Source organism: Mustelus asterias, chromosome 17 (genome assembly GCF_964213995.1).
Source record: "Mustelus asterias chromosome 17, sMusAst1.hap1.1, whole genome shotgun sequence".
Taxonomy (NCBI): Eukaryota; Metazoa; Chordata; class Chondrichthyes; order Carcharhiniformes; family Triakidae; genus Mustelus; species Mustelus asterias.
Window position 1 is genome coordinate 51,874,405 of NC_135817.1, and position 144,179 is coordinate 52,018,583.

At 44.6% G+C, this 144,179-nt stretch overlaps 1 protein-coding gene across 1 annotated transcript; it reads left to right on the forward strand.

Moving 5' to 3' along the window:
* The first annotated feature begins 28,106 nt into the window (after positions 1 to 28,106).
* LOC144506066 (solute carrier family 22 member 15-like) lies at positions 28,107 to 101,746 on the forward strand. Its single transcript, XM_078231883.1, has 12 exons — positions 28,107 to 28,133; positions 31,522 to 31,734; positions 32,461 to 32,593; positions 37,570 to 37,734; positions 38,845 to 38,974; positions 55,045 to 55,260; positions 56,501 to 56,641; positions 58,389 to 58,474; positions 75,357 to 75,477; positions 76,579 to 76,651; positions 96,763 to 96,951; positions 99,363 to 101,746. The coding sequence occupies exons 1-12, from the start codon at positions 28,107 to 28,109 to the stop codon at positions 99,450 to 99,452; spliced, it is 1,584 nt and encodes a 527-aa protein (XP_078088009.1). The 3' UTR covers positions 99,453 to 101,746.
* Positions 101,747 to 144,179: the final 42,433 nt, after the last annotated feature.

The following is a 144,179-nucleotide window of genomic DNA, read 5'->3' on the forward strand; positions in this document are numbered from 1 at the left end:
GGTGGAAATCCAATAGAATCAAAGGAAATTTTGCCTGCACACGGATTCACGAGGTCTCAGTCTTGGATCTCAAGGTCTTATGGGGCCCAGTAACAGATGGAACCTCTGTAAGCACTTTAGTTGGGCATCTGTGCTATAAAAAGGAAAGATCTAAGGGTCAGTTTTCCTGCATTCTCAGCCTAAAGAGACTGGTACAAAGGAAACGAGGAGAACAGGCTTTCTCTCCAACACACATGTGCCTCATAAAGGGAGGTAGTAGAGAATATGGATGAAGCAAACATTGAAAGACAGGTTGTACTGGAAAGGCTGGCTATAATTAAAAAGGAGAAGTTGCCTGACCCTGATGACTTGCATCCCAAGTTTTTGAAGGAAATGGGGATAGAGATCGTGGGAGTGTTTGCCATAATCAACCAACTTCCCTAAATACAGAGGAAGTGCCAGAGGATTGGAGAGTTGTAAATGTGACAGCCACATCCAAAAAAGAGTGTAAGGACATTCATGGAACCACAACAGGCCAGTCATTGCATTAGTGATGGATAAGGTTTCAGAAAAAATGATCAGGGGAGAAAAAAATCAACAGGCACTTGAGAGGTTTGAATTAATTAAGGCGAGCCAGCAGCGACTTATAAAAGGCCAGTCGTTTTGACTAATCTAATTGAGTATTGTTGATGAAAGAGCAAAGGTTGATGAAGGCAGTGGAGGTTGTCTGTATGGATTTGAAGAAAGCCTTTGATAAAGTATTGCACAAGACACTGGTTAACAAAAATGAGGCTCACACAATAGGAGAATCAGTGTCAGCTTGGATAAAAAAATTGGCTGAAGGACAATAAATAGCTAGTTCTGGTAAATGGTTATTTTCCAAACTGGAGGATGGTAGTGAATGGTGTTCCCCAAGGTCACTGCTAGGCCCCTGCATTCTTGATGTATATAAACGACTTAGCTATTTGAATACAGAGTAAAATTTTTAATTTGGCAAGGACACCAAATTTGGAGCTGTGGCAAACAGTGAGGATGACACCAATTAAGTGCATTCGGACATGGACAGGTTAGCAGAAGGCAAGTGGCAGATGGAATTTAATACAGAGAAATGTGATGATATGATACGTTTTGCCAGAAGGGATAAGGAGAGGCAATGTAAGCTTAATGGCACAGTTTTAAACAGTGCTCAAGAACAGAGAGAGCTGGGAGTTCATGTGCATAGATCTGTGAAGGTAACATGACATATTGAAAGCATGTGGGATCTTGGGTTTCATTAATAAAGGTACTGAATACAAAAACAGGGAAATTATGCCAAACCTTTATAAATCTCTGGTTAGGCCACAAGTAAACTCTTGAGTGCAGTTCTAGTCATCACGCTTTAGGAAAAATGTGAAGGTCCTTGAGAGGTTATAACCCCTCCCTGGTGCATGTGCAGCTAAAGGCTGTCCTTTGCGCGGATTTCCCCCATCACGTGGTGGCTTGGGTTTTAGAGGACACCATCTTGTTAATTACTTTTTCGGAGCCATATCCTCTATTGCAGACTGCTGCTCCTCTCAAGCTGGATATTCATGACAAGGACTCAACCTCACCATGACTGGAGCAAAACCAGAAACTTGCTGTTGCAACGGGTAAGCCACTACGAATTCATCGCCTGAAACTTTCAACCTCTATTTCCTCAGTGAACCAAAAGAGAATCATCAGGTCTGCAAGGTTACCAGTTTCCACCTCGAAAAACTCAAGAATAACAGCGAAATGTTGGACTTTGTATAAAACTTCAGTGCATGTTGCCTCTTTTGTAATGACCCTTGTGTGTATATGTGTGTGTGTGTTGTGCGCATGTGAGTGCTGTTGCAATTACACAAATATTTATTCCGACTTTTTTAAAGTTATGAGAAAGTCTGCCTTGTGTCTGTTCCTGACAGTCACAGAACCTGAGGGGTTGTGGTAAACCACTGTTAAGCTTATTGCCTGTGTGTGTGTGTGGCATGCCTGGACATGCCCCTGCCGGCCCTGCCTGAGACTCCTCCCCCCCTGGTGCAGGTATAAAGGTGACTGCTCCCCACCCCCTGCCTCAGTCTCTGGACCAGTTCATCGGCATGGGTGTGCTCCAAGTCTTTTGCTAATAAAAGCCTATTTGTTCTTGCATACAAACTAGTCTTTGCTTGATTGATAGTGCATCAATTTTATTCGCAAAAAGTTTTGGGATGGAGCAGATACTAAAACCCGATAGACTTGAATTGGATCCTCAAGCCATAGGAGCCCCTAACAGCTTCGATCACTGGCTGCGATGTTTCGAAACTTTCCTCACCGCCTCCGCCTCCGTCATCCGGACCAAAACCGACAAGCTACACGTGCTCCACGCCCGGGTAAGCGATCAAGTATTCTCGATGATTAGAGACCTACAAGGATGCGATCGAACTTTTAAAAGGCCAGTACAACAAACAGTCTAATGTAATCTACGCCAGACATCTTCTGGCTACTCGCAGACAACAGCCAGGAAAATCGGGCGATCAATTCCTGCGTGGGTTGCGAGCACTTGGCCAGGGCCTGCAACTGCAAGGCCGTAACAACCGCCCAAAACACTGAGGACTTAATCAGAGATGCCTATGTCACGGGTATCAGGTCAAACTATATCCGACAGCGACTGCTGGAACAGGGTGGGCTGGACCTACAAAAGACTGTGGCGCTTGCCGACTCGTTAGAGGTGGCCTTCCATAATCTCGAGGCCTACACCCCCGACCACGGGGGCGCATCGTGGAGGCCGCAGTCGCCGCCACCTCTGTACTCGGGAAGGCTGCAGGCCTACGCCACACCACGTCCATCAATGACCCGACCGCTGCGGCAGTCTCCAGAGGCCCGAAGTGCTACTTCTGCGGCCTGGGGAAGCACTCCCGACAACGCTGTCCGGCGAAGGATGCGATCTGCTCCGGGTGTGGAAAGAAGGGCCATTACGTGAAGGTATGCAGGGCGAAATCGACCTCCAAGCCCAGTAGCGCCGCGTGCGATCCGCGGGGGCCGCCATCTTGGGCGCCGGGAGCCGCGTGTGAGCCATGCGGGCTGCCATCTTGGACGCCTTCAGCCGCATGTGAGCCATGCGGGCTGCCATCTTGGATGCCTTCAACCGCGTGTGAGCCGTGCAGGCCGCCATCTTGGACACCGTCAGCCGTGTCGCAAAATCCAACGGTGGCTTCAGTTAAGCTGGACCAATCCAGGCCTCACCAACTCGCCAGATCCATGATGGACATCAAGGTAAACGGTCGCACTACAAACTGTTTATTTGACTGTGGGAGTACGGAGAGCTTTATTCACCCTAACACAGTGAATCGCTACGCCCTTTCAGTACTGCCAGTGAAGCAAACGATATCCATGGCTTCAAAATCCCACTCAGTGCATGTCCTCGGGTTCTGCGTGGCGACCTTGACTGTATGGGGCACAGTGTACAAACATTTCAGGCTCCTCGTGCTGCCACAACTCTGCCCTGCCGTACTCCTGGGGCTAGATTTCCTGTGTCACCTTAAGAGCGTCACCATGGAGTATAATGGGCCTTTTCCCCCGCTCTCTGTTTGCAATCACCAGTTCTTAGATCGCCCACCGCGCACCAGCAGCAGCCTCTCGACCCTTAAAGTCGCCCCTCTCTCACTGTTTGAAAATCTCACCCCCGACTGCAAGCCCTTCGCCACCAAGAGCAGACGGTACAGTGCTGGAGACAGAGTTTTTATCAGGTCCGAAGTACAACGGCTCCTAGTGGAGGGGATCATCGAGGCCAGTACCAGTCCCTGGAGAGCCCAAGTAGTAGTTGTTAAGACTGGGTAGAAACATCGCATGGTCATTGACTACCATCAGACCATTAACCGCTACACGCAGCTGGATGTGTACCCACTTCCCCGCATATCTGACATGGTTAATCAGATTGCGCAATATCGGGTGTTCTCCACCATCGACTTAAAATCTGCATACCACCAGCTCCCTATCCGCCCGGAGGACCGCCAATATACTGCCTTCGAGGCGGATGATCGCCTCTATCACTTCCTTAGTGGTCCCCTTTGGCATCACCAACGGGGTCTCGGTTTTCCAGCGTGAGATGGGCCGAATGGTAGACCAGAATGGGCTGCGGGCCACCTTTCCGTTCCTGGATAACGCCACCATCTGCGGTCATGATCAGCAGGACCACGACGCCAACCTCCACAAATTCCTCCACACCGCCACACTCCTAAATCTGACCTATAATAAGGAGAAGTGCGCATTCCGCACACGTCACCTCGCCATCCTTGGTTGTGTTGTGGAAAACGGGGTCATCGGTCCCGATCCCGACCACATACGTCGCCTCCTGGAACTTCCCCTCCCCACCAGCCTCAAAGCACTGAGGAGATGCCTGGGCTTCTTCTCGTATTATGCCCAGTGGGTCCCCAATTATGCGGATAAAGCCCATCCGCTCATCAAATCCACCTCTTTTCCCCTGACGGCAGAGGCCCGCCTGGCCTTCGACCGCATCAAAGCAGACATCGCGAAGGCCACGATGCACGCTGTAGACAAATCCATCCCGTTCCAGGTGGAGAGCGATGCATCTGACTTCGCCCTAGCCACCACCCTTAACCAGGCGGGCAGACCCGTGGCCTTCTTCTCATGAACCCTCCAAGGCCCTGAAATTCGACACTCCTCTGTCGAAAAGGACGCCCAAGCCATAGTGGAAGCTGTTCAGCACTGGCGCCACTACTTAGCTGGTAAACGATTCACCCTACTCACAGACCAACGGTCAGTTGCATTCATGTTTAATAACATGCAGCGGGGCAAGATCAAAAATGATAAAATATTGAGGTGGAGAATCGAGCTTTCCACCTACAATTGCGACATCTTATACCGGCCCGGGAAGTTCAATGAGCCCCCAGATGCCCTGTCCCGGGGAATATGTGCCAGCGCACAAATAGACCAATTGCAGACTCTCCACAACGACCTCTGCCACCCGGGGTCACCAGGTTTTTTCACTTCATTAAAGCCCGTAACCTGCCCTACTCCATTGAGGAAGTCAGGTCTATAACCAGACACTGCCAGGACTGCGCAGAGTGCAAGCTGCACTTCTATCGGCCAGACAGAGCACACCTCATAAAGGCCACCCGTCCTTTCGAATGCCTAAGCGTCGACTTCAAGGGCCCCCTCCCCTCTTCTGACCGCAACATATACTTCCTCAATGTCATTGACGAATATTCACGTTTCCCCTTCGCTATTCCCTGCCTGGATATGACCTCAGCCACGGTCGTCAGGGCTCTGCACAGCCTCTTCACCCTGTTCGGTTTCCCTAGCTATATCCATAGCGACCGGGGATATCCTCCTTTATGAATGATGAGCTGCGACAGTACCTGCTCTCCAAAGGCATAGCCTCAAGTAGGACCACCAGCTACAACCCCAGGGACAGGTAGAGAGGGAGAACGCGACAGTCTGGAAGGCCGTTTTACTAGCTCTGAGGTCTAAAGGTCTTCCAGTCACCCGCTGGCAAGAGGTCCTCCCTGATGCATTACACTCGATTAGATCACTCCTTTGCACAGCTACCAATGCTACCCCTCACGAAAGAATGTTTGTTTTCCCCAGAAAGTTCTCCTCAGGGACCTCACTACCAAAGATGTGCGGGTTAGGTTGATTGGCCAGGTTAAAAAAAAATTGCCCCTTAGAGTCCTGGGATGTGTAGGTTAGAGGGATTAGTGGGTAAGGTATGTGGGGGTGGGGCCTGGGTGGGATTGTGGTCGGTGCAGACTCGATGGGCCGAATGGCCTCCTTCTGCACTGTAGGGTTTCTATGATTTCTATGATTTCTATGATTACCGTTGTGGCTGACGTCCCCAGGCCCTGTCCTGCTCCGGAAGTGAGGACCCATAAGTCGGACCCCCTGGTCGAAAGGGTCCAACTCCTCCACGCCAACCCCCAATACGCCTATGTGGCGTACCCCGACGGGCGTGAGGACATGGTCTCCATTCGAGACCTGGCACCCGCAGGTACCCCAGGGACGACGACGATCCACAACCCCACACCCCCAACCCCCGTATACAGCATGCCTGAGCCCCAGGAGCCGCCACCACGCACCCGACAATCGGAAGTGACTACAGACGACTCGAGCGACTATGGTCTGGCACCTGAACCAACACCGCGGCCACCGGAACCGACACCACAACCGGCACTACGGCGGTTGCAGCGGCAGATCAAGCCCCCAGAGAGACTGAATTTGTAATTTGTAATTCTGTAAATATCATTCCACTCACCTCACCCCCGCGGACTCTTTTTTAAAAGCAGGGGGTGAATGTGGTAAACCACTGTTAAGCTTATTGCCTGTGTGTGTGTGTGTGTGATATGCCTGGGCATGCCCCTGCTGGCCCTGCCTGAGACTCCTCCCCCCCTGGTCCAGGTATAAAGGTGACTGCTCCCCACCCCCCTGCCTCAGTCTCTGGACCAGTTCATCGGCATGGGTGTGCTCCAAGTCTTTTGCGAATAAAAACCTATTTGTTCTAGCATACAAACTAGTCTTTGCTTGATTGATAGTGCATCGGGGTTAAAAGACTTCCGCTGAAATCTTGCTGCTGTTTATGCTGGTGAAATATTACGGTCCTGCCGATGGCACCCAGCTCAAGGGTGTCCCAGTGGCAAGGGGTGCATTCATTGAGAAACCCGGTTGACAACGGTGGGACCATAAGATCCCACTGCCAGCGAGCAGCACACTGCCTCCCGCCACCACAAAATATGCCTCAGAGGGGGAGGAATATCCTGCCATTCTTCTTTAAAACATATCTTGTTGTGGTCAGTCAAGAGTTGCCCGTAACAAGATCAATATACAGCAGGCTCTCTTCTCCAGATCCAACATGTTAGAAGTAGATTGATAGTGTCCTATCAGAGGGCATCAATGACCTGCTCCCACATAGATCACTAGAAATGGTGAGAAAGCGTTGGGTAGTGGGGAAATATAGGCGTAGGAGAGATGATGGTGTTGCTTATCAAGTTTTAATTTAAAACGGGCCTGTGAGGGCATATTGAGGGATTAGGCATTTCAAAAGTTAAATGACTCTGAATGTTTTGGTAAAACTGCTGTTCTGCAAAATCCATGGCTTTAAATCACTTAGGATAAGAGGATGTGGGGTCACAAACCTCCTTCTTGCTGTAAAAATTGAATATTGACATAAGATAGAGGAAAGATACAGGGTGAAGTTCAGAGCTATCTAAAGACTTATCTTTTACTCTCTCTAGAACATAGAACATTACAGCGCAGTACAGGCCCTTCGGCCCTCTATGATGTGCCGACCAATCTAAACCAATCTAAAGCCCATCTAACTTACACTATTCCAATATCATCCATATGTTTATCCAATGACCATTTAAATGCCCTTAATCATAGAAAGAAATCATCATAGAAATCATAGAAACCCTACAGTGCAGAAGGAGGCCATTCGGCCCATCGAGTCTGCACCGACCACAATCCCACCCAGGCCCTACCCCCACATATTTACCCGCTAATCCCTCTAACCTACGCATCTCGGGGGCAATTTTAACCTGGCCAATCAACCTAACCCGCACATCTTTAATGTTGGTGGAGTCCACTACTGTTGCAGGCAGAGCATTCCACACCCTTGCTACTCTCTGAGTGAAGAACCTACCTCTGACATCTGTCCTATATCTATCACCCCTCAATTTAAAGCTATGTCCCCTCGTGCTAGCTATCACCATCCGAGGAAAAAGGCTCTCACTATCCACCCTATCTAATCCTCTGATCATCTTGTATGCCTCTATTAAGTCACCTATTAACCTTCTTCTCTCTAACGAAAACAACCTCAAGTCCCTCAGCCTTTCCTCATAAGACCTTCCCACCATACCAGGCAACATCCTAGTAACTCTCCTCTGCACCCTTTCCAATGCTTCCACATCCTTCCTATAATGCGGCGACCAGAACTGTACTCAATACTCCAAGTGCGGCCACACCAGAGTTTTGTACAGCTGCAACATGACCTCCTGGCTCCGAAACTCAATCCCTCTACCAATAAAAGCTAATACTCTGTACGCCTTCTTAACAACCCTATCAACCTGGGTGCCAACTTTCAGGAATCTATGCACATGGACACCGAGATCTCTCTGTTCATCCACACTACCAAGTATCTTACCATTAGCCCAGTACTCTGTAATCCTGTTACTCCTTCCAAAGTGAATCACCTCACACTTTTCCGCATTAAACTCCATTTGCCACCTCTCAGCCCAGATCTGCAGCTTATCTATGTCCCTCTGTAACCTGCAACAACCTTCCGCACTGTCCACAACTCCATTGACTTTAGTGTCATCTTCAAATTTACTAACCCATCCTTCTACGCCCTCATCCAGGTCATTTATAAAAATGACAAACAGCAGTGGCCCCAAAACAGATCCTTGCGGTACACCACTAGTAAATGAACTCCAGGATGAACATTTCCCATCAACCACCACCCTCTGTCTTCTTACAGCTAGCCAATTCCTGATCCAAACCGCTAAATCACCCTCAATCCCATGCGTCCGTATTTTCTGCAATAGATTACCGTGGGGAACCTTATCAAACACTTTACTGAATCCATATACATTACATCAACTGCTTTACCCTCATCCACCTCTTTGGTCACCTTCTCAAAAAACTCAAGAAGGTTTGTGAGGCACGACCTACCCTTCACAAAACCGTGTTGACTATCCCTAATCAAATTATTCCTTTCTAAATGATTATAAATCCTATCTCTTATAATCCTTTCCAAAACTTTGCCCAGAACAGAAGTAAGGCTCACTGGTCTATAATTACCAGGGTTGTCTCTACTCCCCTTCTTGAACAAGGGGACAACATTTGCTATCCTCCAGTCTTCTGGCACTGTTCCTGTAGACAATGACGACATAAAGATCAAAGCCAAAGGTTCTGCAATCTCCTCCCTAGCCTCCCAGAGAATCCTAGGATAAATCCCATCCGGCCCAGGGGACTTATCCATTTTCACACTTTCCAGAATTACTAACACCTCCTCCTTATTAACCTGAATCCCGTCTAGTCCAATAGCCTGTATCTCAGTATTCTCCTCGACAACATTGTCTTTTTCCTGCGTGAATACTGACGAAAAATATTCATTTAGTGCCTCTCCTATCTCTTCAGACTCCACGCACAACTTCCCACTACTGTCCTTGACTGGCCCTAATCTTACCCTAGTCATTCTTTTATTCCTGAGATACCTACAGAAAGCTTTAGGGTTTTCCTTGATCCTACCTGCCAAAGACTTCTCATGTCCCCTCCTGGCTCTTCTTAACTCTCTCTTTAGGTCCTTCCTGGCTAACTTGTAACTCTGAAGCGCCCTAACTGAGCCTTCACGTCTCACCTTTATATAAGTCTCCTTCTTCCTCTTCACAAGAGATTCAACTTCTTTAGTAAACCATGGTTCCCTCACTCGACAACTTCCTCCCTGCCTGACAGATACATACTTATCAAGGACACGCAGTAGCTGTTCCTTGAACAAGCTCCACATTTCAATTGTGCCCATCCCCTGCAGTTTCCTTCCCCAACCTATGCATCCTAAATCTCGCCTAATCGCATCATAATTTCCTTTCCCCCAGCTATAACTCTTGCCCTTCGGTATATACCTATCCCTTTCCATCGCTAAAGTAAATGTAACCGAATTGTGGTCACTATCACCAAAGTGCTCACCTACCTTCAAATCTAACACCTGGTCTGGTTCATTACCCAGTACCAAATCCAATGTGGCCTCGCCTCTTGTTGGCCTATCTACCTACTGTGTCAGGAAACCCTCCTGCACACATTGGACAAAAACTGACCCCTCTAAAGTACTCGAACTATAGCTTTTCCAGTCAATATTGGTAAAGTTAAAGTCCCCCATAACAACTACCCTGTTACTTTTGCTCCTATCCAGAACCATCTTTGCAATCCTTTCCTCTACATCTCTGGAACTTTTCGGAGGCCTATAGAAAACTCCCAACAGGGTGACCTCTCCTTTCCTGTTTCTAACCTCAGCCCATACTACCTCTGTTTGCAGTAATGGGCTGAAAACCTCTTGATATTTATTGAAATAGTGGGGGGAGTTTTATGGCCCCATCGCAGCGGGGCCAGAAAATATGGCCAGCCATTTAAAAATCCATTGACTTTAGCAGGACTGAAAAATCCCACCAGTAGGAGAGGCTGTAAAATTCTGATGTTACAAGGTGACGTTATAACTGGATGGGAAGATCCCAGATTGGAACCCTGGCTCAAAAGACGGTAACTTTAATTTTTTACTTGGAGAACACAGAAAACAGAGTCACAAGACCGCTATTAGTTTCAATAACAAAAAAATTATTAAATATGAAAATCAGGATTATGATACAATACTCCTTTTACTTCCCCACTAGCTTCACAAATGGACACCAGTTTTAAAGTTAACATGGATTACAAAGCATATCTTAAGCTACAACAGTCTCAGTTACACAAAGTCCTTTCAACACACAACTGGCTGTGTCAAAACACACACTCCACTCTGAACCCAAGGTAGTGTCTGTGAATTTCTCCTCTGAATCCCCCCAGATAATTGTCACATGAGAGTTTCCGCTCCCAAAAAAACACGCTTTAAAAGCATATTTCACAACACTGCTTTAAATCGGTGATTTGCATTTCAAACTCCAGTCCAGATTTTCCAAATGACACTTTTAAACCAAGCTTCCACTCCACTTTTAACAATGAAACCAGTATCAGGATTTTCAAATTCCCCTTTAGAATTTCTTTGTCTTAACTGCTGTACAAATTGTTCATAATTGCTTTAACTCTTGATTTCCAGACTCTATTAAACTGACATCAAACTTTTGATTTACCACTGCAGTCTACTTTTCCAATTTAACTCTGGTTACTGCAGCTGTCCTTTTTCACTCACAACACATTGTCTGTTTCCCCCTTTGAATTCACCTTAGAACAATACCTTGGTTTCTGTTCTCTTATCTTCAGTCTTCTTAAGACATTCTTTCTGTCTCAATTCCCTAATTATCTGGACTGTATCTGGGTCTTTCGGAAGTCTGTCGTTTTGCAGCTCCCAGTCCTGCCCAGCTTCCCCTGAGAGTTGAGAGATATTCATTCCTGGGTGTCCTTCTTCAACTGGAAACAAATTCAGCTAAAACTAAAACTCAAAAGCTTTCTAGCTTACAAGACCCACAGTTGCTAAGCAACCACTGTCATTTCTGCTAGCCTCTATTTACTCTTCACGCTGTAACCCCCTCTAAGCACAATTGAAGCATAGTTGGAAATGAACCAACCCCCACACATACAAGCACTTTTGTCAGAGCTGACGAAGGGGCATCCAGACTTGAAATGTTCACTCTGTCCTCTCTTCACAGATGCTGTCAGACCTGTTGAGATTTTCCCAGCATTTTCTGTTTTTGTTTGCTGAGTTGTTGATTATTATACTTGGCAAATATACATTGATGCTGCTTAAAAACATTGAGAGATGTGAACAATCATGACTATGGTTACTTTGACAACTATTGGCAGGGCCATTCCTGTCATGGAATCTTCCGTGGCTATGTCTCAAAGCTAGTATCATTTTGTGACTGCTCATCAGTAAAATAGAAAAAAGGAATAAAAATAGGGCAGTAAGAACCCTTGAACAAGCTCTGTTATTCAATTAGATGATGTTGATCTACATCTCTTGCTTATCAAAATCCCATCAATCTTGGCTTTGACATTTTTATGCATCTAGTGAAAGCAGATCACATCAGACATGTGGGTTCGCCATGCAGAAATGGATTGTGAGGTTGCTGAGGGTGGGTAAGTACTTGCTGTTTAATTAAGAGACAAAACAGCAAAATATTGCTACTATTAATCAGAATTATTTTTAAAGGATTGGATTTTCCAGAGATCCTTATGGTCAGAATTAGGTTAGACAACCAGATGTCAAGTTAAGCTATTTTGGAACCCAAAATGTATAACGCATTTAGCCCCAGATTTCAGGGGCTGTGTGAAAGAAAGTATTTGAAAAATATGCTCTTAATTGAGCATCTAATTATATGAGTAAGTAAAACTATTCGCCAGATACCTCTGACCTCACCTGTGGCTGGCATTCTCCAGTGTCACTGCAGTGAATAGTTTTGGCTCAGTGCCAAATTCTCCATTCTTGTTGGCAGCAGGGTTGAGGTGAACGAGATCGGAAAATCCCTCCCATATTTGTTTTTATTTTGAAGAGGCAAAATAAATAAATCCACAAATGCCAACTTTTCTTTTTATGTGCAAATTCAAACTTTTGGTACAGCTTGCTTATAGGTAACAATGTTTTACCGAATAGAAAACTTATGTTGCTATTTGCTCCACATTTAGCAGTTAAAACATCTCTCCAACATCCAAACATTTTCTTTCAAAGCCCCAAAAACAGAGGCGAGTGAAGCCAGCTCCACCTACAGAGTAAATCACTAAATAACACCCTAGTGATGTTCAGCTCGGGGAACATGTTAAAGTTTTTTAAAAAACTTTATTTATTACTGTCACAAGTAGGCTTACATTAACAGTACAATGACATCACAGTGAAAATCCCCTAGTCACCACACTCTGGCGCGTGTTCGGGTACACTGAGGGAAAATTTAGCATGACCAATGCACCTAACCAGCATGTCCTTTGGAGCGTGGGAGGAAACCGGAGCACCCGGAGGAATCCCACACCAACACGGGGAGAACGTGCAAACTCCACACAGACAGTGACCCAAGCTGGGAATTGAACCCGGGTCCCTGATGCTGTGAGGCAGCAGCACTAACCACTGTGCCATCGTGCCGCCCACGTGCCATATTCAGCAATTCATCACTGCAAAGGATGAAATCAGATCTATGGAAAGGATAAAATGTTGGGTGGAATTCTCTCATCCTGCCTGTGGCAGGTTTGGTGGTGGGTGGGAATGGATAATCTAGTGGGAACCAAAAAGTTGGAAACCCATCGGTGCTAAAGAATTAGCATCCAGAAAAGGCCTTAAAAGGTAAGTGGATTTTTGAAGTTTTCCATGTAGCATCCACTGGAGCATGCCTTACCAAACCCCCTCCCAAACATTTACATGAGTTTGACGACATGTCACTGCAGTGTTCTCCAGAAAGTGATTCTGAGTCTAATCTAGAGCCACACCCCATTGTATGAGTCTCTGTGCTTGTGGAGGGTGCGGACGAAAACTGTGATGGATCTTCATGAGTCCCTTCATTCCCAGAAGTGCATTCGGGGGTTTGGGCTTGCTCTCAGCTGCGTGGATAGCTGGACCCTACTGGTGCCTACAAGAAAGGACAGTTTTAATGGATGAGCTTAATCTATTTCAGAGTGCATTTTACTCACTGTGACTGTCAGGATTTAATGGAGTGATGGAATTCAGATCCATACTAGATTGTTGGGAGAGGCCTATCTTGATTCACCACAGAAATTAATCCTGTCCCCCCCCAGCAAGGTCACCTGCAGCCTCCTTGAATTCTGTGAGGGTGAGTATCTCAGCCATTCCGCCGCCTCCCCTGGTTCAAACTCTTTGTTTGAACCAGGGCTATAATGAGTACATGATGCCTTGATGAGACTTTGATAGTGGAGGGAGCTAAGAGAAGACTTACACTGGTGGAGCAGATAAAATCATTTGTGTCCTGCACTGCGTTGCACTTCTGGTGCGGTTGCCAGCTGCGCTGACCTCCTGGAAAATGGCCTCCCAGTCCAGAAAGGTGACATTCAGGTGTTTCCTGAAACCATCCCTTGGGTAGAGGACATGCCTCTGCGCCTGGACTTCTTGAATCAAAGCACTGAGGACCTGGTGGCTGAATAAGGAAGCTGTCTTCTTTTTGGACAAAGTGGCCTTTTGTTTCTGGCTGGATTCCATGGGGAACAGGTAGTGAGGTGGATTTGGGACCAGGAAGAGATCAGCCATGATCTAATTAAATGGTGGATCAGGCTCGAGGGGCTGAATTGCCTGCTTCTGCTCCTAACTCCTACGTTCCTATAAAAGGTGGGCTGGAGAGAGTGATATAAGTGTGTTGCACTGGCATTTAAATATGGCACTGGGACGTTAAACCAACTAACGGTGGGTTGGCAGATGTACCAATCATGACTCATAGGTCATTTGGAGAGATACTTACGTGCCTAATTAACGAGGCTCCAAGACTGGAATCAGGTGCAAGTTACAGCGCCACTGGGACTTCCCGCCACTACACATGGAGAATAGTGTCCATTGAAACAGTTATATACCCACATTCTTTATGATACAAGAAATTTGGACACTTTTCATAATATATCCTTAAGTTCTTTCCATGCTTTAGAAAATCCATTTCTGTGAAGATGTGGCTCCAAATCCCTATCCAATCGTCTCCCTTAATCATTTTTTCTCAGAAACAGTATAATTCTAATAAATGACCAGGATCACATTTACCCGGAAATTTCCTGATGCTGACACTTTGCTTCGGAATTCCTTTGTGAAAAACAAATTACTGGAGAATTTCCTGGGGCTTCTCCTGTTCAGCTGCTGAGACCTGACTGAAAACCCAATTACAGCATTTTAGTTTTATAATTCATTCATTCCTTGGGATATGAGCAGTTCTGGCAAGGTTTCTTGAACCAATGTCGTCCACGTAGTTAGTAAACAGCATTTAAAGAGCTGATAAGTAAATAATTTAAAGCTCTGATGCACAGCTCACCTCCTCCAGATGTGTTGCTCAGTTGACTAAGAATATTGTGGATATTATAAATGCATCATTTTTATATATGTATGCTAACAACATCCAGCCCTGCCATATCATAATCAATGTTGACTCCAATCTGGACTATTACTTTTCTGACATAGGTTGTGAATGGGTCAACCGAACATTAATTAGACTGAAGCATTTTTTTTAGTTGCGACCAAAGTATCCGTAACGATCCTGATTGTTTCCTCCAGATAATTGTTCAAATTGTGTTCAAAAGTGCTCAACTTCTAGCTTGATCCTGAGCTGAGATACTAACCTCATATCTGAAATATTGCTTTAATTTCAGTAATTGTGCTCAATTCTTACCTCACCCTCACTGACTGAAACAGTAATCTATAACTTCATCACTTCAATGACATTCACCTCTGGTCAGGCTCTCCTGTTGGCATATTAGGTTGCAACATATATAAACTCCAAATTCTGCATAACTGTGCTTGCTGACTTTCATGTACACTCCATTCTCCAACACATTAGGGTTGACTTTGAGTGAAGGTGATAAGCCAGCAATTGTCCAGCTCTATGGATTTAGATTTCCATCTTTCTCTGACATACATGTAAATGTTTGGGAGGGGTTTTGGTAAGGCATGCTCCAATGAACGCCATATGAAAAGTTTCAAAAATCCGCTTACCTTTTGAGGCTTTTTTGGATGCAAATTCTTTTCATGCTAGGAAGCCACAATGAATTTTATGCACTGACTTCCAGATAATATTGGGGTAATGTCCTGATGATGGTAAAGAAGACCAACCTGCATATGTAAAGAAGAACCCAGCTGACTTTCAAGCTGGTGTTCCTCTCTCTTGCTCAGAGGAGGAGATTAAGATCAGAATCTGTGAGGAGACTGCAGGATTGGTGTAGGTAAATTTATAATGGGCGGGCAGGATTGAAATGAGCAGTTTGGTTTTGAAACAACGAGTGATTTATTTTCATCAGTCTGATGAATGAATCGTACTCAGTTCAACAGTGACGCACATATTTCCCTACATTTCAGATACATAACACAATAAAGACATCACATGCATTCGCTATAAACAGACTTTTGCCAAAACATTGAATGTATTGCCAAAACATTGAATGTATTCAAGAGGCGGCTAGATATAGCACTTGGGGCGAATGGGATCAAAGGTTATGGGGAGAAAGCAGGATTAGGCTATTAGAACCATAGAAAATTACAGCTCAGAAACAGGCCTTTTGGCCCTTCTTGTCTGTGCCAAACCATTTTTTGCCTAGTCCCACTGACCTGCACTTGGACCATATCCCTCCACACCCCTCTCATCCATGAACCCGTCCAAGTTTTTCTTAAATGTTAAAAGTTTGCATTAAAAGCTATTAGCTGTAAAGACTCACATTCCAATCATTATTCATGTAAATTGAGTTTGTGTCTTTGTGCCCTGTTTGTGATCAGAACTCCCACCCACCTGATGAAGGAACAGCCTGTTCCGAAAGCTAGTGGCTTTTGCTACCAAATAAACCTGTTGGACTTTAACCTGGTGTTGTTAGACTTCTTGCTGGTGGGAGACAGGACATATCCAGGGATGATGACGGTGGTGTCTGGGACATTATCTGTAATGTTATGAAACCTGTTGATGTTCAATGTGAGGGCATCCTAAATCCCAGGAGGAACAACTTGGAACGCTGGTCCTTAATAGTTTGTTTTTGAGATTTGGAAAAAAATGTGAGAAAAGAGATGAAATCCAGTGAGGAAAAGGGCTAATCTTATTAAAATTACAAAATGTTTATTAAACTTTAATACACACACAAAAGACAACAGTGAAGAACGACATTTAGAATAAACTACAATAAAGGTTACCTATACAGTATACTTGAATTACACCCCCCCCCCCCCGCAGCTAAATCTATCTACTTTTCTAAACTCCGAGAATACACCTTCTCCAAAACAATATCCCGTAGGTTTTAACACTATGAGCCAAATCCAGCAAATAATTACCACACGTGACCTTTGGGGCGGCACAGTGGATAGCACTGCTATCTCACAACGCCAGGGATTCCGGTTCGGGTAAATATGTGGGGTCACGGAGATAGGGTGGGATTGCTGTCGGTGCATGCTCGATGGGCCGAATGGCCTCTTTCTGTACTGTAGGGATTCTATGATTCTATGACTTGTATTTTTCTTTTAGGGACTGTTCTTCTAGTTTAGGATAGAATTTCTGGGGTATAACACAGCTTCTTCTGCTCTCTTCAACAGCTTGTTTCTCTCTAAAAAAACTTTGAAAACTTTGCAAAGCTATGATCTAGGTCACTAGACTGCTAGACTCCACTTTGCTTAACAAAGTATCGGTTTCACCCTGCTACTCGTCTAATTTGCATCTCACAAGCCTCAGTGCAGCTAAATGCCGATCAATCTCACTTTTATCCTATCCTTTACTTTTCATTTCATTCCAACTTCCTAACAGTAAGGGATGATTTCTTGACTGTGACTATGTCAGGCTATTGCTTGACAAGTCTGTGGGATAGCTCTCGCAATGATGGTTCAAGCCCTGGGTGATAGTAAGGATGGTTCTGCAGCGTTAACGGGGCTGGATTTAATTGCTGTTGTCTTTTCCAGTGCCTAGGTCATTGCTGGGTGGTGTGGCCGGTTTCATTCCTTTTTAATCGACATTTTAGTGGTTTAATACAACTGAGTAATGGCTTGCCAGGCCATTTAAGAGTCAACCACATAGCTGTGGGTCAGGAGTCACTTATCAGCCAGACCAAGTGAGGACAACAGATTTCCTTCCCCTATTACCTGGCAGGGGTGAAACCATGATCAAGCAAGAGACAAGGCTAGCCCATAGCACTTGGGGTGTACTGACGCCTGTGATTATGGTTTGCCTAAGCTAGGGGTAGACTAAAGGATTAGGGTTGCCATTAAGGTTAAACCAAGGCTTTACCTAATGCAATTTTTAAAAGCCATCTCAGCCTTTTGGCTAAGATAAAGCATTAGATCAAGTCCGAGAGGGGGTGCAATGCCTCAAACTGTCAGCTTGGATCTCGTTTGATTGAGCCCAAGATGGGATGCAAAGTCTTGTCAGCTTGGATCTTGTTTGTTTCTCATGTGGGGACCATGATTAGACCTAATTTGAATTGGCTTTTTTGATTAGAAATAAAGTACTGAAAGTTACCAATAAAAGAAATGGCAAGGCCCAAAGTGTGATCTGAAAATCTCATGGTTGTTTCAAGTTGGCGACTGGACGGAAAGTCATTTCAAGCCGTGATTTGGTGGCACAGTGCTTAGCACTGCTGCCTCACAGTGCCAGGGACCCGGGTTCAATTCCCGGCTCGGGTCACTGTCTGTGTAGGGTTTGCACATTCTCCCCGTGTCTGCGTGGGCTTCCTCCCACAGTCCAAAAGACGTGCAGGTTAAGTGCATTGGCCATGTTAAGTTCTCCCTCGCCCAAACAGGCGCAGAAGTGTGACGACGAGGGGATTTTCATGGTAACTTCATTGCAGAGTTAATGTAAGCCTACTTGTGACACTAATAAATAAACTTTTTTAAAAAGGTTGCACACCCACCTAGCTCTCCACACCAAACAGCCAAAGGCAGTCAGGGCGCATGTGCGCCAATCAAAGAACCAGCCGGCCGGCTCCCGCGCCTGCGCACTGCTAGTTTAACCGAAGTTCGGGGCTGGTTGCGTGGCGGTGGTCAGGTCGGCCGGCAGGAACCCGTTGCCGTGGCGACGAGCGCGGTGTGTCTCCCACTCCCGCCTCCGCCAGCATCTCCCACTCCACCTCCAGTGGTACCGGGGGCTGTGTTAGGGTAACTCCGTCCGGCCAAGCGGAGGGGCTAATGAGCATCAGTGTTTGCGCTTGCCGGTCAGCCCGATGGCGGTGGACACCGTTTACCAATCGATGGGAGGAGTGAGCAGCTATCAGGTGTACCTCATCATCTTACTGAACCTGCTGCAGGTGAGTGAGGCGCCCAGTCTGAGCACTGAGAAGGAACTTGGTGGCTGTCGGGGTGCATGGGACATGTCAGTTTGTGTGAATTTTGAGTTTCACTTGAATCGTCTTTTTTTTAAAAAAAAGATGAATAATACAACTGGAGTCTGTAAGATGATCTCGATCACTAAACGAGGCCAGGAAGAAGTGTTCGATACAAATTAAACTTTTTGTTTCTCATTTCTACATTTTTTAGTTACAAAGTCTTTGATACAAGTTAAACTATTTTTTCTCGCTTCTACTTTTTTTATTTACGAAGTCTTTTTGATACAAGTTGAACTTTTTTCTCGTTTCTACGTTTTTTTTTAGTTACGAAGTCTTTGATACAAGTTAAACTATTTTTTTCTCGCTTCTACTTTCCTTATTTCCTGATGCCAGTGAAAGTTGATGCAAACTTTAATATGGGTGGGGAAAGTTGGATCTCAAATGTTGACTTTCGTAACTCGTGTCTGATTTGCGTGGTTAGAAATATTGAGGCCCCGAATTCCATTGCTGGCAAACGCTATTTGGCACATCTGCCTGCTGAAGAATTCAAATTGCCTGGAAGAGATTTAAAAAGGTGGTTGTTTGTGATACATATTAAAGGAAGTGCTTAAACTGAGTGAGTAGCAAAGTTCCACAATGAGTAGAAGATTGGAGGCTGGTAAGGAGAACATTCAAATGGTTGGAATGGATATTGTGGAAGTAATTATGGCAAAATTGTCAGTGAACACCATCACTACTTCAAATTTGATTTAATTTATTATTGTCACATTAGTATACAGTGAAAAGTATTGTTTCCTGCACGCTATACAGACAAAACATACTATTCATAGAGAAGGAAAAGAGAGAGTGCAGAATGTAGTGTTACAGTCATAGCTAGAGTGTAGAGAAAGATCAACTTAATGCGAGGGAGGTTCATTGAAAAGTCTGATGGCAGCAGGGAAGAAGCTGTTCATGAGTCCGTTGGTATGTGACCTCAGACTATTGTATCTTTTTCCTGTCAGAAGGAGTATGTCTGGGATACACGGGGTCCTTGATTATGCTGGCTGCTTTTCCGAGGCAGCGAGAAGTGTAGACAGAGTTACTGGATGGGAGACTGGTTTGCATGATGGTCTGGGCTTCTTTCATGACCCTTTTGTAGCTCCTTGCGGCCTTGAACAGGGTAGGAGCCATTCCAAGCTGTGATGCAACCAGAAAGGATGCTTTCTATGGTGCATCTGTAAAAGTTGGTGAGAGCTGTAGTGGACAGGCCAAATTTCCTCAGTCTCCTGAGAAAGTAGAGGCGTTTCTCAACTATAGCATCAGTGTGGAATGGCCAGGACAGGTTGTTGGTGATCTGGGCACCTCGAAACCTGAAGTTCTCGACCATTTCCACTTCGTCCCTGTTGATGTAGACAGAGACATGCCCTTCACTACGCTTCCTGAAGTGGATGACTATCCCCTTTGTATTGTCGAAATTGGCAGCAATCTTTGGACTTCCCACCTGTGCAACTTAATGTGGAAATCCAGGAGGGTCCTATCAGTAATTCTACGTTTCTCCATAGGGTACACTGTTAAGCAGGCTCCCATCTCAGAATCCATTCAAATCTGAGTGGAAGCAAGTCATCCTTAGTCCCAAGGGACTGTTAAGCAGGAGCTACCAATCGATTAGAAATCACTGAAACTGATGAACTTGCCCTTTTACTCTGTTAGTCTCAATGTTAAAAACCCATGAAAGATTCACTTGTCCAATGAGGTACAACTAGGTTTTTAATGATGCATTAAATTCATGATTACTGCTGAAACATCTTTGATTTTAAGATAGCTTTATATGTGAAGTATCACATTTCTCTAAAATCCATATATTTTCAATATTTTTAATGTTTACTTATATTTTGATTTCTGCTTTAATTACTTGTGTCCCAACGATTTATTTTGCTTTCTGTAAAATATAATTAAAAGTGAGGGCTGCATTTTACTCAGTGTTGCCTTTTGAGAATGATTCAGTGTGATTGGCTGCTTACCTTGCTGATGAGAACATTGTTGCTGAACTCCTAGAGATCCCCATGACACGGTGCCAGATTGAAACAAATATTGGGGAAAGGGCAGCCTATGCTATGTGGATCGCAAGGTCTTTTGTGCACGGCTCTCCTTGAAGTTTGTGGCAGGGGCAATTGCTTGTTGCTGACTGAAATCTGGGTCATGGGGTCTGCAGGTAGGAAAAAAGCATGGATGAGGGTTTCAGCAACAGATGGGCTGATGCAAGAGTGGGAGACAGGCTGTGTTTCCAAGGTGATCTTTGTGATGTAGAGGAGATGGAGTTGGAAGCTCAGCTCAGGGTTAAATAGGACACCTGAAGTAGTGAGTGGTTCAATTCAAATCAGTGGCTAAGAAGTGGGTGAAATTGGTTGTTAATTGTATGCAGGTGGTGGCCCCTTGGAGGCCCCTATAAATAGTCACTGATTAAGACTTTGGTCATTGGGGCAGGAGGGTGTTTGCATGCTATGTGTAACAGTGTAAATAAATGGAAAATATGCAAATATTGGCTCCAGTTCTATCTTTTACCAACTTGAATTGACACAATCACAGAGAATGGCAGCCTAAAGGTGGAGTAGGAAGTCTCACAACACCAGTTTAAAGTCCAACAGGTTTATTTGGCACTAGCTTTCGGAATCTCAGGTTCCATCAGGTGAGTGAGGACTTGTGTTCACAAACAGGGCATGAAAAGACACAAACTCAATTTACAAGATAATGGTTGGAACAAAGAACAATACAGCACAGGAACAGGCCCTTCGGCCCTCCAAGCCTGCACTGATCATGTGTTCCTAACTAGACCATCCGTTTGTATCCCTCTATTCCCAGTCTGTTCATGTGGCTATCTAGATAAGTCTTAAATGATCTTAGCGTGTCTGCCTCAACCACCTTGCTTGGTAGTGCATTCCAGGCCCCCACCACCCTCTGTGTAAAATACGTCCCCCACATATCTGTATTGAACCTTGCCCCCCCCTTACCTTGAACTTGTGACCCCTTGTGTTTGTCATTTCTGACCTGGGGAAAAAGCTTCCAACTGTTCACCCTATCTATGCCCTTCATAATTTTATAAACTTTGATTAGGTCGCCCCTCAACCCCTGTCTTTCCAGGGAGAACAACCCTAGCTTACTCAATCTCTCCTCATAGCTAATACCCTCCATCCAGGCAACATCCTGGTAAACCTTTTCTGCACTCACTCCAAAGCCTCCACGTCCTTCTGGTAGTGTGGCGACCAGAACTGGACGCAGTATTTCAAATGTGGCCTAACCAGGGTTCTATATAACTGCAGCAACATATGCCAACTTTTATACTCTATGCCCTGTCCAATAAAGGCAAGCATGCCATATGCTGCCTTCACCACCTTTTCCACCTGTGCTGCCACCTTTAAGGATCTGTGGACTTGCACACCCAGATCCCTCTGTGTGTCTATACTCCTGATGGTTCTGCCATTTATTGTATAGCTCCCCCCTGCATTAGATCTACCAAAATGCATCACTACGCATTTATCTGGATTAAATTCCATCTGTCATTTCTCCGCCCAATGTTCCAGCCTATCTATATCCTGCTGTATTCTCTGACAATGTTCATCACTATCCGCAACTCTGTGTCATCCGCAAACGTACTAATCAGACCAGCTGCATCTTCTCTATATATCACAAACAGCAGAGGTCCCAGTACAGAGCCCTGTGGAACACCACTAGTCACAGACCTCCAATCAGAAAAAGACCCCTCCACTGCTACCCTCTGCCAGTTCTGTACCCATCTAGCTAGTTCACCGTTGATCCCGTGAGATTTAACCTTTTGCACCAGCCTGCCATGAGGGACCTTGTCAAATGCCTTACTAAAATCCATGTAGATGACATCCACGGCCCTTCCCTCGTCAACTATTTTTGTCACCTCAAAAAAACTCAACCAAATTTGTGAGGCATGACCTCCCTCGTACAAAATCATGTTGTCTATCGCTAATGAGATTATTCAGTTCTAAATGTGTATAGATCCTATCTCTAAGAATCTTCTCCAACAATTTCCCTACCATGGACGTCAATCTCACTGGCCTATAATTACCCAGGTTATCCTTGCTACCCTTCTTAAATAACGGGACCACGTTTGCTATCCTCCAATCCTCTGGGACCTCACCTGTGTCCAATGAAGAAACAAAGATTTCTGTTAGAGGCCCAGCAATTTCATCTCTTGTCTCTCTCAGTAATCTAGGACAGATGCCATCTGGCCCTGGGGATTTGTCTACCTTAATGCTTCCTAAAACACCTAACACTTCCTCCCTTGTAAGTGAGATTTGTTCTAACATGCGAGTCTTTACAGGTTATAGGACGGGGCATAGAGTATAAAAGTTGGGGTCTGATGTTGCAGATGTATAGAACGTTGGTTCGGCCGCATTTGGAATACTGCGTCCAGTTCTGGTCGCCACACTACCAGAAGGACGTGGAGGCTTTGGAGAGAGTACAGAGGAGGTTTACCAGGATGTTGCCTGGTATGGAGGGGCTTGGTTATGAGGAGAGATTGGGGAAACTGGGGTTGTTCTCCTTGGAAAGACGGAGGATGAGGGGAGACTTAATAGAGGTGTATAAAATTATGAAAGGCATAGATAGGGTGAACGGTGGGAAGCTTTTCCCCGGGTCGGTGGTGACGTTCACGAGGGGTCATAGGTTCAAGGTGAAGGGGGGGAGGTTTAACACAGATATCAGAAGGACATATTTTACACAGAGGGTCGTGGGGGCCTGGAATGTGTTGCCGGGCAAGGTGGTGGAGGCGGACACACTGGGAACGTTTAAGACTTATCTAGACAGCTATATGAACGGAGTGGGAATGGAGGGATACAAAAGAGTGGTCTAGTTTGGACCAGGGAGCGGCGCGGGCTAATTGTTCTTTGTTTCTCGTTTCAAGGCTTCATTCTATGATCATCTTGCTGGTGCCAGTACAGAGCGAGACTGCGGATAGTTGGGAACCTGTCTCGGGGGCAGGGAATTCAGATGGTGTTCGTAAAGCAGAAGTGGAAATGAATAGGGTTGGGAAGCATTTTCTGATCAGGGCCAGTGTGATCTCCTGGACTCGTTTCGATCGCCACAGGGGGTCGGAGAGGAATTTCCCAGATTTTCTTTTCCCCATATTGGGGTTTTCACTCTGGGTTTTCGCCTCTTCCTGGAGATCACATGGTCTGGAATGGGGGGGTGGGGGTGAGTTAATAGGTTGTGATGAACAAAGCATCGTAGCTGTGAGGGACAGCTCGGTGGATAGGATATTAGGATGTGGATAGGATATTAGGATGTAGATAGGCTGGAAAATTGGGCGGGGCTCCTGGATTCAGGATTCAATCCTGGACCGGGGAGCGGCGCGGGCTTGGAGGGCCGAAGGGCCTGTTCCTGTGCTGTATTGTTCTTTGTTCTTTGTAATCAAGTCAGAAATTCAGCCGAGGGCTCAATTTCTGCACCACCACCAAAATGGACCCCATCAGTCTCGCAGCAGACACGGAGGAATTCATCAGGCGAATGAGGCTGCGGGAGTTCTTCCACAAACCCCAAGAGGCCAACAGTGAACACAATGAGACAGCCAATGAACCCGAACAGCCGACAGAGAGACCCGCAGTGCAGCAACCGAAAAGGAAAGAGTTGAATTGGACTCCCCTGGAAGGCTGCTGCCCTCGACTCGACATGTATGCCCAAGCCGTCAGGAGGTGCACCAATGCCAGATTCATCAGCCGCACTCACAAGAGAGCCCCTTGCGTCACCCAAGCACAACGCAACGCCATCCGTGCTCTCAAGGCCAACCGCAACGTTGTCATCAAACCAGCAGACAGAGGTTCCACTGTCATACTGAACAGAACGGATTACTGCAAAGAAGTGTACCGACAACTGAACAACCAGGAACACTACAGACAGTTACCCGCAGATCCGACCAAAGAACACACCCGTCAACTCTACAGACTGATCAAGACCTTTGACCCGGACCTTCAGAGCATCCTCCGTGCTCTCATCCCATGTACTCCCTGCGTTGGAGATTTCTACTGCCTCCCGAAGATACACAAGGCCAACACACCATCCCATCACATCAGGCAATGGGACCTTGTGTGAGAACCTCTTCCGGCTACGTCGAGGGCATCCTGAAATCCATTGTACAAAGAACCCCCAGCCTCTCGTGACACTATGGACTTCCTACAGAAACTCAGCACACATGGAGCAGTTGAACCAGGAGCACTCCTCGTCACAATGGGTGTTTTGGCACTCTGCACCAGCATCCCCCACAACGACGGCATTGCTGCAACTGCCTCAGTAATCAATGCCGATAACTGCCAATTTCCAGATGCAATTCTACAACTCTTCCGCTTCATCCTGGACCACAATGTCTTCACTTTCAACAACCAGTTCTTCTTCCAGACACACGGAACAGCCATGGGGACCAAATTCACACCTCAATATGCCAACATCTTTATGCACAGGTTCGAACAAGACCTTCAACTGATGCTACACACTAGATACATCGATGACATTTTCTTCCTTTGGACTCATGGCGAACAATCAGTGAAACAACTATATGATGACATCAACAAGATCCATCCCACCATCAGACTCACCATGGACTACTCTCCGGAATTGGTTGCATTCTTGGACACACGCATCTCCATCAAGGACGGTCATCTCAGCACTTCACTGTATCGCAAGCGCACGGATAACCTCACGATGCTCCACTTCTCCAGCTTCCACCCTAAACACGTTAAAGAAGCCATCCCTTACGGACGAGCCCTCTGTATACACAGGATCTGCTCGGAGGAGGATTGCAACAGACACCTCCAGACGCTGAAAGATGCCCTCATAAGAACAGGATATTGCGCTCGACTCATCGATCGACAGTTCCAACGTGCCACAGCGAAAAACCGCACCGACCTCCTCAGAAGACAAACATGGGATATGGCGGACAGAGTACCCTTCGTCAACCAGTACCTCCCCGAAGTGGAGAAGCTATGACATCTTCTCCGGAGCCTTCAACATGTCATTGATGAAGACGAACATCTCGCCAAGGCCATCCCCACACCCCTACTTCTTGCCTTCAAACAACTGCACAACCTCAAACAGACCATTGTCCGCAGCAAACTACCCAGTCTTCAGGTGAACAATGACCACGACACCACACAACACTGCCACAGCAACCTCTGCAAGACGTGCCGGATCATCGACATGGATGCCAACATCCAACGTGAGAACACCATCCACCAGGTACATGGTACATATTCTTACAACTCGGCCAACGTTGTCTACCTGATACGCTGCAGGAAAGGCTGTCCCGAAGCATGGTACACTGGGGAGACCGTGCAGATGCTATGACAATGGATGAATGAACACCGCTCGACAATCACCAGGCAAGAGTGTTCCCTTCCAGTCGGGGAACACCTCAGCAGTCACGGGCCTTCATCCTCTGGTCTTCGGGTAAGTGTTCTCCAAGATGGCCTTCACGACACACAACAACGCAGAATTGCTGAGCAGAAACGGATAGCCAAGTTCTGCACACATGAGGGCGGCCTCAACCGGGATCTTGGGTTCATGTCACACTATCTGTAACCCCGACTTGCCTGGGCTTGCAAAATCCCACTAACTGTCCTGGCTGGAGACAATACACACCTCTTTAACCTGTGTTTGGCCCTCTCTCCACTCCCGTTGTCTGTACCTTTAACACTTGATTACCTGTAAAGATTCGCATTCCAACCATTATCTTGTAAATTGAGTCTGTGTCTGTATATGCCCTGTTTGTGAACACACGTCCTCACTCACCTGATGGAGCCTGAGACTCCGAAAGCTAGTGCCAAATAAACCTGTTGGACTTTAACCTGGTGTTGTGAGACTTCTTACTGTGTTTATCCCAGTCCAATGCTGGCTTCTCCACATTATGGCCTAAAAGTGAACATTAGAAGATTAAAAGTCAGAAAACTATAGTTCTAGTAGCCACTGGAAAATTGGCAGGGTGTAATTATTACCTTCTGATGTACTGAGTCTAAATCATATGCCCATTTGAAGAATGAAGCAGCTATTTTGATATGGGTTAGATCCCTACCAAAGGGAACACCAGATAAAAGATAATAGTCCCAGGTGACCATCGGCTTTTAAAAAATTCATTCATGGGACATGGGCATCACTCGCTGGCCAGCATTTATTGTTCATCCCTAGTTGTCCTTGAGAAGGTGGTGCAGTCCATGTGCTGATGGTTGATCCACAATGCCATTAGGGAGGAAATTCCAGGATTTTGACGCAGCGACAGTGAAGGAACAGTGATATATTTCCAAGTCAGGATGGTGGGTGGCTTGGAGGGGAACTTGCAGATGGTGGTGTTCCCATATATCTGCTGCCCCTGTTTTTGATGGAAGTGGTTGTGAGTTTAGAAGGTGCTGTTGAATGGATCTTTGGAGAATTGCTGCAATGATCTTGTAGCTAGTGTACACTGCTGCTACTGAGAGTCGGTAGTGGATGTGGTGCCAATCAAGTGGGATGCCTTGTCCTGGATGGTGTCAAGCTTCTTGAATGTTGTTGGATGGTTTTAGATGGTCAATTGGCTTTGGGGAGTCAGGAGGTGCGCTACTCGCTGCAGTATTCCTAGCCTCTGACCTGCTCTTGTAGCCACTGTTTATGTGATGAGTCCAGTTGAGTTTCTGGTCAATGGTAACCCCAAGGATGTTGACAGTGGGGGATTCAGTGATGGTAACACCATTGAATGTCAATGGGTAGTGGATAGTGTCTCTTATTGGTGATGGTTATTGCCTGACATTTGTGTGGCGTGAATGTTACTTGCCATTTGTCAGTCCAAACCTGGACATTGTTCAGATCTTGTTGCATTTGAACATGGACTACTTCAGTATCTGAGGAGTTGTGAATGGTGCTGAACATTGTGCAATCATCAGTGAACATCTCCACTTCTGACCTTATGACAGAGGGAAGGTCATTGATGGAGCAGCTGAAGATGGTTGGGCCTAGGACAGCACCCTGAGGGACTCCTGCAGAGATGTCCTGGAGCTGATCCTCCACAAACCATCTTCCTATGTGCCAGGTATGACTCCAACCAGAGGAGAGTTTGCCCCCGATAACCATTAATTCCAGTTTTGCTAGGGCTCTTTGATGCCACACTCAGTTGAATGTGGCCTTGATGTCAAGGGCTGTCACTCTCTCTCACCTCTGGAATTCAGCTCTTTTGTCCATGTTTGAACCAAGGCTGTAATGAGGAGCTGTGTGACCCTGGTGAAACCCAAACTGGCCATCGCTGAGCAAGTTATTACTGAGCAGGTGCTGCTTGATAGCATTGTTGTTGATCCCTTCTAATACTTTACTGATGATCAAGAGTAGACTGGGCGGTAATTGGCCGGGTTGGATTTGTCCTGCTTTTTGTCTACACAACATACCTGGGCAATTTTCCACATTGTTGGGTAGATGCCAGTGTTGTAACGGTACTGGAAGAGCTTGGCTAGGGGAGCGGCAAGTTCTGGAGCACAAGTCTTCAGTACCCTATTTCCGGAATGTTATCAGGGCCCACTGCCTTTGAGGTATCCAGTGCCTCCAACCGTTTCTTGATGTCACGTGGAGTGAATAGAATTGGTTGGAGACTGGCATCTGAGATGCTGGGGACCACTGGTGGAGGCCAAGATGGATCAGCCACTCAACACTTTTGGCTGAAGAATGCTGCAAATGCTTCAGTCTTATCTTATCCTTTTAAGGGAGAGAGCTGACTTGTGGTGATTTAACCTGAGAATCACCACACCTCAGTTGAGGGGCGAGGTTATGAAAGTGGGCCTTCATGAATAACCTCAGTTGGTGTAGGAATTGAACCTGTGCTGTTGGCATTGCTTGGTATGGCTCCTGCTCTACCCAAGACTGCAAGAAGCTACAAAAGGTTGTGAACGTAGCCCAGTCCATCACGCAAACCAACCTCCCATCCATTGACTCTGTCTACACTTCCTGATGCCTCGGCAAAGCAGTCAGCTTAATTAAGGACCCCATGTACCCCAGACATTCTACCTTGCATCAAGTTGATCTTTCTCTACACTCTAGCTATGACTAACACTACATTCTGCACTCTCTCATTTCCTTCTCTATGAACAGTATGCTTTGTCCGTATAATGCGCGAGAAACAATACTTTTCACTATATGCTAATATGTAACAAAAATAAATCAACTCCAATCGCTCTCCATCACTAAGCAGCTGTTCAGCCAACTGAGTTCAACAGCCACCAGGGAGCTGCCTCTGCTGTTTAAAATCCCTGTCGGGTCCCCTTGAGCCCAGTGCCTGACAAGCTCTCATCCCTGCTGGCAGTACTGAACTTTGATCTGGCTGCAGTTCATGATGGCCAGTCTTTAACTGGATAGCCAGCGTGAACTCGCATATTAGTTGTGATTGCAGCCAGAAGTGGAAATTGCAGCCGCTTCCAGGCCCTCCAGTTGTACATGTGTGATGATACTGTGCTTTTAAGAAATGTATTTTACTCCTATTTCTCTGAAAGTTGTTTAAACAGACCCTGGTATTTTATTGTTGCCGTACTATCTGTGGCCAGTGTCCTCTAATTGTTATTGAAGCAATATAATGGACATCTTGTTGAATTTTAATCTGGCCTAATGCAGTGCCTGGGGTTTTATGAACCTTTTGAAATTGCTGGGTGGAGAATGATTGACAAGTCAGATGCTGCCTGGGCACAGTTTGTTTTCTTAGTTTCATTTTGCTTAGATGCTATTTGGATGTGAGACAGAAAACAGTGGCTCGTGTTTTCCCTCCTCTCTCGAGTTGAAAATTCTGCTGTCTGTTAGTTGCAGTTGGAGGCTGGTGGAGGCGGACAGAGTCTCTGTCTCTCTCTTTCCCTCCAGAGGCATGCTGAAAGTTCCAGGACTGGAAAGCCTCAAGCGTTTTAATTCGACATCCAAAGGGCCAATTCACAGCAGGTGTTTAAAAAGCTGCAAAATTCAGCATTACGAGAGCATACCTTTTTGTGTCAAGTCTGGAAAGGGGTGTATGTTTGTGGGTGTTGCTTAACTTAGAACATCATAATTAGCTGTTAAGGCTTGTACAGTATCGTGGATTTTTTTGTAGTTGGTAAAAGTCATGTTAATTTTTCTTATTTTAACTGTTCTTAAATAAACTTTGTTTGGTAAAAGCTTCCTAGTGGGTCACTTGGATCATTATGCTCACCCATGCCAAATTCAAAGATAAAGACTTGGGATCCAGGCTATCGTCATAAAATACCTTGGAGTTTCGGGCCTGGGTCGTAACACATGCACATCAGGCACAAAATTCAGACCCTGAATTTTTCATTGAGTGTTAATGGCATCAGGTGACAAACATCAGATAAGAAAAAGAGCAAAAAAATTGCTGGAATTCTGAAATAAGAAGAAAACATATTGGAAAAACTTAGCTGCTGAGCTCTGATGCAAAGTCATTGACCTGAAACATTAACTGTGTCTCTCTCCACAGATGCTGTCTGATATGCTGAGTTTTTCAGCGTTTTTTGTTCTTATCAGGCAAAAGCAAATTGTCTTCAAGTTACATTGGCCATATGTCTCTGATCATACTTATCAAAAGGTGTAAATCCTGCTAAAAGATGTAGGTATGGTAAAAGAATAGCATATGAGGTTAAGATGAAAAATTAGTGAGAAGTGTGAAACCTGTAAAAGTATTGGAGGATGCTGTCGCATTTTATAGTAAGCTTTCCTTTGGCAGATGACTTTAATAAGGCAGTTGCGACATTTCTAAAGATGTGGGACAAAGAAATATATCTACAGGAAGGAAATGTGGCATTGTAATACTTTGTGCAGGATATGGAGGTTTATGATTCAGTTTGTTTTGAAATTTTGGTTTATGCATAATTACTAAGAATGGAATTTACTAATTGTATATTCATTGTGTTTAATTTCATGCAGGTGGTGGACGTTCACCAGTAAAAAAGCAGACTAAAATTGTTGTTGGATTAGGAACAACTTGGGTATAACTTTTAAATATAAAAATGTGTGAAGATTAGCTTCTGTTCTATCCTTCACCAACTGATATTGGAACATTGGTCAAGGAATGAAGTTTGTGGCGAGGATACAAAACAATAGCTTTAGTCATTCAAATGTTTAATTGCAGAAAACTCTTTCAGTATTGTATGCCAATCAGTGAGGGGGGGGGGGCGCGGTGTCAAGAAAGTTGTTGATGTGGTTGAGTTGCATATCATCAGAGTATATGTTGTACTGGATGTGATTACTTCAAATATGTTACCAAGGCGAAGCATGTAAATGAGAAACGGGAGGGGATCAAAGATAGATCCATGAGTTAATGATGCATGTGCAGGGAAAAACATTGCTAGAGACATTCGGGCCATGATAGGATCAGAGGAGTGGAACCAGGCGCAGGGAGTCCCACTCAACTGGAGAACAGATGAGGCATTGGCAAAAGGTGATGTGGCTAGCCTTGTTAAAGCCTGAGCAGAAGTCGAGAAGGATGAGGAGCGATAGTGCGTCATGGTCACTAAGGATATAATTTGTTTGTTTTGATTAGGACCACTTATTGTTATGGCAGGAAATAAAGTTATGGGGAAAAGCCCAGAAACTCCTTTTTGGGAAAATTGTGAATGATGTAAAGTTTGTCTTTTTTACCATGCATCTAGCTCCATTACATGGATCATTATTCATTGTAAAAATCTTAGTCAATTTTTGGCATTGATGCGAAATAGGCCCAGCCTGAAAGTAATTGATTATTTTGATCATTTGATTCAAGCCTATCCAAATTGGCTTCTCTAAATATTGACATTTTAACCTTAGAGTGAAGGTAAATCTTCATAAAATTAGGGTAATTTCTTGCTCAACTGACTGACTTGAGCCTCATAATAGATAAGTGTGTATTCGTAGTGCAGAATACTGACACGGACCGCACTCACTCACTGCCTACTGACTCCTTTCTTTCTTCAGGTTTATGTTGCTGCCCAGGCTGTTTTCATGACTATAGTTGGAGCAGGATTACCTATTTACTGGGACTATGGAGACATTTCAGCGAATCGGATAAGGGATAACTCTACCGTCAATCTGAATATGATCTTTAAACACTGGGTTCGTATGGTGAATAAAAGTGAGATTCAAAAGCATGTTCATTTTGACTCTGCCTCCTCATCTGTAGTCAAAGAGGTAGGTGAAAATTCCGCAGAATGGCCACCTCATTTTAAGTTTATTGTCTTGACATAAATTTATGATTGAAATCTTCAGAGTGTGAAAATGTATCTTGGCTGTACTCAGGTATATTAAAATGAAGCATCAAACAAAATCTATGGAACAGAACTTGAGTTGTCTTTTCTTGCCAAAGTATGATCATGATCAAAAACTTGAACTCTTCTGGCTATAAGATCATAGGAAATAGGAGCAGGGGTAGGCTATTTGGCCTTTTTTGCCTGCTCCACCTTTCAATAAATTCATGGCTGATTTGATTCTGGCCTTAATTCCACTTTCCTGCCTTTCCCTGTACCTTTAAGGGGCTGCCTTTTCATTTTGTCCCTTAATTTGTTAATTTTGCTTTAAAATTGGATAAAACTTGACTCTTTTTGGAGATTAAAAACCTGCCTAACTCTGCCTTGAATTAGTCAATGGCCCAGTAAACACAACTCTCTAGGGAAGAGAATTCCAAAGACCAACGACCCTCTGAGAGAAGAAATTTCTCCTCACCTCAGTAATAAGTAGAAAACCCCTTATTTTTAAACTGTGCCCCTAAGTTCTAGATTTTCCTCACAAGGAGAAACACCCTCTTAGTGTTTATCCTCTGTGTCTACCCTTTTGAGCCCCTCAGAATCTTACACGTTTCAATAGGCGTATTTACTCATTTGGAATGAACTAAACTACAATTTGAACTCTTCTTGACAGTGGTACCTCATTGGAGATGCTTCATACAAAGTTGTTGTGGCCAGTTCAATATATTTCTTTGGTGTCTTGGTTGGTGTAATCACTTTTGGGCAACTTTCTGATCGATTTGGAAGGAAAAAAGTTTACTTGGCAGGTATGGTGATTAAAGGGAAAGTATCTTTGATGTTTATCAATTTATCAACATGAAAGTAATTCAAAATGAATTGAGAACACTGATCGAGCGTAATCATCAACTTGTAAGAAATAGGAGCAGAATTATGCTCAACAGTCCCGTAAGCCTTTTCCGCCATTTAATATCATGACTTATCCTCAATCTCAATTTGATGTTGCTGCACAAGCCTACATCCTTTCATTTCATTCGAGTCCAAAAGCCAATTAATCACAACTTTGAATTTAGTCAAGGACTAAGCATCTATGATAGAGAATTCCAATAAATTGTATCCTCCTGAGTGAAGAAATTTCTCTCATCTTGATTTGAAATGGCCATCACATATCCAGAGATTACCCCTCCGATTTCTAGAATCTTTTAGCCAGGAAAACTAGTTTCTCATCTAATTTGTTAGATGTTCTTGGAATTTTATGTTCAACAAGATCATCCTTCATTTTTAATTCCAGAGAGTTTAGTCCAATGCTCTTATCTCAGGACTCCTTCTAGCAAACCTTAATTGCACTCTCTCTAAGACAAGCCTTTGTTAGGTATGAAAATCAAAACTGTAATCTGGTACTGGCGCTTCAGGTTTGACCTTATCAGAACCCTGTACAGTTTCTGCAAGACTCCTTTACTCTTGTACTCCAACCTCGTTGAAATAAAGGCTAATTTTCCTTCGTAAATTTTTTAATTCATGGGACATGGGAGTTGCTGGCTGGCCAGCATTTATGGCCCATCCCTTGTTGCCCTTGGTGGGCAGTTGAGAGTCACATGCAGGCCAGACCAGGTGAGGACGAATATATTTCCCTCCCTGAAGGCCATTATTAAATGAGATGGGTTTTTCCAACAATCAACAATGATTTCATGGTCATCAGTGGATTCTTATTTCCAGACTTTTTTTTATTGAATTCAAATTCCACCAGCTGCTGTGGCGGGATTTGAACCCTGGTCACCAGAACATTAGCTGAGATTCTAGATTAATAGTCTAGTGATAATACAACTGGGCCATCACCTCCCCAGTGCTTGTTGTATATGCATGTTGGCTTTCTGTGTTTCTTGCACATGGGTATCCAAATTCCCCTAATAGTTTCTTTTTCATTTGAAAAATCAGTTTTCTGTTATTTCTACCAAAGTGAATAACACATGTTTCCCCACATTTCCTTCATTAAACTACTAAAACCCTTTACAAACTCTGTCCTTCTTGCCATTTACTTTCCACCTAACTTTTGTGTTCTCAGTAAGCTTGGATGCATTACATTCAATTCCTTTATCTGAGTCATTGAAATAGGTTGTAAATAGTTGGGGCCTCACATTGATGGTTGCTGCACCCCATTAGTAAATGCCTGCTGAACTGAAAATGACCTCTTTATTCCTATTTGTTTTAGGTCCTTTATCCAATCCTCTCTTCATGCTAATATAATATCCCCAACTCCATTTGCCCTAAACTTTTGCAACAAGTTTTCATGTGATTATCTTATTGAATGCCTTTTGAAAATCCAAAAATATTACATCAACTGGTTCTTCTTTATCTACCCTGCTGGTTGCATTGTCAAAATAACTCCTTGACAAATATGATTTCCCTTTCGTTAAATAAAATGTTGATTTTTGCCTAATCATATAATGCTCTTCAAAGTGCCCTGCTAACACTTCCTTAATCATAGATGGTAACATTCTCCAACTGCTGACATGAGGTTAGCTGGTGTGCAGTTCCATATTTTCCCACTCTCTCCATTTCTGAAGGTGTTCCATTTGCTATTTTAGGGGGAATATCACAACCATTGCATCCGCTATCGCTCTAGCCTCCTCTTTTAAACCCACAATGTAGGTCAGCAAATCCAGGGAATTCGTTGCCTTTCTATTAATTTGTGCAGTATTATTTCTTATGTGAATTACTTCAAGTTCCTCACTCTCATTAGACCCTTGATTCCCCACTATTTCTGGTATTGTTCTGTGTCTTCTATTGTGAAGGCCAGATACTTAGAGTGGTAGTGTTCAATGGAGATAATGGGGTTGGCTGGAAAGCTGGCAAGAGCCCGCATTGACTCTTTTTAGGAAAGGATTGCTGAATTGATTGCCACTCTAGCACTTAATTGGACAGTGGTGAGCTTTCCCTGGGATTTGGGGCCTGAGAAAGTGGAAGTCCCACTACTAAGAGCGCTGGTAGCTCTATTGAATGGTAGTTGCCATCTGGGAGGCACCCACATGAGGTCTAATGCCATCACTGGATTCCACTTCGCAGGTGAGGGAATCACATGGGAGGGATTTGCTAGCAAGTGGGGGGTGGTTGGTTCTCAATTGGTCTCCCCCCTTCTCAATGCTGTCTCCCTCAATAAGTGGGTTTGCTAGTTGTGTTTTCCATATGGCATGCCCACTCCCCCAACTGCTGCTGGGTTAATACTAGCAGAAGTAAGATGGTGCCCTTTAAATGGGCATAAATTGGTGACTTAAAGGTCTCAATTGATGATGGGGCAGGAAGGCATACATGTGCCTCAACTCGAGTGGATGTGGGAAGCTAGCAGGATCCTCACCGTCTGCCTGATTAAGTGCAAACCCCACCACCAAATTCACTACAGGAGAGAGAGGACATTAAATTCTGTCCAAAATATTTGTTTAATGTCTCTGCCATTTTCTTAATACCCAAGATAATTTCTTCTGTCTCAACCTCCATAGGATCAAGATTTACTTTTGTTAATCTCTTCCTTTTTGCATACTCACAAAAGCTCTTAATCATTTTATTTCTAGCTAGTTAACACTTGCATTTTGTTTTCTCCTCCTTTATTTGATTTTTTTTCTTTTAGCCATCTTTCGGTATCTAAAACTTTCCCAATACTTGTACTTAGTACTCTTCATGGCAATGTTATAAGCCACTTCTTTTACTCTAATACTCTCCTTCGCCTCTTTTTTTTGTCACCGATTTATCTCTTTCATGGAGCCCTGTGGAACTTTTGTTTCTCAATGGAATGTAGATTTGTTGAGAATTGTGAAATATTTTAATTGGCATTGGTAATTTACCTTTTAACCTAAGAGTATACAAGAACAAAGAAAAGTACAGTACAGGAACAGGCCATTCGGCCCTCCAAGCCTATGCCGATCATGATGCCCTAAATAAAATTTTTAAAAAGCCTTCTGCCCTTACTCGGTTTGTATCCCTCTATTCCTTCCCAATTCATGTACCCATCCAGATGCCAATTTTAGACTTGAGTCTGACATACTCAAACTCAGTGTGAAAGTCGTCATATTGTGATGATTCTTTCATTCGTTACTATGAAAGATAAAATAACCAAAAATGATTCGGTGACTAACATAACTAGTACAACAAAATAATAGATCTCACTACACTTTATAGGTGAAAGATACGATCCCAATTGAAGCATTTTGTCCAGCCTGCAGCTGGTTTCTAGAATAAAGGCAAACAAAAGGTACAAGCATTTAGGAGTTCCTAAATTAACAGCTTGGGAAACCATAAGACCATAGATATAGGAGCAGAATTGGGCCATTCAGCCCATTTGAGTCTGCTCCGCCATTCAATCATGGCTGATATGATCCTCATCCCCACTCTCCTGTCGTCTCCCCGTAACCCTTGATCCCCTTATTGATCAAGATACTATCTATCTCTGTCTTAAAAACACTCACTGACCTGGCCTCCACAGCCCTCTGGCAATAAGTTCCACAGATTCAGCACCCTCTGTTTGGAGGATTGCATAGTGATGATACTGAAATAAAGAATCAAAATGGATGATTCCGAAGTAGAAATTCTATAAAGATAATCTGACGTTGAGAACATATAACAGCGCTCCCCAACCATTTCCAGAATGTGACCCCATTTTATTGCTTCCAATGCCCTAGACCTCAGAGAAAATATGGGTGGAAGAATTTGAGGGTAGGAGAGCTGTTGGGGGGCGGGGGGTGAGTGAGGGAGGTGGATGGTGCCTTCAGACAATTTGCACAATCATTATCTTGGAGAGCACACTTGAGGCAGCTAAATACTTGCAATAACTTCAACTAAAATTTGATGCATTGTAAAATCTACATTGTAAATTGGACTCATGCATAATTAACTCTTTATAATTCTCCTTATAACTCTACAATTCTTAGCTGCATAAAATTTTGGAAGTTCCATTTCTGCACTTGCAGAACATTTTATGTACATGACTGCAAATTAACACACACAACCAGATTTTATGATGGTCATTATAATAGGGCTTTAGTAATGTACAACGAAAAATATCAGTCTAATATGTAATCATACAAGTTTTTGTTCCCCGATAAAAGTATTTATGGCTCATAAAACCTTTAAGCTTCAATTTAAAACTCAATATGCATATAATCTCAAATTTACACTCTTTTGTATAAGCTTTGGCTTTTCAATGACATAGCTAGTTGTATCTATTTTAATACTTAGGATATGGGTTTCTGTTGGTTTGGGTTTATGTAGTTTTTACCTTTTTGAAGGATAATGAGCGCTGATAGTGTGGTAATTGTACAGAGACTGCTCAAATTTGTATAGCTGACCACAAGATCACTATTAAGTAGCACAGTGTATTATTATTGATGGGTGCATAATATTTCAGATGTCCTTAAGGCAGCTAGCTCATTGTTGCTTTTGCAAAACTGGAGTATTAGAGAGGAATATCTGCATTCTTTACCAACGTGCAAAGCACTGCTTTTAACCAACACTGCCTCAGAATAACTTAACAAAAATTGCATTTGGGTACTTCTGTGGCTCTTCAATTCCTGCTTTGTTGGCAATTTTATTTAGTGGTTCACACTTGCCCTTCATGTGTGGTGCTATTTGATAATTACAGAAGTCAACAGAAACATTTCCACTCAACATTCAGAAATTTTTGAAAAAATTAAAAAGACCAAAATTACATTCCTTTATCTTAAATCTATAAATTGTTTTACTTCTAAATGAAAATACATGTATGTACTCTAATTGAGATGATTTATTATTTACCCAGGTCTTTCTCTTGATATATTTTTTGGCATTGTAAGTGGAGTTACTCCTACATATGAGATCTTTGTGATATCCCGTTTTGGTGTTGGCATGATGAATGGAGGAATGTCATTGGCATCCTTTGTTCTGCTCCAGGAGTATGTGGCTGTTTCTCATTGGGCACTAACTGGTAAGATATTGATCTTGTCCCATTAAGTACTTTATATGATGAAACAGGCATATGTATGCGCCTATGCTCTTTCTGCAGGCACATTTTATTGATGGGAATGCAGGAGCAGGGTAGTGGATGGTCCATGGTTTGCAATGCTGTTGGTTAAACTGGCTGTTATAAGCTGTAGATTGGTAAGAGCAATGCCAATAAAGACTAGTCTATTACATCCTGCTTGTATTTTTTGCCCCTTTTGGAGAACTAATTCTGATCATAAGGTTACATAGTAATCTACAGCATAAGAACAGACTATTCAGCCCAACTGGTCCATTTCAACTCCACATAAAACTCCTCCAACCCCTCTTCCTCAACTGGTATCAAAATAAATTTTTATTCCCTTCTTTCCACCTCTATTTACCCAGCTTCCTTTAAATGCATTTATATTGTTTGTATCAGCAACTCCTTGTGATGGACAGTATCACTCTGAGTAAAGAAGGTTCTCCTGAATTCTTTATTGAATTTGTTAGTCACTATCTTTTATTTACAAATCCCTGGCTTTGGTCTCCCCAGAGATGGAAGCATCTTCTCTATGCCAATCTTGTTAAACCATTTCATAACCTTCAGCCTTTTCTTTTATAGAGAACCGAGTCCCATGCCCCATTTTATCCTATGGGGGAAAGTAGTGCAGGGAAGCAGAGTACAGTCTTACCAAGATATTCACCTCGAGTGATTTTGCAGTAGACCTATTGCACTATTGCTGTTTTATGTTTCACCTTTTTCTTTATTCCCTTTGTTAACTCACCCACCCGACTCTGGTCAGATGGTCTCTGCTCTGCGCTTTTATGTTTGATACATAAAAGTAACGTTTAGAATCTAAAACCCTATTCTGCCATCTCAGCTCAGTTTTGGAAAAGTTATTGTGAATGATAAGATGCACTACCCTTGAGTCTTTGCTCAAGGGGCCCAGTGTGAAGAACTTGAGGAATGAATAGAATACTGGGCTGGAAGAAGTTGTTCTTAATTGTGGCTAACACGGAGGTAATTTGATAACAATCAGACAAAACAGTGATTAAAAAAATAAATCTTGTTAAGTTAATATGAAATTTAAGAAAATACTTTTTGTCTTCCTAGGGTCACTACAGAGCCTTTCATTTGCTGTTGGGATTTCTCTGTATGCACTACTTGGATACTTTATTCGACCATGGCGGACTTTGGCCATTGTGATCAATATTGAAGGCTTACTCATTCTGTTTCCATCTTTGTAAGTTGGATATTCAGCACATATGAAAGAAAAATGTGAATTAGGAAGCAGTAATTTTCTTGTTCAAGAGGGTGCTTTTGTTTCTGAATCTTGGTCATACTATAGTGGAGTATGTTACAGTAAAACCATTGTGAGATTTAGTCTAATAGTCTGTGAGGAAGTGACTATACTCATGTGATCTGAGTCCAGTAGAAAATAATTTGATGGAATGTTTTCATAACTGTAAATACGTTACAATAAAGTTAGTGTTTGAAACTGACAGTTTTCAGGAGTTGTTAAAACTACTCCAGCCCAACAACACAATGACATAGGGCGATGTCATGAGATGTAAAAAGATGGTGGTAGAAAAATCTCAAACCTCTCCAGTCGAGGTCGAGGTAAAGAAGGTTGTAGGCCTTAATCAGGCTGAATCGTGATAAGTTGTATAAGCAATTCACTCGATTTTGAACCACTTTGCTTCTTAAAGGGGCGTCAGACTGAGAAGGTCAGTACACTTCAGTATGCAATGGTCAACTGTGCGGACAACATTTGAGTTACCGTGAGGATCGAAGAGAGTAAAGTCACGTATATCAAATTCCTCTATGAATAGAGATATATTTCAATCTCAGCAAAAACACCGTGGAACATGCAGAGTTCAACAAACGTACCCAGAGACAAGGGGGAAGAATCAATGCATTTATTTTTTTATTTGTACCAATTATCAGAAGACAGAGTATGGTAATCAGTGCAGCCAATTCATGAGGGAATAGTTGTTGCAGTAATGTGTGATGTATTAATAGATAATTTGCAATACTGACGAGACTTGAGGTGAGCGAAGGGAGAATTCAATTAAGTAGGCAAGCTGACGCAGAATCGATTGATAGACGAGAGAGAAAGAGAACAAAATCCTAAAAATGGATACAGTTGAATTCAATAACATAAAAAGGGAAAATGAAGAGAATGTATGTGTGGCATGAAAAGCAATTAATGATGCCAGCCCAGAGATGCTATTGTTGGTGTGGAAGAGAAAGGCACAGGCACATGAATCGTCTCACTAAAGATTCACAATGCCATTGGTACAAAAAGATGGGGCATTTCCAGGCAGTATGTCACAGTAGAAAAACAGTAAGAGTTTTAACAACACCAGGTTAAAGTCCAACAGGTTTATTTGGTAGCAAATGCCATTAGCTTTCGGAGCACTGCTCCTTCGTCAGATGGAGTGGATATCTGCTCACAAATAAGGCACACAGAGACACAAACTCAAGTTACAGAATACTGATTAGAATGTGAATCTTTACAGCTAATCAAGTCTTAAAGATGCAGACAATGTGAGTGGAGAGATGCCCTCGTAAGAACAGGATATAGCGCTCGACTCATCGATCGACAGTTCTGACGCGCCACAGCGAAAAACTGCACCGACCTCCTCAGAAGACAAACACGGGACACGGTGGACAGAGTACCTTTCGTCGTCCAGTACTTCCCCAGAGCGGAGAAGCTACGGCATCTCCTCCGGAGCCTTCAACATGTCATTGATGAAGACGAACATCTCACCAAGGCCATCCCCACACCCCCACTTCTTGCCTTCAAACAACCGCATAACCTCAAACAGACCATTGTCTGCAGCAAACTACCCAGCCTTCAGGAGAACAGTGACCACGACACCACACAACACTGCCACAGCAACCTCTGCAAGACGTGCCGGATCATCGACACGGATACCATCATCTCACTTGAGAACACCATCTACCAGGTACATGGTACCTACTCTTGCAACTCGGCCAACGTTGTCTACCTGATGCACTGCAGGAAAGGATGTCCCGAGGCATGGTACATTGGGGAAACCATGCAGACGCTACGACAACGGATGAATGAACACCGCTCAACAATCACCAGGCAAGAGTGTTCTCTTCCTGTTGGGGAGCACTTACAGCGGTCACGGGCATTCGGCCTCTGATCTTCAGGTAAGTGTTCTCCAAGGTGGCCTTCACGACACACGACAGCGCAGAGTCGCTGAGCAGATACTGATACCATGTTCCGCACACATGAGGACGGCCTAAACCGGGATCTTAGTTACCGATAGTGTGACATGAACCCCCCCACAGCTTGTCTGGACCTGCAGAATCTCACTGGCTGTCTTGTCTGGAGACACTACACATTTCTTTAACCTGTGCCTAATGCTCTCTCCACTCACATTGTCTGTCTCTTTAAGACTTGATTAGCTATAAAGATTCGCATTCTAATCGGTATTCTGTAACTTGAGTTTGTGTCTCTGTGCCCTATTTGTGAGCAGATATCCACTCCATCTGACGAAGGAGCAGGGCTCTGAAAGCTAATGGCATTTGCTACCAAATAAACCTGTTGGACTTTAACCTGGTGTTGTTAAAACTCTTACTGTGTTTACCGCAGTCCAACACCGGCATCTCCACATCATGACTACAGTAGAAAAAAGCAGAAAGAACATTCAAAATCTTTTAAAAGAAACAGACTCCATGAAAGTTGATGGTTCTTTTGAGGTACCCTTCTTTGAAGAGATTAAATAAGCCAGTGGAAACTATTGAGTGTAGAGATCCTGGTGGAAGATCACAGGACTCATTTAAACTATATTCTGGAGCAGTCAGTTCGTTCAGCTATTAAACAAGAGTTCTTCATCCTATAAAAGCTGTATGAACCAGGAGGAATTGAGCTGAAGGTTCTGGGAGAATTAACAGCAACTTTAACGCACCGAGAAAGTGATTCCTGAAATACTGTATGTAGTTCAAGGTCAGAGTTGTTTGACTTCATCATTCTTTGTCTATTCTGCCTTTCTACTCAATCGAGAGACTTCAAAGTGGAATTTCCAAAGTTATATGCAGAATTTCTCTGTATGCACTACTTGGATACTTTGTTCGACCATGGCGGACTTTGGCCATGGCGGCACGGTAGCACAGTGGTTAGCAGTGCTGCTTCAGAGCTCCAGGGACCTGGGTTCGATTCCTGGCTTGAGTCACTGTCTGTGTGGAGTTTGCACATTCTCCTTGTGTCTGCGTAGGTTTCCTCTGGGTGCTCTGGTTTCTTCCCACAGTCCAAAGATGTGTGGGTTAGGTTGATTGGCTGTGCTAAAATTGCCCCTTGGTGTCCTGAGATGCACAGGTTAGAGGGATTAGCGGTTGAATATGGGGGTAGCACCTGGGTGGGATTGTGGTCGGTACAGACTCGATGGGCCAAATGGCCTCTTTCTGCACTGTAGGGTTTCTATGATTCTATAATTGGGAGAGCTTAATCCCAAACCATCAACCAGTTTGAATTCTGTTTCATAGTGTCGGGAATAATACACTAGTGAAGCACCACAACACTTAACGAATCAGAAGGGAACATGGAGAGAAAGAAAAACATTTGCCTAAGAGAGCAAAAAGAGGCTACAATTCCTATGTGATTTCAAAACACTGAAATGTATGGAATGACTAGGAGGCTGAAGCATTGGGTTTCCAGAAACGTCAGAGAATGTTGAAGTCTGAGCAGAGACTTTAGGGGAGATGGAGTATGTCAGACTAAGTCCCATTAAGGGTTAACTGTAATAGTCTGGCATCCTCGTAATCTGAAAGTATAGGAGAAAGCAGCAGGGGAAGAGGCTTGTGCAAGGGAGCGTTCTCATAACTAAATATGTTACAATAAAGTTAGAGGGTGGAATTTTATGATTTTTTTTTTTCCCGTGTTGTCTCGTGTGAGGAAAAATGGAGGGCAGCCGGCCAGCTGCCTTGCTGGCTTTTTCTACCAAATACAAGCACTTTGGGGGAAAAAAAATTAAATGGGCAGGCCCCACAATGCAGAGCCTGCCTCGCCAGCAACCTTCGCCTCTGACAGACCAGTCGGGAAAAATATTTATAAAATGTCCCCACCCCCACTGAGATGGGGACACCTCTCCATCCTAAACCCCCAGAACAGAAGACCCCCTCCCCCGAACCTCTAGACCTTCCATGGCAGGAACACCATTATGTCATTTGGTTGGCTGGGGGGGGCGGGGGGGTTGTTGCAGGCAGGGGCAATGTCACTGGGAAATCCTGCCAGCATAAAATCTGCTCGGGGACTCCCGTTGGATTCTCTGCCCCCACTGACTTTCCCACCCACAGAAAATGGGAGCGGAAATTCTTTCCCCCCCCCCCCCCCCCCCCCGAACACACACACTCTTCCTGTGTTAAATAGCTGACAGTCTTCAGGAGGTACAGAAACTACTCCAATCCGAGAACACAATAATATACTGACCAATAAGCTCTTGACTAGCGCAGAGTTGGTAGAACGTTTAAAACATTGGAGTCTTTTTGTTTTTCTGCATATTAATTGAGGAAATTTTTTGCTTGATTTTAAATCTTACTGCATTGCAAATTAATTTATTGAAATTTTTAAAAATCCATGCTATTTTGAAGTGCTGGGCCAAGTGTGCATATTTAAGTAAACATGTTCTCTTTGTGCTGCAAGTACCATGCCAATACTTTTGAGAAATTTCTCAGCCTAAAGTAATTTTATTTCTTTGAAAGATTATCTTGTAAATGGCCTGAAACAAAATAGTTCAATTTATTGAAGTTCAATGAGTACATTTGGTTCCAGCTGAGAGCTTAACGGATGCTCTTTTATGTATATTGGTCATATTTGACATCAGTTTTAAGTTATTTTGGAACAGTTTCTTTGTTTTTTCTCCTTCTTATTCACCACTTGCAAATAATGTGGCTAATCTCCCATGAAATTTTATGGAATGAATCTTGCCTACGGCGTTTGCTGTTGACCCAATTATGTAGTAATTATGCCATATCTACATACCACTTATTAAAATTCAATTTAAAAGCTTGGCTCTAGTTTCATCATGTGGTTGTATTCCCACAGATTTGGAGGTGTAGATAACCTGTCTCTGACACCCAAGCCTTGCTGCATATTGTTAGCTCTAATACATGTTGTCTATTTCTTGTCTGCAAATATCTATTGTGAAGACTGTCCTTTTGGCATGGGCATTATGCGTTGGGTAAGGAATGTAAAACCTGTTCACCAGCTCATCAATTAACTTTTTTTTTCTTCCATAGTCTTCCATTGTTTGAAGAAGTATTTCTATAATTATTAATCACCCCATCTACATGCCATAGAACCTGCTTGGAAGTAATATGCCTGAACCCTGTCATTATTTTAAACCAGGCTTCCTCGTACTGTGTTGCCCCATTTCTCTCTCTCTCTCTCTTCCTCCTCTCTCTCTCTCTCTCTCTCTCTCTCTCTCTCTCTCTCTCTCTCTCTTCCCCCCCCCCCCCATTGGCACATGATGAGACAGGATTTTGGGATCATGAGCTTCAATGCAGCAATGGTGCCATGTAGCTAACAACTGCGATGCCCCTTTAAATCCTCCACCTTTTTCCTCGGCTCAGTGTAGCCTAAAGGACAGATATTTGAGGCCCGGTTCTTGCAGCAAATAAAAGCTGTGAAAGGGTTTCTTTTTTTTTTAAAAACCCTCCAGTTTAAGCACTTCCCACCCCACTCAGCAACTCTTGTAACCCCTGTGATGGTGCACCTTTAAGCGTTTTTAATTCATGCTGACATGAGGCGGCACAGTGGTTAACACTGCTACCTCACAGCACCTGGCACCTGAGTTTGATTCCCAGCTTGGGTTACTGTCTGTGTGGAATTTGCACATTCTCCCCATGTCTGCATGGGTTTCCTCTGGGTGCTCCAGTTTCCTCCCACAATCCAAAGATGTGCAGGTTAGATGGATTGGCCATGCTAAATTGTCCCTTAGTGTCAGGGAGACTAGCTAGGGTAAGTGCATGGGGTTAAGGGGATAGGGCCTGGGTGGGATTGTGGTCGGTGCAGACTCAATGGGCTGAATGGCCTCTTTCTGCACTGTCGGTTTCTATGATTCTAACCTTGGGTGATGTCATTGTTGGGAGAAGAAAAATACTATGGACAGGTCAGGTGACAGGGATTCATTTTCCGTTTCGGTGTGGAGCTGCAAGCTAAAATAAGTGTGTTCTGTGTCTCCCTGTTTTTTTTTTTGAAATCCTGTAGCTATTCTGAAGGGTGAAAACCTGCTGTTGGGGGCTGGACCAGAGTGTCTCTGGTATTTTGGGAAGCTGTCTTGTCTTCAAACTGTTCTAAGTGAATTAAGATTGAGAGTTTTCAATTCTCCAACCAAATGACTCCATTTCCAGTATCACATGAGCAGTAGACTTTGCTGTATTGAACCTGTTAAAAGGGTCTTTTATCAATGGGGTTGGTTTGATTGGAACCTTGTAGATATCTTGGTTAAGAGTCTATCATTGTTTCTTGTTTGTAATTGATAAAAGTTCTTACTGATTTTCATACTATACATGTTAACTACATTCAATAAACTATGTTTGATGAAAGCTCCCTAATGGGTCACTTGAATCATACCTGAAGTGAAACACCTCATGCTTATCCTAGCCAAATTCAAGATGCAAAATTTATGATTCAGGTCGGCTTCATAAAACACTTTGAAGTTTCTAACCTGAACCATATTTCCCCCAAATTTTCATACTTGCGGCACGCAAAGTCTGGGGATTAAATTGGGATCGCATCAAGGAAAAAGTTTGGGAAGCCTGATGCTTCTGTGGTCTATGCTTTCCAAGAGAGGGAAGACCAAGTAGTCAATCTTTCATCATACAACTGTGTATCTGTTCTTCATACTTTTATGATCCACTCTACCTTTTCAGACTTGCATCCATTTAGTTTCATTATATATTCATCACCATTATCCAGCATACTGTAACGTAGATGGATGAGGGGTGGAATGGCGTGCTCTTGTTTAAACGTTGCAACCTAATTTCAAGGTTGCCAGTTATATCTAAATTTACAATGGAACCACATGGCTAAAATTCCAATACAATAGATTGTGGCAGATAAATCGACCTTTGAAGCCTTGAAAAATTCTTCTTAAGATAGGTGTCAACTAACGTGCTAAGTATAGAGGGGTGATTCTCTGGCCTCGTGCACTCACATGCGGATAACACTGGGACCAAAGAATCGCGGAGTAGGGGCCATAGTGTATTTATAGAACCCCCTTTGGGATTCTCCCTGCCCGTGAGATGCCGTTCAGGTCCAGCGAGGATGGGAAACATAGAAGGTAGGAGCAGGAGGAGACCATTTGGCCCTTCAAGCCTGCTCCGCCATTCCTTAAGATCATTGCTGATCATCCAACTCAATAGCCTAATCCTGCTTTTTCTCCATAACCTTTGATCCCATTCGCCCCATGTGCTATATCCAGCCCCTCTTGAATACATTCAATGTTTTGGCATCAACTACTTCCTGTGGTAATGAATTCCACAGGCTCACCGCTCTTTGGGTGAAGAAATGTCTCCTCACCTCTGTCCTAAATGGTCTACCCTGAATCTTCAGACTGTGATCCCCGGTTCTGGATTCCCCCACCATCGGGAATATCCTTCCTGCATCTACCCTGTCTAGGAACCAGATTAGTTTATACAAATCATAATTTTAATATGCTGTATCTGCTTTAAGCTGGATTCTCGCTGCTCCTGGAATTCTCCAACCCTTGGGGCAGCAGGAACCTGGTGCCAATCACCACGTTTCCACAAACAGGTTTGCACTGCCAGGGGCCAGGTTGACAGTGCTAGCGGGTATCTGAAGGTTTGGGGGGTGGGTAGCCTGAAGGGGGCAGGGGGGCTTTGGTGACCCCATAGGGCTTGCTCACTTGAAGGGGGCTGGAGGTGGGTGCTGGTACCAGTAAGCTGTGGGGGGAGCTTAGCCTTAGACGCTGAGTAGTGGGGAGGGGATCTGTAGGGTTATCTGAGTGATGTCCTGACCACCGAGGAGACAGCTTAGCTGGCATCTTCAAGACTCTACCTTCTAAGTGTGGAAGAATGCAATGTGAATCTCCCCAGGCTTCAAAAGAACTTCTAAGTGTGGTTGAACAAAATCGCACCAACCCTCCCAGGGGGAATCTCATCGGTTTTCCTGCTGGGGACAACACTTAACATTTTGGGCAGAATGCTCCCAAAAAATTTCTGACAGTTGTTGTATTTTAAAATTTTAAGTTTTAACATTTCACATTTTAAAATGTGAAAAATCGCTGATAATTGATTTAATTTGAATGTGACATTTTATTGAATGAATTAACTCTACAACCTTACAATTTACTACAATGAAAATATTTTTAAAACTCGAACTTTCTGCAAGGTCTTATGCAAACAATTAAATTAATTCTGAGTTCATTTGGCTTTAGCATTATTGTAGCAGATTTGGCACTTTCAGTTTCAGAATCATTCCTCCACAACAAATCATCTTCCTCTGATTACATTCAATTAGATATCCCACATTTTTTTCGAATGATCTGATGACAGCTTATACATTAATAGTATCCCATGCTTTGATGACAGGACTGTACAAAACATCAAGTGGGGCAGCACACATATTTGCGCTTTTTGTGATGGATTTTCTCAATAAATTTGATTTGATTTATTATTGTCACGTGTTAGTATATAGTGAAAAGTATCATTTCTTGCATGCTATACAGACAAAGCATAATGTCCATAGAGGAGGAGAGGATAGAGTGCAGAATGTAGTGTTACAGTCCCAGCTAGGGTGCAGAGAAAGATCAACTTAGTGCGAGGTAGGTCCATTCAAAAGTCTGATGGCAGGGAAGAATCTGTTCTTGAGTTAGTTGGTACATGCCCTCAGACTTTTGTATCTTTTTCCCAATGGAAGAAGACCATAAGACCATAAGACATAGGAGCGGAAGTAAGGCCATTCGGCCCATCGAGTCCACTCCACCATTCAATCATGGTTGATTTCAACTCCATTTACCCGCTCTCTCCCCATAGCCCTTAATTCCTCGAGAAATCAAGAATTTATCAATTTCTGTCTTGAAGACGCTCAACGTCTCGGCCTCCACAGCCCTCTGTGGCAATGAATTCCACAGACCCACCACTCTCTGGCTGAAGAAATTTCTCCTCATCTCTGTTCTAAAGTGACTCCCTTTTATTCTAAGGCTGTGCCCCCGCGTCCTAGTCTCCCCTGTTAATGGAAACAACTTCCCTACGTCCATCCTATCTAAGCCGTTCATTATCTTGTAAGTTTCTATCAGATCTCCCCTCAACCTCCTAAACTCCAATGAATATAATCCCACGATCCTCAGACGTTCATCGTATGTCAGGCCTACCATTCCTGGGATCATCCGTGTGAATCTCCGCTGGACCCGCTCCAGTGCCAGTATGTCCTTCCTGAGGTGTGGGGCCCAAAATTGCTCACAGTACTCCAAATGGGGCCTAACCAGTGCTTTATAAAGCCTCAGAAGTACATCCCTGCTTTTGTATTCCAAGCCTCTTGAGATAAATGACAACATTACATTTGCTTTCTTAATTACGGACTCAACCTGCAAGTTTACCTTTAGAGAATCCTGGACTAGGACTCCCAAGTCCCTTTGCACTTTAGCATTATGAATTTTGTCACCGTTTAGAAAATAGTCCATGCCTCTATTCTTTTTTCCAAAGTGTACGACCTCGCACTTGCCCACGTTGAATTTCATCAGCCACTTCTTGGACCACTCTCCTAAACTGTCTAAATCTTTCTGCAGCCTCCCCACCTCCTCAATACTACCTGCCCCTCCACCTATCTTTGTATCATCGGCAAACTTGGCCAGAATGCTCCCAGTCCCGTCATCTAGATCGTTAATATATAAAGAGAACAGCTGTGGCCCCAACACTGAACCCTGCGGGACACCACTTGTCACCGGTTGCCATTCTGAGAAAGAACCTTTTATCCCAACTCTCTGCCTTCTGTCTGACAGCCAATCGTCAATCCATGTTAGTACCTTGCCTCGAATACCATGGGCCCTTATTTTACTCAGCAGTAAAGAAGGTGGAAGAGAGCATGTCCAGGGTGTGTACAGTCCTTAATTATGCTGGCTGCTTTTCCAAGACAGTGGGAAGTGTAGACAGAGTCAATGGTTGGGAGGCTGGTTTGTGTGATGGATTGGGCTACATTCTTGACCTTTTGTAGTTTCTTGCGGTCCTGGGCAGAGCAGGAGCTATACCAAGCTCTTCTAAAGCAAGAAAGGATGTAAAAGTGGGTGAGAGTCGTGGCTAACGTACCAAATTTTCTTAGTCTTCTGAGAAAGTAGAGGCATTGGTGGGCTTTCTTAACTATAGTGTCAGCATGGGGGTACAAGGGCAGGTGATCTGGACACCTAAAAACTTGAAGCTCTCGACCATTTCTACTTAGTCCCCATTAACGTAGACAGGGACACATTCTCCACTAAGCTTCCTGAAGTCAATGACAATCTCCTTTGTTTTGTTGAGAGATTATTGTCGTCGCACCAGTTCACCAGATTCTCTATCTCATTCCTGTACTCTGTCTCGTCATTGTTTGAGATCCGACCCACTACGGTGGTGTCATCAGCAAACTTGAAAATCGAGTTGGAGGGGAATTTGGCCACACAGTCATGGGTGTATAAGGAGTATAGTGAGGTGCTGAGGACACAGCCTTGTGGGGCATCAGTATTGAGGATGATCGTGGAGGAGGTGCTGTTGCCTATCCTTTCTGGTTGTGGTCTGTGGGTTAGGAAGTTCAGGATCCAGTCGCAGAGGGAGGAACCGAGGCCCAGGCCATGGAGTTTGGAAATGAGTTTCGTAGGAATAATGGTGTTGAAGGCTGAGCTGTAGTCTATAAATAGGAGTCTGATATAGGTGTCTTTGTTATCTAGGTGTTCCAGGAGATTTAACATGATCTATTTAATTTAACATGAATATGACCCTTGTGAGACACACATCCAAAGTTGAACTGTGGACCTTAGACCCCCTTGTAAAGTTGCAAGGTTGATATTTCTTTGCATGCACCTCTTGATCTCTTCGGTTATATGGAATCTGAACATGTCCCACACTAACAAGGTGCATTCTTCCCGGCAGCCACTGGGATGGCTGTTGATCCACAACTTCACTCCATCGAACTGTTGTACTGAGCACACACTTCAGTTCCTCAAGTATCTTGATTTTTGGCAAGGTTTTACATTTGAAAATTATCCTTGGCTTTGATTTCATGCATCAGCCATATAGGCTAGTACCACCATGAATCTTGTCATCTCGGGTCCTATGGTTTCCACCAGAACTGCTTTCAATAATTCCACGCCACGGTTAGGCTGCTGGGTGTACTGAAATTCATGGACATTTCATCCATTTTGCTGATGTGGCATAATCAGAACGATGGTTTTTACCACCACTATCTGATCATTTCCCGGAAACTGGTCATTTTGGCTGTCTGTGTCTGTGTGTGTCTGTGTGTGTGTCTGTGTGTGTGTCTGTGTGTGTGTCTGTGTGTGTGTCTGTGTGTGTGTCTGTGTGTGTGTCTGTGTGTGTGTCTGTGTGTGTGTCTGTGTGTGTGTCTGTGTGTGTGTCTGTGTGTGTGTCTGTGTGTGTGTCTGTGTGTGTGTCTGTGTGTGTGTCTGTGTGTGTGTCTGTGTGTGTGTCTGTGTGTCTGTGTGTGTGTGTGTGTCTGTGTGTGTGTGTCTGTGTGTGTGTGTCTGTGTGTGTGTCTGTGTGTGTGTCTGTGTGTGTGTCTGTGTGTCTGTGTGTCTGTGTGTCTGTGTGTGTGTGTCTGTGTGTCTGTGTCTGTGTGTCTGTGTGTGTGTGTGTCTGTGTGTGTGTGTGTCTGTGAATTCTCCCATCCCGCTGCGCTGCTTTAATAGTGCAGCGGGCCGGGAGACTCTAGCAGGGGCTGCCTGGGCACCCGAGCTTGAGCACGTTTTCTGGCGCCGTCAGCTCCACGCTGGAAATTGGCGCAGAGCTGCACTATAAATGCAGTGCCTAATTTAAATATGATTTGAATGCTATTCGCAGGCCCCAGACTGAAATCTCCGCTGGCCGCTCCCTTTGCCAGGAGTATTTCACTCCAGTGAAGATTGCTATAGCTCCCCACTTGCAGGGAGTGAAGGGGCGGTGGGGGTAATCGAGACCCCACAGAGGATTGGGTGCTGAGGGCATTGGCACATTTGCAGTGTCAGCCTGGATCCCCTGGCACTGCCCAAGGGGCAAAGTGCCAATGCCCAGGGGACATCTTGGCATCGTCCATCTGCCCCTCTGCAGTTGGGATTGGTAGGGAAGGGAGGGACGGAGGCCAGCGATCGGGGCTGGCTATCCAAGTGAGCGCGGGGTGGGGGGGGGGGGGGGGGGTGGGCGGTGTGGATGGGAGATCGGGGCTGCTGGGGGGAGGGGTGTGGGGGGGGCATTGTCAAAGCTGGCTTGGGGATGTCCGGGGAGCCAGCCATCGGGCCGTAGGGAGGTCGCATGGCGGGCATTGCGGGATCATGGAGCTGGCCAGTGATTGGGATGTCGGCAGATGGGCCACTGTGCACCCACCAATCCCGGCTCTGACAGATCGGCGCATGCACAGTTGCCTGCTCAACGCTACACTGCCGGCTTCCCGGTGAGAATACACCCCGCCTCCTGAATTTTAGCGTGTGAGAGAGAGATTCTTTTTAAATGAGAAAACCAGTGTGATTTACTCCAGTTTTTACGCGAATTTGACACTTAGAATTTTTTGGGGAGAATCGCTTCCTTGGTCTTCCTTGGAGTGGATTCCACCATCTATTCTAAAACCAGTTTATTACTAACCCAAATTCCTTTGTTGTATGACAGTTACCTGATGCGTTAGTAAGTGTTTTGACTTTTAGCTTGAACCCAGCTTTGTGCTGCTAATTTTGTTTGTGCTGAAGAATCTGGTTGTTTGTCATTTACCAAGCATGGTCTGCTATGTGTGGGCGTGTCTTTAAACTCCTGTACATCTTCTTGGCAACATGGCCTGTTTCACCTGCTTATTTCTATGCACTGACTTGTAAGTTAAGTAAAACGCACATTTTTGAGGTGAAAAATTAAAGCCAACTCCAAATGCAGCATTTCTCAGCAGAAAAAGGGGATCAGCCTATAGACCGAGCGTCAGCCTAAACATGATTTTTGCTCTGAAGAAAATGGAGTCCTTTTACATGTTGTGCTGTGATATACGGATTTACTATGGTGTTGGGACACTGGGAGCTATAATTCCCAGTGTGCCTCAGAAGTTTTGAGCAATCATGGACCAGTAGGAGGCTGCGTATGCACAGCACAACATTTTGGAGTCCTCCGGGTGCCTTCATGAAGTGCTTTTTAAAAAAAATGATGAAAACTTCAGTCATGTGACCAGGGACAGGTACCCTATTCAGGGAAGAGTCCCAGGCAGGGGACAGGAAGAGGCTTCGGACAAAGAACATGGAGAAGTCCATGTTAAGAAGAAAGAAGAGCAGAGAAAGAGACTGCAAACAGAAAAAGGGGTGCACTGGCAGATTTCTGGGGTGAAGGCTCAGGTGAAGCCTTGGCAATTGAAGAAGGCAGCGAAAGGTTGGTGATTCTGTGCTACAGGCTGTGGAAGCAAAGGTAATGCTTTGGAGCAGTAGTGTTCTGCTCCGTGCAGCCAAAGTTGAAAGTTGTGTTAGAATTGGTGCTGGGGTGCCGACTCTGGAATCCAAGGGAATGGAACCTCAAGAGACTGGATTGAAACCCTGTGAAATGGGCTGTTGTTGATGCCTTCTGAGTTGGAGTAACATTTGGCTAGAAGTCCGAGCTGAGATCTTTGAAGGTGAAGACTGTAACCCCTCATGACTGAGACCAGTTAGTTAACTCAGTACTGTCTGGACATCTGGCTAGGTTGTTCAGAGATCTGTGGATGTGTGGTGTTCAACCAGTTTGCCTATTAATTAACCTGTACCTCATGTTAACCCTGAATATTGGAGTATAAGATGGATGTTGTAAATTGTTTTACCTTACTGATCTTGTATAGGGAACCTTATTTTTGGAATCTTGCAGCTTTATTCTCTTAACAAGTGTCTTGAATATCAAACTTTGCCTGCTTTATACAAAAAGCTATTGGTCCCCAACTGAATTGTATCAAATATTTGGGATTTGGTCCAGGATCATAAAAGCTGTGATCTGTGGTACTTTATTTCTAATACTGCTACCATCAACATTAAAAACAACTCCCAGAAATTCTGCGCTTGTCAACTTGAGTAGACTCCTTAATCACTGTAATCGAAATACCTTGGGTTGTGCTACAATCAATAGTTCTGTAATTTCCAATCACTGTGCATCCTTAATATACATTTTTAACTCCATATGACCAGGTAGCTGTTAGAACGAGTGTTCTGGCTCATATTTTGTGATGAATATCCTCTGCTATGAGCTGTAACATCCCAGAAACTAAAACTTCCAATTACCAGATTATTGGAGTATAAAGTATTTTTAGGAGAATTCTTATTATAATATTATCAATTGCTACATGGTATGGGAGAAGTAAATATCAAAATCTACCAAGTATTTCCTGTCTTCCAAACTAAAGAATAAAGAAAAGTACAGCACAGGAACGGGCCCTTTGGCCCTCCAAGTCTGCGCCGATCAAAACTAAAACAGTATGCGCTTATGGAGTCCGATGCCTTCCATTCCCATCCTATTCATGTATTCGTCTAGTTGGCCCTTAAATGCCGCCATCATACCTGCTCCCACCACCTCCCCAGGCAGCGTGTTCCAGACATTCACCACCCTCTGTGTAAAAAAAAAACTTGCCTCGCACTTCTCTCCTAAACTTTTCCCCATGCTAAGTATGAACATTATGCATTTCTTCTTCCAGGAATGCAATTTTTTAAGATATAAGATTAGTAAAAAGGGCTTTGAGAAAATTGATTCAGAAGGGCTTCTTTTCAAACTTTAGACCTATTATATTATTAGATATTACAAAATCACAGAGTTGTTACATATTGGGCAAGAGAAAGAACAGTTTGATTCTACAGAGGAGAACTTTGTTTAACGGGGAAGCCATGGCAGAGAGCATTTTTTTAAAAAACTTAAGTTTAAAAAATCAAAACTGTGACACAAGTTCAAACATGCTGAAAAAATGTTGAATAATTCTGTACTAACCACATGTTTAATGAGGAACCTATCCTTTGATTATAGCCAAAATGTTTGGTGTTATTCTTGACAAAATTGGCAAAGAGTCCTGTAAGCAAGATTGTTTGTAAATTACATTTGATTTGATTTATTATTGTCACATGTATTGGGATACAATGAAAAGTATTGTTTCTTGCATGCTATACAGACAAAACAGAGTCTAAAGGGGGGAAGGAAAGGAGAGGGTGCAGAATATAGTGTTGCAGTTACAGATAGGGTGTAGTAAAAGATCAGTTTAATATATGGTAGGTCCATTCAAAAGTCTGATGGCGGCAGGGAAAAGCTGTTCTTGAGTCGGTTGATACGTGTTCTCAACCTTCTATATATTTATCTTGACGGAAGAAGATGGAAGAGAGTATATTCGGGTGCGTGGGATCCTTGATTATTCTGGCTGCTTTTCCGAGGCAACAGGAAGTGTAGACAGTGTCAATGGATGGGAGGCTGATTTGGACTGTGCTACGTTCACAACCCTTTGAAGTTTCTTGCGGTCTTGGTCAGAGCAAGAGCTGTACTAAGCTGTGATACATCCAGAAAGGATGGTTTCTATGATGCATCTGTAAAAATTGATGAGATTTGTAGCGGACATGTTGAATTTCCTTAACTTGCTGAGAAAGTAGAAGTGTTGGTGGGTTTTCCTAACTATAGCATCGGCGTGGAGGGCCCAGGACAGGTTGTTGGTGATCCGAATACCTAGAAACTTGAAGTTGTCAACCATTTCCCCTTCATCACCATTGATGACGACAGGAGAGTGTCCACCACTATGTTTCCTGAAGTCGATGACTATCTCCTTTGTTTTACTGACATTGAGGGAGAGATTAGAGATTATTGTACTTTTCAGTTCTTTGTGTTGTAATATATGCATTCAAAAAGTATTTAATTTTTCTGGTTACCAAGGAATAATTGGGCACCATATTTCAGGGAAATTCTATTTGCATGTATACTAATTGTTTTTACTGGAAGATTTTCCTTCATCAACAGAAGGATTTGTTTTAATTGAGGGTCAGATGCAGCATTTGTACTTTGCTCAATTTTTAGTCACCTACCCAGGTAAAATCGCTGCATAATTAGAGATCTGTACACATGTATTTCAGCTGTTACTCATTTTCAATTTTACAAAAATGTATTTTGACTGCCCATTTGTAGATGCATTCCAGAATCTCCACATTGGCTGTATGCTCAAGGGCGGTTCGACGAAGCAAAGAATATCCTTGAGAACTTTGTTAAGTGGCAGCGTCATCCAAAGGGGCCAGTGATTCTGAAGCCACCCGATGTTCAGGATGCTAACAACTCTGCTAGTGTCCTTGATCTTTTCCGAGATCGCATTCTCTTGTGGAGAACATTGATAATGATGTATGTGTGGTATGTGTCAAATTATTTTGGTACACCGTTTTATGCTTTATAATTATGCGTGGAGCCACATGGGGTGGTTGGAGCAAAAAATATAGATGCATTTAAGGGAAGGCTAGATAAGCATATGGGGGAGAAATTGATAGAGGACTATGCTGACAGTTAGATGAGAAAAGAACAGAGGAGGCTTGTATGGAGCATTAATGGCAATATGGATTGGTTGGGTCAAATCAATTGTATATGTGCTCTATATCCTGTGTGATATGTTGTAAGATGTTTGAGACCAAACCGACTACATACATTTATGTGCAATCTACTACAGTGAGACTTGAGACCGGTCTGGTAAATTCAACTTTCTTATCCCACAACTTTTTCCTCTGATCCTGGAATCTGTTGTTCAATACTTCTTCAGAAGGAACTCTTCAAATGCAGACAATAAAAATATAACAAAACTTACTCCAACTTACAAATCAAAGAAAGGATTTAGTAAAGATACTTCATTACTCTGAACTTGGGGCCTTGCCTTGGGCCAATCCAAGTTCTCCACAATTCCCAACAGGTTCTTCTTTATAGATCACATTCTGTAGTTGGTTCCATGGTTTACTGGGTCAGCTGACCTTTATAGCTTGTTGCCATAGGTCACATTACATGCAATGCAAAGTTGTCATCAGTTACATTCTAGCATTCAGCACATCTGAGATCAGTACATATGGAATTACAGGGATGATTATTTGCACTCTGATGTTTTGAGACCACAGTAATTTTTTTTAAAGTTTCAAATCATGTGACAGGATTTTTCCGAACTGCTATGTTTGGCCTCTTAACTTTTGAGATCTTCTATTCTGTTACTGGATTGTTAACATTTTTGAGAGTTTTTTAGGCTACTTAACAAATGTTATACTTTATCATTTATTCATGTCATTATTAATGAATATGAAGAAAATATATTAATTTATGGGATGTGGATTTTTCTGGCTAGGCCCATCCCTAATTGCCTTCAAGAAGGTGGTGATAAGTTACCTTAATGAACTGCTGCAGTCGATTTGGTGTAGATACACTCATAGTGCTGTTTGAGGGAGTTCCAGGATTTTGACCCCCGTGGTAATGATTCTCCAAGTCAGGATGATGAGTGACTTGGAGGGGAATTTACGGTGGTGGTGTTTCCATGTGTCTAGCCTCGGAAATAAAACCAGGAATATTTGACTTCTAAATAATATGCTTGTCAATTTTGCTCTCTTTTCTTCCCCCTTAGGTTAATATGCAGCCTTGTGTATTATGGTCTGACTCTAAATGCTGGTGACATGGGTGGTAATCGATATCTAAACATAGCACTTTCTGGATTAGCTGAGTTGCCTTCATATCCTCTCTGTTACTTTCTGATGAACCGCACTTGGTGAGTTGACAAACCCCTTGTCTGGTCTGTATTTTTCTTAATTCATTTACAGGATGTGGGTGTCACTAGCTAGGACAGCATTTATTGCCCATCCCTAGTTGCCTTTGAGAAGGTGGTGGTGAGCTGACTTTTGCAGTCCCTGAGATATAGGTACTCCCACAGTGCTCTTAGGGAGGGGATTCCAGGATTTTGACACTGCGACAGTGAAGGAACAGTGATATATTTCCAAGTCAGGATGGTGAGTGACTTGGAGGAGAACTTCCATATGATGGTGTTCCCACATATCTGCTGCCCTTGACCTTCTAGATGGTAGTGGTTGTGGGTTTGGAAGATGCTGCCTAATTAACCATGATGTGTTCCTGCAGTGCATCTTGTAAATGGTCCACACCGTTGCCATTGTTTGTCGGTGGTGGGGAGAATGAATGTTTGTGGAAAGCAGCAATCAAGAGATGGTTTCAAGCTTCATGAATGTTGTTGGAGCTGAACTCATCTAAGCAAGTGGAGAGCATTCCATCAGACTCCTGATTTGTGCCTTGTAGATGGTGGACAGGCTTTAGGGAGTCGGGCGATGAGTTACTCACTGTAAGATTCCTAGCCTCTGACCTGCTCTTGTAGCAACAGTATTTATACTGTGGCCACAGTGTTGATATTTCACAAAATCTCCCCCATCCTTTATTTGCCACTTGTCTCACTTTCTAAAATTATTTCCTATTTTACATTGATACTCATTGATATATTTTGTCAGTCTCAGAAATTGAACTGACTATAATGTCGATGGTATATACCATTGATAGAGAATGTCCACTTCACTCATAACTTTAACTGGCTCTGAGGTCCATGCTGGCAACCGTTTACAGTGTTTAACCATCCTTAAATTGTTTCACACTAATGTCCAGAAACCAGGCACTGCCAGTTCTCGATGGTATAATTATTGAATATTTGCTTAGACTAATGATTGCCTAGTTCAAGAGGTTAACTTCTACACTCTGTTTCGTTCCATTAGCAGCACTATCTCCCCTTCTGAATCAAAACAAATGTGCATTCAACCCCTACACCTGAATTTAACATATAAAGACATTTTTTGTAGCACTGAGGTATACTATATCGGCTGGCTTTTGGATAAAAAGCTAATTAAGCAAATTCACAGTATTTTCCTTGTCCTTGGTCGTCCTCTCAGCCAACAAAGTCAAAAATGGTTTTAATGATTCTGCTGTATGTGAAATCCTGATAAGAGCACAAAATGGATGTCACCCAATTACTTGGCATTTCAAAGAAATTCATTGGTTTTGAACTGCTTCTGATAAATTTTTATTCTGTGATCTGATGATATAAGATTATATACATTTTCAATCGAATAGTTTGGGTGTCTTTAACAAATTACATTAAACAACCTATTTAGCGTAGGCAGTTAACAATTTGTTTTTGTGTGACATGTTCTTATGAAACCATTAGTCTTTTAAAATAATTTCCCATTTTGTACTTTTTCAGTATTCTGGACTTTTGAAATGTTAACTATCCAGTGTGAATGGGAATAACATTATATTTTTATTGTTTATTCAATCCTCTTGTGAGTATTATTTAGTGAATAGAAGAGTTTCTTTATTTGTGTATCTGTAAGTGTAGAAGATGCAGTTAATAGAATCAGCTACCAGTGTTTTTATGGAAAAGTCAGAGTTGATACTATGCCACAAAGATGTCCACGCTCTCTTTTTGTTCTCTCTCATCATTGTTCCTGCTTTTCCATTAGGTCAGGTCGCAGACGGACACTAGCAGGGTTCCTTCTTTTGGGAGGTGCAGCCTGCCTTGTCATCATTTTGCTGCCAGAGAAAAAAGGCAAGATGACAGCACTGTTAAAATATATTGCATGTTTATTACTTAATCGAAGGCAACAGCAATGTTTCATTTCTGCACAATCAAACATTTTTGTCACTTTATTGCTCTAAGTGATGGATAGCAGTGCCGGGAAATTAGTTTTAATGATGCTGGTGTCTGAGTCTAACATTTCAAGCATGCAAACCATCTGTGTTTGCACATTGATAACCAGTATTTCAAGCTCATAGGTCACTTGATCATGCCAGCACAATGATCAAAGTTAAAGAGCCCAAATTTGGTGGAATTGTGTGACGCTCGTCAGTCAATGGATATGTGCACACTGGGAGGAATGGGACGTTAAAGTGACTACTGGCTGGGTAACTTTGACCTAACACTATGAAGTAACATGACCTTAACTAGAGTCGCACATAAATATTTGACTTCAAAGCTGCAAAGGATCTATATGATTTCCCAGTTTAATGAATCAAAAACAGAAAATGCTGCAAAATCTCAGCAGGTCTGACAGCATTTGTGGAAAGAGAATAGAGCCAATGTTTCGAGTCACAGTGTCCCTACGTCGGAGCTGAAGACAAAAATAGGACAAGATTTGTACTGTGAAGGGGTGGGGGGGTGGCTGTAATTAATAGGGATGGCATGGACGAAGGGAATATAAGTGGTGATGATGAAGGCTAGGAATGGTGCTAAGAGCCTCCTCCATTAAGAGATTGGAATGTGTAAATGGAAGAACAAAGTTGCAGGGTGTAGGAATGTGGCAGGTGGCTCAAGGGGGGGGGGGGGGGGGTGGTGAAACAAGATGGAAAGCAACATTTTAGAAGTAGAAAAATAAAATTGGAAGATGAGGTGTTCAGGTTTTTATTGGACCTCACTGGAACATTGCAAAAGGCCAAAAATGGACATGTGGACAGGAGAGCAGGGTGGAGTGGTGAAATGGCAAGTGACAGGAAGGTTTGGGTCCTGCTTGAAATCTGGTATAGAAACTTATATGTAGCATGTTTGGGATTAATAAAAGAGAGGTCTTCAACAGTTGACCAGGTAGTTATATTGAGTTAGAAACAAGTTTTAAAGATAACGGTTGAGTAAGGATATATGCATTTATCTGCAGAAATTAAGTGCAGACACTACCTATTCACTATTGATTGCCTCATGATCTTTTAGCTTTTGCATTAATTGTCATATGACTATAAATTAAGCCAATGCAATTTATTTTATTTCTTTGTCTTCCATTTTATATCATACATGATGTGAGCTTGTGTTACTCACTATATAAACTAACAGGGTGTGCAGAGTAACTCAATGGCATTGCACTTGATTTTCTGGGTTGATACACTACCCATATGTTAACCGTGTATACTCAGAATTAAACATATCATAGAATATCACTTAGGATGAAAGCTTAGTTAGGAAGTGAATTTTCCTCCAGAACATATTCTAGACTGATCAGTAGAGGAATTAACATTAATCAGGCAGTATGCAGAACTTGGCATATTATTGCACATAAGCAGTAAAGTTTTGAATGAGCTGAAGCTTATGGAAGGTGAAAGCAAAGCTTAATTGATCTTGGAGGTGACAAAAGCATGAATGAGGCTTTCAGCAGTGGATAGGCTGAGAAGTGGGTCTTTGTGCTGGAGACAGTATGGGAGTTGAAATCTCAGCTTTGGCTTAAGCAGGATGGCGAGGTTTTAACTAGAAAATTTGGCCACCGACAGTGGTTGAGGAGAGGCATCGGGTTTGTGGTAAGGATGTGACTTTTGTGATGGGGTCAAAAATGATGGCTTTGATTTCCCCGGTGTTTAGTTGCAGGAAGTTAAGGCTTGTCCAAATTAGATGTTGACCAAACAATTTGACAGAACAGAGAGTGAAGAAAGGTGAAGAGGTAGTTCAAGGTTCAGTTAGTGATTGTGCTTTTAAAGTGAAGGAAACAGTTCAGTCTCTCTCTCTAGCTGCACATGCTTGCAAATTTCTGGGGAAATAAGATAGAATCTTAGCTGGGTTGTTCTAAGGTTAACGTAATAGTGAATGTCGAGTGAGTTCTGGATCTCAAGGGACCAAGTCTAGGAACAAAACCAGGAATCTGAAACAAATTCTGTTCAGTGAAGTTAAGAGTGAGGAGTAGAGGAAGACCCCGGATTAAAAGACAAAGCTGCAGGAAGCAGATGAAAGCAGTATAAGCTTGCAAGAAGCCAGAAATCCAAGGAGTAGTAGTGTTCTGATGGTATGGCTGAATACCTGAAAGAGTGCGTGAAAAACAAAGCCTTGGATGCATGTGACAATCCAGGAACTGAGGACCACCGGAAGGAGAGTTGAAACCCTGGAGATGGATCCTTGTGAAGACATCCGAGAGAAAGCGTCATTTGGGAGAAGATTCCAAGGAGCGTTCTTTTATAGCAGAGTTTGGAAATCCTCATGTAAAAGGCAGAATTCCAGTGAGACCAGTAAGCTCAGTGTGACAAGCGACTGAGGGAACTTGATAAGAAATCTGTAGAGGTTGATTTGGGTGGCATCTGCCACTTGGTTTCAGTATGTGCGATGTCTGACCACGTTTTTAACCTTTTGAAAACATTACAAAATCTGTATATATTTGTAAAGGTATAGTTGGGACATAGGCGCATTGTATTATAGTTAATATTTTCTTGTTTACTGTTCTATTCTTTTATTAAAAGTTTGTCAGCAGACTCTGACTCTGTTCAGTAGCCGCCCTCCACATTTCAAAACAAAAAAATACAAGTTAGTGTCTGTCAAGCTAGGCTCTGTCCTGGGATCTGACTTGTCCAATAGTCATGATGTGGAGATGCCGGCGTTGGACTGGCGTAAACACAGTAAGAAGTCTCACAACACCAGGTTAAAGTCCAACAGGTTTATTTGGTAGCACAAGCCACTAGCTTTCTGAGCGCTACCCCTTCATTATTTTGTAAATTGAGTTTGTGTCTTTATATGCCCTGCTTGTGAACAGAACTCCTACTCGCCTCATTAAAATATAAATTCTCCAGATTAACTTGTATCTTTGCAATTAAGTCTGCAGCAAACGAGATGTCTTCAGATTCATGACTGGTTAAAGGTGACAGGGGGCTGAGGTATTCTTCCTGGTTGTTTTGGACTGAACAAGAGTTGCTTTCAAGTATCAGGAGCTTTATTGAACCAGGGAGAGGAGGCATTGTTGTATTGAGATCATGTGTTGACTGAGCAAAGGTCCCACACACCTCTGGTCTTGTGGTCGCAACATTTGATGCCAGAAGATTCTAGCCATTGATAACACAACATCAACTGTTTTGGGGGCTAGATTTTTGTCCATTTACTTTTGTAAAGGGAAAATATAAGGAAAGCACACTTTACAATGGCTGCCTGGCACATAAAGAGTTAACTGGGAAAGGAGCCAAAAAGCAGACACCAACTCCCACTTATCAGAAATCACTTTAAATCAAAACCTAACAGACAAGCCATTTCTAAATCACAGACAGTGACTCAAAGTAAAACAAACACCTCAGGAAGCCAAGCCGAGGGTCGAGACATCTTTTAAGATAAGGAAAACCCAAAACAAAGGGAATAGATTAGCCATAGGAAGGGCGGGAAAATATGAATGCGAGGAAACCAATTAACACCTGAATGAGCCGAAACCAAACATTTTAAGTTTAAAGTGAAAACTGGAAGTGGGCTGCTGAGGAGTCTGGGAAGGGTTTTTATTTTAACTTTAAAAGTCAGTTACCTGGGAGGTTCCCCCTCATTGTTCCATTGGAGCAAGCTGAGACGGAGTGATTGGAGGCAGCAGTGCTGGTGAGAGATTAATTGAATTGTTTATTTATTTAATTAGTCAGCTAGTGTGTGTTTTGTTTTGGCCTTTACTTTTGCAGTAGTATTTTAAGTTTAAAGTGAAAACTGGAAGTGGGCTGCTAAGGAGTCTGGGAAGGGCTTTTTAAGCGCATGAAGTATAAAAGGTAGGCTGCAGTATACAGCGGGCAGTGTAGTGAGTGGGAAGCAGAGTGTGAGCTATAAGGCTTTGGCTCACAGGGCTTAAGCAGAAAGGGCGAGCAGAGGTGAGTTTAAATTCATTTCTGCACTTTCTACCTGGTACTGGCAAGGTATCTAGAGGGAATGGGTGTGCAGGCAGTGCTATGTTCCTCTTGCACTATGTTTGAGGTGAGGGACAACGACAGTGTCCCTGCTGATTACACCTGTGGGAAGTGCACCCATCTGCAGCTCCTCCAAAACCGTGTTGGGGAACTGGAGCTGGAGTTGGATGAACTTAGGATCATTAGGGACGCAGAGGTGGCCATAGACATACTCCGAGGAATGAAAACAGATGGGTGATGGTGAGAGGGGCTGGGAGGAAGCAGTCCGTGCAGGGATCCCCAGTGGTCATTCCCCTTAACAACAAGTATTCCGCTTTGGATACGGTTGAGGGGGATGACATACCAGTGGTGAGCCGCAGTGAGAGGATCTCCAGCACTGTGTCCGTCTCTGGCTCGGGAGGGTAAGGGGCAGAGCGGGAGGGCAATAGTTATTGGGGACTCGTTAGTTAGAGGGATAGATAGGAGGTTCTGTGGCAGCAAAAGAGACTCACGGATGGTATGTTGCCTACCGGATGCCAAGGTCCGTGACGTCTCAGACCGTGTTTTCTGGATTCTGAAGGGGGAGGGGAAACAGTCACAAGTCGTGGTACACATTGGTACCAATGACATAGGTAAGCGAAGGGACGGGGATTTAAAGCAGGAATTTCTGGAGCTGGGCTGGAAGCTGAGAGCCAAGACAAAACGTGGTCATCTCTGGTACGTTGCCGGTGCCACGTGATAGCGAGTTGAGGAACCGGGAGAGAGTGCAGTTAAACATGTGGTTGCAGGGATGGTGTAGGAGGGAGGGTTTCAGATACGTGGATAATTGGAACACATTCTGGGGAAGGTGGGACCTGTACAAACAGGACGGGGTGCACCTGAACCAGAGGGGCTCCAATATCCTAGGAGGGAAATTTGTTACGGCTCTTCAGGGGGGTTTAAACTAATTTGTCAGGGGAGTGGGAAAAGAAATTGTAGTCCAGAAGTCAGTGAGGGTGCTGAGGTATTGGGGAAGGTATCAGGGTCAAGGGTGGGTACCGGTAGACAGGAAGGTGGGTTGAAGTGTGTCTACTTCAATGCAAGGAGCATCCGGAACAAGGTAGATGAACTTGGGGCGTGGATTGGTACTTGGGACTACGATGTGGTGGCCATTACGGAGACGTGGGTAGAACAAGGACAGGAATGGTTGTTGGACGTTCCGGGGTATAGATGTTTCACTAAGTTTAGGGAAGCTGGTAAAAGAGGTGGAGGAGTGGCATTGTTAATCAAGGATAGTTTAACGGCTGCGGAAAGGCACTTCGAGGGGGATCTGCACACTGAGGTAATGTGGGCTGAGGTTAGAAATAGGAAAGGAGCGGTCACGTTGTTAGGAGTTTACTATAGGCCCCCAAATAGTAAGAGAGATGTGGAGGAAGAAATTGCTAAGCAGATTATGGATATGTGTGGGGGTCACAGGGTAGTTGTCATGGGGGACTTTAACTTTCCAAATATTGATTGGAGCCTTTGTAGGTCAAATAGTTCGGATGGGGCAGTTTTTGTGCAGTGTGTGCAGGAGGGTTTCCTGACACAATATGTGGATAGGCGACAAGAGGTGAGGCCACATTGGATTTGGTACTGGGAAATGAACCAGGCCAAGTGTTAGATTTGGTTGTGGGAGAGCACTTTGGACCACAATTCGGTGTCTTTTGTTATTGCAATGGAGAGGGATAGGGCCGTACGGCAGGGCAAGGTTTACAATTGGGGGAGAGGTAATTATGATGCGATTAGGCAAGAATTAGGGGGCATAAGTTGGGAACAGAAACTGTCAGAGAAAGGAACTAATGAAAAGTGGAACTTTTTCAAGGAACAAATACTGGATGTCCTTGATAGGTATGTCCCTGTCAGGCAGGGAGGAAATGGCCGAGTGAGGGAACCATGGTTCATGAAAGAGGTGGAATGTCTTGTGAAAAGGAAGAGAGAAGCTTATGTAGGGATGAGGAAACAAGGTTCAGATGGCTCGATTGAGGGTTACAAGTTAGCAAGGAATGAGCTGAAAAAGGGGCTTAGGAGAGCTAGGAGGGGACACGAGAAGTCCTTGGCGGGTCAGATCAAGGAAAACCCCAAGGCTTTTTACTCTTATGTGAGGAATAAAAGAATGACCAGGGTGAGGTTAGGGCTGGTCAAGGACAGTAGTGGGAACTTGTGTATGGAGTCAGTAGAGATAGGCGAGGTGATGAATGAATACTTTTCTTCAGTGTTCACCAAGGAGAGGGGCCATGTTTTTGAGGAAGAGAAGGTGTTACAGGCTAATAGGCTGGAGGAAATAGATGTTCAGAGGGAGGATGTCCTGGCAGTTTTGAATAAACTGAAGGTCGATAAGTCCCCTGGGCCTGATGAAATGTATCCTAGGATTCTTTGGGAGGCAAGGGATGAGATTGTAGAGCCTTTGGCTTTGATCTTTGGGTCCTCGCTGTCCACGGGGATGGTGCAGGAAGACTGGAGAATGGCGAATGTTGTTCCTCTGTTTAAGAAAGGGAATAGAAATGACCCTGGTAATTATAGACCGGTTAGCCTTACTTCGGTGGTTGGTAAATTGATGGAAAAGGTCCTTGGAGATGGGATTTACGACCATTTAGAAAGATGTGGATTAATCCGGGATGGTCAGCATGGATTCGTGAAGGGCAAGTCGTGCCTCACAAATTTGATAGAATTTTTTGAGGAGGTAACTAAGTGTGTTGATGAAGATAGGGCAGTTGATGTCATATACATGGATTATAGTAAGGCGTTTGATAAGGTCCCCCATGGTCGGCTTATGATGAAAGTGAGGAGGTGTGGGATAGAGGGAAAGTTGGCCGATTGGATAGGTAACTGGCTGTCTGATCGAAGACAGAGGGTGGTGGTCGATGGAAAATTTTCGGATTGGAGGCAGGTTGCTAGCGGAGTGCCGCAGGGATCAGTGCTTGGTCCTCTGCTCTTTGTGATTTTTATTAATGACTTAGAGGAGGGGGCTGAAGGGTGGATCAGTAAATTTGCTGATGACACCAAGATTGGTGGAGTAGTGGATGAGGTGGAGGGCTGTTATAGGCTGCAAAGAGACATAGATAGGATGCAAAGCTGGGCTGAAAAATGGCAAATGGAGTTTAACCCTGATAAATGTGAGGTGATTCATTTTGGTAGGACTAATTTAAATGTGGATTACAGGGTCAAAGGTAGGGTTCTGAAGACTGTGGAGGAACAGAGAGATCTTGGGGTTCATATCCACAGATCTCTAAAGGTTGCCACTCAAGTGGATAGAGCTGTGAAGAAGGCCTATAGTGTGTTAGCTTTTATTAACAGGGGGTTGGAGTTTAAGAGCCGTGGGGTTATGCTGCAACTGTACAGGACCTTGGTGAGACCACATTTGGAATATTGTGTGCAGTTCTGGTCACCTCACTATAAGAAGGATGTGGAAGCGCTGGAAAGAGTGCAGAGGAGATTTACCAGGATGCTGCCTGGTTTGGAGGGTAGGTCTTGTGAGGAAAGGTTGAGGGAGCTAGGGCTGTTCTCTCTGGAGCGGAGGAGGCTGAGGGGAGACTTAATAGAGGTTTATAAAATGATGAAGGGGATAGATAGAGTGAACGTTCAAAGACTATTTCCTCGGGTGGATGGAGCTATTACAAGGGGGCATAACTATAGGGTTTGTGGTGGGAGATACAGGAAGGATATCAGATGTAGGTTCTTTACGCAGAGAGTGGTTGGGGTGTGGAATGGACTGCCTGCAGTGATAGTGGAGTCAGACACTTTAGGAACATTTAAGCGGTTATTGGATAGGCACATGGAGCACACCAGGATGATAGGGAGTGGGATAGCTTGATCTTGGTTTCAGATAAAGCTCGGCACAACATCGTGGGCCGAAGGGCCTGTTCTGTGCTGTACTGTTCTATGTTCTATTGATAGATACAGACATAAGGAAATGTACCCATTCATAAGAACAATATTATGTTAAATGTCTATATCTGTTTGTACCTGCCTAAACGATGTGATAATGTTCGAATCACCGGTCCATCCATTGTGTAAAGCGTATAAAGATGGACCGCTCCCGACATTTTACCGAGAGAAGGTTTGCTACAGACATGTGCCTTGTCTCCACGGAGCTCCGTTAAATAAATCGTATTTTCTGAATCTCGAAGTCTGACTACTAGTGGATTTTTCCACAACACTTTAGACATTATGTGTCCGAACAGGGTGCAAAAAGGCATTTTTTGCATCTGGACATTTTATTTTAAGCCTGTGTCTCTTGCCCTACTCACATGGATTAAGTAAAATAATATGGTTCCACATTATTTTTGTCACTAATGTTGGAAACATGAATCATCATGTCTCTGTTTTTGAATTGACTAGTTCACTCCTTATAACTTTGTGCTCTGTGTCTCCATGGTGACTGACTTATGTCCCACACACCTGTAAAGCGGAAAACAAGCCAAGATTTGTACTTACAATTTTTAATCATTTTATTTGAATTATATGAAACTCCAAATGAGGTGATTTGGAATACTTGTACTTTTGGCACCCAGTTTCAGTTACAGCCTCTTGGGTAGGAAAAAGGGGGAAAGTAATACACTTGCCTTTCCCTTTTGTAACTTCCTGATACCCTGCTCAAGTTCCTGTGATATCCAACTCCTCTTGCCATAATCACAAGTTTAAAGCCATTGTTACTGACCATGGCTTTGGTTCTTTCCACAACACCCTCAGCACCTGACCACTCTGACTCTTATTTTCCCCTCTTTTTTTCACTTTCCTGTCCTGCTCCTTTGTGCTTCGTTGAGCTATTCTCCCCGTGTGTAAAAAGTATGATGAAAATATATTGTTCTGGATTAGATTTAAATCTAAGCCTCCGAAAGAACAATGTTTGTTGCCTGTTGTTGGTACATCTAGTTGAATGAGATATTTATGTAGCTTATGATCCTGGCATCATAATTGTGACTTTACTGGCAGTGTATCATTTAGATGGATCCAAGTAACTGTTCTTCTCATCATTCGATGCAAAACCAAGCAATAAAGGTTTAAATTGAGTAATATGTGCCATTACCCTTTACTTCACAGACCTGTCTGAATTACTTGTATTGCTGGTTTTGAACTCATTTGCAAAACTGATGCCAATAAAATTCAAACGCTGTTGGTTTGAATTATAATTTACGGTGCTTACATTTCAGAAGACAGAAACCTGTTTTGGATTGTTTGACACTGTAGGTATTGCATTGCAACTCTTGGGAGGTTTTTTTTTGTAAACCCCATTTTATCCCTATTATCTCCCACAGGAGTCGCTTGCTACCATACATCCTCCATTTAGGCAAGAGGGCAGGATGGTCTTGGATGCAGACTACTCTACAACCACCATCAAAGCCACTCTGATCAGCAGATGGGAGGTATGCTTGTATTGGGACAAGCCAATTGTACCTGTTCCTGGCTACCCTCCACTGAACAATAAACCACCCACTGTAGTGAGTTGGTTCAATCTAGTTATATATCCAAGAACTCTGGAGACTCACGTCACACTATGATGGATGAATTCCACTGGCAGCTATGCCTCAGAATCGAACCTGTCAAAAATCTGATACAAATCTGCTCTGGCAGCAGTGGTGCTGGGCTACAACGAATGGATAAATTAGCCATTGTATTTGAATCATACAGTATTACTCCTTTGATGTTGTAACTACTGTGAACTCAACATTTGCTTTTTTTCCCTTGCCTGTTTTTGGAGGAAATTATGCTGTTTCACGATAATTGTTTTGCTAGTATTCCTTCAGAGTTGAGGTTCTGCTTCCTTGTGAAAGATCAACATGAGTCGCATTTGTATTCTGTGATTAGGTACTCCAGGTTTCTCTGCCTAAAACTGAGTGTACCATCAAGCCGCTTATTCAGGGAAAAATAATAATTCGATTGGCATTCAATTTGAATGTTATTCGATTTTGGGCCTTAATTGTGAACGGGAATTTCAAGGCCAGCATTTATTTCTCATCCCTAATTGCTCTTGGACTGCGTGGCTTGCCACACCATTTCAGAGGGCACCGACCCCTCCACCCCGAGCATTAATGTAGGCCTCTGGACTACCAGTGACATCATCACTGAACCACAGTCTCCTATGTATCATGAGAGCTACCTGGTGTTATAATCCTTTATGATTTTGCATGCCCATAAAGTATTAAAAATATATCAGTTTGGATCTGTAGCAAATCATTCACCCTCCTGGAAGAAAGTGCTTTGTCGACAGCTGCTGCTCACCCAACCTGCAGTATCTTGAGAATGGAATTCGGGCAGGCATCCACTGTGGATGCTGGAAGCACCAGAACGAGTGCCATTCTGACATCACCTGGCCAATACTGCTGATTTGACATCCATTTTCTAAATTTGGACCACACGGATCCATTCAACAAATATGCAAATCGCTCATCAAAACATTCAGTTGTAAGAGGGCCCAACATAAACATAGAAACCCTACAGTACAGAAAGAGGCCATTTGGCCCATCGAGTCTGCACCGACCACAATCCCACCCAGGCCCTACCCCCATATCCCTCTAACCTACGCATTTCAGGACACTAAGGGCAATTTTTAGCATGGCCAATCAACCTAACCCGCACACTTTTGCACTGTGGGAGGAAACCGGAGCACCCGGAGGAAACCTACGCAAACACGAGGAGAATGTGCAAACTCCACACACATAGTGACCCAAGCCGGGAATCGAACCCAGGTCCCTGGAGCTGTGAAGCAGCAGTGCTAACCACTTTGCTACCGTGTTGCCCCTAGTTTTATTTAACACTAGTTTTATTTAAAGGACGAGTTACTCAAGTTGCAGGTACTGCAATTTTGATGAACAATTCTTTTTTATTCATTCGTGGGACATGGACGTCGCTGGCTGGCCAGCATTTATTGCCCATCCCTAGTTGCCCTTGAGAAGGTGGTGGTAAGCTGCCTTCTTTAATCGCTGCAATCCATGTTCTGTGGGTTGACCCACAATGCCGTTAGGGAGGGAATTCCAGGATTTTGACCCAGTGACTGCGAAGGAACGGCGATATATTTCCAAGTCAGGATGGTGAGTGGCTTGGAGGGGAATTTGCAGGTGGTGATGTTCCCATTTATCTGCTGCCCTTGTCCTTCTAGATGGAAGTGGTTGTGGGTTTGGAAGGTGCTGTCTAAGGATCGTTGGTGAACTGCTGCAGTGCATCTTGTAGCTGGTACACACTGCTGCTACTGAGTGTCGGTAGTGGAGGGATTGAATGTTAGTAGATGTGGTGCCAATCAAGCGGGCTGCTTTGTCCTGGATGGTGTCAAGCTTCTTGAATGTTGGAGCTGCAGCCATTCAGGCAAGTGGGGAGCATTCCATCACACTCCTGATTTGTGCCTTGTAGATGGTGGATAGCCTCTGGGGAGTCAGGATATGAGTTACGTGCTACAGTATTCCTAGCTTTTGACATGCTCTTGTAGCCACTGTGTTTACGTGGTGAGTCCAGTTGAGTTTCTGGTCAATGGTAACCCCAAGGATGTTGACCGTGGGGGATTCAGTGATGGTAACACCATTGAATATTAAGGGGTGGTGATTAGAGTGTCTCTTATTGGTGATGATCATTGCCTGGCATTTGTGTGGTCCGAATATCATTTGCCACTTGTCAACCCAAGTCTAGATATTGTCCAGATCTTGTTGCATTTGAACATGGACTGTATCTGAGGAATCGCGGATCGTGCTGAACATTGTGATATCCTCGGCGAATATCCCCACTTCTGGCCTTATGATGGAGGGAAGGTCATTGATGAAGCAGCTGAAGATTGTTGGACATAAGACACTCCCCTGAGGGACTCCGGCAGAGATGTCATGGAGCTGAGATGACTGACCCTCCACAACCAGTACCATCTTTCTATGTACTAGGTATGACTTCAACCAATGGAGAGTTTGCCCCCCTGATACCCATTGATTCCAGTTTCGCTAGGGCTCCTTGATGCCACACTTGGTCAAATGTGGCCTTGATTTCAAGGACTGTCACTCTCACCTCACCCTTCGAATTCAGCTCTTTTGTCCATGTTTGAACCAAGGCTGTAATGAGGTCAGGAGCTGAGTGACCCTGGCAAAACCCAAACTGGGCATGACTGAGCAGGTTATTGCTGAGCAGGTGATGTTTAATAGCCCCTTCCATCACTTTACTGATGATCGAGAGTAGACTGGGCGATAATTGGCTGGGTTGGATTTGTCCTGCTTTTTGTGTACAGATGTGGAGATGCCGGCGTTGGACTGGGGTAAGCACAGTAAGAAGTCTCACAACACCAGGTTAAAGTCCAACAGGTTTATTTGGTAGCAAATACCATAAGCTTTCGGAGCACAGCTCCTTCCACAGCGTTTGATAAGGTGCCCCATAAAAGGCGCGTTTGATAAGGTGCCCCATAAAAGGCTGCTGAAGAAGATTAGGGCACACGGAGTTGGGGGTAGTGTGTTAAAGTGGATTGGGGACTGGCTATCCAACAGGAAGCAAAGAGTCGGAATAAATGGGTGTTTTTCCGGTTGGAGGAAGGTAACTAGTGGCGTGCCGCAGGGATCGGTACTCGGGCCGCAACTATTTACCATTTATATAGATGATCTGGAGGAGGGGACGGAGTATAGGGTAACGAAGTTTGCAGACGACACAAAGATAAGTGGAAAAGTGAATCGTGTGGAGGACGGAGAAGATCTGCAGAGAGATTTGGACAGGCTGAGTGAGTGAGCGAGGATATGGCAAATGGAGTATAACGTTGATAAATGCGAGGTTATACACTTTGGAGGAAATAATAACAAATGGGATTACTATCTCAATGGAAACAAATTAAAACATGCTACCGTGCAAAGGGACCTGGGGGTCCTTGTGCATGAGACGCAAAAGCCCAGTCTGCAGGTACAACAGGTGATCAAGAAGGCAAATGGGATGTTGGCCTATATTGCGAGGGGGATAGAATATAAAAGCAGGGATGTCTTGATGCACCTGTACAGGGCATTGGTGAGGCCGCAGCTGGAATACTGTGTGCAGTATTGGTCCCCTTATATGAGGAAGGATATATTGGCATTGGAGGGAGTGCAGAGAAGGTTCACCAGGTTGATACCGGAGATGAGGGGTTTGGATTATGAGGAGAGGCTGAGGAGATTGGGTTTGTACTCATTGGAGTTTAGAAGGATGAGGGGGGATCTTATGGAGACTTATAAGATAATGCGGGGGCTGGATAGGGTGGAGGCGGAGAGATTCTTTCCACTTAGTAAGGAAGTTAAAACTAGAGGACACAGCCTCAAAATAAAGGGGGGTCGGTTTAAGACAGAGTTGAGGAGGAACTTCTTCTCCCAGAGGGTGGTGAATCTCTGGAATTCTCTGCCCACTGAGGTGGTGGAGGCTACCTCGCTGAATATGTTTAAAGCGCGGATGGATGGATTCCTGATCGGTAAGGGAATTAAGGGTTATGGGAATCAGGCGGGTAAGTGGTACTGATCCACGTCAGATCAGCCATGATCTTATTGAATGGCGGGGCAGGCTCGAGGGGCTAGATGGCCTACTCCTGCTCCTATTTCTTATGTTCTTATGTCCTTCGTCAGATGGAGTGGATATCTGTTCTCAAACAGTGCAAACAGACACAGAAATCAAATTACAGAATACTGATTAGAATGCAAATCTCTACAGCCAGCCAGGTCTTAAATGTACAGACAATGTGGGTGGAGGGAGCATTCAACACAGGTTAAAGAGGTGTGTATTGTCTCCAGACAGAACAGCTAGTGAAATTCTGCAAGTCCAGGAGGCAAGCTGTGGGGGTTACTGATAGTGTGACATAAATCCAACATCCCGGTTTAGGCCGTCCTCGTGTGCGGAACTTGGCTATCAGTTTCTGCTCAGCGACTCTGCGCTGTCGTGTGTCGTGAAGGCCGCCTTGGAGAATGCTTACCTGAAGATCCAAGGCTGAATGCCCGTGACTGCTGAAGTGCTCCCCCACAGGAAGAGAACAGTCTTGCCTGGTGATTGTCGAGCGGTGTTCATTCATCCGTTGTCGTAGCGTCTGCATGGTTTCCCCAAAGTACTATGCCTCGGGACATCATCGGATGCCATCATCTCACGTGAGAACACCATCTACCAGGTACACGGTACCTACTCTTGCAACTCGGCCAACGTTGTCTACCTGATACGCTGCAAGAAAGGATGTCCCGAGGCTCATGGATGCCCAGTCTTGAGTTGCTAGATCGGTTCGAAGTCTGTCCCATTTAGCACGGTGATAGTGCCACACAACACGATGGAGGTTATTCGCAATGTAATTCCGCAAGGACTGTGCGGTGGTCACTCTTACCGATACAATCATGGACAGCAGATTGGTAAGGATGAGGTCAAGTATGTTATTCCCTCTTGTTGGTTGCTTCACCACCTGCTGCAGACCCATTCTAGCAGTTATATCCTTTAGGACCCGACCAGCTCGATCAGTAGTGCTGCTGCCGAGCCATTCTTGGTAGTGGATATTGAAATCCCAAATCCAGAGTACATTTTGCACCCTTGCCACCTCAGTGCTTCCTCCAAGTGTTGCTCAACATGGAGGAATACTGATTCATCAGCCGAAGGAGGACGGTACATGGTAACCAATAAGAGGTTTCCTTGCCCATGTTTAACCTGAAGCCATGAAACTTCATGGGATCCGGAGTCAATGTTAAGGACTCCCAGGGTGACTCCCTCCCGTCTGTATACCATTGTGCCACCACCTGTGCTGGGTCTGTCCTGCTGCTGGGACAGGACATATCAGGGATGATAATGGTGGTGTCTGGTTATCTGTAAGATATGATTCTGTGAGAATGACTATGTCAGGCTGTTGCTTGACTAGTCTGTGAGATAGCTCTCCCAATTTTGGCACTAGCCCCCAGATGTTAGTAAGGAGGACTTTGCAGGGTTGACGGGGCTACTTGTTTTGCTGTTGTCTTTTCCGGTGCCTAGGTCGATGCCAGGTGGTCCGTCCAGTTTCATTTCTTTGTTGACTTTGTAGCGATTGTTACAACTGAGTGGCTTGCGAGGCCATTTCAGAGGGCAGTTAAGAGTCAACCATGTTAGTGTTTTGGAGTCCAGGTTGGTGGATGAGGGTATAGAAATGGTGAGGTCGGGAGTGGGGGCTTCAGAGGTTGAGGGTCTGAGGTCGGAAATGGGGATTGGGGTTCTGGAGCACGGTGGTTGGAGGGTGGGAAGTCGGGTGAGTGGGGGGGGGGGGGGCAGGTTTGTGTGGCAGGGATGAGATGGTCAGGTCTTGAGGTGGGAATGGGGGGATTGATGGTTAGGGAAGTATGCAATCTGGGCTCGGGGTGTGGGGAGGGTCAGAGGTCGGGAGAGGTCTGGTTAATGGGTTGGAGGGTGTATCAGGGTCAATCAGAGTTCAGGGACAGGGGTAATCATTGGGCGGGGGGGGGGGGTGGTCTGGGTTTTGGGGCATACTGTGGTGGGAGAGTGTGAGGGAAAGTCTCTTGGGGTGTTTGGGGGTGTCAGGGGAATCCGTGGGGGTTGGTCTGGGTATTTACAATAGTTACTAAAGTTAGAACAGGTTTTAATTCTTCCAACCTTTTCTGGGCAACTATTGATGCAATCATGGCGGAACCAGCCAAAGTTTGTGATTTAAATCACATTTTTGGATTGTTCCCAGTGCAGGACAATTGTCCAGAGGAAGTTTGCTCTGTCGGCAACTGTTGTGCAAGCCCTTACCTGGAAATGTCCAAGCTGGATTGCCCAGCACAATCCATCTTTGGGGTCCCCCTCCCCCACCAAAAGTTTGACGCTGGGGAGCTCAGAAATTATGGCCTGGTATTTATTTCATTCTGGGATCATTTTGCTGTTTTCCCCCATTTTGTGTTTTCAGTGAATGCACAAAATAGAAGCAGGAGTAGGCCAACTTCATTGCAGTATTAATGTAAGCCTACTTGTGACAATAATAAACAAACTAAACTAAACCAGGCCCTTCAAACCTGCCTCGCCATTCAATATGATCATGGCTCATCCAAGCCTCAACTTTTTTTCTGTGCTATTTCCCCATAACCCTCTATTCCTCGATCTATCCACTTCCACTTTAAATACTCCTAATGATCCAGCCTCCACAACCATTTGGGGCAAAGAATTCCAGAAATTCACCACCCTTTGCAAGAGGGGGTTTTACCCTTGTGCTGTTTAACTTTTTGGTTTTTCACTATGTTCTATTTTTTCTTCCTTCTCTTGAAATTTCTAGTTTCAGGAGTGCCTCTACCCATTGTCTTGTTTGAATCCAGACAATGATGCCACGACGTACTCTTTGGAGAGTATCACAGCCTGATCCTTTTCACATGCACATACTAACACCTTTCAGCACAACTCATTAAATATCCTTGGAGGTTTCTTTTTGGAGCCTCTCCCTTTCCTTTTCTAAATCCAATCTCCTGTGCCTAAGTTGTTAACGCATTCTCTTAAATTATATGTCACTATATTGGGCGGCACGGTTGCACAGCGGTCAGCACTGCTGCCCCAGGGATCTGGGTTTGATTCCGGGCTTGGGTCACTGTCTGTGTGGAGTTTTCAGGTTCTCCCTGTGTCTGCATGGGTTTCCTCTGGGTGCTCCGGTTTCCTCCCACAGTCCAAACATGTGCAGGTTAGGTGCATTGGTCATACTAAGTTGCCCCTTAGTGTCTCGGGATGTGTAAATTAGGGGATTAGCGGGTAAATATGTGGGGTTACAGGGATGGAGCCTAGGTGGGATTGTTGGTGCAGACGTGATGGGCTGAATGGCCTCCTTCTGTACTGTAGGGATTCTATGATTGGTTGGATTTTTGAGAGAATTTTATACCAAACATTTTCTCTCAGTTCACACTGGATATGCTTCTCTTTTACAGGCATTGGAATATATGCTGTTGTCAACAGCCAGTATTTTTCAATTTTGGGTAAACTATCAATAAGTGCTGCATTTAACGTAGTCTATGTCTACACCTCTGAGCTCTATCCCACCTGTGTCAGGTAAGTCTGAGATATGTGTGAAACATTAAGAATGACTGTAGGTATGTGCTTCTGATATGACCTTTGGAATCCCAGTTGTATCCTCATTTTCTCAGTTGTGCTTTTTCCAGTGTTTTTGAATGTGTTCTTGTGATGGGCATGACACCAGCAACCCTCAATTTATTTCCGAAAGTATTAAGAATCAATCGTGTAATGCGAGATTGGCGTAATATGTAGGCTAGTCTAGGTAAGAGCGGCTAATTCCCTTCCTTGAAGAAAATTGGTGAACCATTAGCTTTTACAATGTGCTGGTAGATCTCAAGGTCATCTTCTGGTGCTAGCCCACAAATTACTAGATTTGTCAAATTCATTTTTATAGTGAGACATTTTGGAGCATTGACTATGTTAAATATGAATGTATGTTGATGATATTGCCATACCAACTTGGTGAAATAATTAAAATAAAAGGTAATTAAAATAATGGTTCTTGATTAATAAGAGGATCAGGGGTTATGGGGAAAAGGTAGGAGAATGGGGATGAGAAAAATATCAGCCATATTTGAATGGTGGAGCAGACTTGATGGGCCGAGTGGTCTAATTCTGCTCCTATGTCTTATGTTCTAAAAGGTGCTTGCTATTGCCTCCCATGCATCATGTTTTTTTGATAATTCCACTTGTACACAGTTTTGGATAGGTCCATTTTTTTTCTTGAGTTTTTCAGTTAAGAATCATTTCAAAAATCAACCTATTACATATCCTAATATAAATCTTGTTATATATTTGACTATTTTTAAAAATGGTAACAAACTGGAGAGAATTGCTTTGAGCTTTTGCATCAATGCTGTTACATTTGAGCTTAACATCTGCAGTTTCTTAGGAGAAAAGTCTAGGTTTACATTCATTTTCAGCAATTTTCCAAGGATTCAAAACATGAAAGCAGAACTCCACCCTGTCCAAACATTTTAAGTTGTCAGAAATTGAGGTATTTGTTACTAATGATGTGCTAGTCTCTTTTGAGGTTTTCTCAGGAATAAAGAGCTGATGCTGAGCCATTCTGCATCTTCATTTGAGATTTTAGATTTCAGAATTTTGAATAATTTGTTCTTCCTTGTTTTTCTACAGGAACGTTGGATTGGGCATTTGTTCCATGTCTTCCAGATTGGGAGGAATCCTTGCACCCTTTCTTCCATCACTGGTTTGTGTACAGTCTTCTCATCTCTCATTAACTTTTAACAACCTCCTCCAAATTTTTTTTCCCTCCATTCTTGAAGGGTACAGATATCTGATACCTTAATTTGTTTGCACTTTATCTGAGTATGGTATATGCCTTCATCTCTTTGCTTTACAGTAAAATCATTTCATGAAGATATATTAACAAAATGTGATGTGTGCTAAAATATTTGTTCACATTAAATGTAGAAGCACACATTGTTGTTGAATCTCTTAAGTGACAGCATTCTCCTGTGTTTGTATTTATAGTTTTGAAATTCATTTTGGACAGCACAGTAGTGAGTAGGGTGATATTCATTGGTGACGGACTAACCCACTAGCCCAAGTGATCACTTTCAACAGCGAGAACCATTGCTTTCCAAACTTGATTTTCTGTCTAAACTGAGTTACCACTAGAAACTTGAACAGAATCCTTTGTAATAAAAATAAATGCAATTGGAGCCTGCAGTTTCCTTTTTAAAGCTTTTTAAAAATTAGGACCATAAAGTTGTTGTTTTACAAAAACACAACCCACAGCCTTTGTGCTGAAAATCATTTTGGTTCCACTAAAATGTTAAATTAAAACAGGGACGTATTTCTATGGCGAAATATTTTCTAGTTACTATTATTCTATGCAGTCTTAAAAAAAAAATTTTCTAGGCATGAATAAATCTAGAGCCTCCTTTTAAGCTCGACGTTTGAACCACGTCATGAAGTAGCAGGTAGCAGCTCCGTCTGATGTGTGCAAGGAATGAAAAGTGGGAGCATCTTGAAAAGAGTCCTTTCCTGCGAAGGCCCATTTCTTCCTCCCAAGTGGAGGTACTGGGAGAGAGAGCATCTGCAGAACTGCAAGGTGTGTCAATAGAATTCTGTGAAAATCAGAGAGTGATGGATGTCACCTGAAAATAGTATGACATTCATCTTTCTCCTGGCCCAACAAGTTTATTACTCTTTTGCCAACATCGTATCCAGGTCCTGGGCACCACACATTTGAAGCTGGTAGCTTTTGTAACTCTTAACCACACCTTACCAGAGCCAGATTGTGGGGACCCAATGGAGGATGAGAATAGCGAAGCAGCATACACCAACTATATTGCTCTGGAGGATGAAGCAGTGCACACCCACTGATCTGTCCAGGCAGCGGAACCCCATCTTTAGTAGCACAATGGTCCTCTCAACCACCACCCTTGTGGAGGCACGACTCCTGTTGTATCTCTCCTCTTTCTGTGTCCTTGTGGAGTGCCATCATGAGTCACCTTTTCTGGGGATGTCCTTTGTCACCCAGCAGCCAACCATAGAGCTAAACTGGATTCATGAACAGCCTTGACATCTCGAAGTGTTGCAAGATGTATGTACCGTGGCATCTGCCAGCGTACCTTGCACAGTCTTGAAGAATCTGTGTCTTGTGGTCGGATACTATCTGCACATCATGGGAGTGTAAGCCCTTTCTGTTCACGAAGGCACCTGGCTGACTCACTGACCCCTCAATAGCTGTATAAGTGCATTCTATGGCACCATGGATGTGGAGGAACCCAATAATTGCTGCAAAGCATTTGGCTCACTCAGCTTGACTGGCTTTATCTGTCCACTAATGAATGAATGTGAGGCCCCATCTGAAGAGAGCCTCAGTGACTGGCTTGATGGAACTGTGGACAACTGATTGGGACATTGCACATCGATCTCCTAGTGACTCCCTGGAAAGATCTGGATGTGAAAATGTTAACGGCTACTGTGACTTTTACAGCCACTGGCATTGAGTGTCCTCCTACATTCTTGGAGCCTCAATCATCTGGCATATAGAAATCAAGGTATCCCTAGAGAGGCAGAGCCTCCTGTAGCACTGGACCTTAGACATGTTGAAGTAGCTAAATCTCTGCCTGTACACTCTGGCAGTAGGATAGTGGTGTCTTCTGCAGTATCTGCACCTTGCTGTTGCTGCTGGCTCTGCACCCACTGTGCCTGCGCCTCTCCTCAGACGGGTTTCACTCTGCACGCTGCCTGCAAACATCACCTCTCCCTCCTTAATCTTCACCAGGGGAGTGCACAATCTCTATCTGCTGAAATGCAGATGGCATTATCTCTTGCTCTGAAAGGTACACCCAGCAGAAATCATTCGGGAGCTGACAAAACTAATGAGTCCTCCAAACAAAGCTAACAACCCAAATGCTTCATCAGAAACTACAAGAAAAGGTGAGAACAGCAGAAAACTCTCTCCTGAGCTCTTGGACCATAGACCATAGAAACCTACAGTGCAGAAGGAGGCCATTCAGCCCAAAGAGTCTGCACCGACTACAATCCCACCCAGGCCCTATCCCCATAATCCCATGCATTTACCCCAGCTAGCCCCCCCCGACACTTTAGGAGCAATTTAGCATTGCCAATCCACCTAACCTGCACATCTTTGGAGTGTGGAGGAAACCGGAGCACCTGGAGGAAATCCATGCAGACACGGGGAGAATGTGCAAACTCCACACAGACAGTGACCCGAGCTGGGATTCAAACCCAGGGCCGTGGTGCTGTGAAGCAGCAGTGCGAACCACTGTGCCACCGTGCTACTGTTAACAGTACTCTCAGGCAATGCTCTGGTCTTTCTTTCCCGTCCCCAGGTTGAGAAATAAAGAAAAAAAGACTCGTGTTGCTCATGCAACAAGTACTAAATTGTGTAGGCGACAACAAATTTGGATCAATTGGGTTGTTAATGGACTTAATTGCCTGCTTAATTGTCGGGCGCACTTCTGATGCCTGCGTGCGCTCGCTGACTGTAATGTTGCACCCAAGGGCGAAGATGTTGGGATGCACACTGAAAGTCTTCTGCTATTTCATGTGATTTATGGTTAGTTGCACACCCACTTATTCAACATAAAATTTGCAGGTGGTTGAGTGAACAAAGAACAAAGAACAGTACAGCACAGGAAACAGGCCCTTCGGCCCTCCAAGCCTGTGCCGCTCCTTGGTCCAACTAGACCAATCGTTTGTATCCCTCCATTCCCAGGCTGCTCATGTGACTATCCAGGTAAGTCTTAAACGATGTCAGCGTGCCTGCCTCCACCACCCTACTTGGCAGCGCATTCCAGGCCCCCACCACCCTCTGTGTAAAAAACGTCCCTCTGATGTCTGAGTTATACTTCGCCCCTCTCAGCTTGAGCCCGTGACCCCTCGTGATCGTCACCTCCGACCTGGGAAAAAGCTTCCCACTGTTCACCCTATCTATACCCTTCATAATCTTGTATACCTCTATTAGATCTCCCCTCATTCTCCGTCTTTCCAAGGAGAACAACCCCAGTCTACCCAATCTCTCCTCATAGCTAAGACTCTCCATACCAGGCAACATCCTGGTAAACCTTCTCTGCACTCTCTCCAATGCCTCCACGTCCTTCTGGTAGTGCGGCGACCAGAACTGGACGCAGTACTCCAAATGCGGCCTAACCAGCGTTCTATACAGCTGCATCATCAGACTCCAGCTTTTATACTCTATACCCCGTCCTATAAAGGCAAGCATACCATATGCCTTCTTCACCACCTTCTCCACCTGTGTTGCCACCTTCAAGGATTTGTGGACTTGCACACCTAGGTCCCTCTGTGTTTCTATACTCCTGATGACTCTGCCATTTATTGCATAACTCCTCCCTACATTATTTCTTCCAAAATGCATCACTTCGCATTTATCCGGATTAAATTCCATCTGCCACCTCTCCGCCCAATTTTCCAGCCTATCTATATCCTGCTGTATTGCCCGACAATGCTCTTCGCTATCCGCAATTCCAGCCATCTTTGTGTCATCCGCAAACTTGCTGATTACACCAGTTATACCTTCTTCCAAATCATTTATATATATCACAAATAGCAGAGGTCCCAGTACAGAGCCCTGCGGAACACCACTGGTCACAGACCTCCAGCCGGAAAAAGACCCTTCGACCACTACCCTCTGTCTCCTATGGCCAAGCCAGTTCTCCACCCATCGAGCCACTTCTCCTTGTATCCCATGAGCCTTAACCTTCTTAACCAACCTGCCATGTGGGACTTTGTCAAATGCCTTACTGAAATCCATATAGACGACATCCACGGCCCTTCCTTCATCAACCGTTTTTGTCACTTCCTCAAAAAACTCCACCAAATTTGTAAGGCACGACCTCCCTCTTACAAAACCATGCTGTCTGTCACTAATGAGATTGTTCCGTTCTAAATGCACATACATCCTGTCTCTAAGAATCCTCTCCAACAACTTCCCTACCACGGACGTCAAGCTCACCGGCCTATAATTTCCTGGGTTATCCCTGCTACCCTTCTTAAACAACGGGACCACATTCGCTATCCTCCAATCCTCAGGGACCTCACCCGTGTCCAAAGAAGCGACAAAGATTTCCGTCAGAGGCCCAGTGAGTGTCATGTGGTACTATTTACGCCATTATCTGAGCAGGTGTGATGATGTCCTTTCTGTTATTAGCAAAGTCTACATGAGAATACTGGCCTGGATGTTAGCTGCGATTCTCCCATCCTGCTGTGCTAATTTTTTAGTGCAGTGGGCCGGGAGATTGTCGTGTGGGGTTCAGACACGCATTCGCAACTACTTGTGTCTCAAAGTGTCGGATTTCCGGCAGCATTGCTCCGCACTGGAAATCAGTGGGGAGGCGCAAAGATCATTTACACAGTTATTGTGTATAGTTTAAATACAATTAGTGGGCCCGGGACTGAAGTCTCTGGACCCACTAGCATCTCCTACCTGCCAGAGTATTTCACTCAAGCGGTGATTACAGTAGCTCCCCACTTTTGTGGAGCTAGCGGTCGACTCCGCTGGAGTGAACTGGGGTCAGGCAGCGGGGGTCGCCCCATGCGCAATGGCACCCTGGCAGTGCCAGCCTGTGCCTCTGGCATTGCACAAGGGGCAAAGTGCGATTGCCCAGGGAGCACCTTGGCCCTGCCCATTGGGCATGGGGCAGTGCCAAGGAGGTGGGACATATGGAGGGGTCTAGAGGTCAGGGCCTGGTGGGGGGAGGGCCTCGGGGGTCAATTGTTTGGGTGTCCCGCAGCCACTCTGCATAGGGATTGGTGGGGGAAGCAGGGTGGCTTGGGGGCTGTGGTGAGTCGGGGGCGGGGGGGGGGGGGTGTGGATCGGGCCATGAGGGAGTTGAGAGATGGCATTGCGGGGATCGCAGGACTGACCAGCAATCAAGTGGCTGTCAGTGCGGGGCCACTGCGCATGCGCCGATCACGGCACTGATAGATCGGTGCATGTGCAGTAACCCGCTCATCGCACTGATTTCAGCGCCTCCAGCGGGAATAGGCCCTGTCCCCTGAAATTTAATGATATGCTGGTGGCCTCTGCAGTGCACAATGTGTGGAATTTTCTTCTCTCAACTCCCACTGAAAAAAACAGCGAGAATTACTTCAGTTTTCACGCGAATCCGGCACTTAGATTTTTTTTGGGAGAATTCCACCCGTTGTGTTCAGCAACGGAGCAACAGTGGTTGCAGGAGTAAATATTGGCGTCATAATCTCTATTGGCACCATATAGAGCAGGATTGTCAGTCCCCTCACAACCTGAATAAAATCATGTGGATCCTACACTATCTCTGCGAGCATTTAGAAACAAAGAAGATATACCTTCAAGCCTGCTCTGCCATTCAGTACGATCATGGCTGATCATCCAACTCAATAGCTTAATCCTGCTTTTTCCCCCTAACCATTGCCCCAAGTGCTATATCCAACCGCCTCTTGAATACATTCAATGCTTTGGCATCAACTACTTCTTGTGGTGATGAATTCCACAGGTTCACCACTCTTTGGGTGAAGAAATGTCTCTTCACCTCCGTCCTAAATGGTCTATCCCGAATCCTCAGACTGTGACCCCTGGTTCTGGACTCCCCAATCATTTGGGAATATCTTCCCTGCATCTACCCTGTCTAGTCCTGTTCGAATTTTATAAGTCTCTATGAGATCCCCCTCATTCGTCTGAACTCCAGCGAAAACAATCCTAACCTAGTCAATCTCTCCTACATCAATCCGCCATCCCCGGAATCAGCCTGGTACACCTTTGCGGCACTCTCTCGAGAGCAAGAACATCCTTCCTCAGAAAAGGAGGCCAAAACTGCACACAATACTCTAGGTGTAGCCTCACCAAGGCCCTGTATAATTGTAACAACACATCCCTGTTCCTATACTCAAAATCTCTCGCAATGAAGGCCAACATGTCATTTGCCGCCTTTACCGCCTATTGCACCTGCATACTTGCCTTCAGTGACTGATGCACAAGGACACCCAGGTCCCGCTGCACTCTCCCCTCTCCCAATTTACAGCCATTCGGGTAGTAATCTGCCGCCTTGTTTTTGCTTCCAAAATGAGTAACTTCACATTTATCCAAATTATACTGCATCTGCCATTGATTAGCCCACTCGCCCAACCTGTCCAGATCATGCTGAAGGATCTCTGCATCTTCATCGCAGTTCACCCTCCCATCCAACTTGGTATCATCTGCAAACTTTGAGATGTTACATTTTGTTCCCTCATCCAAATCATTAATATATATTGTGAATAGCTGAGGTCCCAGTACCAATGCCTGTGGCACCCCACTAGTTACTGCCTGCCAATTTGAAAAGCACCCATTAATTCCTACTCTTTGTTTCCTCTCTGCCAACCAGTTTCCTATCCATCTCAATCCACTTCCCCCAATCCCATGCGCTTTAATCTTGCACGATAATCTTTTGTGTGGGACTTTGTCAAACGCTTTCTGAAAGTCTAAATACACCACATTGACTGGTTCCCCCTTGTTAACTCTACATCTTCAAAGAATTCCAACAGATTTGTCAAGCATGATTTCCCCTTCATAAATCCATGCTGACTCTGTCTGATCCTGCCACTGCTTTCTAAATACTCTACTATAAAGTCTTGATAATGGATTCAAGAATTTTCCCCACTACCGATGTTAAGCTTGCTGGTCTTTAATTCCCTGTTTTCTCTCTACTTCCCTTTTTTTTGAATATTGGAGTGACAATCGCTCTCTCCAATCTGCAGGGACTGTTCCAGAGTCTATAGAATCCTGGACGATGATCATCAATGCATCCACTATTTCTCGAGCCACTTAAGTTCTCTGGGATGTAGATTTTCAGACCCTGGGGATTTATCCATCTTCAATGCCATCAATTTTCCCAGCACCATTTCTCTAGTAATATTGATCTCTCTCAGTTCTTCCCTCTCACTAAATCTTGCATTCTCCAACATTTCTGACATTTGATTTGTCGTCTCTTTTGTGAAGACAGATCCAAAGTATGTATTCAGTTGCTCGGCCATTTCTTTGTCCCCTATTATACATTCTCCCGTTTCTGTCTGTAGGGGACCTATCTTTGTCTTCACCCATCTCTTTCTCTTCTCGTATCTATAGAAACTCTTAGCATCAGTCTTTATGCTCCCTGCAAGCTTACTTTTGACTGTATTTTCCCCTTAATCAATCCTTTGGTCCTTCTTTGCTGAATTCTAAACTGCTCCCAGTCCTCAGACCTATTATTTTTCTTGGCCGATCTGTATGCTTCTTCCTTGGATCGGATACTCTAATTTCCTTTGTAAGCCATGGATTGGCCCTCTTACCCATTTTGCTTTTGTGCCAGAACGGAATAAACAGTTGCTGCAGTTCCCCCATGCGTTCCTTGAATGTTTGCCATTTCCTATCTACAGTCATCCCTTTAAGTAACTCCAATCTATCAAGGCCAACTCACGCCTCATATCCTCAGTTTACTTTATTAAGATTCAGCACCCTAGTCTCCAAATCAACTACTTCACTTTCCATCTTGATAAAGAATTCTATCATGCTATGGTCGCTCATTCCCAAGGGGTCTTGTACAATGATTCCCTTCTCATTACACAGTACCCAGCCTAAGATGGTTTGTGTTCTCGTTGGTTCCTCCACATATTGGTCAAGGAAACCATCCCGTATACACTCCAGGAATTCCTCCTCTATGGCATTGTGGCTAATTTGATTTGCCAATCTATGTGCAGATTAAAATCACCGATGATCACTGACACTCCCCTATCACATGCATCTTTAATTTCATGTTTAATGTCATTCCCACCATCAACACTGCAGTTTGGGTGTCTATAATATGACACCCGTTAATGTTTTTTGCCCCTTGGTATTTCTCAACTCTACCCATAAAGACTCCACATTGTCAGAGCTAATATCCTTTCTCACTATTGTGTTAATTTCCTCTTTAACCAGCAGTGCCACTCCACCAACTTTTCCTTTCTGCCTGTCCTTCCTAAATGTTGAATACCCGGGGACATTCAATTCCCACCACTGGTCACCCTGCAGCCATGTCTCCGTAATCCCAATTGTATCGTACCGATTTACATCTATCTGTGCGATTTAGTGCATCCACTTTATTACAAATGCTCCATACATTAAGGCACAGAGCCTTTAAGCGTGTCTTTTTAACATTGTTTGCCTTGCTCCCAATATTTTTCTCTATCTCGCCCTGTTTGAACTTTGTCCTTGGTTTCTCTGCCCATCACTTTTCTTATTCCCTTTTCTACCTTTTGTTTTTGTCCTTGCTCCCTCCATCTGACTCCTTACACAGGTTCCCATCCCCCTGCCATATTAGTTTAAACCCTCCCCAACCATTCTAGCAAACAGTCCCCCTAGGATATCAGTTCCAGTCCTGCCCAAGTGTAACTCGTCCAATTTGTACAGTTCCCACCTTCCCCAGAACCGGTCCCAATGCCCCAGGAATCTGACACCCTCCCTCTGACATCATCTCTTAAGCCATGTATTTATCCAATATATCCTGTCATTTCTACTCTGACTAGCACGTGGCACCGGTAATAATCCTGAGATCACTACCTTTTGAAGTCTGATTTCTTAACTTTTTTCCTAGCTCCCTGTATTCTGCTTTTAGGACCTTATCCCTTTTTTTAACCGATGTGTACCATGACCACTGGCTGTTCGCCCGCCCCCCTCCAGAATGTCCTGTCCCGCTCCATGACATCCTTGACTCTTGCACCAGGGAAGTAACATACCATCCTGGAGTCTCGTTTGCGGCCACAGAAATGCCTGTCTATCCCCCTTACAGTTGAATCCCCTATAACTATTGCACTGGCACGCTTTGTACCCTTCCCCTCTGCAGCAGAACGAACCATGGTGCAACAAGCTTGGCTGCTGCTGCTTTCCCCAGAGAGGTCATTCCCCTCAACAGTATCCAAAGCGGTATATCTGTTTGCAGGAGATTCCTGCACTGCCTGCCTATCTCTCTTGCTCTGTTTGGTGGTCACCCATTCCCTTCCTGCCTGCGGAGCCTGAGCCTGCGGTGTGACCACCTCTCTATACGTGCTATCCACGATACTCTCTGATTCACAAATGCACCACAGTGTCTCCAGCCGCCACTCCAGCTCTGAAACTCGAGCTTCCAGGAGCTGTAACTGGAGACACTTCCTGCACACATGCTGACCCAGGGGACTGGAACTGTCCCCAGCCTGCCACATGGAGCAAGAGGAGCAAACCACGGCTTGGAGCTCTCCTGTCATGTCTTACCCCTTTAAATTAAACTTTTGAAAGATATTTTGTTTCAGGTTACATCCAATACTTTCGGGCCCTGCTTTTCTGCTCCTCGTTACTACTGAATGTAATCTTTACAAACTATAAACCACAGAAATTACACTGAAACACTATTGTAGTGAACAACAACAACTAAATGCTAAGAGTAAAAAGAAACGAGAAAAAACTACTTACCAGCTACCAACCAATCACTTACCTGCTGGCTGTGATGACACGGTTCGATTTCCTTCTACCTCTCACTTGCCTTCCAGTCTCCCTCGCAGGTCCACTTCTCCCAAAGATGAGCACCTCTTTCCCCTCTGTACCGAATTCCCACTCAGCTCCAAATTCCCGATGCCCTCACTCTGGCTGAAACTCACTCTGGTTGCAGGCTCTCTCCCACTGGCATGTGCAGGCTCACTTTATGCCTGTCCTTTCTAACTATTGAGGTGGGGCATTCAATTCCCACCTCTGGTCATTCTGTAGCCATGTCTCCATAATCCCAATTATATCGTACCCATTTACATCTATCTGCGATTTAGTGCGTCCATTTTATTGCAAATGCTCCATACATTAAGGCACAGAGCCTTTAAGCTTGTCTTTTTAACATTGTTTGCCTTGCTCCCAATGTTTTTTTCTAAAGCCCTGTTTGAACTTTGTCCTTGGTTTCTCTGCCGAGTGCTGTTCTCATTCTCTTTTCTACCTTTTGCTTTTGTCCTTGCTCCCTCCTTCTCTGACCCCTTACATAGGTTCCTATCCCCCTGCATGTTAGTTTAAACCCTCCCCAACCACTCTAGCAAACAGTCTCCCAGGGTATCAGTCCCAGTCCTGTCCAGGTGTAACCTGTCCAATTTGTACAGGTCCCACCTCCCCCAGAACCGGTCCCAATGTCCCAGGAATCTAAAACCCTCCTCCTGACATCATTTCTTCAGCCACGTATTTATCTGCTATATCCTGTCATTTCTACTCTGATTTGTAAGGGTCACCAGTAGTAATCCTGAGATCACTACCTTTTGAGGTCCGATTTCTTAACTTTCTCCCTAGCTCCCTTTGCCATTGGTGATGCAGGAAGTCATCTCATTAGAAGTCTCTATGCTCCATGAGTTACATGTGTTACCTTCTTTGTGATGCAGTGCTTTTGTCAGTGCTGGGGGCAGCATGATAATACAGCAGCATAGGATGATTGGACAACTTGTAATGGTTTGTCAATTGCAATTGTTTATTCCTTAGTTGTGATGTCAGAATTAGTGTTTTCTAGAAGTGAAATTTATCCTATATGAAGAGTTTTTAAAACATTAAATACAAACTTTTAAATCTAATGCCAGATTTTCTGTATTTTCCTTGTAACATGGTTATGTGCAGTATGAATTACCTGTCACTTTTTCAATGCAAACATTTAGCTTAAAAAGGCTTTTGTTTGACTACATTTTGGACAACTTAGTCTGCAATTTGTGTTAGTATCAACAGCAGGGCTGTCAGTGTCACCGTTAATACTGCTTAAAACTGAAAGCAACTTTTGGCGTCGCCAAATGTGCGCTAAAACGCAATGTAGAAGTTGATGTCAGTGAGACCACAAGCTGCACTGTTGCTGAGCAGATGGAATCATTTAGAAATCACTCGTTTGTAATGAATTTCAGCTGCTTGCATATTAATCCTGCTGAAAGAAGCAAGATAAAGTTAAGCTTAGTTCAGTCAGGGTAGTTAACAGCATAACTAAGTCATAATTACTGCTGAACCAACTGGCTGACCCTGAAAAGCTACAAGAATGGGATCCCATCTCCTCGGATAAACATCTTAAAAAATGGCAGTTTCTTTTTAATGTTTACATTTGTTTTGGTATTTATATTTCAACCTTAATCCTATGCGATTCCCCCATTCTTTATTTTGATTTCTGTGCGATGATTTAAATATGGTTTATATTTCCTGCTTTTTACTTGCTGCTTTGCTCTCTTGAGAATTTTCTCATCTGATTGGCTGATCAGCTTGTCTGTTGCATGCCCTGCTACTCTATTAAGTTCCTCTGGAGGAGGGACTTGAAACTGGTGTCAGAAAAGGGGAAATCTTAACTTCCCGACCCCACTAAATCTTTGTGGGCAGTTTTTATTTGGGGATAGCTTTTAGTGCTGATCCTATGGTTGCAAAATTGGGCTAATATATTTTTACGCTGAGTAATTAAGATGTTGCAAATATTTTCAGTGCTTGGTTTAGGTTATTTAATACTTATTGTGTTCCTAAACAACACCCACTTTTCATGCTTCTTAAAAAAAACTGAGGAAAAACTTGTAGAGGCATCCATTTATTTACCTTGTCAACGAGTCATTTATAGCAGTTTCAGGCCATTTGGCCCAATAGATCATAATACGTTGGTGAGGCTCCTAAATACGACAATAAGAAAAAATGATCTGTAGTAAAAAATGTTTGTATTACATTCAACAAATATTGAAATCATAGAAATCATAGAAACCCTACAGTGCAGAAGGAGGCCATTCAGCCCATCGAGTCTGCACCGACCACAATCCCACCCAGGCCCTACCCCCACATATTTACCCACTAATCCCTCTAACCTACACATCCCAGGACTCTAAGGGGCAATTTTTAACCTGGCCAATCAACCTAACCCGCATATCTTTGGACTGTGGGAGGAAACCGGAGCACCCGGAGGAAGCCCACGCAGACACGAGGAGAATGTGCAAACTCCACACAGACAGTGACCCGAGCCGGGAATCGAACCCGGGACCCTGGAGCTGTGAAGCAGCAGTGCTAACCACTGTGCTACCGTGCCGCCCACCCTTCCCATTGTATGTAAAAATAGTTTGGCCCAGGAACAACTATTTTGAGATGTCATATGGGTGTGAATATAAATTCTGTGAGAAGCACTTGCGTTAAGGATAAATGGTCTCTGAAATTGTCACTGCGAAGATTTCCCCAGTACTGCAAACTCTTGGCATATTTCTGAGAGAACAGATTAGAGCTGCCAGTGCAGATTTGAATCAAAAATATTTCAAACTGTGGCCCCACTTGGTGGCCAATTACATTGCCAGCTAAGTTAATTTGCTAGGTGAAAACCAAAGATCCAGCCAGTGATCCACTTAGACTCCCTGTTGTTTATGAGCTTACAGGAGTTTGTTCAATTGAGATGGAACAAGGGAAATGTTGACAGGTGATCCTGGCTGCTAATATGTTGACCTTGTATTAATCACTGGCATTAAACCAAATAAAGTGTTCAGATGACATTGTGACCTTGCTCTGATAGAAAATAGAAGTATGTTTTGTTTAGCCACCTCAAAAAAAACATTTGAATGACGGGAGCCTCGTACCTTTTGTAAAGCTATTGAAACCACAAGTTTAGGACGGGCGGGGAGACTTTTTTCTTATTATTAGGCTTTACATATTACATTTGGGAAAAGAGTGAAACAACCTTGGATCAGAGGCTCAAGTCTTGTATTGAAGAGGGGTGAGTGAGGCGAGAAGTGTCAATGAAAGAATTTCAGTGAAAATATTGAGAACACATGTTCTAATTTTATTTGAAACTTTATGGGATAATTTGATTTCACATTGTAAATTATCCAAACATGAAATTATTTCCATACACAGCTTATTGAGTTGGATGAAACTTATTCTGAATTCTCTCATATTATTAATTTTATGTTTATAACCACAAGATGTTAATTAAATGTGCAATAGAAAAATATCTCCAAAGCATTTAATAGTTGATACCTTTAACAGCTAGTCATTTGAATACAAGTAAATACAGGTTGGTCAGTGTCCATTGTTGCTGTAATGGGTATTTTTTATGAATTCTAATAAATAATTTTTTTTAGAATAGAGCAATAATAGATATATAAAACAATAATACTTCTGAACCATCGATTTGGGCAGAAATTCTCTCAAAAAAAAATTCTAAGTGCAGAATTTGCGTAACAACTGGAGTAAATCCCGTGCTTTTTTTCAGTGGGATTTCCATAATTAATCTACCACACTCTGTGCATCACAGAGTGCCCTAGCATAAATCAAGATAAAAATCTGGGGGTGGGGCTTATTCCCACTAGAGAGGCTGGCAGCATAGTGCTGAGTGGGCCACTGCGCATGTGCCGATCTGGCAGAGTGGAGATCGGCAGGAGAAAGAATGAGGAGAGGCTAGCGGTCCCAGAGCAGCCCGCTAATCAGATTTAAATCGGGATTTAAATACTCCAATCAGCTTCGCGCTGGAAATTGATACGGAGCTGATGACTCCGGAATTCCGGAGACGCGGGGAGGCCATGGCGCCCAGCAGGGAGCCCGCTAAAACTTCACTTGTCAACTGCATCTATCATCTGTCATTTTTGACGGAGTCTTTATGTTGAGTCAAATTTGTAATTATCGAATGTGCAACTTAAAAGCAGTCCATTATGTTTATACCATTGTTTTATTCCACGAACTACCTAATTTAATCCCACTCTCTTACTTGCTTCCAATATCCTTTTTATTGTTTCTCTTTATAAGGTGACTATGTAATCATCTGTTTAAACAAAGGATTTGAAATTCTCTGCCTCAAACCAAACAAACCTCTATGTAAAGATAATTTTCTAAACTCCCTTTTAATTCTATTTTTGATCTTGTTCAAATTTAGATGTCTTCCTACTGCCATTCTGAAAAATTCTATTACTTTATTTTAATTGTATTGTTAGGGTTGTCAGGAACATTTGCATCTAATTGACACTGAGGGAACAGATTTCATATTTCCTACAGCAGGTTTAGGATCCATCCTGTTTCAACTTCAACCAATTACCCTTTCCTGTGGCTCTGTTGTTTGATTTTTAAATATGGAAAGAGCATACTGAGATGATTTTTATGCTCAAGAATAGAAACTAGCTATTCTGATGCGACCACTAACTATGTACAGGGTAAAACTGGGACAAAGTTAGGCCAGTTTGTTTGAACTGCTAATTAAATAACCGCACCGATGAAGAAACCATGGGGGCGATTGGCCCATCGCGACCCACAAATTTTCTGGCAGGTCCGGTCGGTAGAATCGCGTGCTGGCTATTTTGTGGGATTCGCGCATGTGTTCCCGATGCATGCGCGTCTCCCACAGGCAGGGAACAGGTGCTGTCGGGACCGCGCTGGTAACCGACGGGAAGAGAGGTAAGTGATTTTAATCTGTTTTAAATATATTTTAAATGTAGTTTTAAATGTCATTATCGGGCCGACACAGAACTTGCCGGGCCCGATAGCATCTCCCACCCTGCCAAGAGTACTTCAATCTGGTGGGGTTTAAGAGTAGCTCCCCACATTCGAGGAACTAGTGGGAGACCCTGCTTGGAGTGAAGGGGGGCAATCGGGGGGGCCCCCCCCATGGGTTGGGCAGAGAGAGGTGATGCCCCCTGGGCATGGGCACCCTGGCAGTACCAGCCTGTGCCTCTGGCACTGCCCATGGGGCAAAGTGCCCATGCCCAGGGGTCACCTTGGCACTGCCCATTGGGCATCAGGCAGTGCCAAGGGGGCAGGGTCTATTATGGGTGCGGCCTAGGGGGTGATCGATGGGGGATCCTGCTGCCACTCTGCATGGGGATCGGTCTGGGCTGGAGGGAGGCCAGCAATCGGGGTGGGATGGAGGGAGGGTGATGGTCTGCCTGGGGGTAGGTCTGTCTCCTGTCAGGAGGGTCCGGGGGGGTGCGAGGTCTGCCAGGGTGGGAGGATCGCCACTGCTGGGTGCGGGGGGCTTGACATTGGGGTGCTCCGGGACAGGGAGGGGGTCGAGGCTGGCCCAGGAAATGTCATGGGAGTTGCAATCAGGTGGTGGTGGTGGGGGGGGCAGCACTGCGGGGGTCCCCGGCTGGCCAGTGATTGAGCTCACCAGCAAACAGGGAGACTGACAGATCGGGGCCACTGCGCATGCGCAGAGTTCCAGAACTGTCAGCCTCTGGTGTGATAGCCCCCGCCCCCCCCCCCCCCCCCCCCCCCAGGTTTTTAATGATATTCTCGATTGTGACCTCAGCATTTCATAGCGTGGGGAGATTCAGGTCTGAAGTTGCACTGAAAAAACAGTCATGATCTGGACTAGTTTTCTCGCCAATTCGGCACTTTCGGGAGAATTGTCCCTCCCATATTGTCAGAAAAGTCAGAACTGCAACCCCTGCCACGGATTTCATTGCAGTGAGAGATGCATTCGATAGGAAACCCCATTGTCAACTGTGGGACCACAAGATCTTGCTGCCGGCCAAGGGTGGGCTGTGTCCATGAAACATGTGGCGGGTTGCACAGAAAATCCTGCCCATTGTGTCAGCGGTAGGATTTCTTGAGTAACCTAGATGGTGAGTGACAATAATCCATTAGCATCTTCTGCTTTGTCAATTTTAATCATTTTGTGTCCAGGGAAAGATCAGACTGGGAGTAAAGATAACTGCTGCTGAGAATTGCTTTATTTTATATGTTTAAGTCCACGCCACAGTAGCAAGCGTGAAGCCTATTGTGAGTTGAGCTCATATTTAGCAAATAACCTCAGTTAAAGAATGGGAGGGAAGAATTTGTTCATGTGGCACTATGCAGAGTACGTAGATTCTCAGGGGACAGAATATCATTGGCCACTACCTGCGCAACTCACGTGGGTCTCTCCATCAATATCATTGAGGAAGATCAGGCCACACGGATAACAGGTGGTGGTGCTTTCTTCCTTAGGGGAATGCAGGTTATCTGTGTATCACTGCTTTGATGCAGACTTAAGAATTTTGAAATAATTTGTTGTGTTAGACTTCAGAAACAGATTAATGTACCTAAAAGCTAAGTATTAAATTGTAATCTTAAATAGAATTGACAGCTCATGTATCAAAATCCTCTTCGTGCCTCACCGTCTCACAACTTGAGTCGCTCTCAGAAATTCCTTCTGTGCCATTTGATACCTTATAGAGAGGTTTTCTGTATTAGCTGCTTCTGTTCATACTCTTCTTCCTTACCCTTGGCTGATGTTAGGATACAATGTGATGCACCTTCCTGCCAACCGGAGGAGCAGGAAGTCCTCAGAGATGACACTCTATACAGCAGTCATCCCTTTTTCTATTGGTTTGGCGAGGAGAGTGTTGTACAGAATAGTCATATGTAACAAGTATTTGAGTCAATTCATAGTCTCCTGGATGGTCTTTAATTTCTGCGCCCTGGAGGAGTATCTATGTTTTGTGTCTACAGGGTGTATGTGAGGTTATTGCTCCTATTTCATCACTTTGATGGCATGGCTCCTCAATTTTTGGCTGTACCTCAGTCCTATGCTCCTGGTCTTTGGCCTCCTGGTGCAGAGGGGATTGGGCAGATCGGAGGACTACCTCATCAGACTGCTTTTGGTCCTGGCTATCAACAGAGCCAAGCAGCATACAATTGAGGGGATCATTTGACCCCAGCACCTGCCTTTCCTCTGTGGTTTTACCCACACCTGGATGTCACTGGAGATGGTGCGTGATGTGTCTCTTGATATGCTTGGGGCCATGCGTGATTGGTGGACACTGGATGGACTGGAGTGCATTGGTGATTATAACAACTTGCATTTGTAAAAGCACTATTTAACATTCCAAGGTGTTTCACAGGAACATTGTAAATCAAAGTGTAATACTGAGCCACGTAAAGAGGCATTAAATCCGATCATCAAAAACTTGGTCAAAGAGGTAGTTTTTAAGGAGTGTCTTAAAGGAGGAAAATGTGATAGAGGCACATGGAGTAGGGCGGGTATTTCAAAGCTTGTTGCCTGGCAATTGAAGGCATCACCACCAATTGTGAAGCTATTATAATTGGGAATGCACAAAATGCCAGAATTAGAGGAGTGCAGATAACTTGATAAGGGTTTTGGGACTGGAGGAGATTACAAAGATAAAATGGGGTGATGCCAGGGAGGGATGGAAAACAAGATGAAGAATTCTAAAAATCAAGATGTTACTTGATCATGAGGCAATGCACTGAAGTCACGGAACACAGGAAAGATAGGGACTTCATAGAATCCCTGCAGTACAGAAGACGGCCATTTGGCCTATTGAGCCTATACTGACCACATCCCACCCAGGCCCTATTCCCCTAATCCTACCCATTTACCTACTAATCCCCTGACACGAGGGTCAATTTAGCATGGCCAATCAACCTAACCTGCATATATTTGGACTGTGGGAGGAAACCGGAGCACAGGAAACCCACGCAGACACAGGGAGAAACATGTAAACTCCACACAGACAGTGACCCAAGCTGGGAATTTAACCCAGGTCCCTGGCACTGTGAGGCAGCAGTGCTAACCACTGTGCCACCATGCTGCCCCTTTGACTTGATTCGAGTTAAGTCATGAGCAGCAGAGTTTTGGATGACTCCAAGTTTACGTAGAGTGAAATGTGGCAGTGCATTTGGAATAGTCGAGTCCAGAGGTAACAAAGGCATGAATGAGGGATTCAGCAGCAGATGAGCTGAGATGGGTGAAATCAGGCGATGTTGAGGTGCAGATAGGCAATCTTAATGATGCTGAGAATATGAAGTCAAAAGTTTAGCTCAGGATTAAATTGACATCAAGATTGTGAACAAATTGGCTTAATCTCAAAATGCTGCCACATAGAGGGATGGAGTAAGTAGCTAGGGAACCGAGTTTAAAGTAGAGTCCTAAAACCTTCCAAGTTCCCCAGTGTTGGTTTTGGGGGATACCCCAAAGATGCACTGGTAAACCCCTTTGCAAGTTCCCAGGTAAGGGTTTGCTCGGCAATTCCGTTAGGGCAAACTCCACCCTGCACTGGGAGCCATCGGAAAATGTGATTTAAATTGCAAATTTTGGTTGGCTTCGGCTGTGTAAAAACCTTTTTTAACTTCCGTGTAACTATTATAAAGACCAGACTGGCACCCTAACGAGATGACTGCGGCCCAACTAATCTCCCATCCACGACATTCCACCCATCTGCAGGGAACCACAACACCACCTGACTGGACACCCCCTTCCTTCCGTCCTTTGTCCGCCGTCGTGACTCCACCCTCCCACCCTCCCTCTGCCTCCGTGCCTCTACTCCACCCCCCTCAAACTCCAATGCCTCTTCCCCCCCCCCCCCCCCACTTGACCTCTGATAGTTTGTAGAATGTGCACACTTGCCTATGGAAGCTAAACTTTATGAAAGTTATTAATAAATAGTAATGAGAAATAGCCCAACTTGTAATATTTTTATTTAAACATAGGCAATATTAAGTGACTCCATTCCTTATACTGTACTCATTCTTTGTCTTTTGAAGGCTTAGTTTTAAATTCTTGAAATCACCATTAAATAAATGATTACAGGATGATTGTGACCTAGGTCCTGGTCTTTACTAAGTCAGTTGAACTCTAATTGGAAAGGTATTATAATTTTCTGATTTACCAAAGTACCTCTTTGGAAAATCAGCAAGGAATCTGCTGTCAATTGTTATCAAGTGATCCTCATCTCTATAAAATATACTTTCAGGGAGATGAGATCGGGCTCAACTACTGTTTCTTTCTTCCCTGGCCCCAGATATAAAGGTTGCACTTAACGTGGGTCTCATCCACAGATTGGTGTATCAGAGGGAGTCCCACTTTGCTTCCTTGCGGGAGGCCCAACAAAATTAAGTGCCTGTTTGGTACTTAACTAGCCAGTGTTGGGCCTTCCCTGGGATTCAGGACTGCCCCAAGTGCTGCCAGCTCTGCATTGTAGGCAGTGACATAAGGAACAGTGGCTGCTACTGGTAATGCTCCAAGGACTTCACCAGAGATCGTTGATGGATCCCTGTTTATAGATGAATGGGATGAAATGTGGATTGTGGAGAGGGAGCCCTTGGGGGGGGGGGGGGGGGGGGGTAGTGTTGGTTCCCAATACCCCAGTCCTTTCCAAAGCCAGCTCCCTCAACCGGGCAGAGGGAGCCTACAAATGAGGGACCCGTGTGTGCCTATGAATGAGCAACCTGCAAAAGAATGTGGGCAGCCATCAGGAAACATGAGAAAGCTGTTTGACTTCTATTTAATCTCTGAGGCACACTAAATGCTGGAAGCCTCGGATAACTGGTGTCAATTGGCTCATGTTACAGTCTAATTGACATCCTGTCGTGAGTGGATGAATTGCGTACATCAGCCTGTTCCCACCTCCAACTTAATTGTGGGAGATTATTCCCATTGCAAGCAGACTGACGCATGGCCTCTTGTATGATTTAGTGAGTCCGGCTGCCATTTTTCCTACTGCAATGGGCTTAATTAATTTTCATAAATAGTCTGCTAGCAATGGCAGAGATCAGAAATGGAGAATAGTCATTTGGACAAGACATCAGAAGCCTCCTGATATCCATGGAAGTGCACCCCAATAGTAAGCAGAAGTTTCTCCTGAACCTATACTCCCAGTAAAGCTTCAAAATGTCATCTAGAGGACTGTTTTACCATGTGGGAAAAGTGAGACATTGCATCCTGGAGACAGGCTGGCGAGGAAAATTAGTTATTAAAAGCTATTTAGTGTGGGAATGTATTTACTTCTATACTTTATATGGTTACAATGTTTGACTTCTATGAGTAATACCCAAGTCATTTATATCTTCTCAGCCTAATGTCATTCATATATCATTGAACAACTAATCTTCTTTACTACTCTTGCCAGAAATCCATTCATTGGTCATTGCATTTTGTGGTGTTTGGAGTCACCGGACTGCTAGCAGGAATCCTTAGTTTGTTGCTGCCAGAAACATTGAATGAAATTCTTCCAGACAATCTCGCTGACCTGCATGTTATCGCATATCGCCCACTTGGAGAAGACGTAGTCTCACAGAAGCCAGAGGAAAATAAAATGGTACATAATCTACATGAAAAAACATACATTACTTTAATAGTTGTTATCTGTTTAAACTCGTGACAGAAATTCTAGTTTTGAGCGAACTAAGCAGTTTGATAAATCCCACTTTACGAAAAGCCTGATCCATAGTCACCGTGCTGTTGCGATAATGGGCATCCGCGTAATAAAGTGGGATAAAGGCTGCAGCAGTATTTTCTGGTAGAATTATTTACTCTTCAATATCTCTAAGCATTATTCCTTATGTCAAACTAATGTTGACGTTTTTATTTTGGTGCCTCACGATCACCTTTGTCTTCAATCTATTTTTCACTGATGACTCTGGTAGCATTAGTAATGGAGAGGGGTTACCTGACCCCAAAATGCCGCCAATCATTTCAATAGGAATCAGCATTCTGGACCAGCTGAAAAACATTCTCAATGTTTTAGAATCACATGTTCCCAAAACACTTTGCAATGTTAACATATTGAGTTGGTCACGAGGACTATTAGTGGTTTTTTTTACTCCATCCTTAAAGTTACATAGTGGATCGGGCAGACCCAAATTCATCTTGCTTGCTCCAAAAACTAAATTCAAAATCAAATTGAATCCAATTTATGGTCCGCATAAGAGAAACATACAAGATCCTATTAGTGTTTGAGAACTTCAAATTGTGGAAAAATGCCATTCTGTATTGAAATTGAGCAATTCTGGAACAAATAGTCTTCCCATTTAATTATATCATGGAGTGACTGATGAGAGAAGGGGATACATGTGGCAGGTATTTGTGAGGTGACAAAATCAATGGCATTTCAATGTGGATAATATCCTTCCATTGTATTGAAAGCATAATTTTGTCACTTATTACTGAACAGAAATGCTATTATCACCATAACCCCCATTTCTGCAGCAAGGATTTCCATTAAAAATGAAGGGGTCAATGTCAATTAAATAATGAAAACTCAACTTCATCTCCCCCCTCTATGGGTTGACTTATGAATTGTGATCACTCTATTCAGGTATAGAGTGGGGGAAAATTTCAATTTTTCCGAATATAGGTGGTCTGGCCTTTGTCTATTTCATAATTAACTGGTAATTTAAACACTACTGTCAAATATGACATGTTTAATGTGGATGTACTGAAGTTCTTTCAACACTCTGGTCCTGTGATGTAAATTTTATTTCTCAGAAAGGTAACTGAGAATGTGGGAATGTTTCAAACTTTAAATCTCTACATATCTTTGGTTGACTTATGAAGCATTGTATTTTTTGTATGTTCAGTGATCTTGTCCTGTGATCAATCTTAGATGATTGTTCAGTTATGTTGTAACCCACAATGGAATAATCTGAGAGAAGGGTGAATACCAATTATCTGCTATGATATTCTGATAAAATAATCTGACTACCTTTATACATTATAATATAATGACTCCATTCTGGTGATTGCAAAACAGTAAGTTCAAACTGTTTAGGTCAGGTCATATTCAAAATACACATTTGCCTTGTAAGTCACTTATGATTTTCTTTAAAATTGGCTATCTTCTTGCATATTTGCAGTTTAAAATTTTAAACACCATCTTTAGTGTGGAGTTGGTCCATTTGAAACAAAACCCAGAAATAATAGACTTCTCCAAACGTTCTAGAAATCCTCTAGTTAGATGCTTTTGAGGTACAAGACTTCAGTTTCTCTAAGTTTATTTGCAACAAAAATACGGACTCTGTTTCACTGAGTGGAATGCTAGCATAGACCTAATTGAACCTAATGGTTGGTGATCAAATGCCAGCAGATATAATTGTGATGAAAACACAACTGGAATCTGTTGATGCAACAATTTCTATTCTGAGGAAATGATGATTGATTTCGCCAAAATTTAGTGAGCGGAGGGAGTGGAGTGGATATAAGCAAAGAAACAGGGAACAAAATGGATACAAAAACCAAATGCTGCAGATACTCAAAATCTGAAATTAAAACAAAAATTACTTGAAATACTAAGACAGCATCAGTGGAGAAAAGCAGACTTAATGTTTCAGATCAAGTTAGACAATTTTTTAAAAAGGAGTTGAGCCTTAGAAGTTGAACAAAAGGAGGAATAAGGGTGAATGATTTTGTTAACTTCTGAAAAAAAATTAAGTATAACTTGGAATACATCTTTATCACCTGGAAAAATAAAATATAGAATATCCATTGTGGTTGGATATAAGCGTGCATTAACATTTCACATTGGATTGAAGACTATCTGTGGATCTAAGAGCACCACACTCCCTTATATAAGCCAACTTTCTCTATGAACTGACCAGTTGTAGTGGTTCTTGACCCCATTACTGTCTAAAACAAAGAAAAGGTGGCATCTTGATTTTTTGATGGAAGAAAGGACTGTGAAAGTTACCTTTGCTCCACATGAGTACAACTTATCTTTTTATTTATTTTTAGGCAAATGATGCGAATCGTGCAGAGAACATTAATAATACGAGTGAAGAGGATGATGATGATGCTGATGAAAAAACCACATTGATCAAATAATGCTCCTGGAATGTTTTATAAGTCTGTCCACTATTCAACGAAATTGCAATCGCAGCACTTTATGTATTTTTTTCCCCAATTTATCAGTATATATGCAGCTTATTTCTTGAAATGTGCAGTGGTAACTGGGGCGTTAACTGGCATTACGACACTCAGGATATTTACAAGGTATGACCTGCCAATAATATAATTATTTCTGATGGTGCAATATAGTCTCATTTTGCAAGTGAATTTTAGAGCCGAAGTTAATTTTATTTCACTGGTGCTGGTATTTCTGTTTATTCTGAACCTTGTATTTTTAGGCATTTTGGCAAAATCTCAATACATTTGTTGATATCCAGCCTCTTTCCTCCACATGTCAGCTTGGTTTGATTGATAAATTGTTCATCTCTGACTTAGCTTGTTGTTTCCAGCCCCACTTCAGGAGTTGAGCACATAATCAGGATTATCACCATGTTTAAGATGTTGCCTTTTGGAGGAAGACCCATTGTAGTTTTTCCAGTTACAGGCAAATGTTAAAGCCACAATAGCAATAGTGGAAGACAAGCGGGGAGATCTTCCTGAGTCCTGGTCAACACTTGTGTTGGTTCTCAATTGACACTACTCGCTGATCATTCGTCTCATTTGTGTAGTGCAAGATCTCACTAAAGAGCTGTTGCATTTTCCTAACATCACCACTGTCACTGTGTTGTACTGCAAAATACATGAAATGTTTTGAGAGGCCTCCAAAATGCAATCTGCTATAAGAATTTTTTTTACTTCCCTCAATTTCTTCAAAGTCCTCTAAGGTGATTTCTGGGCGAACTTCTACCTATTTTTTTCAGGCTTTTTGTATTTGTCCTGCAGATGTGGGAAGCTAGCATTTATAGCTGGTTTGAGAAGATGGTATTGGCTCTTCCCTTGGAAAAATAATTTTTATGCTGATTAAGTTGAGAGATTTGTGCTGAAAATGGAATGTGTACACACTTGTCTTCCAAAATTAGTATCAAATGCACAGATTAGGTACGCCATAGTTCAGTGCATAATAAAAGTCCTTCTGCTCTGCCCAACCCCAAAGAGCACTTGGACTGTATCACAAGTAAGTTTCACCACTCCGTAGCCAACCTTTTGATTTACACTGTTGAATTGTCAGTCAGGTGCCAAATTGTGCCGATAATTTTGTGCTCCAGTTCCAAGCCCATTATGGAGCTAGGTTAAGATCACTCAGACCAACTTCATCAAGAGAATAATATCAGCATGGAGGGAAACACTTTTATTAGCCCATGTTGAATTCAACAAAAAGATATTTTTTCTGAACCACCTTGTCTACCTCAGCACATATGCTGTTCACAAACTTGAAAACAAAATGGACAGGATGGACTTTAGAATGCGGAACCTAAACAGTATTGCTTGCAGAGTTTAATTTTCCTGGTCTAGTGAATTATTACTTCAAGGCAGAATTTTGTGCAGAAGTTGACTGAAATGCTCCAGAATTATATAGTCAAACATTAAAACCAGCATTTGATTGTCCATAATAGAAACTAATGTCAAGGGCGTAGTTAATGGTTTTGTACCACATTACTACACCATATCAAACATTTTTGTCAAGGTTTGATATTCATTTGTGCATAATAAAAAATATTATCATTCTTATCTTGAAAAGAAAAGTCAACTTCATTGTCAAATATGTTGGCCAATAGCTTTGTAAAATGGTATCTGAGGGGAATTAAAATTGCCCAAGGACATATAGCACTCCCTCCTGTGTTTACAGATCTTTGCCAAAGCCTTACCATGTGACCATCTAATTCAGAGGTTACTGGTGCACTGGGATCAGTGTACTAAATGGCCTTTTTGGGTCCAATGCACCCTCCCTGTCTGTGTGAATATCCCTTAGCCATGTAATTTTGAATAGGAATTAGACTTCTCTGCACAGGTGGACTTAGCTCTAATGCTGTCACTCTTCTGTCACTGGAATAGCTGGAGCTAAACGCTGTTTTGTTTTCAGCTTTCAGTGGACCAGAACTCTTAGTCACGAGTGAATCCAGGAATATTTCTAGAGTGTTCATGCAGCTCATTTGTATAGCAAGTAAAAAGCAAATTCTTAATGGGAGTTCCTAAGTGCCTACCCAATTGTTCCTTTTTATTGTTTGTATCATGTGCATTAATTTTTATTAGATGTAAATTTTCTATAAGTTTTCATAGACAGTACTGTTAACTTATTTTGAAATTGAAACTAGGGCCTTGTATACTTTATGTATATGTATATTAACTAATCCAGATCATACTCTAAATAAATTTTTAAAAATTACACTATTCATAATTTTTCAGTGTCCTGTTTTCTTTCATTAAAAATCATGGAATAAACCAGTTGAAAAATTGCCATATACGTGGTTTAAATTGATTCTGTAGTATCTAAAGAATGTGTGTGTCTGGCAGAACCTGCAGGCAGTCCAGTCCACTAACTGCAGATAATGAGGGAGGAATACATTAATTTAGTGATGGTAATGTTCAATTCTACTGATACAACATAGCTCAGAGCATTTGTAAACATTTCTGCATTTGGTAAAGATTTCCCTTAAAATCATGCACTCGGCACAGATTATGACAGGCTATCATCCATTGATTATTTCCAAGTGTAGTCAACTTGACTAGCAGCTGCCTTTACAATTCTTTCTGGATGCCAGTTATTCACAATTACAGGGTTCCATCTGTCAAAATCTACAGAGCCGGCCAATTGCTTGGCACTAGGGCAATGAAAATATCAGCAAACAAGATTCCCTTGGGGTCTAACTGTTTATGTTCTTTACTGTCTTGGTTCAATGTATATGGTTATCTATCCATACACTTTTATTTTTGTCTTCTGAAACATTGGAATATTTTGCTTCAGATTGATCAACTCATAAAATGCCATTCATATTGTGAGGCTGCAAATGTATGGGCCACTGGCAGTTATGTCACAATTGCTCATGTCAGAGTGTGTGGATCAAGTGGAGGTCATTCAATTTAGATATCCCTGACAGGCGCCCATGCCAACATAGGTTCATCTCAGGTACCCGACTGCCATAGGAGTCTGCAAAATATGGCAATGGTGATCGGGCTGGAGAAGATGTCTGAGTGCTCCACCCTAGAAAGCTCCTGACTATGCTCCCCGCACGTAGACGATGATTAATTTTTTTAAAAATTGGAATTCCTCCCTTTCGTGGGCCCAGATCACAAGTCAAATCAGCCCCACAGCTGTTCCATCTTGCTCTCCCAAACATAAGCCAAACAAAACACCCTGGCTAAGTTAGAACCTAGCCCTCCCCTGGAGTTGCAGCAAGAGTGTGCTGGAAAGGCTGAAGGACTTTCATCCCTAAGATTTAAAGCAATTCTGCTCTCGGAAGCAGGCATGCAATTGTGTCCTCCACTTGAAGTGATATAATTCAATACAAGTGTTAGAACCTTGCCAAAACATTACAGATTTTTGAAGTGATGGTTGGTGATCAAACATACTGGGCCCAACCTTATCGGTTCGACTTGCTGGTCAGGCTTTGTGCCCAGAAAGAGCACAAATCCTATTTACATGTAATTGACTACATTTAAATGATACTGGGTTTAGCATGGCTGTTTCCGCCTCGTGGATGCTTCTCTCCTTGCCGGTGTGACGTGATGCCAGCGAGAATCACTCCTGCTCTGCAGCAGTGGGGACCAGGTGCCATGGCCCACTATCTTGTATCATATCTTTGCAGAAGAGCTTTCATTCTATCTGCCTGATTTGACTAAATATTCTGTCTCCATAATGAAAAAAATATGTCCCAACATGCTGTACCACAACAGCTAGCTTTCTCTCTTTCCCATTCTACTCCTCACCAATGCAGTTCGGATTTGAATAAGTTCTGATGCTGCTGTGATTTAAGAACAAAGGACAGTACAGCACAGGAACAGGCCCTTCGGCCCACCAAGCCTGCGCCGATCACATTGTCCTATCTAGACCAATCGCCTGTATCCCTCTATACCCTGCCTGTTCATGTGCCTGTCCAGATAAGTCGTAAATATCGTTAACGTATCTGCCTCAACCATTTGTTGGAGGATAAAATTTAAATATTGTGTGTTCCTTACCTCAGCACTTCTACTTTTGAATATTAATTTGTTACAGCACAGTTCACTTCAGGACTATCTTGGATGTTCTTGAATGGGTTAATTTACTTTTGTTAATACCTTCATTCAATAGAGTTTTCTTTTGTGATTAGAATTTGAATATGTGAGATTGAAAAAATCCAAATGATGCAAGCCCTCTACTTCCTGTTCATAGAAGGGCTTGATCTGTTTAGTTGTTCTCATTTGTTTTTTTTCATCTTTGTCCACCATTTTCTGTCTCTGGTTAGGCAGTTTAATTAGTGTATACAATAGACGACTTATTTTTAGCCATTGACCAATTTTCTGTAATAAATATTGGTAAGTATAATGCTTTCACTGACATTGCTGCGTTTTGTTACATCTGCAGGGGTGAAGGTTTGGGGTTTAAAACAGACACTTTGGGCAGGATTTTCTGGCCACGCTCGCCCCAAGACCAGAAAATCCCACCCGAGGTCAACGGATCTTTGCATGATCCGCCCCCTACCCGCTCCGATTCCCGTGGCGGGCAGGATGGGAAAATTCCAACCTATATATTAAAGCTGTATCCAAAACTACAGATGATGTTATGACCAGCTGCAGGTGAGGTTCTTCAAAAGTTATTGATCCGGGCGAGACAAGACCCCTCAATTTGTCACCGTCCAGCTGAGATGCCCCTAAATTGTTATAAACCTGGGTGAGGTGGGATGACTGGCTCCTTTATTCAACCCACCCTCTACTGCCAGCAACAATGTTTAATCTAACAAGATTCGCTTTCCTTTGGATACTTTTTTCAGACTCAATTATTCTGTTTAAAATGAGCCAATTTAACCAGGCTTTCTTGAGTTACGATAGAGTAAGTTTCTCACCACTGAAATGGTAAAACACATGCATATATATTCATATATGAATTAGAAGTAAGAGTTGAGTCCAATAGTAAGTAAATATAAATAAAAAGTTATACAGAATAGTCCTTGAGTTGCGAGGAGTAGATGATGAAGCATTGTGGCCGTTACTAATTGATTCCAGTAGAGTGGACTTCTGCAGATGAGTAGTTGATTCTTCATTCTGTGGTTTGGTAGAGCTGTTTCAGTTATTTTTCCAGCCTCAACCCTTTTTTTGCTGGCTGGCTCACTTCCACAGTCAGAGAGAGAGACAAAGAGAGAGAGTTTTTCTAGCTAACTTTCCTCACAGCGCACCCACACGGATCGCAGGCAGGCCAGCCAGCAGCCCTGGCAGCTCTTTCAGTTAGCCTTTAACCATCATTGTGCATTCCAAGAGGAAACCGGAAGACCCAAGTCTGTCAAGGCAATTATCCCTATGGGGTGGAATTTTACAAGATTTTATCTAAGTGTCCAGCTAGCATGAAAAAGGAAGAGTCCCTGATCCATTTTTTTGGGTGGGTTTTCACACCCAATCATATGCACTCAGTCTTTAATAAATATGGGCGAGACCATTTCTAGCCACCACAGGCAGTGGGCGGGGCCTAATTCGCCGGGCAGCCAGCAGCTCAAATTGGAGCCACAAACTGCGCATGCGCAGGAAAAATGGGAAAACTACATCTCTGCTGACGGGCCAGACACAGCTCCCCCACGCCACCCCCCCCCCCCCCTGTCCCCGGACATCAGCGAACCCCTTCCCTTCTCCCTTCTTTCCCCCCCCCGCAACATTACTGACGCCCTCATCACTCCCCTGGCCCCGATGGCTGACTGACGTGACCCTCCCTCTCCTCTGCCCTCCGATCATCTCAGATCCTGCCCCCCCGGCCCCCCCTCCCAATCAGCACACCTGCAATCCTGACTTGGCTTCCCCTCCATGGTAACAAGGCAAACTATATTAAACTCGCTGGAATGCTCTAACAGGTGCAGCACTCACCCAAACTGCTTACAGCTGATCTGCCCTAACAAGGGACAGTTCTATGTAAACCACAAGGATGGACAGTCAGGAAGGCAGTGCAGGAAGAAATGACCTCCAGGAAGACAGCTCCCCATTTTTCAGATGCAGATCTGGCTAAGTTGCTGGAGACAAGGCGGGACACCCTCTTTCCCCCCCCCCCCCCCCCAGCAGGATGCCGTCTCCGAGGAAGGGATGGAAACGCAGCCTGGGAAGTGGTGGCAGTGTATGTTAGTGCCAGGGTACTGGCCAGGAGAACTGGGAAGCAGTGCCGCAAGAAATTGAATTACCTCATTCGGGCAGCAAGGGAGAGTGTTTTACCTCATGTAGCATCTTCCCCCTAACTGACCCCCATCCCCAGCACCCTGCACGCTTTCAGCCCCTGACCCCCTAAGACCTCCCTCTTCCCCCCCCCCCCCCCCCCCCCCCCCCCCCAAGAGTATCATAACCCTTGCCCTCTGAGGGCCACCCCTGATACCCTGCAGGACTTGTACCATCAGATTTTTCATGGCTCCTTCTGTCCTCACAGGAGAAGAATGCCCATAATCGCTGGGAGAGGGTGAAGACAGGGAATGGTGTGCCTGAGATTTGGGTCCTCACGCCCTTTGAGGAGGAGCACTGAAGCTTGCTGGAAACGAGGGGATGCAAACCATTAGCGACAGCATGGTCGGGCAGGAGCATTGACGTGAGCACCTGTTAATTCTCCACTTGTTGGAGAAATCTCAAATAAGTTGCATGCAGCCCAGGTTCCTCTCCCTCGCTTGCATTTAACCTTGTGTTCTGTGTTGCAGGAAGGGACCCCAATGCACCTGGCCCATCTAGCATCGTGACCCCCACTGCTGCTCCCACCCATCCTGCCCCTGATAGCTCAGAAGACTCCTCGGAGGAAATGGATGAAGAGACCTCCGAGACCGGCACCAGTTTTGCATCCGCTTCAACCTCGCAAATCACCAGCCCAGAGATTCTCACATCGGTGGGTCAAATTAGTGGCGAGGCATCTCGGTCACTCTCGTGCGCACGACACATCTGCTGATATACATCGGGTGAAGAAGGGAACATCCAAGGCCTCTGGCATGCAGTGGCCTGCTGGAGACGAGGAGTCAGCTGGCCCCAGGCTACATGCTGGGCCTCTGCGATCACTTCTCCCTCGGCTGCTGGAGATGCAGCAACAGAGCCAGGAAATGCAGGAGGGGCTGACGGCCACACTGGACCAACTGCAAGGCTGCTGGGAGGAATCTCAAAGCTTTCAGAAGGACCAGCTATTGCCTGTCTTGTGTGGTTACCAGGCCAACGTTGCAAGGGTGGTATCCACGGTAGAAAGTTGGGAGCAGGAAATCTTCACCATGAGTTGGGTCCAAGCGATGGCTGAGTCACAGCAGGCCACGGCAGAGTCCCAGAGGGCCATAGCTGAGTCACAGCAAGCCACAGCTGAGGGCCTCAACGGGCTTCTCAAGATTCTGCGGCCCATTGTTGAGGCTGGAGAGCTTGTAGGATACCCAGTGGGACAGTGCTGAGACACAGAGGGCTATGGCAGCAGCTTTGAGAACGTGGCCCACACACACAGGGTCATGGCTGAGAGGCTGCAGAGCTTGGCCCAGTCTCGGAGGGCACTTGCTGCTACCATTGACAGGTGGCCCCTAATTCAGAGCGACATTACTGAGGGCTCAACCACCAAGGGTAGGTCCAGTTTCACCTGGCCCTGCCAGTCCAGGAGGACTACCTGGACTGGCAGGGCCAGGTGAAACTGGAGCTTCTGCAGATCACCGCTGTCCCATGGAGTGACCCAGGGGGCCCACAGGAGGTCCGAGGGAGGAGGAAGGGCTCAAGCCTTTGCCGGGGTCTTCCACCCAGAAGGCTGTGGCTACACTTGACTTCCCCCCCCTTCCTGACACCGGGATATCTCAGGGGCAGTGGGATGAAGAGGGTGTCATAGATATGTCCCTGACATCTGGAAGCCGGCCATGGCCCTCAAGGTCCAGGTCCTCCAGAGGGCGATCATCAAGGACGTCACAGACCACGGGGCGCGGTAGGCAGCTGGCCACCTCCACCTCTGATGTACATCCTGGGGAGACACCAAGACGTGGTGGTAGGCCATAAAGGTTAAGAAGTTGTAGTGGGACGTTTTTTACACAGAGGGTGGTGGGGGCCTGGAATGCGCTGCCAAGTAGGGTGGTGGAGGCAGGCACGCTTACATCGTTTAAGACTTACCTGGATAGTCACATGAGCAGCCTGGGAATGGAGGGATACAAACGATTGGTCTAGTTGGACCAAGGAGCGGCACAGGCTTGGAGGGCCGAAGGGCCTGTTTCCTGTGCTGTACTGTTCTTTGTTCTTTAGTGGCACTAAGATGGAATGGGTGAAGGGCAACACTAGGTAGATAGAATATTTAGGCACTTTAAAGTTTCACATTCATATGTTTTTATATTATCACTTATTTTGAAAGCACTATTATTGGCAACAATCAATGTTATTTCACCACACACCTGTAACTACCTTGTCTCTGATTAGCCTCTAACAGGGATGTACTTACCCGTACGGTTGCCGGAGAGACCCTGCATGATGATATCAGTGGGGCAGATCCCTCAATGCACTGCTACTGAGAAAATCAAGGTGCTCAAATAATTCACTGGCTACAGTGGGTGGCATGCATTGGCAGTGACTTACAGCATCTGCCATGGCATCTCCAGAACCCATGAGAGATTCCCTCCCCCCCCCCCCCCACCCTGGGGCTCAGCATGGAGGTTTAGTGCTCCCTTAATCACCACCCAGATGTGGGCCCAGGTGCCAGCGTGCATGCAGAGCTCAGGTAGGAGTCAGACTAGTTTGCACCAGGGCACCATCACAATGGCGCATAGTGAGTCGTCATCGCCCTCCTGCCTGCCAAAGAAACTCGCTAACATAGCCCCCCAGCAACACACACACCACATTTCCCCCACAGCCTCTCAGCACCACACACTCCCCATACCCCCGCCCCAGACATTCAACACCACACACTCCCCATACCGCCGCCACAGATATCCAGCAACACACACTCCCTATGCCACCCTGATAGAACCCCAGAAACACACTACCCATAATTCCACCCCCCCCAACAGACCTCCAGCAAACGCACACACCACATTTGCCCCACAGCCTCTGAGCACAACACACACTCCCCATACCCCCCGCCACAGACATCCAGCAACACAGTCCCCATATCCCCCCTCTCACAGATCTCAGAATGGCAACACAACCCCCCTCATTTCTCTTCCCACCACACCCCCCCCCCCCCCCCCCCCCACTTCACAAACACACACCCAGAGCCCATGCAGTAGTAGCCACAGACAGCGCTGCTTGACAAGTCCTGAGGCCGAAGCACTGTTACTTCAGAGAGTTTCCAGCCCATTCCCCCACCTGCAAATAGTGCTTGCTGCTGCCTGCACTAGGACCCAGAGTCAGCGCTAAGACCCAAGGTCAGTGCTCTGACCTGGGTCCATGCTGAGAGTCCGAGGTTGGACCCCACGAGTAACCACCCCTCCCGACCTGAAACGCAACATTGCCACCATGAAACAACCCCCTCTGAGCAGCACGGAGCAGTTTGAAAGCAGAGACTTACCTCCTCGCTCACCCTCACTGATCAAGCCTCACTGGTTGTGACTTTTAAACATGAGGTGTTTTCCTGACCGATCCAGCTGCTGCGAATGAGGTGATTAAGGCGGGTGAGCTGGGACGATTGGGAGTGAAGCTCACTAAATACATTGTGATGAATGAAAAAAAAGGCAAATTGATGTTTTGTGCCTTTCTGGGTGGGCTCCCAATCTCGTCAATTTTTCTTGGTAAAATGGGAATGGGTAGAAAAAACAGGCGCCATTCACACTGGTCACATCATTCCCGATTTTACAACATTCTCCTGCCGCAAATTGGGCGCGATGAGGTCGTAAACTTCCGCCCATGGTCTTTGAGATGAGATTGTTATGGGCCCTCGTCTTTGCCGGAAATGGCAACCATTAGGATGCTTTTAGAATTACCTTGTCTGGAAACACAGAGGGGTTCCAATCTCCCTTCGAGAATCACCCTGTAGCTATTCCTGTCAATGGTTAACTACATTCGCAGCCATCTTTAGCGTTTGTGTCCATTTTAAAATATAAAACTCAGGTCTTTTTAAAGTCCCATATTTCTGTGTCTAATTTCATGTTTTTTTTTCTCATCATCATAACATGCTGAACCATTGAAAGGTCCAGGCAAGTTATCGGGTGCCAATTACGTTTCTGCAGATCACGCAATACAGTTCCATGTAACTCACTGCTTAACTGGCAGGTGTAGACAACGCTAAAAAACCTAGAAGACAAAAGGTGATGTGGAACACTGCACAAAATGTGGTAGATGTGGTAAACCACTGTTAGCTTATTACCTGTATACGTGACATGCCTGGACACATCCCTGCCGGCCCTACCCAAGACTCCTCCCCCCTCCGGTCCAGGTATAAAGGCGACTGCTCCCCACCCCCCCTGCCTCAGTCTGGACCAGTTCATCGGCATGGGTGTGCTCCAAGTCTTTTGCTAATAAAAGCCTATTTGTTCTTGCGTACAAACTAGTCTTTGCTCGATTGATGGTGCATCAGTAGACAAACACTTTTCAGAAAGATAACTCTCCCTTGCTTAGATTAATATTGCGGAATGACATTCATTTATATCAAACTTTCTGCGGGGGTGAGTTTTAAACCCAAAAAGCGGGCAGGTTTGTGTTGGCTGGGAGGTTTAAAGTGTTTAAAATCTGAGTCCCCAACCTGCCCATTCTGGGTTTTAACAAGGTGCAATGAGGAAGTAGACAATCAACTACAGCCAGGAGGGCTTTGTTATTTTGACTATTGTTATGAGACTCTGTGCCTTATATTTAATTAGCCATTTCAAATTAAACTCTGGCTGGTAGCGTTTCCAGGGCCTAAGGCTAAAGAAAACTGAGGACTGCTGGATTCAGGAGGTGAGTGCCTTTTCAGTTACCTACTGGATCTGGTTTACGTGCGTCACCAAGCACCACCCCTGCCCACCCCCCTCACCCCCACCCCCACACTCTTACACTCCTTGATCAGAATCCCCCACACTCCTCCCACAAACCTTCCAACATCCCCCTAACTTCCCCCACAACTACCCTCTACCTACCCACCAAAGTGTCTGATCTCTGCAGCCTCTGAACTGTAACTCGCCCCACCCCACACTGGGACATGGCTTTGACCTACCCGATCCTGCAATATTTTCTCCGGTGTTTCCTGTCTGACTGGATGCAAGATCTGTCAAATAAGTGGGGCAGTGGACCTGTCGGTAGAATTTAAACATCATAACATTTGAGCAAACTCCACCTTCCAGGCTTCCTGTGTGATCCTGGAGAGTCAGAAAATTAAAGTTCTCCCCTGTGCCTCATTGACTTACCTTTGCATTCAACAGCACCTGCCCAGAGTGGAGGGAGGCACTGAAGCACAGAAGAGTTTTGGCGAAAGATGAAATTGGGTTGGTTGTGTATTATCTTCAATACAGCTGAAGGCCTGATTCATGTTATTTTTTTTGGATGGCCCAATGGCACTGTGGTTAGCACTGCTGCCCCTCAGCACCAGGGACCCAGGTTCGATTCCCGGCTTGGGTCACTGTCTGTGCAGAGTCTGCATGTTGTCTACATGGGTTTCCTCCAGGTGCTCCGGTTACCTCCTACAGTCGGAAAGATGTGCTGGTTAGGTGCATTGGCCATTCTAAATTCTCCCTCAGTGTACCCGAACAGACACAGGAGTGTGGCGACTAGGGGATTTTCACAGTAACTTCATTGCAGTGTTAATGTAAGCCTACTTGTGACACTAATAAATAAACTTTAAACTTTCCTTGGCGCATCATTTTGGAATGTCACTTAAAGATCTGTTTGGTCAGTTTGCTCAGTTATCTGATGATTAAAATCCAATACTGGTAAACTGGTTTCATTTCACCCAATTTCATTTTTGAGTTCAGTGAATAACAATTTTCCATTGTTCTGACAATTCAGTTCCTGCCTAACCTCGAAACCTGAACAACTTCCTGAACTGTTAGCAGTATAGCGATACGTGACACACAAAGTAACCTCATTCTTATGCTGCAATATATTAATAAGGCAAAAGCTCTGCTGCTATCAGATCAATTATAGTGCATAAATGGAAATAAATCCTATTGGGAGAATGCCCCTTATAATCTCTAGAAGAACTCATTGGCCTTCCCAGTTCTAGCCTACCCCAACATGGTCACCCCAAACCAGGACATTGTCCAGCTCTTGTTTCATTTGGACATGGACTGCTTCAGCATCTTAAAAGTTTATTTATTAGTGTCACAGATAGGCTTACATTAACACTGCAATGAAGTTACTATGAAAATCCCCTAGTCGCCACAATCCGGCGCCTGTTTCGCTACATGGAGGGAGAATTTAGCATAGCCAATGCACCTAACCAGCACGTCTTTTGAACAGTGGGAGGAAACCGGAGCACCCGGAGGAAACCCACGCAGACAGGGGGAGAACGTGCAAACTCCACACAGACAGTCACCCAAGCTGGGAATTGAACCTGGGTCCCTGGCGCTGTGAGGCAGCAGTGTTAACCACTGTGCCATCATGCTGCCCAGCCTCAGGCTAATGACATCTGAGTCACAGATGGTGCTGAACAGCAATAACCTGTTCAATTATGCCCAGTTTGGGTTTTGCCAGGGTCACTTAGCTCTTAACCTCATTGCAGCCTTCATTCAAACATGGACAAAAGAGCTGTATGCCAGTGGTGAAGTGAGTAGCAAAACTGGAATCAAAGCGTATCAGAGGACAAACTCTCTGCTGGTTGGAGACATACCTGGCTCATGGGAAGATGGTTGTGTTTGTGGAGGATCAGTCATCTCAGCTCCAGCATGTCTCTGCAGAAGTTCCTCGTGGTAGTGTCCTAGGCCCAACCATCTTCAACTGCTTCACATCATCTGGCTCCATCCTCCAGTCATGCAGATATACTCATCTTGGCGGGTTGTGGCGCAAGATTAATAATGGGGTCACCATCTGGTGTGCAGAGCACAGAAATGCCTAGGCAGCTGATAGAGGCTCTGACATTTGAGGATACTCACAATTGCAGTACTGAGGGAGGGCTTGCTGATACTCAGCCTCAGGCTAATGACTTTCTTTTCAAATCAACAACAGGTTGAGAGCTGTTGGAGCTACAGCAAGAGGTAAGAGAACATCTGGTGGAGCTGCAAGAGACGAAGCACATCCATGCACGAATGACGGAGGAGCCCATTCAGGCCTTGAATGTTGCCGTGACCCTGTGTGCATGGCTTCCTCCAGCAAGAGATTGTCGGCCCTCATAGAGAACCTGATCCAGCAGATGTTGATGATGTATGTGGACCTGGATGACATTGCCGCCACCTCGTGCTTTGTGCTGCGTTGGATGGGTGAGAAAGGGCGAGATGCCTGGAACCACTGTCAGGTTCTCTGACCATCCGACCACCCCCCCACCCCCACCCCAGTGAGATGTGCCTTAACAGATTGGAGGAGCAACTGTCTGCAGCATTGGGAAGCTCCTCTCAGGGCATCCTGGCCTGGACTGCAGCTTGTCAGCCCCTCTGTTAGTAACACCAGTTTCTCATGGAGCCACATTGACAAAGGTGGTTACTGCACCTGTACAAGAAGCCCTCGCTATGCCAGGGCTCTCCAGACTTCAGACAACCAGAGAGTAATAGCCACAGTTATCAGATCAGTAGCCTTCCCTCACCTCTGCTGAAAAGACAGTGGGAGCACAACATAGGGGCATCTGTAAGCACACAAAGTCTACCTAGCTGCACTTGGGTTTCAATGTATCCTGATGTTAAATGTCACCCTGCTATGTTTTTGCCCCAAATGAATTGTGAATTGGTGCAAGTCTAAAAGAATCCTTCACTTTGTTAAACACGACTGGGCCGCCAAGCATTCACTGACTCCCACAAAGAGTGTGAGGGAAAAGAGCACACCAAGTGAGGTCAATGCATTCCCCACACTGATACTTCAAGCAAATGGTACGAGCATTCAAGGGAACAGCAATGGGTCTAAAGAAGGTGGAGAATTTATTAGATTGACTGGGTGTTAAGGCTCATGTGAAACGTATCCAATGGCTGTTAAAATTCAGCCCAACATGTTCATTTAATAAGGACATTAGCACTAAAATCTGCCACCTGCGCCAGCCACTACTGCAACCACAGAGCAGGGCGAGGACAACTGATTTTCCTGTTGTTTTGCCAAAATAAATACACAGAATAAATAACGTAGTGCAAAAGATTAACTCCCATCCTATGTAAATCAGCAGCTTCGTGCACAGGCGAATGTTTCATAAAGACTGGCTCGTTACTAATCTAAACGTTTGATGTACATTCAGTTTTTTTCTAAATGCAAGTGAGGAAAAGCTACCAACACTGAGATCTCATTGTAGTAAAAGGGACAATCAGCCTCTCTCTGTTTTGTTTGCAGTTGACTTATGGAATGACACACAAACATCGATTTTTGTTCATTTGACAAAAGCTGATGTGATGACAGGAATGTATATGTCTCCTGCCTAAAGACAAGGTTAATGCATGCACATGCATACCTAAAACGTGCCAACAATTGAACTCTTGCCCCGTCACATGCTTCAGTTTGGTTAAACATCATTGCTCACACAAGTTAATCTTTAATTTGTGCAATAAACATAAAATCCTGTGAACACAGTATCAGATTTAAATATGGTGCTTTACCACACCTTCCCCTAATTCTATCGCTCACTAATTCTCTTGTGCAGACACGCACATGGCTGCTTTGAGTCTTTGCACTGGCATGGATGGCTGCCTTAATTGACTCTTGTTACAGAACCATTCTTGAAAGGAGTACAAATTTTCATGAACTCATACGCAAACTTTATGTTCACTTGTTTAGACACTGCCCAATTAATAAACCACGGTGAAGCATATGTTCAGCCAATTGTTGGTGATACCATTTTGACAAATATAATAGACAATCCTATGATTCTTCTCTCCAAAGAGAAAATACCAACTATGATTTTTCAAACAGCAATGCACCTTTAATACATGACTTATATCAGAAGCTGGAATAAATGTCAATATAGATTCTGTCAGTTGTCTGAAGTGCCAAGTAAACAATATCATTAAGCATCAATTTTCCTCCCCTCTAGACATGTTTGGTGTGAGGTAATTCTTTTTTTTAACAAGTGCATGCTACTAAATTTCTGCCATCTGGTCATGCACAATAGCTAACACTGCAAGCTCAACAATAACATAACCTTGTTGGACTGTTTGCTAACTTTATTTTCTTGCTCAGAATTCAAACAATAAATGACAGCCATGCTTGAAAAATCACATTATCTGGGTGAACAATGTGCTGGTTTACACTGCACAGAAAGGACCATTGGTTGAATGTCATTCCAACCTTGTACATTGTGCAGGAAATCCCATTGGGTAACATTTTTAATCTATGTGGTACTAAATAGGCCATGGGCATAGTTCCAAACTTCTAGACAGGGTGCTGCAGATCACAGCTGTCCCTCCCTGGCTCCCAATGTACAATATACTATTAGGAGTGAGAGAGACACAGACTGTGTCAATCTGTCAATAGTGCTGCAAATCGATTTGTGCCACTTACTGACTGGAAGATTTCATTTCTGGATCAGCCCTACAGACAGAAGCTTCTGTCAATTATACAACACTGGAGAATAGTGTGATGTTATAGACTATAATACAACAGTGGATTTATCAAAAATGATTTAGCCAACGTATGAAAGACAATAAACTTTTTAGCTTTGCGAATATAACAATTTCAGTTCAAAGTGCTACCTTTAAAATTTATGAACAAGAGAGTTTAGGCTAGTACATTATTTTCAACATTACATGGAATCCTCAATGAGCCATAATGTTTCAGGTTAGGTGAAGGTTCTAACTCGTGTCTAACTAGTCTGAGACACAAATCCCCGCCACACCAAGCGACTGAAGGCAAACGTCTTTTTTGTTCCTGGATATCGAAGCAAGCTACCAGCAATTAAATAAGTGAATAGTGACAGAGCACATAGAAATACACTGCCAGCACCAAGTTATTTGATGACTGACAGCTTCAGGTCGATGTCCAGGAGTGGAACAGATGCTGTTCTTCTTTGACTCAATAGAGCCGTTTGCTAATAGAACTAGTGGCTGGCGTCAGCTGAAAGTGTATCTGGGCCTCTGCTGGCTTGAAAATCAAATCTCCTCAGGGTGTGATGCAGTGTTGCTAATAATGAATTCTCCTGAATGGTAGGAGATTACTCATAAATTATATGGCTGAGACGTTAAATAGGGATCGCCTTTGCATTGAGAGAATTTCCCTGAGGGTATTATTACCCTTTAAAACTATAAAAGTCAAACAGGGTGAATGATTTGCAGCTTGAATACGTCATACCAATTTTCCATTCTGCTACAAGAAAACAGCTTTTCTGGGGTTTTTTTTGAATTAGATGAAGGTGACTAGGTTTTAACTACAAAATGTCAGCCTGCCATCAAGACTTAAAAGTCTGTTGGTATTTGTTTAGACTAAGATTTGAACCCTGCACCATACCATAAAAGGTTGAGATTTGGATTTTGCGTGTTCTTTGGAATGGGTTAACAGAGTGGCCAACAATACATAAATTGAAATTGATTGATGTTTCTCCTTTAAGCACAGTCTAAAAATCACCATTAGCTGAGATATCTATCTATCTATCTTCTATCTATCTCCTAGAAGCAGCTCCTCTGCCTACACTCTACTGCAAGTAGTGATACAGGAGAACTCAAAGATCCAGAAAAAAATAGGAAAAGTCCAAGCAGAGCATTTACAAGAATATATATTGTGCAACATAAAAAGTGTGCGCTCCTGAATAAGCTGTTCATCTGTCTAGGACCTGTGCACTTTTCTGTGAATGTAAGGTTTAATTTGAGATATGTTTTAAATTGCTGATGGCTGCATTGATGGAAACAGTACAATATCTTGTTTCCATCGTCAGTTAATAGGTGCCTATTGGGTTGGACGGGTAATGTATAAATGGCACAAAGTTATGAACACGAGGTTGATGATGAGCAAAATTTCTCAATCCAGACACCTTGTTGTTATTCAAGATACACTTCTCCACAATTAATTCATAATCAGTTTTGCTTTTGATATTAAAGCTTAACATTTTTGCTTGTTTGTGTTAACTGAATTAATTTGTGCTTGATAGTTTCATTATATTAATGTTGCTTTAGCCTGTAAAACAGTTGTCTGCGTTAATGTTCTTTTCCAAAAACACCGCAGCGTTATACAAAACTGTATTTAATCCAGTTAGCAAATTACTGTAACAAGACCAGATTGTCAATCATCAAAGTCAAGCAGCTTTACAAAAGCAGGTTGCTGTAGGTCAGTGAGTACAGGGATGATGGGTGGATGAGACTCGATGCGAGTTGATTTTTCACTCATTCTATGAATCTATTGATCGTTGTCATGTTTTTTTGTGTGAATTTTCTTGCTAAATGCTATCCATGTCCTGCAGCTACAGCATGCAGACAATAGGGGGCAAACCAGTTATGGGAACAGTTTTGAAACTGGGGGAGTAAAAGCAGTTTTTACAGGGGGTGAATTTCTGACCTCACCGCGCCTGGCGCAGATCGCGCTGATCCCGGCAAAGAGGGTGTGGGCCTAAAAATTGGTTTTGTGCCCGGCGCCAAACAGTTTGCAATCACCTCAGTTCCTTTCTAACGGCGCAAATCAGATCATGTCCAGAAGCAAGGCCGATTAGCATATTTAAAAAAGTATTTAAATATGCTTAGTTCGTTCGAAACCAAATTCGCCCAGCTCCCAGGACCTTCCGACCTTTGGCATGGTGCGAGACTGGCGAGAATCGCTACTGATTTTCACTAGTGGAGAACAGGCATGATGGCCATGCCAGGGAGCTTGCAGGCCCTTGAAGCCCCCAGTTGGTCAGGGATATGGCCGGGCAGTGCCCACCTGGCACATTAGCAGGGCCCACCTCGCACCCCAGTAGTGCCCACCTGGTACCCTGGCAGTGCATGTCGAGTGTCATGAAGGGGGGTCATGACGGGGGAGCCATAAAATGGGATCAATTAGGAGGGTCCCGATGCCAGCGATTCGCGTTGGGGAGGGAATTGAGAAACACTGATGAGGGCGGGAGGGGCGGTTCCCGATGTCCGTGGGGCAGGGTGGGGGGGTTTCCCATTGGGGTGATTGGGGTGCCCTTCCAAAACAGCATCCATCCACTTAGCAGCCAGGCTCACCGGCATGTTTAGTCCCTTTTTCCCCCCAACCCGAACCAACACGCAACTCACCACTCTCCAAAAATTGACCGAGTGTGGGACGATTGCGGTCCGGATTGAGCCATCACACTGGTGTTCTCACCGTTATGGCACTTAAGCTTTTTTTTTAGCAGAAAATCGATGCCATTAAATACATCAAATTGTAATAATCTGTATGGGTAATTGAAGCCTAGTTACTGTAATATCGTTACTTTCGGGTAAAATCACACAATATACTTTTGCACTAATATTGCAGAACTATATTTCGCCCTAGTTATGTTTGGTTCTCTTCAAAAAGTTTCTCTTTTATTAGTTGAGGCGTGTTGATTTAGCTGATATAATCAGACACAAATTATTAAAACTACTTTCCTTCTCCATGAACACTAATTAATGCTTCAAAAATTGACACATTGTAAGAGGATTATCATCTGGTTTAATCTCATATGATTTCAGTTTTTGTTTTCTTTTTACTTCTAAATAGCTTGCAGACTCGTACTGTAGTGAGAAATAATAAAGCAGGCATTCTCAGAACGCTTCAGGACATGGATAACATTTAGCAAGAAAAGGCTTTGTCAACCAGGAATAATGAGTGAGGGGTCAATGGTCTTATGGTTAAGAGGATGGCATCTCTCACACACAAACAAGACAACGATCAATAGCTAGTAGAAAAACTGTAAAAATCAGCTTGCATCAAGTCTCATCCACCCATCATCCCTGTGCTCACTGACCTACATTGACCATGGTGAAACATAAAATGACTGTGCCTTTCACAAACATCAGATATCCCAAAGTGCTTTACAGTCGATGGTGTACTTTTGAAGTATAGCCATTGTAATACAGGCAATGCAACAGCCACACAGCAAACTCCCACAAACAGCAATGTGATAATGAGAGATAATCTGATTTCTTTTAGATTGCTGCTTGTCAGACAAATATTGTTCAGCATACCTCCCCTTCAAAAAAGAACTATGGGATCTTTAACATCCACCAGGGCAAAGCCCTCAGCGCTAGAATTCCCTCCCTAAGCCTCTCCGATACTCTGCCTCTCTTTCCTCCTTTAAGACATTCCATGAAATCTGTCTGTGATTTTGGAAATTGAGGAATTTATTCCCTTACTGGAGGGAGGGGAGCAGCGTAAATTAGCATAGAAGGTTTGGTAAAGAATAAAAGAATTCCTGGAGTGAAAGGGTGGAAGCTGTTGTGGCACATGGCCCAATTCTGTGTGGAGGGAACTGCAAATGATTTGACCATGAGAACATTTTCTTGCAGAATGAGATAGCCTCATAGCTGGTTTGGAATGAGACTGGTCAGGTTCAGTCAGTGCTGTGAGTATCTCAGAGGAATTTAAGAGTTGATTGTGCAGGAAGACACCGAGCTAATAGCAAGCCTTTCACAGCAGTCAATTGTTGTAAAATTGCTCCATGCAGTGTCTGGTTTGGGCACCTGAGATGTTAGAATAAGAGAGAAAATAAAGACACAAGCTAAAATTTCACAACAAATGTTCAAACTGCCATGAGCAGAGAAATACAACAGGTACTCTCAGCATTCTCTGTCCTTATATTGAAAAGTAAAATGTTGTTGGATATTATGCTCAATGTGAAGGTTTGCTACTGGCTCCATGATTTTAAATGTTAACAGCGATATTGTCAACTGTTCAGCAGAAACTGCTGCTGCTTTCTGTATCTGGTTTTGAACTGGTTTCCTGTGGATCATCCCTCCAGGCAGCTAGTACTAAGAGCAGAAGAAACTAGTTTTAAGTTTATTTATTAGTGTCACAAGTAGGCTTACATTGACACTGCAATGAAGTTACTGTGAAAATCCCTAGTCGCCACACTCCGGTGCCTGTTCGGGTACACTGAGGGAGAATGTAGCATGGCCAATGCACCTAACCAGCTCAGCTTTCGGACTGTGGGAGGAAACTGGAGCACCTGGAGGAAACCTACGCAGACACGGGGAGAACGTGCAGACTCTGCACAGACAGTGACCCAAGCCAAGAATCGAAATTGGGTCCTGATGCGCGACAATCAAGCACGTGGAACAAGGCTTCAGTATTGAAGGCTTTTATTGTCTAACAATGGAACTAACTAACACGAATACACCAGTTCAGACTGAAGGGGTCCTGCCGGAGCAGAGGGTCTTATACCTCTCCTCCGGAGGCGGGGCCCCACCGGGATGTGCCATAATAACCTTTACAACAGGTAAACACCCTAACCCAACAACATTGTACAACCCCCACAGTGACAACACCCTAACCCAACAGTAACATAAGAACAACCCCCAGTGGTAACCAACGATGGTTCACCACATTCACCCCCCCTTTAAAAACAAAGGCCGGCGGGGTGCAAAAAAAAACAGGTCATATGTACAAAATTCACAAGTCCAGACGGTCTGGAGGACCGCACCGTCGCTGTGATCTCCTCAACACCGGTTGCGAAACCGGAGCAGGTGCTTGCGGTGGCGTTCTCTGCAAAACAACGTCCGGCTGTCCCCTCAAGGACTCCCGGGCCGGTTGGCCCTGGTGAGGCGATGGTGCAGGGGATCCTGGAACCTTCGGTGGTGGCGCCGATCTCCGAGTCTCAGGCAAGCTGTACATGGTAGTAGGACTGTTATGCACTGGTCCCGGTGCTGACCGCGCCACGTCTGGGGAAGAAATGAGTAGTAGGGGATTCGTGACAGGGGGTATGGGAGCGACAGGAGTTGCTACGTCCCCTGCGGGTGCCAGGTCTCGAATGGAGACAGTGTCCTCTCGCCCGTCAGGATATGCCACATAGGCATACTGAGGGTTGGCGTGGAGGAGTTGGACCGGTTCGACCAAGGGGTCGGACCTGCGAGCCCTCACATGTCGCCGCAGAAGGACGGGTCCTGGGTACGTCAACCAGGCTGGTAATGAGATCCCCGAGGACGACTTCCGAGGGAATGAGAACATCCTCTCGTGGGGAGTAGCATTGGTTGCCGTACACAGGAGGGAGCGGATAGAATGGAGCGCATTTGGAAGGACCTCCTGCCAACGGGAGACTGGAAGGCCCCTGGATTTCAGTGCCAGTAGGACAGCCTTCCAGACTGTAGCATTCTCCCTTTCCACCTGTCCGTTACCCCTAGGGTTGTAGCTCGTGGTTCTACTAGAGGCAATCCCGAATGAGAGCAGGAATTGCCTCAAGTCGTTGCTCATGAACGACGAGCCCCTGTCGCTATGAATGTAGCAGGGGTACCCGAACAGGGTAAAAAGCTCACCGAATGCCTTGATGACGGTGGCAGTCGACGTGTCCGCACAGGGGACAACAAACGGGAACCGGGAGTACTCGTCTATTATGTTGAGGAAATAGACGTTCCGGTCCGTTGAGGGAAGGGGGCCCTTAAAATCCACACTCAGCCTCTCAAAAGGGCGAGTGGCCTTGACCAATTGTGCCCGGTCTGGTCGATAAAAGTGTGGTTTGCATTCTGCGCAAATCCGACAGCTTCTCGTCACTGACCTGACATCCTCCACCGAGTAGGGCAGGTTGCGGGCTTTGACGAAATGGTAGAGTCGGGTGACTCCAGGATGACACAGGTCATTGTGGAGGGCCTTCAAGCGGTCCTCCTGCATGATGGCGCATGTTCCGCGCGAGAGGGCATCCGAGGGCTCATTGAGCTTCCCTGGACGATACATAATATCGTAATTATAGGTGGAGAGCTCAATTCTCCACCGCAAGATCTTATCGTTCTTGATCTTGCCCCTCTGCGTGTTGCTGAACATAAACGCCACGGATCGTTGATCCGTGATCAGAGTGAACCGCTTACCCGCCAGGTAATGGCGCCAGTGTCTGACTGCCTCCACAATGGCCTGAGCCTCCTTCTCCACCGCTGAGTGCCGAATTTCGGGGCCTTGAAGGGTGCGGGAAAAGAACGCGACGGGCCTGCCTGCCTGGTTTAGTGTGGCGGCTAGGGCGAAATCAGATGCATCACTCTCCACCTGGAAAGGGATGGATTCATCCACCGCGTGCATCGTGGTTTTCGAAATGTCGCTTTTCAAAGCCTTGAAGGCCAATTGGGCCTCCGGCGTAAGTGGGAAGGTCGTGGACTTGATGAGCGGACGAGCTTTGTCTGCGCAGTTGGGGACCCACTGCGCATAGTACGAAAAGAACCCGAGGCATCTCCTCCGTGCTTTCGTGCTAGCGGGCAAGGGAAGATCAGTAAGGGGGCGCATACGGTCTGGATCAGGGCCAATGACCCCGTTTTCCACCACGTATCCAAGGATGGCTAACCTGCGCGTACGGAATACACACTTCTCCCTGTTATAGGTCAGATTCAGGCGAGATGCGGTGCGCAGAAAGTGTTGGAGATTCGTGTCATGGTCCTGCTGGTCATGGCCGCAGATGGTGACGTTATCCAGGTATGGGAAGGTAGCCCGCAACCCGTTCTGGTCCACCATTCGGTCCATAGCACGCTGGAAGACCGAGACCCCATTGGTGACACCAAATGGAACCCTGAGGAAATGGTATAGACGACCATCCGCCTCAAAAGCCGTATATTGTCGGTCCTCTGGGCGGATGGGGAGTTGATGGTAGGCGGACTTAAGGTCTATGGTAGAGAACACTCGGTACTGCGCAATCTGATTGACCATATCAGAAATGCGCGGGAGAGGATACGCATCCAGCTGCGTATAACGGTTAATGGTCTGACTGTAGTCGATGACCATCCGAGGTTTGTTCCCGCTTTTGACTACCACGACCTGCGCTCTCCACGGACTAGCACTGGCCTGTATGATCCCTTCCTTGAGGAGCCGCTGAACCTCAGATCTAATAAAGATCCGGTCTTCAGCGCTGTAACGCCTACTTTTAGTAGCGATGGGCTTGCAGCCTGGTACCAGATTCTTAAATAGGGATGGTGTAGTGATTTTCAGAGTGGAAAGATTGCATGCGGGGCGCTTTGGGCAATTTGGAGGCTGTGGCTGATTCCCTACTGCCAGTGAAGGGAGTGGCCCACCGTACTGTAGGATCACACTCTTCATGTGGACCATAAAATTTAGTCCGAGGAGAATTGGCGCACAAAGGTGAGGTAACACAAGGAGCCTGTATTGCTCGTAAATTGTGCCCTGTACCTCTAGAGTTACCATACATCGTCCTTGGATCGGTACAGACCGGGACCGTGATGCCATGGAAATTGTCAGCTTGGCAGGGAGAACCCGGAGTCCACACCTTTTAGCAGTGTCAGGGTGTATGAAACTCTCGGTGCTCCCACTGTCAAACAGACAATTCACAGTTCAACCATTTACCTTGATATCCATCATTGAATTCTCAAGCCTGTGGTGCTTAGTCTGGTCCAGGGAGATCGATGCCACCGTTGGCCCCTGGGCATCACTGCATGCCGCCGATGTTGATGCTGAGGACCCCTGCTGGTCGCTCCTAGTCGTCGTGGACCATGATGGCCGCCCCCATGAATCGCACGTGGGCGAGGGCGCCAAACGCAGCGACTCCTGGTGGTCTTCCTCCTCCTCCGTCAGCCACGATGGCGCCGTCCTGGATTCGCACGTGGTCGGACCTCGTGGGTACTGCGACGCCGAAGGAGATTGTCTCCGCTCTGGAGGGTTACAAGCTGCCCTGCCGTTTTTGGACTTCGACCTGCAAACTTTACCGTAGTGGCCTTTTTTACCGCACTGGCTGCAGATTGCTGTTCTTGCCGGACACTGTTGCCGTGGATGCTTGGCCCCACCGCAAAAATAGCATCGCTGGCCGCCTGGAGCTGCCGCCGTCGTCGGATCGATCTGGGAGCGCGAGTTTGCGGGACGAGGAGGGATTTGAGCTTGCTCCTGCCACGTTGACTCCACGTGGTCCTCGGGGTACAGCGCCAAGCTTTTCGACGCCGCTTCCAGCATCTCAGCCATCTCCATCGCTTGGGTCAAGTCGAGGTTCCCCTTTTCCAGTAATTTAAGCCGGATGTACGAGGACCCTACCCCTGCTACGAACGCGTCTCGGGCGAGGTCGTACATGTATTGTTCGGCTGATACATCTTTACAATCGCAACCCCTGGCAAGCTGCAGGAGCTCATTGGCGTAGTCCTCCATGGTTTCGCCCGACTGCCGACGTCGTGTAGCGAGGAGGTAACGAGCGTGTATCTCGTTGGGTGTATCGTTTCTTCAAGAGCTCGACGGCCCTCGGGTAAGTGGTAGCCGCATGAATCGCGAGATAAATCGTGTCGCTTACCCTTGCGTGGAGGACTTGGAGTTTGTCACTGTCTGTAGTAATAGCTACAGAGGCAGCCAGGTAGTCTTCGAAACACTTCCACCAGTGGTCGAAGGTGTTAGCGGCATTGACCGCACGTGGGTCCAACGCCAGACGATCTGGTTTCAAAATCTGTTCCATACTCTTTTTTTTGTACAGCTGAGAGTTTTCTGTTAGACAATAAAATTGATGCGCGACAATCAAGCACGTGGAACAAGGCTTCAGTATTGAAGGCTTTTATTGTCTAACAATGGAACTAACTAACACGAATACACCAGTTCAGACTGAAGGGGTCCTGCCGGAGCAGAGGGTCTTATACCTCTCCTCCGGAGGCGGGGCCCCACCGGGATGTGCCATAATAACCTTTACAACAGGTAAACACCCTAACCCAACAACATTGTACAACCCCCACAGTGACAACACCCTAACCCAACAGTAACATAAGAACAACCCCCAGTGGTAACCAACGATGGTTCACCACAGGTCCCTGGCGCTGTGCGGCAGCAGTGCTAACCACTGTGGCACTATGCCACAAGAGCAGGAGTAGAGCATACCACCCTCCGAGCCTGCTGCACCATTAACCAAGATCATGGCTGAACTTTAATATCAATTGCAATTTTCTGCCCTCCCCATACTGTTTATTCTTCTAAACTCCAGAGAAGCGAGGACCCCACTTTCTTTCCTATAATCAATATTTTGGTCATCCTTTGCTGATTTTCAGAACCTAAACAATCCTCAGGCTTACTGATATTCTCCGCAAGCGTGGAAGCCTCTTCATTTAATCTAATACTACCCTTGTTCTCTCATTAGTGATGCTTGTACTAATTTTCCAGTGCAGTTTTAATTCCATACAGGAGTGTTTATCATTTTTTAATCATTCCTGAGTTGTGAGCATCGCAGGCAAGGCCAATACTTATTGCCCCTCCCCAATTGCCTTTCAGAGAGTGATGGAACTGCCTTCTTGAACCTCTTGCAGTCTGTGCAGTGAAGGTATTCCACAGTGTTGATAGAGAAAGAGTTTGAGGATTTTGACCAAGTAGTGATGAAGGAATGATGATATATTGACCTGCTCAGGTCATGTGTAAACTATTGCATACTGAGATAGGGACCTGCTCGTGTGTAAACTATTGTACACAGAGTTAGAGACCTGCTCGTTGTACGCTGATTTACACAGTTAGAAACCTGTCACATGGATGTCACTTGCCACTCACTTAAAATGTTTTCTACATCAATTAGTTACTGGCTGCTGACCTCCACGCTCACTTCGATCTATATCTGGTTCGTTTAGCTGGGAGAATTTCTTCCAGAAGGAGGAATGAGTTCATCTCTTCTCTCTGGAACAACCTTAAGAGAAGCATCAGAAAAGTGTTGAGCTGCCAACAGATTACTGCTGAGGCCAGCACTGATCCACTGAGTACCCTCCCGCTACATCCCCCAGACCAGCACTGACCCACTGTGCACCCTCCTGCTGCATCCCCCAGACCAGCTCTGACCAACTGTGCACCCCCCCGCTACATCCCCCAGACCAGCACTGACCCACTGTGCACCCTCCCGCTACATGCCCCAGACCAGCACTGACCCACTGTGCACCCCCCCGCTACATCCCCCAGACCAGCACTGACCCACTGTGCACCCTCCCGCTACATGCCCCAGACCAGCACTGACCCACTGTGCACCCCCCCGCTACATCCCCCAGACCAGCACTGACCCACTGTGCACCCCCCCCGCTACATCCCCCAGATCAGCACTGACCCACTGAGTACCCTCCCGCTACATGCCTCAGACCAGCACTGACCCACTGTGCACCCCCCCGCTACATCCCCCAGATCAGCACTGACCCACTGTGCACCCCCCCGCTACATCCCCCAGACCAGCACTGACCCACTGTGCACCCCCCCGCTACATCCCCCAGATCAGCACTGACCCACTGTGCACCCTCCTGCTGCATCCCCCAGACCAGCACTGACCCACTGTGCACCCTCCCGCTACATGCCCCAGACCAGCACTGACCCACTGTGCACCCTCCCGCTACATGCCCCAGACCAGCACTGACCCACTGTGCACCCTCCCGCTACATGCCCCAGACCAGCACTGACCCACTGTGCACCCTCCCGCTACATGCCCCAGACCAGCACTGACCCACTGTGCACCCCCCCGCTACATCCCCCAGATCAGCACTGACCCACTGTCCACCCTCCTGCTACATCCCCCAGACCAGCACTGACCCACTGTGCACCCCCCCGCTACATCCCCCAGACCAGCACTGACCCACTGTGTACCCTCCTGCTACATGCCCCAGACCAGCACTGACCCACTGTGCACCCTCCCGCTACATGCCCCAGACCAGCACTGACCCACTGTGCACCCTCCCGCTACATGCCCCAGACCAGCACTGACCCACTGTGCACCCTCCTGCTGCATCCCCCATGCCAGCATCAAGCACCATTATAGCTGCCACTTATTTTTAAAGATTGTCCTCTGTAACAATCTCCTACCCCCACGCCTCCTCGGCATCACTAATTAGGCACCAAACTGACCTCCAGGCCAATTAGGGTCTTTGCCATTAAAAATCGTGTTGTGTCACTGACTCAGTTTGGGGATCCAGGGATGACTCAGCCATCGTTTCCTGACTCAGAATACAGTTGTGGAACACAGAAAGTTAAATGGCCCAGAAATTAACCATGAGCCAACAGGGACAAGTCAGAATCTTAACCGTGAGCCTATGGGGACATGCCAGAACCTTAACCGTGATCCTATGGGGACATGCCAGAACCTTAACCGTGAGCCTATGGGGACATGCCAGAACCTTAACCGTGAGCCTATGGGGACATGCCAGAACCTTAACCGTGAGCCTATGGGGACAAGCCAGAACCTAATGTGTGTGGGAGTGAGTCAACCCTTTCAAAGCACTCCTCCAGGTTTCTTGATCTTTTTAATACAGTGATTTACTTGGCAATTTTATCATGTGGTGAGCCAGGGACTGGGTCAGACCAGTTTCACAAAAACATCTTCTAACTAAAATTTAATTATAAAATGCTTCCAGAGAAGCCTTGGATACCTAATAAACAGCCCAAAATGGCAGGGAGCACATGTCCAGCAAAGCATGTTAAATTTCTAGACCACTGCACACGACTATCATTGCTACTCACTTCCGGATTGTACTCATAAACTAGGCACTCAGCAAAGCTTAATCTACCACTGCAGTGTATCATATACAATATATCATATATGTTGTATACCATTGTGATATATTTAAACGTGTTGTATGATTGCTTTAAGAGCTGGTCACATGATTTGATGGTGATGCCGTCAGGATGTTGCCACAGGTTGCTGTTTTACTTTCAGTTTGTTCTCTGTAGGGCAAGAGCTCCTTCAATAAATCTGTTGCTGTTAGTTTGAATCTACGTGTGCAAACCACACCTTTTCCTTTTGTTAAAACCCACAACCCCTAACATAGTTAGAACATTACAACCGTGAACACGTGTCAATGTGTTGCAACTGAAGAACATAAACAGTGGGTTATTGCACATTGTTTGAGTAACCAAGAGATACCAATTTTAGCACAAGTGATAGAAGTATATTAAACTAGCCTACAAATCCACGCCAGCTATTTGACTATGCATAAATCAGGGGGAAATCATGTTCATGCTTGGTATCCACAAGCCTGCAGGGATCACTAAATAGTCAGCAGGTGTGGGAACCTGGGCATTTTTTCCCTTCCCCAGCATGGCAAAAGTGAGGCCATTGATAGCGATTGCAATTTCCTAACCAAGGATTCAAACTTGGACTTTCTTGACCTCTTTGGTTTAACATACGACAACTATTTCATTTACCCACACTTTATTTATCCATTAAAGGTAAAGCAAAAATATTGAAAAGTGGCAGTTATATTAATTCCAGAAAATAAGGTAAAATGATTGCTACAACTTCAACCTAGATCACACATTTTGCACATGTAAATGAGATCGTCCTATTCCAATTCCGTTTTTTAAAATTTCTTTTCTTTACTGTCCAAATTGGAAGTTGGATGATAGTTTTTCCTTGTGGCTTAATACCCACAGGAAATTAGTTCAGGAGAAATAGATTTTATTTCAGGATCCTTGGCAAAACATGACAGACAGAAGACCATCATTCCTCTGTTTCAGCTAGATTTGCACCTTAGTCCTGGAGCTTAAACTAACTATTTTCTAACACAACATATGGCGCAATCATCCAAAGGGGAAAGAGAGCCTACATTTCATCTGTTATACTGGATTGTACTGAGGTTTCAGAAAGGGAAAAAACTATCTTGCCACACAGTGTACCGTTTGCTTTTAGCACTCATATCCTTGTTGTCTTGACAAGGTTAATTGAGTTAACTGGAATTTAAGTTCAGTGCTGAAACAATGCAGCTGCCATCCCTTTGACATCTCCACCATCCTTGAAATTGCGATCAGTATAACCCACGTGACAGAGTAAGCTTTTATAAGCTACACAAATGGACAGGTTCCCAACTGAAAGTCCTCGGGCTAAAAATTCGATTAGGCTCGTTAGCGGGTGCAGAGATTGGGACGCATAATTACTTCGCATCTAGTCGAGTTGAGGCAAGCAGTACATAAACTTGTGTGCTGCTGATCTCAATGATTGTGCTCTGCAGCCCAGTGTGAAAGGCATTGCTGACTGGCTGCACACTCTGTATGGGGGCCTAGGTGTGTGCTTGGCTGACATGACTTACAGCTAGCCTGCACTTCTTAAAAGCTGTCTGCACTTCACAAAGAGGGGCTCATGTCATGGTAGCCACTGGAAATGTGTCAAAAAGGAATGCAGGAAGATGCAAATGAAACAACAAGTCAAAGAGAAGGTTTCCAGATTCTCCGATGTAGCACTGGAGGCCTTCCATAGGGGGCCAGGAGGATGTCCTAGTGTACCCTCAATAGGGAATGGGAGCAGATGACCATGGAGGTGATTGGCCAGAGTCTGGCCCTGAGGATCTAGATTCAGTGCTGAAAAAAGTTCAATAATCTCACAAGAGTGGTTAAGGTCAATGTTTGCATTTGACCCAACGCACCAACAACTGCTCCCACTGTTCAATAAACCCCATTGCTCACCCATCAGCAGACAGGACTCATGCCTAACATTCCGATGCCCCTTCTCACCCTCACACATTTACCAATGCCTCAGATCCTCTTCCCCTAACTTCCAGATACTTCTGTTATTCGGCTGTGGCAGGCCCATCACCCCAATACTTTCACTGACATTCTTCCCTTCCTCTTGCAAAGCCAGGTCACACGTAATTGCAGGGAGCAACAGAGAACTAGCAAGAGACAGGCTCTGTCTCCTGAATGCTTTGGAGGAGACGGTGCTCCTCATTATAGCATCTGCCACATTCAGGATGATGGTAAGCCCCTGTCTCGTGCATATTCTCAAATCTCTCTTCAACCTCATCCTGTTATGCGGCTCATAGGCACATGCTGTGGATAGAATGACCACAGGTCTACTGACTTCCACCCAACTGACCTTTCCTTACCTTAAACATCCTGTTGAGCATCAGGTAGCCAAGTCCTGCTGCCTTGCCAGCCAATGCAGCCTCAGCATGAAAGGTTTGAACAACAGTAGATGCCTGATGAAGAAATATTGCAAATTGTTTGAAACTTACAGCTCAGATGCCGGAACTTGGCGTAAGTTAAAGGGCGGAATAGAGTCAGAAACAGCATGTAGAAAATCACCAGGCATGAGTGAGCTGCAACCAAGCCAGGAGGAAAGGATAGTTCATTTGCCAGCTCCATGGAGGGCAAGGACACATACAAGCTCAGCTTCAGGAGATGCAGATGGGGCACAAGAGATCACTGATGAGAATGCGTGCAGAAATACTTCCTGCATTGGCAGACCAACCAGACAACCTGTTGTCATTGTTAAGGAGAGAGGAGGTGTCTTCATGCAGAGCTTGAACCAAAGTTTTCAGTGTGGCAGTGGGGGCCAATTCTATGACAGAATTTTCAAACCCACCCGTGATGCAGCATTTGATATCCAATGGCATACCTTCCATTATAGCACAGGCAGAATCCATCCAACATGTAGGTGCTGCATTGGAAGATCGTGAGATCCATGTTTGTTGCAAAACCATCCAAGCTTGGGCATCAGTACTCAAAGGAACTTGCAGGGTCTCACAAGCAGTCCAGCAAATTGATGTTCCAGCAGCTTACAAGGATTGCTGGGGCTTTGCCCCTGGGTAGTGGCAGTGGTTCTGTAATACACAAACCTGCGGTCTTCCCTCTGGGTGACAACATTTGTGCTCCTCTAACTGTTGCTCCTCAAGTGCCCTTGTTGCTGCCACCCATGTCCAAATGGGCCATCTAGGCCTAGAACTGCTCAAAGGCGGCTGTAAGGTTATCTGCAGCCTCACCCATTGAAAATTAATTGGTTTCCACCAACCCTGCTGTAACGGTTAGTGTAGGAGCACTGGGCCAAAGGCACTCCCTGGACAGGTACTAAGGAAATGCACAGGTGCATGATTCAGGTTTGTATATATTATTGAAAGTATTGTTGGATAAAATTGTTATCAACTGATTCTGCGTGGTGTCCTTTATTTAAGGATAAGTAAGTAGCATGAAGGTGCAGCAGGAAACTGGGTGCTGTGAGTCCGAATGCGGAATACTGTTGATTTGGTAGGTGAGGGAATTTGGTGCAGTTAGCGAGGAGGTGCTGTTTGGCCTTTCACATAAACAGGAGTGGTGTGAGAGAGGGAGACAAGGACAGCAAACTCTGAGAGCTAAAAATATGAAGCGTTAAGTCATGAGCAGGTAGGTGAGTTTGAAATTTTTATTTCTCTCTCTAAACTGGGACAGTAGTTTGAACTAGTACAGAACTGGGGAAATATAGGTAGTTTATTAAATTGATAGCATAACTAATTAAACGTCATGGCATAACTACAGGTAATCGTTCAATAGTATTTTAAACTTGAAACCTCATCAGCTAAGATAAAACCAAAGCTGAAAACCCCACTGGACCTGATGGTCTACATCCAAATGTCTAAATGGAGTATCATAGAATCATACAGTGCAAAAGGAGGCCATTCGGCCCATCAAGTCTGCACCGACCACAATCCCACCCATAACCCCATACATTTACCCTAGCTAGTCCCCCTGACACGAAGGGGCAATTTAGCATGGCCAATCCACCGAACCCACAAATCTCCAGACCGTGGGAGAAAACCGGAGCACCAGGAGGAAACCCACGCAGACACGGGAAGAATGTGCAAACTCCACGCAGACAGTGACCCAAGCTGGGAATCGAAGCCATGTCCCTGCGCTGTGAGGCAGCAGTGCTAACCAGCGAGTGGTTGCAGAGATAGTAGAGGCATTTGGTTGAATCTTCTAAAGTTTCTTAGAATCTGGAAATGTCCCAGTAGATTGGAAAACTTCAAATGTAACACCTTTATTCAAGAAAGCGGGGGAGCCACACAATGAGAACCTACAGCCAGTTATCCTAACATTTGTAATTTGGAAAATGCGAGAATCCATTATGAAGAATGTGGTAGCAGAGCATATTAGAAACTCAAAATGCAATCAGGCACAATCAGGCAGAGTCAACATGGTTTTGTGAAAAGGAAATTGTGTTGGATAAAGTTATTAGTGTTCCTTGAGGATGTAACAAGCAGAATGGATAAAGGGCAACTAGTAGATGTAAATTATTTGGGATGTTCAAAAGGCATTCAAAAAGGTGCCAGGATAAAAGTTTACAGTGTGAGGTAGTATATTAACGTGGATGGAGGACTGGCTGACTAACAGGAAACAAAAAGTTGGGATAAATGAATGATTTTCAGGTTGGCAAACTGTAATGCGTGGAGTGTGACCAGCGCCTCCATGTTGGGGATATTGGCCGAGGAGAGGACACTCACATTGCGACGCCCATTCGGCCAGTGGATTTGCAGCATTTTGCAGAGAGGACGTTAGTGAAATCTCTCCAGGGATTTGAGGTGTCTGCTATACATTGTCCATGTTTCTGATGTACACAGGAGGCCGGGGACCACGGCTGCTCTGCAGACCATGGGTTTAGAGCTGGATTTCAGGTCTCGGTCTTCGAACACTCTGTTCCTCAGGTGACTGAACACTGCACTCTCTCTCTCGTGCCTTGTCGTCTTGTCCCTGCTGGTGCTGCTCCTCAGCCCCCCCTCCGCACCCTCCCCTCGCCCCCCCCCCCCCGCCCCCCTGGCCCCTCTCTCCCCACTACTGCCCCTCCCCTCGCTGCTGCTCCTCTCCCCTCGCTGCTGCTCCTCTCCCCCCGCTGCTGCTCCTCTCCCCCCGCTGCTGCTCCTCTCCCCCCGCTGCTGCTCCTCTCCCCCCGCTGCTGCTCCTCTCCCCCCGCTGCTGCTCCTCTCCCCCCGCTGCTGCCCCTCCCCCCGCTGCTGCTCCTCTCCCCCCGCTGCTGCCCCTCCCCCCGCTGCTGCTCCTCTCCCCCCCGCTGCTGCCCCTCCCCCTGCTGCTGCTCCTCTCCCCCCCCACTGCTGCTCCTCTCCCCACTGCTGCTCCTCCCCCCCCCCACTGCTGCTCCTCTCCCCCCGCTGCTGCTCCTCTCCCCTCGCTGCTGCTCCTCCCCCCCCACTGCTGCTCCTCTCCCCCTGCTGCTGCACCTCTCCCCCCGCTGCTGCTCCTCTCCTCCCGCTGCTGCTCCTCTCCCCCCGCTGCTGCCCCCCTCCCCCCGCTGCTGCTCCTCTCCCTCCGCTGCTGCCCCTCTCCCCCCACTGCTGCTCCTCTCCCCCCGCTGCTGCTCCTCTCCCCCCGCTGCTGCTCCTCTCCCCCCGCTGCTGCTCCTCTCCCCCCGCTGCTGCCCCTCCCCCCCCCACTGCTGCCCCCCTCCCCGCTGCTGCTCCTCTCCCCCCGCTGCTGCTCCTCTCCCCTCGCTGCTGCCCCCCTCCCCGCTGCTGCTCCTCTCCCCTCGCTGCTGCCCCCCTCCCCGCTGCTGCTCCTCTCCCCTCGCTGCTGCCCCCCTCCCCACTGCTGCTCCTCTGCCCCCACTGCTGCTCCTCTCCCCTCGCTGCTGCTCCTCTCCCTTCGCTGCTGCTCCTCTCCCCCCGCTGCTGCTCCTCTCCCCCCGCTGCTGCTCCTCTCCCCTCGCTGCTCCTCCTCTCCCCTCGCTGCTGCTCCTCCCCCCCCACTGCTGCTCCTCTCCCCTCGCTGCTGCTCCTCTCCCCCCGCTGCTGCTCCTCTCCCCCCCCCACTGCTGCTCCTCTCCCCTCGCTGCTGCTCCTCTCCCCTCGCTGCTGCTCCCTAATTGGAGCTTCTCCACAGCCAGTCAACTTACAGTTTTCCTGTGATGTTCTCCTGTCCCAGTACAGTGTAAGAAGTCTCTCAACACCAGGTTCAAGTCCAACAGATTTCTTTGGCAGCACCGGCTTTCAGAATGCTGCCCCTTCATCAGGTGAGTGCCTGATGAACCTGTTGGGCTTTAACCTGGTGTTGTGGGACTACGTCCTGTGCTTACCCCAGTCCAATGCCGGCAATTCCACATCATGGCATCCAGTACAGTGTGTCTCTCGCTGGTCTGGCTGTCTCCGCTCCCGAGAAGGGAAGTGTGATATGTTGGCAATGTCACCAGCTCCACTAGAAGCATTGCTGATGTAGAAATTGAGGACCACAATGATCTTCACGTCAGCTGACAGGGTTGTTTTGCCTCGTTATATGTACCTTTGAGGAGATAGCCCCTATTAGTAAATGCAGGCTTTCTGCTGACTGGCCTCTAAACACCTCTGGCCTCCTTGTCAAAATCCAACACCACTGCTTTCCTAATCCAAAAGCCCCTCAAAATGTTTTCAACAACTTATGACACAGTACTTCCACTCTGCAGCAGCAGAAAGAAATCAAAGGACCTCACCCAGTATAACGATCCCTTCATATAGCGCTGGTAGGAATGAAGGGATGTCCCTCGTGTAGCTGAATTGTTAGACAAGTTTAAAAGACAGTGTTAACAGGACCAGAATGTGGATCAGGCACCAAATCAGCATTAGACACTATTTGATGTAGTGATCTGCCCAGTCTGCTTTCTTCTGGCACATACCTGCGCTAACACCATTCCAATCATGGCACAGCTCAGAGGACTGTGCCAGGAGTGGTCGTAAGCCATACTGCTGCCACTTTATGAGCTCTGGGTTTCTGTAGCGCCATTATCCACAAATGGCTCGACATGGCCAAATTTTAGAGGCCAATATTTGCTCTTTATATTCCAGAACAGAACTCTTTAAATTCTGATGATGCTATAGCTCACATTGATTCCACCGATCTCTGTTGTACTTACGTTGCTATTAAATAATTAAATGCCTCACTCATATCACTTACATTGTTACAGATATATTTATTCTGGATTTGAGCTGCTTGATTATTTTCAATTGTTTTCTTTTTTAGTCCTTTAGATATTTCCCCAGATTAACAGCGTTCAGCATTACCAACAGTCACCCTTGTTGGGTTTCCTCTGGTTGGAGAGAGTTTGGAGCACAGCATCGATCACTGAGACTGTCATGTCTAGAGGGTTGGAAGTGATTGATTTTTCAGTGCTAGAGTGTATTAATAGCTTCGATCATTATGCCTCAAAGACTGAACATTTGGATTTCTAACAAACTGCTTATGATGTGCTCTTCACATACTCACAGAATCACTAGTTGAATAATCTCCTGAGTTTTCAGATGACACTTTTTTAAAAAACATGTAGTTGACAGACCTCAAACAAATTCAATTCAATTCAGTTCATTACACTGGATAATTCAGCACTCCTAATAAGCTGTTTCTGAGATCCTCTCAATTTATTCTCATGTTTAGCATAGTTAAAGACGTTGCAATTGCATTCCAGCTTGCTGAATGTAACATCTTTTTGCAAAACTAAACTCGCCAACGGCCTGGAGCTTCTAATCCCTTCATGCCAACCTAGCTATGTCATTCTGAGGTAAGCATGGTAAGAAGTCTCACAACACCAGGTTAAAGTCCAACAGGTTTATTTGGAATTACAAGCTTTCAGAGCACTGCTCCTTCATCAGGTGAATGGAGAGGTAGGTTTCACAAACACGACTGGGGCAACTTTGAATTTCTCACATAATTAGACCCTAAATGACAAAACACACACCCACCACTACCCATTTGCTGTTTTCTATGATAGTTCATAGCTTTTGCAATGGTTTACTCCCTAATCGTTATTGACTTCTTTAGCTAGACTACCAAAAGAAAACCAATGGCCTAGAATTAGCGGTCAGTGGCAAGGAAATGGCACTTAACATTCACCATGGCTAACAACTGCCCAGAAATCTTTTGCGAGCTTTTTAACTTGGACTTGCTGTCTGATCCAGCACACTGCTTCAATTGGAAACCTGATAACGTTCCCTTGGGTGCAACAAAAGAAACAGCAAGGTTTTTAAGCGATGAGGTTGAGGAACATTTACATCTGGACAATAGGAAAGCAACTGCTAGAAACTGCAGTTGTGCCTGGAAAATTGGAAACCAGAAGGATTCACAAAAAACGATCGAAATTGCAAAATAATCTTTCCAGGCCAGTGACCAGAGACACTGGTTTTCAGGTCTCTGTGCTAAAACACAAGATACAGCAAAGAACAAAGAACAATACAGCATAGGACAGGCCCTTCAGCCCACCAAGCTTACACAAGTACGTGATTTCTATCCCTCTCATCGCCTCCAGTTCATGTGTCTATCAAGGTACACTTTGAATGTGGCTAACATGTCTGCTTTCACCACCCCCACAGACAATGCGTTCCAGGCACCCAACACCCTGTGTGAAAAACCTTTCCTGCACGTTTCCCCTAAACTTACCACCTCTCACCTTAAACCCTGTGCCTTCTTGTAGCCGACCCTTCCACTCTGGGAAAAAGCCTCTGACTATCCACCCTATCTATGCCTCTCATAATTTTGTAGACTTCTATCAGGTCACCCCTCAGCCTCCATTTTTCCAGTGAAAACAATGCAAGTTTATCCAACCTCTCCTCATACCTAAAACCCTCCAGACCAAGCAACATCCCGATAAACCTTCTTTGCACCCTCCCCAAAGCATCCTTATCCTTCTGGTAGTGTGGCAACCAGAAATGCACACAGTTGGAATACAGGCAGATTTGCATAAGCCCATTCAAAATCGGTTGAGGATTGGATGGAGATAGTTCACAAATTATAAAGGATTAGAACAAACTGTAAAATTCCAGAGGGAGAAAGTGATTGCCATGGCTCAAAGAGAATTGAAAAGGATTCATTTCAAATTAAACTGGGAGAAACAATCATAAGAAGTTCAAAGAACAAACCAAGCAACAGTACAAAACTCTTTTGAGTGAACATAAGATGCATCTTAACAACATCCTTCAAACAGCTAAAGGATATTTGACCAGAGAGGAAATGTACAAAAATGCTATTTTGACTTTGTTAAATCAAAATGAGAATTTGCTACATTTGCATTTGGAAAATGAGCTTGAGAATGGAATTATACCTACAAGTAATGAAAAGGTGATTGGAACGTATTCTTAAATTAAACATCCTTTGTTGAGTTAAAGACTTTTTTTTCTGATAAGCAAGGTTCCACAGAATCTCACCATAACCTTTACATTGATTATAATGGGAATATCTGATTCACTTAATGTTGTTTCATTTAAAGTTGCACTTTTAGTGCACATTTAAAGTTGCACTAAAGTTGCCGCAACAACATTCAGTGAGGAATTATTGTGCCCATCATGCCAACTCATCTCCTGGGGCTTCCCCTGTAAGGTTCATGTTGAGAAGTGTTTGGCAGGGCCCTCAGGCTCCTAAGCCCAGTGAACACCAGCCAAAACAAAACACCTCAGCAGTCAGGACAGGGTTCGAAGCTGCCTGCCTCTCCCTCTCCTAAGCCATATGGAGGCATCATACAGAAGCGGTAAGAACTATCAGTCGAAATTGTAATTCACCGAGATTGTGAATATTTGGGTTTTCTTTTAATTCATTAACAGGATGTGGACATCACTGGCTGGGACAGCATTTATTGCATTGAACCCAGCAGTTTATGAAGCCATTTAAGAGTCATATGTAGACCAGACCAGGTAAGGATGGTAGATTTTCTTCTCTAAAGCATATTAATGAACCAGATGTACTTTTAGTACAATCAACAATGTTTTCGTGATCACCATTGGACTCCTTAATTCCAGATTTTTATTGAATTCAAATTTCACCATCTGTGTAGTGGGATTTGAACCCAGGTCCTCAGAGCATTACCCAGGGTCTCTGGATTACTGGTTCTGTGAAAATATCGTTATTCCACAATCTCGAAGGGTTTAACATAATGTTTTTTTACAATGACACAATGTTTATTTGTTGGCATCACTTCTACATCTTTCCCAGTATTGCATCCTGAGTTCCAACTAACCCATTCACTCTTTTCAGGATAAGTGAAGAAATGACAGGACCCATTGGTGGATATGCCGAGGCTGAAAGATGATTTTGTGTAAAGTGAGAGGCAGGTGTTGCCTTTCATTTGTTACTTGCTCCAGTCAGAACAACTAACTGAACTTTTGAGGATATCTCTGCCAACCTGGGCAGCAATGCTGGTCTGGTGGTGGGTGGGTGTCCCACCTTCAGATCCCTCCTCCTTCTCTATGCCCCTTAGTCCTCCTCCATATGCAATGCTTTCTGCTATGCAATGATATGAAGGAGACAGGGCAGGATTATTATTTTAGACACCCGATCAGTGGGTATTGAAGGCCCCTGCAGATCTACCTAGGCACTAGAACTATACCTTCAGCATTCCAATGGTTTCCTTGATGACACAACTGGTGGTCACAGGTCTCCTGTGCCTCGAATAGTGGGGTTCCTCCCAGGTGTTATGAATCTAATTTGAAGGGGATATCTCTCCTCTCCTAAGCGTCAGGCCTTAAATTTGCTTTCTGATGTAAAATTTTACAGGCCCTCATCGGTGGGCTTGCAGGTGTGGGAGCAGTGGTGGTATGGAATTCCCAGCATGCAGAGCCCAGGAGAGGAGGGTGCAGTCAGTGCCAAACACTAGTGCTCGGGTACTAGTGGGTACCTGGGCTCAGTGTTGAGAATCTTAGACCTCATCAAAATGAATGTAGGAAACTAAAAGCCAGGAGTGATACAAAAGTGTTGACATAGGGTGTTGACTTACTTTCGCCCATTTTAATACTCTTGGAAAGTCTGGAAATGAAATCTCTATTTATCACAAAGAGATTGCTTAACGATAGGTTTTCCAAATCTCTACTCCATCCTAGATTCACCCTACCCTGCACCATCCTATTTAAAATCGAGCAGAAGATGGTCATGCCATGGGACTAAAATTTATCTTTGGGAAGGCTTCCTGATCATCCATTGTAAGTTTGGAAAAGAAAATCCATTGAAACCCCAAAGAAACAGCACAAAGAGCTTTGACCATAAAGGGCCTTTATAGAAACCCAATCCTACAGCTTAAGGGCCGGAATCTTACCATTGTTCGCGCTGGTGGGATTTTCCCATCCCACTACAGTGAACAGAGATTTGGGTGGCTGCCAAATTCTACGACTTTGCTATGGTGAGAGCGTGGCGTGAACCTCAGGTAAGATCGCGCCCAAGTTCTTCTTGAAAAGATCTATCTCATGATACTGCTCTCGCACTTTTTTTCTTGCTGTTGGAGTTTCTTATTTATTAATCGCATTTTCTATTTTAGGATGTGAATTCACAGTGTAGAACATAATTTGTATGACATCTTCTGGGGGAAGAGGAAACAATCCAATTCTTGAATTAAGGCTGCACTGAACTTTTGTAACATGTATCATTCTTTGAAAAATTCAGATCAACAATTCAATCTACATTTTTCCTGAGCTGCTGGTAGACGTCTGGATGTCAAATCTTGGGGATATTGTCAGCAGCATAAAAGGGGTAGATGACATTTATTTTGTTGCTCGTGGAAATTTACTGTGAGCAGGCTTTATGAGCTGAAATTGCCAGGACAGGTGTGCATAATGGGCTTATAGTGAATCAGTAACCTGTGCATCCTGCACATGATTCTCAAGAGTTTTCACTCTTGTTCTTTTGTCTACTTACCTTTTATCCCTCTATAATTATGTGTTTATGAGTTTTTTGAGGAATGAAATATCATGATAAAGTTGTGTTGCTTAGCAGATATTAAAATATTTTGTACCGAGAAGCAACAATCACCAGATTTTTCAGATTTGCTGATCAAGAAAATACAGATACAATTGTCAATTATTTAGCCATGGACCTTTGGTTTTTTAAAAGCTTTGTCACACAAAGACACCTGAGGGCTCCAATGCTTCTCACTGACAGTAAAGGCACGTGATGTTCAATTATTTGTTGTTCAGGAGTCATTTGATCTTTCTGCCCTGTGAGATTACTGATAAAATAGAATCCAATTACGTCCCTTCTATGAAATAATTATATTGAATAATATCATGCACCCGAGTCAGAGAAAGTCTTCTAATTCTTCTACAGAATGGAAAAGATCTTGTGCAGTTTATCTGGGTTGCAAGTATTGAATCTTTCCTCCAAATATAAACTATCACCGAGTTCATATGGTGCAATGTGTAGAGTATATTAATGAGAACCGAGGCAGTCTCTAAAATCAGTGTTATCATTTGCGCAGATACATTCCTGTCAAATTAACAATATTGCATATGCTATTAAAGTAAAGTTTGTACTCTCTGGTTTGTTTAATAGCTACAGTGGGATTATCTAAAGGATGCACACAAGGTAACACTGCATATTTATTGCTGTTGCTCTTAATATTAATGATCTCTGCTGGGTATATTGGATGATATTTGTAACCAGATGCCAGCAATGGGCATTAGCATTTTGTTAGGACTTCTCTACGATTGGTGAATTGATTGGTGAATCTTGAAACGGGAAAAAATTCTCATCTGCAATTGAGGGGGAAGTTTAAGTTGGGGGAGGGAAATAAGGGGCCAAGAAGCAGGAAAAGCATCAGGGCCCATGATTTATCTCACTGCCCCTGCTCGGGCATCCTTCCAGCTGCCTATTCACCAGCCAGAGTCACACTGAATTCTAGAGGATACACTCAAAGTCGAGTTAAAACCTGGCACCCAAAGCTTGATTACATCACTAGCTTTCACTTCAATTTAAAGTTCTTAGTTTGCAGGATTCATATATTTCAATACATCTTGATTATACATGCCATGCTTAAATTCAAAAATAGCCCAGGGAAGAGAGCAGAAGTGTCAGAAGTCTTCAGTAGCTATTAGGATCTGAGCAAACGAAATGATACATTCATTCTCCAGAATTGAGTTTACATCGCTAATGTTACAGGCAGCTGTCATTTAAAAATGTAAATTAGATTAGTAAGTGCCTCAATAATAGAAAACAAAGGGTGATTGCCAGTGGTAATAATTCTAATTGGACAGCTGTGACCAATACTGATCCGCAGGGATCAGCCCGAAGGCACAAGTTGTTCCTAAAATCCATTAATAACCTCAACAAAGGTTGTAAGTAGACATAGTGTTAATAGAAAGTAACAGATTATATGGGGTAAAAAAGCTAAAAGGGTAGAATTTAATCTGAACCCATTCTAGTTATGGACATAACAAGGCAGCAAAATAGATGATGGTCCCTCGTTCTCATAAAATGTCAGCAATATTGATTGTGTTATAAAGTAAAAGGTGGGTAAATGTACCCTGACTAACCCTAACCAGTTTGCAGTAACCCTTTTTAACTTAGGCGTGTTACATGATGAAATAGTCAAAGGGAACAAACGTCAAGTGAAGGTCCAAACCTAACTTTATTGAACACTTTATCAAGGAAAAACAATATTTATCCGACTCTACTATTGTACTTTAATTAAACGCTGTCAAACTCTCTCAATCTCATCACAGGATTCTTCAGTAAATAGTCTTAAGTCTGCACAAGCTAAATACTTCGGACACACTCTTCCAAGGATTGGCTACAGCCTATCCACAGGTCCACAGGGGCGGCACGGTAACACAATGGTTAGCATTACTGCTTCACAGCACGAGGGACCCGGGTTCAATTCCCGGCTTGGGTCACTGTCTGTGTGGAGTTTGCACATTCTCCCCATGTCTGCATGGGTTTCCTCCGGGTGCTCCAATTTCCTCCTACATTCTGAAAGGCATGCTGGTTAGGTGCATTGACCTGAACAGGTGCCAGATTGTGGTGACTAGGGGGATTTCACAGTAACTTCATTGCAGTGTTAATATAAGCCTTACTTGTTACTAATAAATAAACTTTTTTTAAACTATCACTGTATTTGAACTGTTTGTCTGAAAAGACTGTAATACCCACTCAACAAGCTGTTCCTCAGCCTTTGAGGGTTGGCTGATGTTTCAGGATCTGCAGTCGTAGATTTGAGCTTCCCCACACATTTGATGAGCTGGTTCTGGTCTGCGGGTCGTCTGACCAGGGTGGTCTTCTGGGTCTGGTGGGTCTGATGATGTTCACCATGAGCTACAAGAAGCTGGAGATGCGGAGCTCCTTGGCTGCTAGTCAAAAGTGCTCTCTGGAGACCCCGTTGAAGAAAGTACAAAGCAGAGAAAGCTGGGGCTCCAAGTTGCTCCTTTTATCCTTCTCTTCACGCCCTTCTTGAGTTCTGTCCAATACTAGGACACAAGCCTGAGGAACTCCTGCAGCCATGTCCCAGGGTTGAGATGATTGACCTCCAACCGCCACAACCATCTTCTTTTGTGCTACATATGACTCGAACAAGTGAAGAGTTTCCCCTTGATTCCCACTGACTCCAGTTTTGCTAAAGCTCCTTGATGTCACACTCAGTCAAATGTTGCCTCGATGTCAAGTGCAATCACTCTCACCTCACCTCTACTTCAACTCTTTTGTCCACGTTTGGATCAAGGATGTAATGAGATGGGGAGCTGGATGGCCCTGGTGAAACCCAAGCTGTGCATCAGTGAGCAGGTTATTGACTAAGTGCCGCTTGATAGCACTTTCGATGATAAATTCCATCACTTTGCTGATGATCTAGAGTAGACTGATGGGTCGGTAATTGGCCAGGTTGGATTTGTCCTGCATTTTGTGGACAATATATAACTATTGCTGGCTAAATGCCAGTGTTGTAGCTGTACTGAAACAGCCTAGCTAGGGACATGACTAGTTATGGAGCACAACTCTACAGTACTATTTCTTGAAAGTTATCAAGACCTATAGCTTTTGCAGTATCTAAGGGGAGGCAGGAGACAGGTAATCAGATCTTTGGTTGCTCAGGAATCAAGGATATGGGAAGCAGCGGGGAATGTAGAGTTGAAGCCCAAGGTCAGCCTTGATGATATTGAATGGTGCAGCGATAATAGTAAGTCTAAGGTTTGGGAAAGTTTTAGAAAACAGCAAAGAATGATATAAAAACTGGTAACAAGCAAGAAAATAGAATCTTAGTTACCTAACAAGAAAAATGAACAGATTGCAAGCATTTCTACAAGTATGGTAAAAAGGAAATGAGTAATGAAAGTAAGAACATGTGAAATAGGTGCAGGTGTGGTTGAGTAAGATCCATCTGTTCCTCTGAGCTTCCTAGTATCCTGCCATTCATTAAATACTCCCTTGCCTTGTCACTCCTTCCAAAGTACATTACCTCGCACATATCAGGCTTAAGTACCATCTGCCACTGCTCTGCCCATCTGACCAACCCATCTATACCTTCCTGTAACCAACAACGATCTTCTTCACTGTTAACTATCCTACCAATCTTGGTGTCATCTGCAAACTTAATTATCATTCGCTCCACATTCTCATCTATATCAGTTATGTATATAACAAACAATAAGGGACCCAGCACTAATGCTTCTGGTATGCCGCTGGAAACAGGCCTCCAGTCACTCAAGCAGCCTTCTACTGCCACCCTTCGTGTCCTATTACTAAGCCAGTTTCGGATCCACCTTGCCAGGTTTCCCTGAATTCCAGGTGCTTCAACCTTCTCAATCAGTCTCCCATGATTTGATTTGATTTATTATTGTCACATGTATTGGGATACAATGAAAATACTTGTTTTTTACGCACTATACAGACAAAACATACTGTTCATAGAATACTTCGGGGGAGAAGTGAAGAAGATGGTGCAGAATATAGTGTTGCAGTTACAGATAGGGTGTAGAGAAATATATGTCAGGTCCATAAAAAAATCTGATGGCAGCAGGGAAGGAGCAGTTCTTGAGTCGGTTGATACATGTTCTCAGAATTTTGTATCTTTTCCCAATGGAAGAAGGTGCAAGAGAGAATGTCTAGTGTGTGTGGGTCCTTGATTATTATGCTGGCTGCTTTTCCGAGGCAGCAAAAGTGCAGACGGAGTCAATGGATGGGAGGCTGGTTTGCGTGATGGACTGGGCTACATTCACAACCCTTTGTAGTTTCTTGCAATCTTAGTCTGAGCAGGAACCATACCAAACTGTGATACAACCAGAAAGGAGGCTTTCTATGGTACATCCGTAAAAACTGGTAAGAGTCGTAGTGGACATGCTGAATTTCCTTAGTCTCCTGAGAAAGTAGAGGCATTGGTGGGCTTTCTAAACTATAGTGTTGGGACCTATCAAAGGCTAAAATCCATAAACTACATGAACTGCACTTCCCTCATCCACAACTCGATCACTTTTTTGAAAAATTCTATCAAAATTGTTAGGCATGACCTCCCTCTGACAAAGCCATGCTGACTATCCCTACTCAACCCATGCCTTTCCAAGTGGAGATTAATTCCCTCCTTCAGAATTTTCTCCAATAGTTTCCTTATCACTGATGTGAAACTCACCCGTCTGTAATTTTCTGGTTCATCTCTACCACCCTCTTGAAAAATGGAACAACATTGGCCGTCTTTCAGTCCTCCATTTCCCTCGTGGCCAGAGAGAAATTAAAATTTTGCATCAAGGCCCCTGGGGATTTGTCCATTTTTAAGCCTATCAAAGCTTCCAATACCTCCTCACTTCCTATTGCAAACTGCTCAAGGTCCTCGCAGTCTTTTTTCCTGAATTCTTTACCTACATCCTCCTTCTCCTGAGCGAAGATGGAAGTATTTGTTTAACAACCTTCCAGTGCCCTGCGGCTTCACACACGGATTGCCCCATTTGTCTCTAATGGGAACTATTCTTTCCCTCGTTAACTTCTTCCTCTTAACGTATTTATAGAATATTTTAGGATTCTCCCTAATCTTGTTCGCAAGTCCTTTTTCATGACCCCCTTTTTGCTCTTCTGATTGCTTTAAATTCCCTCTTGCACTTCCTATATTCCTCTAGGACTGCAATTGAATCGCTCCCTTTAGAGTTGCTAAAAGCCTTTCTCTTCTTCCTCATCCAGTCCTGAATTGTCCTGGACATCTAAGGTTTCCTGAAC

What these genes read in the sequence shown, in the direction of transcription:
- LOC144506066 (XM_078231883.1), top strand. Translation starts at nt 28,107, where the DNA reads ATGTTATCAGGGCCCACTGCCTTTGAG. An exon ending in CTCATTCTGTTTCCATCTTT is followed by an intron (nt 38,975 to 55,044) that starts GTAAGTTGGATA and finishes GCCCATTTGTAG; the next exon opens with ATGCATTCCAGAATCTCCAC. An exon ending in TTGATAATGATGTATGTGTG is followed by an intron (nt 55,261 to 56,500) that starts GTATGTGTCAAA and finishes CTTCCCCCTTAG; the next exon opens with GTTAATATGCAGCCTTGTGT.